Here is a 144,179-nt window from a genome sequence, read left to right on the forward strand (position 1 = left end):
GACTTACCAACTGCCTAAAACACTTACCATAAATGTTTCATGCATTAATTAACCCTTTTTGGTCTTTAACCTACATTTCAAAGTAAGGCGGGGGGAAAAGTTTCGTTCGCGAAACGCCGTTACTTGAAACGGTCGTTTCTCCTAAACCGTGCATCGGAATCGAACGAACTACATATCAAAACGAAGCTCGTAACATGAGCTATCTAAACATGGCAGTGGTCATAATCTAGCAGGGGGTTCTCGGGTCCTAATGCTATGCACAAAAACAGTCCAAAGAAAATCGGACGTTACGACGGCTATGTTTACGCGATTTCCAAATTTTAACCCATTCACAAACAACCCAAATCAACCTCAAATCCAACATACAACCAACCTCCATCCTTATCACATCATAACCACCCCAACCAATTCAATTTAATCTTTCATACTTATGCTTAAACTTAACTTTAATCATTCTTAAGTTCTTTTAAATCCAAACCACAATAATTACCATTCCATTCACTACCATACCAAATCTCAAACTCTAAATCATAACAACAAGATACAATATCAACCCACTACTCAAAGTCATCCTATAATATATAGGAATCTAGGGTTAGGAGATGGTATACCTTCCTTGAAGTGGTGGGTGGAGCTAGGAAGCCTTAAGAAGCTTGGAGAAGTTTTAAGAAAGCTTGGATCTTCAAGAAAACAAGACAAACTTCAAGTTAAAAATCTTGAAAACACTATTCATTGTCTTCTTCATTGATTAAATGAAGAAGTTAGAGAAAGAATTAATGGCTTAAACTCATGATATAGCCATAACTAAGCATGAAGATGATTAGGGAATTTACTCACCAATTTAGGAAGCTTGGATCTTGAATTTTTGAAAATTCTTGCCTAATGAATAGTAAAAAGCCGAGAGCTTCAAGAACAAAGCCTTGGTTGCTTTTTGATTTTGATGAAAATGATTTTTTCTTGGCTTGGTTGCTTGGTTTTTGTGCTTGCTTTAGTCAATTACCTTCTTGCCCTTGAATTTGTGTGGTTACAAAGCCACCACACCTCCTTCCTTCCCATGTCATGCTTATGTCACCTTGCACATGTCATAATGCTCCCACTTGTCCACACCTTGTGGTTTGATGATGTCACAGTCCCTGGCTTCTTGTACAAGCTTGTCTCTTGGTCACTTATTTGTTTTACGGTTCGCTTATCTTTCGTTCTCGTTTATCGTTTGAGGGATCATACCCGGGATCTTATTACTTAGGTTCCCTTAACCTTTCTCAATATATTGTATTCCTTCTATGATCCTCTCCTATAATCCTTTAATTTAAATCCTTTTTATCCTGTTACCTTATACTCAATTCTCTCCGTATCTTGTGGATTTCCGGGAAAAATCAAAGTGTTCGGAATTGGATTCTGACGATCTTTACATACACTTATATACCACATAGAGTACTAATAATATCCCATAAGATCAATAACAGAACCCCTACATAGCGTGGCATGAAAAGTTTTCTCGTTCAGCAAAAACACTATTCATAAGGGTTTCAAAATTTCTCAAAAATTGGGGTTATTACAGTCTCCCCTCCTTAAAAGGATTCCGTCCCGGAATCAGATAGAAAACAAATGGGGATACTTTCTTAGCATTACACTTTCTAACTCTCGAGTCAATTTTCCCACATTGTGGTTCTACCACCAAACTCTGCCTAGTTTGATAATCCTTCTCCTAAGCACTTGTTCCTTTTCACTCTATAACCCTTCCTGGTTGCTCCATATAGGTTACGTCGGGTTGCATATCTATGCGCTCCTATGCCTCTATTTATCTGGCATCTGAATTACACTTCCTTAACATTGATACGTGAAACACATTACGACCTGCTACATGTTCGGGGTTAGGGCTAGCTCATATGCTAACTTCCCAAACGTCTCAATATATCCAAGGGTCCAACAAATTGTAGACTTAGCTTTCCTTTCTTTCCGAATCTCATCAATCCTTTCCAAGGGATACCTATAACATTACTAGGTCCCCTATTTCATACTCATTATCCTTTCGTGTCAAATCAACATACTTATCATGTCCATCTTGGGCTACTACCAGCCGTCCTCTGATTCGATCTATCATATCCTTGGTCCTTTGGACTACTGCGGGTCCGAGCAACTTGCGCTCTACAACTTCATCCTAACATAAGGGAGATCGACATTGTCTTCCCTCAAGGATTTCATAAGGCGATATCTCAATACTGACATATGATCTATTGTCGTAAGATAACTCAATCTGAATTAAGTGATCATTCCAAATTCTTTCAAGTCTATTGCACAGACTCTCATTATTGCGTTTAGCATTAGAGCTTCTGCTTCTCAATACCCATTCTTTTCCAGTTCGTAATCGCTACTACCTTCCGTTCCTAATATTATACTGGTTATACTTTTGCTCGTTAGCATTCTATAACCTTGTAATAACCACGTCAACCTTAGTATCACGAATGTATTTCCATTCCGAATACTACCACAACTTTATTACTCCTTTTTCAGCTGTTTCTATTTCCCAAAGTTTGATCAATCATATAGAAGTAAAGGAATTTGTTAAGAGATCACTATGATCATGAACACTTGTTATATCGCATAGTTAGTACAGAAGGTGGCCAGCCTTTAGTACTTGACAAGCAATTAAACAATAGCTGGTATCCTACTCGGCTTCTATCACACAGATAGATAGTCATTCGGCAATACCTCCCCTTCTGGAAGGGTTGTTCTTCTCAGCTTACATGAAATGAAAAGAAGAGAAAAGAATGAATTGAAGAGAATTGTATATTCATAAAAAAAATTTATTGCCATAAAATATCTGGCTTGGAATCTACCTCTGAACTATAGAGGTTTGTCATAGAAGAACAAAACATATATGTATTTATATCAACATCAAGTATTATAGCATCGCATTTCACGTGCCTAAATATTTTCGTTATCCCGTCCATCATTCTATGGACCCATGCTCTTCCTCGAGCTTATACACAATCACCTTTGAAACTCCCTCGACATCGAAAATCGAATCTGGGATCTCATTCTATACATCATTGTTACTAGAATTCTATGCTCGCACCGCAACCTTCCTCGTATAATAATACGACTCTCTTATTGATAAGAAAGAATAATAATTCACTAGGTAGATACTCTACTTAATTAGTCTATCAATGATAACTTATACACTACCACGACCCGATTAGTGGTACTCAATCTCAACACTCATTCCAATACAACTCTCATGGTTGTAATCAGCTCACTACTCGCAGAATCATTGCTGCCTTACTATGGTCCACCACTGACCTACTGTCGTCATTCACGTTCCATGAAATCTTAATATCTAACCATACTGAGTCCATTCATGTCGTATCAAATCCTTCTAAGGAGGTAACATAATCACCATTTCTGATTCATGAAGAACACTCCTGATCCTGACATACGTACATGACATGAAGCAGATAAAATTGCAGAAGAGTCTCAATCAAAGCAACGATAGCAGGTTAATACCATTCTTAATCATATGCCTTAAATAGAAGACTTAACTCAAAGGTTCGTCTAGTCCTTTTGGAAATATGGTCCTGGCTTATCCCAAGATAGGACCTCCTAAGATAGATAGCCCGTTCATGGCGATTACACGAATTAAACTTTTACCAACTACTATTACGGTTGGGTATTGCACAGTCATCAGAAGGAATGTCAATTTTCCAAACCATAATACAACCTTCACAGTTTTAACCATCATCACTGTATTCCTCTCGCACGAGCGCCTATAATTATCCTTTTACCTTTAAAGTGTCGGCCACCTCTTTGGCCTTTCCTGATAGTAAAATTTCCTTACAGTCAATGTCACATTAACCACCTCCAAATAAATTTTCTACCTTATTTCCGATCACTGCTTGAGTGAAGATGTTTTCCTTAAAATCAGATGGAAAAAAAAATATCACCATTTTTCCATAAGTTATTGCCTCAGTCTTTAGAGGCTAATCACTGTCAAGACTGACTCTCAATCATACTTAGAACATTTTTTTTTCTTAAGTCCTAATTGCCCTGAACAATTTCGACCATTACTGGTTCGATCCATACTTTCTCGTGGTTTAACACGTGCCCCACTTGACATCATTATAATTATGTCATATTTCCTTTATCAACATTTTTATTCTTGAGAATTTTGAATATTTCCTTTCTCCTTGTAAAACCTCTAAGGTTATCCTTCAATCGTTCCTCCTGTATTCCCTATATACAGGGCATATCAAAATACCATTTACTGATACTAGAACCATTGTCTATATACTTCAAAAAAATTTCTCCACTGATCCTTAAAGGTTATTATTACCTTAATCCTTTCCAATTCATACTGTCAAAACTCATACTATCCCTATTAAGGGTGAAATGCCAACCTTTATGCATTCCCCTAGGATTCGTTTTAAGTTACCGATGTTCTATCCTTAATTCCACCTTTAAAAAGGTACAAGCATCCTTCCATGGATAAATAAAGTCATATATCCCTGATAAGGGTATCTTATTCAATCATTTCCACCTCGATAGTCTATACCGAATTTCACAATAGCATCCTTATTCAAGTTAAGGTCAATCCACATGGCCTCCAAAAGATAAAAATGGTTATCCGCTTTTCTTTCCTGATTTGGTAATGATCACATGGATGATCTGGAAGATATTGGCCGTGTTCAACGTGAACTTCTTCTTAATAAATCCTTATTTACTTTTGTTGTTTATCTCAACAGTCATCTCAATGTTGGGATATCTTTCATACCTAGCGTCTCCCTTCCTGGGTATCAAGCCACCGGTCTTACACTTCACATTCTTGAAGGTCACTTCCTTCATCCAATTTTCTTAATTTCTTACTTTCTTGTCTCCTCAGTCTATCCGCGTCTCATTATTTATCCTTCGAACTATCTCAAGGTTTCTTCGAATCCTCCCAACTTACAGGGGATACTATATATGTATCTCTTATGCCCTCAACCATCAATTTTAACTCATGGTGAATCACCCTCATCCTGACGATTACTTACTTTTCTATTTCTATTACTACGAGTCTTTAGGGTTTCCTCATACCCAACTTCCTTATCATTATTTCATGAACTAACACAACATAAGCATTGATTTCAAACATCCCGTCATTCTGGATTCGTGTCCTCAGAACGAATCTTGACAACTTTTACAACTTAGATTCATAATTTATCGTACTCGTCTGCCTTTGTTCTGACTCTAAAGCTTTTACACTATCTCCTTATCTTTGGGAATTACTTTCCCGAAAACAATTGACTGGACTTAAATCAGTTTATTATAATCTCTTGCTCCGTGCCTTCCTTGGCCTTTCACCAGCGGGTGGCCTCTCTCTTAGGAGGGTAAGTGACAAAACAGTCTTTTGTGGTTCGTCAATCATTTAGAATCTCAAATGATTCCTCTATTTCCTTTAGCCAGGCTCTTGCCTCGACTGGGTCAGCTTGTTCCTTAGAACTCAGAGAGCTTAGCGACTTAAAGGTCCTGAAAGAATTTCTCACCGCACTGTCTCCTCAGGGTGGTGGTTGGGGATAATAGTCTAAGTTCTTTTTAGACAGGTCCATGAATTGTCGTATAGGAGTACCATCTCGGGTCTCCTTTCCTTACTCGACTTTCTGTTTCCTTAGTATGAAATGTTTCATCCTACTCCCCATAATTGGGGTCATCTTTTAATTTAAAATCCTCATTTTCCACTCCATTATGTCATGGGTTCCTTCTATCTTGATGGCGACCTCCCTGACTATCACGTTCAGGGTTTGCTCTAAATCTTATTCCTCAAACTATGGCTCTCATCTAAGTTCTCATCCTTACGCTCTTGAACTTTTGGAACCCAAATTCTATAGGAATACCTCATTATTCCCTTATCATCTTTCTCGATATTAATCTTTTATCTAATTGTTGGCTCCCTGCCTTCATTCATAACTTTTTCTGGCACAATATGATCTTTTCCAATAATTCGGGCTGTATTGCAATCTCAAACAGCTTTTCGGTACCGGCTCCGGTTACCTTCACTTCTATTTCCATTTTCTCAAAATCTCTTATAAACTCTCCAAAAGACATTATCATCTTGAGTCTCTCCTTTTTACTAAGGGCATCAGCCACCATATTGGCTTTCCCCGAATGATAAAGAATCTCCCAATCATTATTCTTGATTAGCTCTAACTGCCTCCTCTGGCATATGTTGAGCTCTTTCTACGTAAATATGTACTTGAGGCTCTTATGGTCTGTGAAAATCTCGCACTTCTCTCCATACAAGTAGTGCCTCCAAATTTTTAAAGCAAATACTATTGCCGCGAGCTCAAGGTCATGGGTGGGGATATCGAATTTTATATTCCCTTAATTATCTTGACGCGTACGTGATTACCTTGCTGTGCTGAGAAGCACCCTAATTCCTTATGCGAAGCGTCACTTACAAATCACAAAATCTCCTTTTTCCATCCGGCAACGCCAGCATAGGGGCCATCACCAACCTCTGCTTCAGTTCTTGAAAGCTGTTCTCGCATTTCTCTGTCCATTCGAACTTCTCAGTCTTACAAGTAAGCCGCGTTAAAGGGGTTACTATCTTTACAAACTTGAACGAACCTCCGGTAGTGACCGGCCAATCCTACCTCTGGTAGTCGACCAAACCATGGTCATCAATTCATCAGTGGTCCTTAATCCAATCCTGTCAGGATCCTCCATGGGATCCTCCTCAACAACTATCCCTTCTAGGACAACATCCTCAACCGCTAAATCCTCAATATCAACATCATCCGGTCCCTCATTAGGGTGTTCCATTGGATCCACAATCTGATCTCCAATAACTAATAAAAAATCATCGCGTTGTTGCTCCTCAACCTCAGGGTTCGGAGTCCCGCTACCATATACGATAACGAACTACGCTCCTATCATGATATTTATAAGGGTTCCCATAAGGGTTTTAACTGTCAGTACTACGTTAGGTAGCCCGACTATGAACTTGGCAAGAGTTCTTATTATCTTAGTGAACTTATTATCTTAGCGTCCCATCATCTCTGAGGTTTATAACGCTTAGCTCTGATACCATTTCTGTAACACCCCCAGATCCGGGGTCGGGGATCCGGGTCGTCACGAGTTCCATTTCCCTTAATAACACCCAATCTTAATAATTACTCAACTACTCTGTACTGTGACCCCACAATAAACACACACACCACACGTTATAGTCTCAGAGATGAACATCCAAAAATAACCACAAGTCATTTTATTCCATAATTATCTGCCAATACACCTTAAAAGGTTTTCTGAATAAATTTACATTTCTTTGCCATTATTACAATTCATAAATATAAATAAATCTGGTCCATCAAAAGTTGAAAGCCTAGCCTATTGGTAGTTCCTACCTCAGCTACGGCGGCATCAATGCTTCTAGAAAACTGCGGAACGTCTCCTAATCGCTTGCGAATCGGGAGCTTGGTTCTGTTCATCTTTTCTATCTGTTGTTGTGTGATGAAAGAAGAAAGCAAGGGTGAGCAGCAAGCCCACCAAAATAATATGTATAATGATTAATAGTATATGAGTCTACTCATAATACTCATGAAAATCTTGGTCAAAAGAAATGAACCAAGTTTGATATCTTAATGCGATGAAGTCGCAAAATATTCAGTATATATACATATATACTTTTCAAAATAATAGAAGTCCTCTTCCATGCATAATATACACAAAGTCCCATTGTATAACTGTATAAAAAATATCGTTGCAAGGTGATCTCATATATCTAACCTTGTCTCAACGTTTTTCTGAAAATCTTTGTCATTCATAAGACAATTAGTAATTAGATATAAGTTTAAAAGATGAAGTTACCAAATACTTCGCTACACTTATATCATTCCCAAATACTACTTGAACTACCACCGTTCAAGTTATAATCAATTTCAAAAGTTCATCCCACTGATGAGACCACAAGATAAGACTTGAATAGATTCAATCTTTGAAATATTATTGAATGAAAAAGTTATGAGATACTTTATTTAGTCCCGATATATATATATCCACATATATATATCCCTTTAAACATTTCCTGGAATCTCTGTTATGCAAAGTATGAACAGAGTTTGAAACATCCAATGAATTTTGGAAAGGAAAAGAATTTTGGCATAAACCCGATATCTTGCTGATCAGGCAAAGATACCAATAAGTAACCTTTTCTACTGTAGATGGATGAATTCCTCACCGGTCATCACCCTGGCCGCATTAGGACCTCGCGCTAGACCGTACCCCGGCCCCTCACGCGTTGATGGACTGCCACCCAGCCACTTACACAATAATAGACCGTACCCCGGCCTGTCGCTTATGCCGACTCAATCAAATGGACTTACTTCCCGAACATTGGGCAAGTAATCAAATTGTTTTCTCAAAACAGCAACCTCGTTGCGAATATAAAATACACCACAGAGCCGGATTCCCCAGGTTTTGAGCGAGTATTTAAATCCCCTTAAAAGGAAGATCTTAAATATAAAAAAAAGAGTTTTGGGATCCGCTCTGACTTTAAAAATCATTTTGAAGACTCGAAAACACTTTAAAGAGTGTTTGGAGTAAAGCTGATTTAATGAAGTAAATCAGTCCCCAGAATATTAGAAAATATCTGAATATTATTAATTAAATAATATTCCCATAAAGAATAATCTTTATAAAAAAATAATTGAAGTAGAAGTTGTAAGACTTATACTTGAAATGAGTATTAAATAACCAAAGATATACTTATATGAAAGTACTATCTTTATTTGAATAATCGAAAATAAGTTTGATTATCGAAACATTATTCTTTAATAAAATAAAGAATATATCTCAGCAAATAATCGGAGTCATAGATCCTCAAATGAATATTCAAATAATATTCAATAAATAAAATAAGCTGAGTCATAATACCTCGAATGAATATTATAAATAATATTCATTAAATAAAATAAAGGAGTCATACATCCTCAAATGAATATTCAAATAATATTCATTAAATAATATAAACTGAGTCATAAGCCCTCGAATGAATATTCAAATAATATTCAAATAAGTAAATAAAAGGAGTCATACGCCTTCGAATAATATTCGAAATAATATTCAATAATAAAATAAAGTTAAAGTTATCGAATAAACCTTATTCGATTAATAGTTTTGAAAACTATGACCATATATATATAAATATATATATATATATCCATATCCATATATACAAAATCTACTCGGGATCCTCGACTCCCGGTTTTAGAAAATATTTTCACCTTTGGGTCCCTATACTAAGGGTATATGCAAGTTACCGCTATCCTCTAGCATAGGTATTATCAACTGAACCAACAGATATATATTTCAAGAATATGAAACAGACATGCATATATACCATATCACATGCTACAATATATCGCAAGAATTTGCTAAATAACCAACATGCATTTATCGCGAGATCATGCATATACAAATGTATACATCACAACAACAGTATAACGGATAGAATACTTGCCTGAGCGACTGGGGGTTACGAATGGCTCGGGACGAGCCTGGTAACCTATAAACAACAAGTAAGTTGGAATTAAACCAAAGTCACTTGTAAATCTATACTTTAACTAACTTAGACTCTAACGCTTGTTTTGCGCCCACTGATTCGCTTAAGTCACTCGGGTACCCTCGGCTCCACCATTTTTAATAATTTAACCTTTACGAGTTTTAAAGCGATTCCTTCTCGAGTGACTTACCAACTGCCTAAAACACTTACCATAAATGTTTCATGCATTAATTAACCCTTTTTGGTCTTTAACCTACATTTCAAAGTAAGGCGGGGGGAAAAGTTTCGTTCGCGAAACGCCGTTACTTGAAACGGTCGTTTCTCCTAAACCGTGCATCGGAATCGAACGAACTACATATCAAAACGAAGCTCGTAACATGAGCTATCTAAACATGGCAGTGGTCATAATCTAGCAGGGGGTTCTCGGGTCCTAATGCTATGCACAAAAACAGTCCAAAGAAAATCGGACGTTACGACGGCTATGTTTACGCGATTTCCAAATTTTAACCCATTCACAAACAACCCAAATCAACCTCAAATCCAACATACAACCAACCTCCATCCTTATCACATCATAACCACCCCAACCAATTCAATTTAATCTTTCATACTTATGCTTAAACTTAACTTTAATCATTCTTAAGTTCTTTTAAATCCAAACCACAATAATTACCATTCCATTCACTACCATACCAAATCTCAAACTCTAAATCATAACAACAAGATACAATATCAACCCACTACTCAAAGTCATCCTATAATATATAGGAATCTAGGGTTAGGAGATGGTATACCTTCCTTGAAGTGGTGGGTGGAGCTAGGAAGCCTTAAGAAGCTTGGAGAAGTTTTAAGAAAGCTTGGATCTTCAAGAAAACAAGACAAACTTCAAGTTAAAAATCTTGAAAACACTATTCATTGTCTTCTTCATTGATTAAATGAAGAAGTTAGAGAAAGAATTAATGGCTTAAACTCATGATATAGCCATAACTAAGCATGAAGATGATTAGGGAATTTACTCACCAATTTAGGAAGCTTGGATCTTGAATTTTTGAAAATTCTTGCCTAATGAATAGTAAAAAGCCGAGAGCTTCAAGAACAAAGCCTTGGTTGCTTTTTGATTTTGATGAAAATGATTTTTTCTTGGCTTGGTTGCTTGGTTTTTGTGCTTGCTTTAGTCAATTACCTTCTTGCCCTTGAATTTGTGTGGTTACAAAGCCACCACACCTCCTTCCTTCCCATGTCATGCTTATGTCACCTTGCACATGTCATAATGCTCCCACTTGTCCACACCTTGTGGTTTGATGATGTCACAGTCCCTGGCTTCTTGTACAAGCTTGTCTCTTGGTCACTTATTTGTTTTACGGTTCGCTTATCTTTCGTTCTCGTTTATCGTTTGAGGGATCATACCCGGGATCTTATTACTTAGGTTCCCTTAACCTTTCTCAATATATTGTATTCCTTCTATGATCCTCTCCTATAATCCTTTAATTTAAATCCTTTTTATCCTGTTACCTTATACTCAATTCTCTCCGTATCTTGTGGATTTCCGGGAAAAATCAAAGTGTTCGGAATTGGATTCTGACGATCTTTACATACACTTATATACCACATAGAGTACTAATAATATCCCATAAGATCAATAACAGAACCCCTCCATAGCGTGGCATGAAAAGTTTTCTCGTTCAGCAAAAACACTATTCATAAGGGTTTCAAAATTTCTCAAAAATTGGGGTTATTACAAAAACCCACAATGTCTATCCCAGACTGTAAAGACAAACATAAAAACAGAACCAACCAACACTCTCTTACCACTAAATGTAGTATGAATGAGTGTGAGGGAGATAGTGCCTTAAATGCACCACATAAGGAAGGTTCTGTAGTCAACCCAGTAGCTATGTCTCCTATATAGATGAGTAGTATTTAAACCGAGACAACTGCTAACCCCCATATATCTTCTCAAAAAGATGTAATGGTTGAAAAGGCACAAAAACAGTTACTAGATTCATTCTCTCAACAGGGTGCGTCTATTGAAATTTGCCTGTCGGCCGGGGTATCCGATGTAGTGTCACCACTTCAAACATAAACAATTCTTGATGCACAAGGAGAGGTTACACACACAAAGGATGAGTTGACGGAAACAAGAGTTTCGACCATTTTAAGGTTAGATTCGATTGTTTAAGGTTCGTTAATGGACCAATTGCCTTTACAGGTGTTAGGAGAGGATACTGATCCAAAAGCCATATGTTAGTGGTCAGTGTCTACCTCCCCAGGCTTAAATCCCCTGGATGCATCTGCGGATAGTGGATCTGACATAGGTGCAGATCGGCAACTTGTTGACAATGATTCAGATATTACCTGATGAGTCACAAGGAAATGTCTTCACAGACATTATAAGGGAACTTTGATCTTTATGCTAAATTCACTGGATCATTGTTTACCTTCCCAGAATTCAAATCTGGAACCCTAAAAGGGAAACTAGCAACTTGTAAATTATGACTCAGATTCATCTGACGAGTTTAACAAGGATGGGGATTTGCGAACTCCCATTGCACCACCTGTGACCTCCTTAAGGATGGCTAAGGTGATTTTCCTTGCAGGTACAGCTGGATTAAGGAGCTATGAGAGAAGAGTGATACACTTGTGAGAATGAGTGTAAACACGAGTGGAGAGAAGAGTGAAACACATGTGAGGTACACTAAACAGAATCACACACTCACAGTGAGGAAGAAAGAGAAACTTCTTGTTATTTCTTTTCCAACCAAGTGAAATATGAGAACTCCTTCAGATGACGGCATACATTCCTTCTTTAAGGGGGAGATAAAAGCTTAAGTAATAGTTTGGAGGATTCCTCAACTAAGGGGGAGAAGTAGCAGGGAGGAAGAAAAAGATCCTACATATGTACACTACACCACACCATGTTGTTTGTAACTACGGATCCTATTGTACGGGAGAGGTGGTAAACACAAGGTGATTTTCTAGTAAGGGAAGAAGCTGTTTTCAAAAGGGGAGTACCATTGGCTTTTATCTGCGGATCCTATTGTACGGGAGAGGTGGTAAACGAAGGTGATCTTCTTTAATCAGTTGATTCTCATAGGGGGAGAAGCAAGAGAGATATGGGCTTCTCAACAGGAAATGTGGTTGTACAAATGAAGATGGAACTACTTGAAGATATGTTCAGTCTAGAGGAACATCTACTTGGAATCTGGAAAATGTTAAATCTGGTCCAGAACTTTTCTACTATTTACTTCGCATTTCTTTTTATATCTTTTTCTTATTTGTTAGTTGAGTTATCCTCTAGGTATTTGTGTGTTATTGTCTAACAAACAAATAGGGGGAGATTGTAAGTCATATGTCATAGCCTATTTGTATATTCGAGGATTCAACTCAACTCAAATAAGAATGTAATAAGTAAATAGTGGATCTACCGTCAAAAGAGATCTCACAGAGTAATATCTGTCAAAGGATTCAGAAACAAGGTTCATCTACAGACTTGAGGAATTAATTCACTGGAAGAAGTTCAAGAAATTGATCATGCCTCAGTGACATAAATCAAGAGTGTGGATTTAATCAAGTGACAGAGATCTCGTCAGAGTATCATTAATTACAAGGATTTAATCTGAAGAAAATCAAAGTATCAAAGTCAAGACATGAAGAAACATCACGGAAATTAGTCACTCATGAACCAGACAGTACATCGACTGTCAACGTTGAAGTGGTGGAATTGATTCATATATTTCAGTGATTTTCAGAAGATATACTAGGGAATTGATGCTGCTCAAGATTAGTATTAATTCTTTATTAATTAATTAAGTCATATAATTTAATTAAGAAAATAAATTATATCTACAAAAGATTAATTTATTTGATTAATTAAATTAATTGATTAATTAATTCAGAATTAATATTAAGGTTTTTCAGAATTTTTAATTGGTTAAAATCTGTTTTAATTCCAAAAAGACAACTGATTGTATTAGTATGACAATCAGTATGACAATCAATAGTCATACCGAAAGTCATGCTAATTCAGTTGATTGTCTTACCAGAATTATTATTAGATTAAAATCACTTATTAATTCAGCAAAAACAATCTGTTTGAACTACTATGACAATCGGTATGACAATTGATTGTCATACCGAAAGTCTTGCTAGTTCATTCTGATTGTCTTGCTAGCTCTAAAGATAGTCCTACCGATTGTCTTACTGAGCCAAAGGATTGTCATGCCAGCTCTATTTTCATTCAGCTGAATTGATTAAAAGAAGCAGAAGCATTCATTCTTCATTATCCAATACACAAGTCAAAAACAAGAACACAGCAGCCGCAACAAATATTTCATTTTCATCTGCTTTATTCAAGATCAATTTCTAGATTGTAAAGTTAAATCCAATCAACTAGAAATCTTTATCTTGTTCTTGTGTAACAATCTAGCGGATCAAAATCCCTAGAACTTAATCTCAAATCACGTTTAGCATTTGATTCTAATTATTACAAAAATAGAAAAAGTTCATGTCAAATTTATTCTAAATTTGTGATAATTAATTTGAGATTAATTCCTTGTAATCGATACAGTTGTTGTAACACCTTTCAAGTTTAATAATATTTTTATTTAACTTGAATTTTGTTTCATATTTTTTATTCCGCATTTAATTCGATTATTTGGTATTGTTTGTATTCAACCCCCCCTTCTACAAAAACATTGGGACCTAACAAATTCTCCCAACTTAAAAGGTATCAAGTTGGCATAGAAATGATGCCCTCCTACCTCAATATCACACCTCGGGCACACTCGGTCGACGAAAACTTGATCCTTGTTAGCTAATTCTATTATTAATACTTGTTCTAACAACTTAACTTCGCAATGCAATTTATCGACAAAATCTTGAGAAATAAATGATCTTGCAGCTCCAGAATCAAATAAAACTTTAGCATCTACGGAGTTGACTGGAAGCGTACCTGCAACCACGTCTGAACTCTGAACAGCATCCTTCATAGTCATATTGAATGTCCTGGCCTTGGGCTAGTCCTTTTTTGGTGGTCCTTCAATCCTTGGCACATTCTGAGATGGAGCACTTGTAAGCCTTGGGGTGTTGCTCGTCGTACCTTGTGCTGGGCAATTTCTGGCGATATGTCTTGGCTTACCACACTTATAACATCCAGTTCCCACATTTTGACCTTGAGTCTGATTCTGACACATATTAGCAAAGTGTCCCTTCCTGCCGCACTTGAAACACGTCACATTAGCATTACAATTCCCAAAGTGCTTCCTACCACAAAACTGGCAATCTGGTACTGGTGGACGATTGGGTCTCTGCTGGTTTGAATTTTGAAAACGGTTGCCTTGTCCTTCATTTCCTGATTGTGGTCTTCTGAATCCCACATTCCTATTACCCTGAAATTCTGACCTTTTGTTGAAACGGCCCTGAAAATTACCTTGCTGCTGAACTCCTTCTGAGGCTTCTATCTTCCTTTTCTTCCCATCCTTTCCATTCTGAGACATGTCACTCCTACTTTCGATCACCATTGCTTTCTGAACCACTGCCACATATGAAGTTAATTCAAACATGGCCACTCTGTTCTGAATCCAAAACTTCAATCCCTGTTCGAATCTTCTTGCTTTCTTTTCATCTGTATCCACCTGGTCTGGCACGAACCTTGCTAACTCAGTAAACTTAGCCTCGTACTCAGCCACGGTAAGATCACCCTGGGTCAGATTCAAGAATTTGATCTCCATTTGGTTCTTCATATACCTCGGGAAATATTTTTCCAGAAACAGCTCTGTGAATTGCTCCCAAGTTATAAACTCACCTCCTTCCAATGCTCGTGTAGATTCCCACCAATAGTTCGCCTCGCCCTTTAGAAAGTAGCTTGCAAACTTGGTCTTCTGCTCAGCTCCTGCTCCGACTAATTCAAAAGCCTTTTCCATCTCCTTGAGCCATGCATTGGCTTCCACAGGATCAGCACTTCCCTTGAACTCAGGTGGCTTCACAGCTTGAAACTGCTTAAAAGTCACTGTAGGTGGTGCTGCTGCTTGCTACTGCTGTTGTTGTTGCTGCTGTTGTTGCTGTTGCGTAAGATGTAACATCTGCTGCTGCATCAGTCCCAACATCTGGATAATCACTGGATCTGTACGGCTCTCGGTACTATCCTCTCCTGAATTATTCCTTCTCTTTGGTGCCATTATTCTGGTAAGAAACAAGCAACATATATAATAATCTATCAAGCATTGTATCAAATATGTAGCAATTTCTTAGCATATCAAAATCCGCAAACAGTATCTCTTCCCAAAATATCATGAACTTGCTACCATATTAACACAAGCGACATGATTATCACATAATCCTGCTTATTATCTCGAGAATAATAACACAAAGAAAATTTACTCCGAATTATCCGAACTTTTAAATCCTTGCTTGAAATCTTAACTAATCTAACAAAATAGCAGGGCAATGACACAAGGCCTAAAGCTAAACGCAAAACAGGAAGCTAAACAACTTAACTATAACCTAACCCAATAACCTAAATTTAATCCTATGATAGCTAAACTATACGCGCCTATCTTATGTGATCTTCCTATGACTCATCTATGACAATCCTACGTCTGTTTCAGTGACCATAACCTGTAGCTCTGATACCAACCTGTGACGCCCTCCAAACCCGGGGTCTAGATTTGGGGGTCACTCGCCAATAAACCAAAATAAAATAATCACAGCAGAATAATATAATAAATATGACCCCTTGCATGCAACTGGATCGATCACAGGTTATAGTATGGAACAAGCACTATTACAAACCAACTGTTATTACAAACCATAAGTCTAATTAGTTTTACAGATTATTCAAATTTTATTACAAACCTTTATACTATTCAAGCGTCCCAAACTATCTACCTGGAAAACACACCAAACTATTTACAAGCGCTTGACCTCTAATCAAACCTGGAACTCAAGCCTGCTCCGGTTTAGCTGAAAGATTGGATTGATAAACAAGTATGAGCGAAAGAAATGCTCAGCAAGCAATATAAAATGTACTTGAAATGATAAACCACATTCTGATAATAACTGAACAAAAGGATAAAAGCAGTAATATTTGATCAATAATAAAACTTCACAAGCTATCAACAATAAACGATAATTTTTAGATTGGAATCTAACTCCGACGGACGTACTATCACATGCTGATCAGCCTGTGTGATAGCACAAGGTCATGATTCATAGAAACATGTCCCGAAAATACGAGTACTCAAATAAAAAGGCAATATACCTGCCTGTGGCAAAAATGGTGTCATAGTATTTTATATAACACGTAGAAATAGCCCTCCGCTGGACCGTCCGTCCCGGTCACTTACGCATTCATCCAATCCATAAAACATTTTGATCAAAAGAGCCGAATCAAAGGACATCCTTAACCATATAACTCCCCATTTCTCATGGTCCAGAGTTATCTCAACAATCGATGGCGAAATAACTAGAACAATTAGTTATTCGCTAATCTCAATTCAATATTCCACTGTATAGAGTAATTTATAGCGAAATATAAAACGTTTAACTATTCTGAACTTAAAATAGTATGGAAATTGAGAGAATAAAATTTAGAGTCAATATCAATTGAATGATAAATGAAGATATAGGTACTTGCATAATATGATTCGAAATAAACGTCACTTGAACAATACTATCTCCGTCTAACACTTGACTGCACTCCTTGCTACTTGATTCTATAAACAAAAGGACTATCTTAATTGACAGAACTAAACTCAATCGACGTAACTATACGTCTTGACATCTACCCGATCGTATATAACTAAGCATGACATTTTAAAACTATAACAGATAACATGTATATCACGTAACACATAATTATGGCATTCGTATAACATGTAATTACATAATTCATGTAATACATATGTCAAATCATTAAAAGATATGTCTCAATGCGTTCAGAATGAAAATCAGATCAATATTAGCATTTATTTATCAAATACCGACTCAAACGGATACACAAATCAAATGACATTGCAATATAATAGAAATTAGGTTTCAAAAGTATTTTTATTGGAAGTGCAACATTTTTCTGAGTCTGTACGCGTTTGTTTCATATTAAACGGACAAACGGTTGATTTATTATGAATTTTTGATCATTTTTCAGAATTAAAACGATCTCCGAATTATTTTATAATTAAATAATAGGGCTCGAACACTCGAAAATAATTTTATAAAAATTATCGAGCCTGGAAAATGATTTAAAATAATATTTTAAAGTTCGAAACTATTTTTCAAAATTTTTTAAATCAAAAATAAATAATTAAATCTAATTAAATAATCAATTAAAATTAATTAATAACTAATTAAATTAATTAATCAATTAATATTTAAATTAATTGACTAATTAAATAATTAATTATTAACTAAAATTAATTAACTAAATAATTTAGATTTATTTTTGTATTAAAAATAAATTTTCAGAATTAAATTAATGATTTTCAAAATAAAAATGAATTTTCAGAAATTAAAAATATGATTTTTGAATTAAAAATAAAACAGAAAATGCAGAATCATGTTTTTGGTTTTGAAATAGAAGGAAACAGGATCAAAGCCGGGTTGAATTAAAAACCAAAACGGGTCAGGAACGGGTCAACGGGTCGGCCAAGAATCAAGAACACCACCGGATTTTCTGCAGAATCCGGCGGCATCCCGGATTCCGGCAAGCCCGATTAAACCCCAAAACAACACCGTTCTGATTGATTCCAACCACGATTTCGATCCTCAGCAACCCAGAAACATGATACAAGTCTCAATTACGACACATAACCCTTATGTCGTCTTCTCCGGCAGCAACAACCATTAACGCTGGTCAAGATCGAAGCTTTTCCGGCCACAACTCAAAATCCTTAATCCTCAACCAAAAATTACAGTAAATACAGCAAAATGAAGCTGGGAACATGTACAATCTAATCATATCATCACAAATAATCAAAAACCTCTAAATTATAAACCCCCAAAATTCGAATATAAACCCTAAATTGCGAATTTACAAATTATCAATTGTTTGAAAGATTTGATGGCATAAACAAAAAGAACATGAAAATATGAACGTTTTGGTTACTCATACTTGTGATTTGGTGTTCAATAACACCTTCAAAATTGACTTTGATTTCCAGAATTCTTCAAGAACACCAAGAACACATATTCAAGAAATTTTCAGAAAATCAAACCTTAATTTCTATATGATATTGAACTCTATTTTTGAAGTATAATATGCCAAATTGACCGGAAAAACATGCTCTACAACATGGAAGCATCAAATCACATCAACAACATCAAGAACAAATTTTCATAATTTAATTATTAAATAATTCGAATATAAATAATTAAATAAGAAAATTACCGTGATTTCTGGGCAGAAACTGATGATTGATTTAGAAAGAAGACTTCGAGAGCTTCGTTTTGATATGCTGCACGCCCGAATCGGAGTTCGATAACGCCTTCGTTCGTGTGTTTGATTCTCGGGAATGTATCGGTTTCTCGGGTTTTTCTCTGTATTTACGGTATTTTAACTAGTTGCAAATGAATAAACGGAATAAACGAAATAAGAAATAGGCTATTTATATTTATGGAATATTGGATCGTTTTGGATCGTTAAATTAGTTGCTTAGCCGCTAAGTAACTGTAAAAACGATACAATTCAATACCAGAATTGGATAATTATCAAAACCGGGCTTTTTATAAAACACCATATACGAAAATAACGTAAAAATATCCCGTCTTTTAAGAATACGGGTTTTGTTGATTATCGAAATGATTATCGTATTGAAAATATTGCGCCGGGCCGTACATGGGTCAAACCGTAATCCGGATCGAAAAAGTCAAAACACAGAAAATATCCGGAATTACCAGATTAGGTTAGGAAGGAGTTTTCAGAAGAGTTTCGGGTTGTAAAAACGCAAAAACGGTTGAAGTTGGAAGATTCCCGGCTTTATAAAATAATTTTATAATTATTCTGAAAATAATTAATAATTCATAAATCATTATAAATTCATATAACACTCCAAAAATTACCAGAAAAATACCACAATTATCTATATTTTATTCTGGACATATAAAAATTCAAATATTTAAATAATGTCACATATAAACATCCAGACATCAATTCCACTTTAGATAATTCACCAAAATTCACATAAAATCACATAAACATTTCCGAATGATAATAATAATATTTAAATATATATGGGATATTACACATTCACTGTTGTTTGGACCATCATATCCAATCACATCCATCCTTAAAGAAACAGAAATTTATTTTTAGTAATCAATGACAAACATGTGTATCCCAAAAGTAATTTATTATGAAGTAGTAGAACTATACCAATGTCTAAAATTAAAAACCTCATCCCAGCCCTCATTAATATAAATTATTTATGCTGGAGTATTAGTGATTATCAGACTACCCGAGATTACACATAGATACATAGATTTTATGATGCACCAAATTAGTTAAAAAAAATTGCATAGACTTCTATCATTTCATGATTCAAATATAGCGAATCACCTTTGTAAATCATAACTTTCACACTTGATAGAATCACCACTGTCAGTCTTTCTAATCCTTCTTCATACAGTGATATCATAGTTTCGGTTAATTGTCCCTATATATTGACTTTGACAAAGTGACTGTTAAAAAATAATTGTTAACTACATCAAAATAGCATATTTCTTAAAAATACTACTACTGATACTCCATAAATTATTATAACCTGCCATGCCAAAAATTAAATTTGATGAGAGGCTGCACTGAAAATACCGTAGTCATGATCCTCAACGGCTGGAGCTCTTCAACAAATCTGATGACATCTGAGATTAATATCGATATTATATTGATAATTTAAAAATAGAGTTGTCGGAACTAAATTACTATGAATAATTTTAACATACCTACGACAAATGTCTGATCCAGAGCATAAGTTTCAGGATTTGTTGCCAACAATGACACCTGGACGATATCAAATTTGTGCTTTGGTAGGTTGGGCACTTCGTGATTCTCATAAATCAAATTCACAGTTGTTAAATTTGAGAACATATTTCTCAGTATAGATCAAACTGGTCGTAGGATTCCATATGCTTGCGTAGTAACAAACTTTGAATTTCATATTGTTGTCCCTCAACAATGGTATTTCCAATAGCATTCCATGGGTCCGCCCTAACAAAGGCTTGAACATGGTCATACTGTTAAATATGAGGCATATACATGTTTGTACAATAATTTCTAATCTATTTTCCATCGCATCAATCTACATGTCTAAAAACATACAACACTATTTACCTGTGCATCTAGGAGAATGAGATTAAAGCCATTAACAATTCCTTCTTTATTCAAGCAAGGCCACAACCGAGTAACGCGAACTCTAACTCTACAGTTGGTGTTGTAGATATCAAGTGAAGAAAGCAAGATGATAATTTTGCATTACTAATCGAAGTGTAATGATATAGAAATAGTATGTGCTAGAGTCTTGGTATAAAATCTTTTATAATATGATATACACTATTACCTAATTAGATGAGGTATGATTAGTTGTATCTGTAAGAATATATTTTCCAAAAATATAATTATTTAATATGTTATATTATCTAACACCTCTTCATATTTTTTAAAAAAAGGTTTAGATTAAATCTCTAAGTCATTATAAAGGATGAAAAAATTATATTATTGGCATGCAAATTAACACGAATGTAACTGTCTTCAAATAAGAGTGTATCAAAATTTCACTTATTGGAAGTTGTCAATACACGTGTAATTGTATCGATTGTGTACCTAGTCTAATTGACCGTGCCTAATGAGTAAGAGTATATTAATTAATAAATTATATAACACGTATCTTTATTTCCTTATAGTGTTAACATGAATATAATCGTCTTCAAATAAGGTGGCAAATATTTCACATATTAGAATTTGAATTTACACGTCTAACTGTATTTCTGTTTTAATTTGTGATAATTGACAATGCCTAACATCATATGGCATATTGGTTGATAAGTAATATAGCGTGTATCGTAATATAGGAAAAGTGTTTTTTTAGAACTTTCAAATTTTAAAAAAATTGATAAGAAAGTATTCAAATTTACAAAATTTGAAGAAACTGAAGAAAAAATACAAATGTAATCGATCCACGAAGTATACACCATATAAATGTAATCGATCCACGAAGTATACTTGCTTTTGAGGTTGATAGCCGAAGTATACACCATACCATCTGAGAAAATACAACTTGTGTTCTTTGAATATTCTTTATTTGAGCTTTAGTTTAATCACGAATATTTATATACATAGAGTTCATAGTTTCGGTTGTAGTTTATATTAAAACTTGTATTATTCAAGTTGTAAACATTTATTGCTGAGTAGTCGAGTTTGAATCCAGAGTATTAATAAATAATTGGGATTAATCGGATATATAAATAAAATGTATGCTAAAAATATAAATTAAATATTTAGCATCGATAAATTGAATATCAATGATTTGTTAAAAAATTTCGATCAAATGATATTGGTAGATCAAATAAGTTAAATATTTAATATTATGCGTCATGTCGGAAAGTACAGTAACACAAATGTAATCGAGTTCTTCAAATTTTGCAAGTAATCGTCAGAGCAAATTTTATTTTGCATGAGCATTTGAATCTGCCTTTAAATTTGTAGTAATTGATGGTGCTTAAAGACTAATACTATGTTGATTAATAACTAATATACCATGCAACCTTATAATTTTTAAGATAAATGAATAATAAATTATTTTCCGTGACATACTTTTAAGAAAACAACCGGAAGATAATTTTAAATGTCGTAATTATTATACTAATTTACGGTGTCTTTTATCTTATTATATTTAGTTGTAATAAGCGTAAAGTTAATACTTCTTTTTTTCCAGGTTGCATGTTTACATGTATTTCTTTCACTATTGCAACATATATTCTGTATTTTTAATCAAAAGTTTATTTTATGTGCCTTATTCTTATCACACATTTATATCTATGTAATATGTGAATTTCAGTATTTGTTCAAAGTTTTTACCATTAATGTTTAGCCAGTATAGGGTATACTTTAAGAGTCGGTCTTCTGTCAACATTAAAGGAGTATCGGTTTCTAACTAATTAAAATTATAGTATATGGTAATTAAATATAGAGAAAATGCTAAAAAGAAATGAAGGTGAGATTCTAATTAAAATAAGAACTCATAGTTAATGTAACATTATTATTTACTTTTTATTACTTTTTCACAATTCTTTAGGCAAATTGGTAATTAAATAAATATATTTAAATGAATATAAGAAAACACTCAGACATCAACAATTTAATTTCAATTTTTCTTAAATTTGCGGTGAGAGCGCCCAGTTATTATTTGTACATAGGTAAAAGCGGTTTAAAATTACTTTACTATATTTGATAAAGCTGTCACATATTATATTCAATGATTGCATCATTTATTCCAATTTTATTAATTACAAATTTGCTTTATGTAAATCATTTTTATGATTCAGCTTTATATCTTGTAATTAGTCTATTCCAGTATTAGAGTCATTAGTTAAATATAACTTCCTATTATATAATCGTCTGGTAGTATACAACTAAATTATTTAAATGAGTACATTTTGTTAACTTAAATTTAAATTTGTTTTTTTAATCAAAATTTTTAATATAAAATTCATTTCATAAGGATTTTAAAGAAGTAAATGCAGCGCTCGGTCAATATAATTTTTTATTTGCCTGACCAACAAAAAAAATCAAACTTGTCCATAAATACAATGAAATTGAAAGGAAAACATGAATGATATGATGAAAGAGACAATAAGGACAAAAATCCATGACATTCGATTGGTAGATCCAATGACTCAGTCATTCTTTAGCTGACATTAGTCATTCTTTAGTTGACATCATTATTTATGGAAAGCCACTCACTAGCAACGTAACCTTCTTCATGAAGCCTACAAACTTTTGGCATTTTGGAATTAATTAAAGCATCTCTGTTTAATAAAATTATCATTCCGAAGAGAATTTTACTTAAGTTTAATTGACTTCACAACATCATTGCCGATATTGCAATATATTCGTGATGATAGCACAATAGTTAGTTGCACCAGTCCTTGAATTAATTTAAAAAATCATGTTATGCAAGAAGATGTTCCAAATTAGAATGAACTATAATGTCAATTATTGTATTCTACTTAGTGGAGTTTAACTAATCAAATATGTTACCATACATAATCCTAGCTCTAACACTTGCGAGTAATATCACAGGAGGATCATCAAATTTCATCTCATATAATGGGTCTGACAAAACAAGTTGTTCTCCCTAAAAAGTTACTACAAATGAGTTCCTAAGTTAATTATGACAGAAAGGACAACTAATTGTTAGTTAAGATGATAAATTTTATATAGATGAAATATGAAAGAAGTTACGTATACCTTCCATCGGTAAGGTTAAAATGAACAACTGTTTCATCGCCATAACTCAAATGAAGCACCTTTGGTTGTTCCAGATCTTGAATTACTCCAACAACATCTAATACATTGATCAGATATTACAAATCATAATTATATTGATAGTCCTCACCATTATTGAATGAAAAAAATATAAAAGCACGATACCTATGGTATTAAAATTAATCTTATCTCTTGCTACTTTGTAAAAATTATCAAGATCAATAACTTCAAACTTGTGTCTCGAGATGTATAAATCATCGACAATTACATGACGCACAATGCTTGACGCCGTCTAAACAACATCCATTGGAGAGGAAACTGGCTTATACATTCCTTTTGATACTTTAGTCAGAAAATTAATTATTTCATAGACATGTCCCTCTTCAATCATGTTGTATAACATAATCCAAACATCAGGATAAATGGAGGCATGGACATGATAATTATGTTCATAGATGTACAAATAATATAAAAATCAACAATGAAAAACAAAAAGTCTAAATATTTTAACATCCATGGATATACATGTGGTATGGTATTATACGTACCTCGGAATCAAGAAGAATAAGGTTGAATTTGATGAGTATATTGTCCACACAAGATTTTGTAGGCCACATTCGAGTGACACGTACCCTTATATTCCAGTTTGTCCTTGTTAGGTCACACACACACTGTAGAGGGGGTGAATACAGTGTATAGTACACTCAAATCGAACTTTAAGAACTTAAGTAACAGAAAACAAACTTTATTGAAACAATAAACTCTGTTACAGTATGGAACTGTTACCTCTCAGTGATGAACAAATATCACGAGAGCTGCTAGGGTTACAATGAATAATCTTCTCTAATAATGATAACACTTATAGTGTAAACCCTATGTCTGTGTTTATATACTACACAGTTACAAGATAATCGCTAATTGATATGGAATATAATTCTGCTTCCTAAAATATATCAATCAGATATCTTTTCTTCCAAGTATTCCATTCTTTACAGAATTCCTTCTTCATGCATATCTCTTCTTATGTTTATCTTGATCTTCTTTCCTTTAATCAGCTACTGTCCTTATCTGATCGTCCTTCAGCACTTAAGTTCTGATATCTATCTTCTGATGATTATCTCCTGATAACATAAGTACTGATATCCTTAAGTCCTGACTTCCAGTATAAGTACTGATCAACAGTTAAGTACTGATTTATCCTGTTCAAGTAAGATCTGAAAGCTAAACATAAAACATATTAGCCATGACATTATCAAATATATCTAACAATCTCCCCCAACTTGTAAATTAACATAATATACAAGTTTAACAGATATTTGATGATGTTAAAAACATTAAGTACAAATGCATGAGAATTAGACTAGATAACTACAACTTACAATCCTTAAAGCTTTTACCAATTTCAACTTCTGATAACAACTTCAGTCTGTATAAATATCAGAATTTAAGCAGTTGTAGATCTCCGACTTGGCTTCATCATTTTCTGATCTCTCTGATGTCAGGAGTTGTTCTGAGATAGTTCTTCAACAAACATTTCTCAGCATATCTGAGTTCATCAATCATTCTCCTTGTGACATCTTTAAGCTCTGCAGTATCTTCACCAGTTTGAAAGATTGCAGCTCTGAGATCATTGATCTTTGCTTTTCTCAACTCCTGATCTAGTCTTATGACATAAGCTTTGTCAGACTCTAGATTGAATTCAAGTCTCTTAATACCAAGAAATGTTCTGATCTGTGCAGTATTAGGCTTCATATCAACAATATCACCATTGTGATCTCTGTACTTTGGAACATATATGTTGTCAGACTTAACAGAATAAAGCCTTTTCTGTCTCTGAATATGTTCTTTTAAGTAGTTTGCAGCAGTCCCTGTTATTCTGTCATCCACTTGAAGTAAGAAAAGTACATGCTCCAATTCTTCAAAATACTTCAATGGAATGGCATTTTGTCTTATATGATAAACCCTACCATCTGTCATGAAATACAACATGATGTATTCTTTCAAGTAGGTATGGTAAACCATCTGTACAGATTCCAGTTGATTCAATCTCTCAGGAGTTGCTCCAATACCTGGTTCACTCAAGGAAGTTGGATCATTGGTAGTGTTGTGTACTCTTCTTTCATCAGCACTTCCCAATCCAGTTTTATCTCTAGCTTCCTTTCCAGTAACTACTCTTGCTTCAAAACCACTTGCAGTAGTCTTCAAAGATTGAGTCTGTTTTGCTTTAGTGAATCCTGGTAGGAGTGTCTTTGATCTATTTTCTGATATCAAGTTAACTTGAGCTATGTCAGAGGTTACTTGTTTCTTCTGAATATCAGAACTTACAATTTCTTGACTCTGAACAACTTGAGCCATGTCATAGGTTGTTTTAAGAACTTTTCTTGAAGTCAGAGCAAGATCATCCTTTTCATCAGTAATTTCTTCTTCCTCAGGAGGTACATAAACCTTGATAGGTTCACCAACCTTTTGTTTACCCTTGGATCTTGGATCTATCTGTGGTTGTGATCTAGCCAATGTTGCTTCAGTATGTGTCCTTTCTTTGATCACAATGCCTTTGAGTTTTGGAAGTGATTTTTTACCAGAAGCTTCAGATTTAGATGTGACTTTCTCTGATTTAAGTCTGGCTTCTTCTTCCTTTAAACTTTCCAAGTCCATTCCTGGATTTTCTTGAAGAAATAACTGTCTTGACATTTCCTCATCAAGATCTAGAAGTTCATCAGAACTTATTCTTTTACCAGCAGCAGAACTTATTCTTTTCCCAGTATCAGAACTTGTCCTGTGACTAGCTTGTCTTGATGTAAACCTTCTACCTTGACTATGACCGCTACCCATTCCAGAGTATCCTTGATCATCATTTCCATCATCCTTTCCTTGCAGTGTCTTGTTAGTTTTGCATTTGGACTTAATTACCTTCTCCCCCTTTTTGGCATCAGCAGGTAGTAAAAGAGAGATAAGTAATTCCACTGAGGATTGGATTTCAGTAAGTTGCGATTGCTGAGAAGCTTGATTTGTCAGAATTTCATCAATCTGAGCTTGTTGTTTCTCTTGAGTTTTCTCAATATAAGCAATCCTGTCAATGGTAGGTTGAAAGAACTTTTTCTTATCAATTTTCCAAACTTGTTCCTGTTTGATAAAGTTCTCCTGAATCTTGTGTAGCTCTGCATGAGTAGTTGAATGAAGACCTTGTAGATGTTTAGTACTCAATGCAGTGACTCTAAGCTGGGTTTTAAAATCATCAGAATTTAACATTTCATCAGCTTTAGTCAAGTGCTCAGCAAGATGTTTTTCAGTTGGAACACATGAAACTGAGTTCCATTCCTTAGTCCACTCCTGACCTGCAGGAATTTCACTCCAAGGTACTGGTGCTTCCCCGGTAATAAACTTCTTTACCAGTTCAGACTTAGGAAGAGTCTGTTGAGGAGTATGTCCTGAAGGACCTGCTTCATCAGCATCTACAGTTGGAGCAGCATCACCAGTATCTCCAGCATTTGCAGCATCAGAACTTAAAGAATCAGTATCTTCTGATAAGATAACAGTGTGAGTAGCAATGGAGGCTTCAGCATCCTCTAATTGCTGATCTGATACTAAGTTCTGATCAACAGCCATATCCTGATGCTCACCTAAAGTCTGATCATCAGCATCTTGATGCAGAGAAGGTGTTGTTGATAACTCTGGAGTTTGAACAGCATCAGTAACAGGTGTTGTGGAAGGATTATTTGCTGTTGGAGCTTCTAAGAGAAATACTTCAGACACAACCAAGTGTTGAACATCAATATCAGCACTTGTGCCTGGATCAACAAGAGACACAGATGGTGAGTTAGCCTTGTCAGATACAGCTTCCTGAGATGGAGTTGATGGAGAAGAAGTGACTGGAGAAAATTCCTTGTCTTGTGAGATCAGAGATTCCTTATCCCCTTCCTTAGTTGCTTCCTCTTCATCATCTGAAACTGGCCTTTGTGCCCTCTGTTTCTTGTACTTCCTTGTTGATTTGGATTCCTTGGGAGTTTCAGGAACTGTCATTCGTCTAAGCCTCTTGAGAAGCCTAGAACCCCCAATTTTAGAATCCTTCTGAGAAATCTCTTTCTCAGCTTCAGTTACAATAGGTTCTCTAGCAGGAACCGGTTCCTCAGAATCAGATTCATCTCTCAACACAATCCTCCTTCTCTTTTGAGGTGTTTGAGGAACATTCTTTGTCCTCTTTGGCTTGGAAGATGAAGATTTCACAGTATGTGCTGAAGATGAAGGTTGAGCAGTCTGTGAAGTGGAGAGATAGGATTTGAGATATGTTCTGAGGGTAGGTTGAGTAGAATGAGAGGTAGGTACTGAGGTTGATGGATTTTGGGTGTTTGGAGTTGGTTGGACATCAGAGTAAACAGATCTATAAGTATCAAGATCAGCATTTACTAGGATCTGTTTTACAGACTGAGGAATCTGTAATGGTCTAACCACTTTTTTCTTAGTATCAGCATTTACCAGGTCATTAAAGTATCGTTTTGCAACCTTAAAAGGTGGGGTTTGGGTGCTAACTAAATGAGGTTCATCAGTACAATAAGTGTAAATAAGTTGACAGAATCTAGCAAAATAAACAACATCTCGATCCTCTGTCATCCTATCCCCAATAAAACCAATTAAAGCAGTTGCAAAATCAAAATGAGTTTGATTGATAATTGCATACCCGATGTGCTGACTCATAATTGGAATAGCATCAAAATTCGAACATTTGTTCCCAAAAGCTTTGGTGATGCAATCAAAGAAGAAACTCCATTCTCTTCTGATATTAGCCCATTTCAACTGTCCAAGTTTCGTCAGACTCTTTTCATATCCCAATTCAGCCATTAACTCCCGAAGGGCTGAGTCCTCTGGAATTGAGAAAGTACAATCTTCTGGAAGATGTAAAGCCCTGCGTACTGTACCAGGAGTGACTACAAAGGATGAATCACCCACTTGGAAGATAATACTGGGAGTTCCACGTTGACCACCATCATCAAAAAGTCCAGTCCTCCAAAACCTCAGAACTTGTTGGCTTGAAAAGAATTCAGGCTGTGTTAATGCATATTCAACCTCACTATGTGCAAGAAGATCTTGCACAAAGTGCAATTCAGATGGAGCTTCAGTGTGATCAAGAACTGCAGCATAGTTGTTGGGGACAAACTTAGCTCCATCAATGATTAAATCCTTTGGTGCCATGTGAAAAAAAATTGAGATTCAAGTATGCCTGTTAGGTGTTTGATATAATGTCTGTATGAAAAACCAAGGTGAGAAATAAAGAGAAAGAGAGTAAAAGTAAGGAGAGAGATAAAATATGAAGAAAATAAATGATTAAAGAAATCTTCTCTCTGTTGTACTTATACTCTGAACAAAAATGTTACCGTTGGACACCTGTCAGACATGCAGTAATAACGGACAGTTACCGGGCTCGAGAAAACAGGAATCATTACTTACCCATTTGCCTAGTTTCAAGAAAAAACCGTTCCATTTATCAAGAGAAACAGTTTTAATTCAAAATTTAAACCGTTATCACTGATTGAATTATTTTTCACTGCATCATTAATATTCTGAAAATACATCACATGAAAATGACCAAGATAAATTAGATAAGTAAGTGCTGAAAACAAATCAGAACTTAATATAAAACAAAATTTATATGGTCATCAGAATATCAATCAGGATTTATCAACACAAGATAAAATAACTCAGAGACAAAATCTTGAAGTAAAAACAACTTTCATTAATATATCAAGACAATACATTTATGAAATGGAAATTACATCAATACTTATACAAGATTTTCCCTAAGCTTCTAAACCGAACATCAACAGCCTTAGTCCTAGCTAAGAAGCCTAACAAAGCTGATGATGAAGAAAAACATGAAGAAGACAAGATTAAATCATTTCTTCTTCTTCCTACTCTCGACAAACAGAATGGCGAGTCTGATGATTCGCTCTTGCTGGCGGAGAGCTTCCAGCCTTTCCTCCTCCAATCGCTCCAGATGGCGATGGTAGTCCATATAGAAGAACAAGAGGTGTGTCAGTACCTCCTGTGGGACAGAGTCCCATATCTCCTCAGGAATGGCTGTGACATGCCATTCCTGCTGCCAATCGGCACAGCTTAGCTCCATATTGAAGTTTTGGTAGTTCAAAAACATGTTGTATCTGACCATTGTGTTTTTGAAAGAAGAAGTATGAAGATAAGTGTGTGAGAAGAATTTGATGGAAAGACTGATGTGAAGTGGCTGCTTATATATGCAAGAGAATGCCAGGAGACGCAAAGAAATTGAATGCTGACAGGTAGAATTAATTCTACCTCGTCTCCCTAGACTTTGAAAAAGAATAACATTCATTGGAAAGAGGAAACATGGTTTAAAGCGCACAAGAAACAAGTAACATTGGACTGTTCAGGTACAAATACCATTAACCCCAACCATAGTGACTATTAATCTTCCTCTTCAATATATTCAATTATTAACTGAGACTGTTATCAAATGTTATTCACAGATAAGTCAAGTAAAACATTAGATTGTAATATCAGAACTTAGACTTATATCAGAATTTAACAGTCATCAGAACATAATTTCTTAACTCGAAAAAGGAATGCCCATCTTAGTAAATCCTCATACAAGTTCTGAGTTATAGACTTCAGAACTTAATCATTAGAACGTGTAACTAGAACTTGTCCTCAGAATTTGTGCAAAGTGACACAGTGACTGTTTATCTAAAATAACATAGACCACCACAGTAATTTTCATCATTCATATGGAGTGATTAGTGTGTGCATTAAGCTAAATAACAGACAAAGAGTAAAGTCTGAGTCACTTCAATACATCTTAGAAATAAGGCATAACTAAAATTTTGCTAAAGAGCTGTCATTGTCCTGAAACCTACTGATGAATGAGTTCATGCTTGAGTCCACCTCAACTGTTTTGTGCTAATTTTATGCATCTTTTGAAATTCTATTTTACAGTGGCTTCTCAGTGTAAGTGAGTCACGACTGTTTATCAGAATTTATGCTATTATCAGAGTATTTCTCCAGTAATCATAGAGTGTGAAAAGTCACTAAGAAAATATTTTGCTTTTCTAATGCATATTTACTTAATACCAGCAATGCACTTGGGTCGTCCCTTCCACATTTTTACTCTAGATCTCAAAGGAGTACCTGATTTTATTCTTTGATCTTTTTGCTTTTTCTTTTGATAAGTGAGGTTTATCAGCACTTAGTACATTCAGCAGTTTTACTAGTATCAGAACTTAACAGATGAGTAGCATTATTCTAATTTGTGACTTAGTAATAAGATATACAAAGTAAACTTAACTAAGCTCAATTATCAGAATTTGCTAGTGTCATAAGATTTCCACTGAAATAATTACTTCTTACATGGAATCATTTGTTTATTGAAGACTACTAGGTCAGTATCTAGCACAGTTATCCTCATAGGATTGAATAGGTACTTGAACAGACATATCACTTATCAGAGTTTAGAAACATATATCAGACAACAGTCAGTACTTAAAGACATTTATCAATTAAGCACAGAATACACAATGAGATTAATTCTGTAAATACTGAGCATAAAGTCTGATAACACAGAACAAGACTAAGCAGATTTAGAGAAAGAACCTGAAACCATTCCAAGTTCATTTACCAATCTTGTAAAAGTAGCTTCACACAGTGGTTTTGTGAAGATATCTGCTAGTTGTTGATCTGTGGGAACAAAATGCAATTCCACTGTACCTTCATCCACATGTTCCCTGATGAAGTGGTACCTGATGCTGATGTGTTTTGTCATAGAGTGTTGAACTGGATTACCTGTCATAGCAATAGCACTTTGATTATCACAGTAAATAGGGATTTTGAAATATGTTAACCCATAATCCAGTAACTGATTCTTCATCCAAAGAATCTGTGCACAACAGCTTCCTGCAGCAATGTACTCTGCTTCTGCAGTTGATATGGAAATTGACTTTTATTTCTTGCTGTACCAAGAAACCAATCTGCCTCCAAGAAATTGACAGCTTCCACTTGTGCTTTTCCTGTCAATTTTGCAACCTGCAAAATCTGCATCTGAGTAACCTATTAGTTTAAAATCTGATTCTCTAGGATACCATAATCCCAGAGCAGCTGTTCCTTTAAGATACTTAAAGATTCTTTTTACAGCTGTTAAGTGAGGTTCTCTTGGATCTGCTTGAAATCTTGCACAAAGACAGGTAGCATACATGATATCAGGTCTACTAGCAGTTAGATAGAGTAGAGAGTCAATCATACCTCTGTAGTCAGTAATATCTATTGATTTACCGGTATCCTTATTCAGTTTTGTTGCAGTGGCCATTGGAGTGGATGCACTTGAACAATCTTGCATTCCAAATTTCTTCAGCAAGTTTCTGGTGTACTTGGTTTGACAAATAAAAGTGCCTTCCTCATTCTACTTGACTTGAAGGCCCAGAAAATTGCTAAGTTGCCCCATCATACTCATCTGATATCTTGACTACATTAGTTTGGCAAACTTCTTGCAAAGTTTGTCATTTGTAGATCCAAAAATGATATCATCAACATAAATCTGGACCAGAATTAAGTCCTTTCCATGGTTGAGGTAGAACAGTGTTTTGTCTATTGTCCCTCTGTTGAATCCACTTTCCAGAAGAAACTGAGCTAAAGTCTCATACCATGCTCCAGGAGCTTGCTTAAGTCCATAAAGTGCTTTATCAAGCCTGTAGATATAATCTGGATGTTTGGTATTTACAAAACCTGGAGGTTGTTCAACATATACCTCCTCCTCCAATTCTCCATTGAGAAAAGCACTTTTCACATCCATTTGAAAGACAGTAAACTTTTTGTGAGCAGTATAAGCCAAGAATATCCTTATGGCTTCTAACCTAGAAACTAGTGCAAATGTTTCATCATAATCAATTCCCTCATGTTGAGAATATCCTTTTGCAACCAGCCTTGCCTTATTCCTTGTAATTATGCCATCACTGTCAGTTTTGTTTCTGAATACCCACTTTGTACCAACAACAGATCTATTCTTTGGTCTTGGCACTAGGGTCCAGACTTTGTTTCTTTCAAATTCATTCAACTCTTCCTGCATTGCTTGCACCCAATCAGCATCTTGAAGAGCTTCTTACACTTTCTTTGGCTCAGTCTGAGAGAGAAAAGAATTGTAAAGACATTCATTTGAAGTACCTGTTCTAGTTCTGACACCTGCATCAGGATTTCCAATTATCAAATCAGGTGTATGTGATTTTGTCCACTTCATTGCAGATGGAAAGTTTTCTCTAGAACTGGATGCTCCCCCATGATCCATGCTATCTTCATTTTCATTTTCTGATGCTCCCCCTGAAACTATGCTCTCTGAGTTGGAGTCTTCAGTATTTAAATTTTCAGCACTATCAGAGCTTGGCTTATCAGAACTTGACGAATCAGAATTTGAAGAGCCAGATGTATGTTCTGATGTTTCTTGAGCTGTGGTAGGATCTTGAGTATGCTCCCCCTGCATCGGTGCATCTTCCCTTGGCGTAGCCACCACAGTTTCAATAACATCAGAGTTTATTCCATCAGAGTTTACAGTATCAGGACTTAGACTTTTAGGATTTTCAGTATCAGAATTTGAGTCTTCATTTTTAAATCTCAGCTCATCATGGTCAATGAAATCTTCAAGACCAGTAATCTTCTTGTCATCAAAAGAGACATTGATAGATTCCATGACTACTTTTGTTCTCAAATTATAGACTCTGAAGGCTTTTGTGGAAAGTGGATATCCAACAAAGATTCCTTCATCAGCTTTTAGATCAAACTTTGATAGCTGTTCAGTATGAGTCTTGAGAACAAAACACTTGCATCCAAATACATGAAGGTATTTCAGATTTGGCTTCTTTTTCTTCACAATCTCATATGGTGTTTTTCCATGCTTGTTAATGAGTGTTGCATTTTGAGTTAAACAAGCAGTCTGCACAGCTTCAGCCCAGAAATAGGTTGGAAGCTTTGCTTCTTCAAGCATTGTACGTGCAGCTTCAATGAGAGTTCTATTCTTCCTTTCAACAACTCCATTTTGCTGTGGAGTTCCAGGAGCAGAAAATTCCTGCTTTATTCCATGGCTTTTGCAGAACTCTTCCATTATCAAATTCTTGAACTCAGTGCCATTATCACTCCTTAAAACTTTCACAGAATCTTTGACCATTTTATCCAGATGTTTGACATGATCAATCAAGATTGATGCAGTTTCACTTTTTGTATGCAAGAAATACACCCATGTGTATCTGGTGAACTCATCCACTATGACCAACGCATACTTCTTCTTTGCAATAGACATGACATTTACTGGACCAAATAGATCAACATGTAGTAGAAGATAAGGCTCAAGAATTGATGATTCAGTCTTGCTCTTGAATGAAGATTTTCTTTGTTTGGCTTTCTGACATGAATCACAAAGACCATCCAGAGCAAATAATGTGTTTGGCAATCCTCTCACAAGATCTTTCTTGACCAGTTCATTTATATTGTTGAAATTTAAATGAGAGAGTTTCTTATGCCAATTCCAGCTTTCTTCAATTGATGCTCTACTCATCAGACAGATTGCAGAACCATCAGTACTTGTTGAAAGCTTAGCTTCATAAATGTTACCATGCCTGTATCCTTTCAGAACAACTTTGCCTTTAGATTTACTCACAATTTCACAGTGTTCTTCAAAGAAATCAACATGATAACCTCTGTCACAGATTTGACTTATACTCAGTAGGTTGTGTTTAAGTCCTGAGACCAGAGCTACTTGTTTAATTATGACATTTCCAAGATTGATATTGCCATATCCCAATGTTTTTCCAATGTTGCCATCTCCATAAGAAACACTTGGGCCAGCTTTCTCCACAAAGTCTGATAGCAGGGCCTTATTTCCAGTCATATGTCCTGAACATCCACTGTCCAGAACTAGAATATTTTTCCTGTTGCCCTGCAATCACAAAGACCACTAATTATTAGTTTTAAGGACCCAGACTTGCTTGGATCCTTTGGCCTTATTAAGTTTGTTAACATTTGCAGCGGATTTAGCATCAGAGTTTATGTTAACATTTTTCTTATCAGATCTTACACTATCAGACTTTGAATCAGAATTTACACTAGAAGGAACAATGGAAACTTTCTTCAAAGAAGGTTTTATTTGATAATAATCATAGTACAAGCTATGATATTCCTTACAAGTATAAATGGAATGCCATAAACTACCACAATGAAAACAAGGATTTTGTGGTTTGTATCTAACAGACTGACTCTTAACTCCTGACTTTGAAGATAAGGAGTTAATATTCTTATTCTTCCTGCAAAAAGAAGCCAGATGGTTAGAACTTCCACAGTTATGACATGTTTTCCTAGAATCATCATGAACAGGTTTATAATTATTGCTTTTATTCACACCTTCCTTTCCATTCCTATTTTTCCTAGGTGATTTTACCTTGTTTGCATTCTTAACATCTTTCAGCTTATGCTTAAGCTGCTTCTTTGTCATTAAGCCTATGTTCACTTCAGCTGTCTTTTCCTGTTTTAGTTTGTCAGAAGTTAATTTCTTTGTAACTTCTGATTTTTCATTTTCAGACTTTACAGTTACAAACTTAACAGGTTTTAACTTTGGCTTTTGCTTATCAACAGACTTAATTTCTTCAGTTCCTTTATCATTCTTATCTTCTCCATAACCTAAGCCCTCTTTCCAGTTTCCACTACTTAGCAAATTTTGAGTTGTTTTGCCAGAGTAGTCCAAGTCCTGATAATCTCTCTTTCCTTTTCTAACTCAGTTTTTAGAGATTCATTTATTTTTAGCACTTCATTCCTAACATAAAAAGCATCATCTCTATCCTTCTGAGTTTGATGGAACATGACTAACTCTTTTTCTAAGAAATCATTTCTTTTCTTAAATGCAAGATTTTCAGAAGTTAATCTTTCACATGTTAAAGTTTGATCTCTATAACTAACAAACATGGTTTTAAGATATCTTCCCAACTCATTAATATCATCAGTATGAAAAGCATAAGTAGTCTGAGGTACCTTTATTTCAGCAGCTTCAGAACTGCTCTCAGCACTTTCTTTATCAGCATTTGCCATCAATGCATAGTTTTCCTCACTTTCAGAGTCTGAGGTGTCTGTCCAGCTTTTCTGCTTTGTGACAAGAGCCTTGCCTTTGTCACCCTTTACCTTCTTGCAATCAGGAGATATGTGGCCTTTCTCACCACAGTTATAGCATTTAACATTGGTGTAATCTCCTTTGTCAGACTTTCCTCCTCTGCCTTCAGATCTTCTGAAATTCTTCTTATCAGAACTTATGCCTTTCCTGGAAAACTTCTTTCCCTTCCTGAACTTCCTGTATGCAATCTTTGTGATTCCTTTCACCATAAGAGCACACAGCTTCATCATCTCCTCATCAGCATCAGTCTCAGGCAAGCTTTCAGAATCTGAGTCATCATCACTCTCAGAACTTGATGACTCAGTATCAGACTTTATGAAAAGAGCTTTACCCTTGTCTTTTTTTGAGGAAGCTGCTTTGGGGAATTCTTCTTCAGCCTTAAGAGCAACTGTCCTTGACTTTCCTCCTTTCCTCTTGCTTCTTTGTTCCATCTCCAGCTCATGAGTCTTGAGCATTCCATAGATTTCGTCAAGAGTTGTTTCATCAAGATTGTAGTTGTCTCTTATTGTCGTTGCCTTCAAATCCCAGCATTCAGGAAGAGCTAACAGGAACTTAAGGTTTGAATCTTCAAGATAATACTCTTTATCAACCAATGACAAATCATTCAAAAGTTTGACAAATCTATCATATAAATCATTCAATGACTCATTAGTCTTTGAGTCAAAGTGTTCATACTCTTGAGTGAGTATTGTCTTCCTGTTCTTCTTAATTGTATTAGTTCCCTGACACCTTATTTCCAGAGCATCCCATATCTCCTTAGCAGTCTTGCAGTTGATTACCCTGTTTGACATTACATTATCAATGGCACTATGCAGTAAGTGTCGTACCTTAGCATCCTTAGCAATTGATGCTATGTCTTCAGCAGTATAATCACTCTTCTCCTTTGGTACGGTCTTTGCTGCTTCACCTGCAACTGCAACAGCGAGCTTGGTTGGTTTGTGAGGGCCTTCCTTGATTCTATCAAGGTATTCTGGATCTGTTGCTTCCAGGAACATGGTCATCCTTACCTTCCATATGGGATATTCAGATGGTCTCAGTATGGGAACTCTGATGGTCTCATACCGACTCTGAATTTGTGTCTTTGGTGGTTCCTCAGTTTTGGTAGGCTTAGTTGGAGTTTCTGTGTCTGACATGATTGTGTTTGGATCTTTAACTGTATGTATGTTAACAGATAGGCTCTGATACCAATTGTTAGGTCACACACACACTGTAGAGGGGGTGAATACAGTGTATAGTACACTCAAATCGAACTTTAAGAACTTAAGTAACAGAAAACAAACTTTATTGAAACAATAAACTCTGTTACAGTACGGAACTGTTACCTCTCAGTGATGAACAAATATCACGAGAGCTGCTAGGGTTACAATGAATAATCTTCTCTAATAATGATAACACTTATAGTGTAAACCCTATGTCTGTGTTTATATACTACACAGTTACAAGATAATTGCTAATTGATATGGAATATAATTCTGCTTCCTAAAATATATCAATCAGATATCTTTTCTTCCAAGTATTCCATTCTTTACAGAATTCCTTCTTCATGCATATCTCTTCTTATGTTTATCTTGATCTTCTTTCCTTTAATCAGCTACTGTCCTTATCTGATCGTCCTTCAGCACTTAAGTTCTGATATCTATCTTCTGATGATTATCTCCTGATAATATAAGTACTGATATCCTTAAGTCCTGACTTCCAGTATAAGTACTGATCAACAGTTAAGTACTAATTTATCCTGTTCAAGTAAGATCTGAAAGCTAAACATAAAACATATTAGCCATGACATTATCAAATATATCTAACAGTCCTACTACCATCAAGTGATATTATATAACTTATCAAACATGGTTGAACCTCTAGATAAACACTGCGACGTAATTAAAATGTCATTAGGAGACAAAATATAAGTTTTTAAACAAAATGTACCGTGTGATTATCGGAGATTGAATGTTAAGATACTAGAAGGAATAAGTTATGAATATTATGACTTACAAATCTTGATGTAAGATAAAATGATGAATAAAAAGTTGATTTGTGTGTAGTTTTTAGGGGATAGACTAATGGCTATACATATAGTTATAATAATTGTTCTTGTATCACTAATTATCCAATAGTATATAAGTCTGTTAATGCTGATTGATATAAATCTCTGTTAGACTAATCAAGTACCTTAATTAGAATTAAAAGTATAGATTATTGAAAGATATAATCTTCGGCTCTGAAAATTGGGATTCTATTCCTTTAAAACTGAGATTTTAGCAAAACATCATATAATATATTTCAAAATGTCAACCATAAATTGATGTACACATATATGATTCCTTTTTTAAGATTAATGGTAAAATATAATTTTAAAGTATAACACGTCATTTTAATTATGAATTAAAACATATTTTTTTTTTATTTTTATGCATATCCGAATTTTCTAACTCGTGGAAGGATTAAATTACTATAATTATTTATTGTGTAAAGTATTTTATTCTTTAAATTGTATTATGGAAGAATTGGTTAAATACAACTAAGCGATTGTATTCTATTTTGTTTTATATATTGTAATTATAAATGTAGTTATAGGGTATGTGCGAATTAATCTAATGTGAATATGACATTGTGTGTTGTTGACACTTATAGAGATTAATTAATATATATCTATGTAAATTACAATCTCCGGCTCTTAAAATTATGATTCTATTCCACTAAAACTGAGAGTTGAGCATAACATTATATAATACCATTTTGAAATGTCGGGTAAGAATAGATGTACACATATATGATTACTCGTTTTAAGCTTCTTGGTAAATTATAATTTTAGTAATTAAAAATTCATATATATTATGAACTAAAACATCTTTTATTTGTTTTAAGAAATTAAAAACATTTGTGACTCGTAGAATACTTAAATTGCTAAAATTATTTATTTTATGATACATTTTGTTCCATAAATTATATTACGGAACCTTTGGTTAAATTTAAGTAAGACACTGTGTTATATTTTGTTCTACATTATATTTAGATTATAAGTGTTGTTATAGAAATTAATATACTATAAATATGACAATGTATGTTTTTTACTTCCATACAAAGTAGTTAACTCATTAAAATTTTCAAATAACCAGTTTATAATTTGCTCGCAAAGTAATATCAACAAAAATAAAACATATAGTGAGTAATGTCATTCCAGATAAATAATTCTTCACTACCAAGTCTGTATGATAAAAAACACCTCGCAATCTGGTTATTTGTCACACATCAAATTATAAAATACTTCTTTATAGACAATATTGTTTGTAATGCTCCAAGTTCCTCCAGAATTCTCAATGAAAAAAGTAAGGCCTTCTGGTGAGGTAACACAGCTAACAACAACATATAATTGTCCATGATAGAATACAGATTCAGGTAGGTAAAAAATAACACGGTCAAGCGACTGTCCTTGGGCTTTATTAATTGTCATAGCGAAACAGAATTGTAATGGAAATTGAAGACGGTTAGGTTGAATGGAAAATTTGTATCAGTTGGATTAAGCTCAATTCTGGGGATTATATGTTTAGTTCCAGAAATGACTGCCTCCAATGATTTCACAAATTACTGTATGTTTGTAACATTTCCACACACTACACCATAAAATACCTACTGTAACACCAAAAAAATGTTGCATTAAGGGGTAAATATGTTGCTCTTTCCCCACTTTTAAGCTAAGGTAACATTTTGTTAAAGATAGATTTTTCCATGTTGCCTTAGGGGTCTAAGGTAACATCTTTGGTGCCTAAGGCAACATCGTATTTTAACTTGTTTATATGTTGCCTTAGCTTGCTAATGCAACAAAAATAGAGATCAGTTGTAACTTGTTTTTTATGTTACCTTAGAGTTTTAATTTTTTTTTTAAAAAGTGGGCCACACGATAGGACCCACTAGCTGACATGGAAAGTATGGGCCCCACAGTGCTGAGTTGTCTTGATGACGTGGCAAGTGGGCCCATAGAACCTAATATAACACTTTGAGAAGCTGTTGTAACATTATAACTAGCCTAATAAAATATTTTAAACATAATATGGAACAGTTTATGAGGCTATTGTAACACTTTAGCACAAACAAATTGAAATGCTTATTCTGTAAACTGAAGAATCCCAATTATACAATTTCATACAGCAAAATAATGCATCCAACCCAAAAATTAAACATCCAAATAAACAACCAAATTAAACGTCCAAACTAAGTATAATCAGTACTGGCATGTCTCTGAAAGATGACTCTTTCATTTTCTTGAGCAGATCATAGCCTGTCATTCCAGGCATACAGTAGTCTGTTATAATAAGATTCACTGCCATTTCCTAAAATCAAGAAGACCAAGTTTTAACAATCTATAAGTGCATATAACTGAGCCCTTTTAAAGTTGCAGCTTTAAACAAATGAAAAGAGTACCTGTTGATTTATTGGAGATGTAAATGCTTTGCTGGGACTAATTTGTTCATCATCTTCATGCAATTCAAGAAATTCTAAAGCCTTACTACCAGAATCAACTGCTGTAACTGCCATAAAAAACAATCAGAACCAAAAAATCTAACCTAATGATATAAATGTTATCTTTTCTATTTAACTTGGTAGTAATAACAATTCCAATGTAAAGTACCTTGGAAAGATGCATATTACAAGAATTGAATATGCATCTATAGAAGTTGCATTACAAGAGCTATCAAGCATTTGTCCTAAATGATTCCACCTCATGTGTACTGAAAGTATATCAATTCTACATGAAGTACTAAGTGACCATTCCATGAACTACAGAACACGGATGGTTGGCCTAAGCACATATGAAACTTACATGAATCAAGGGAAATAAGTCACAAAAGACCATACCTGACCATCTACAACAAATATGATGACTGATGACTCTTCTTCAGCTACAGTAGCTTTCCTTTCAATCATTGAAGGCATCCTGGAAACAGCAGCCTCCCTTGATGCAAGTGGAATCCCCTCCATGCCAATTGTTGTTAAGACTGCCAAGTCCTTCATAACATCAGTCTGTAACTTTGAAACTGTGAGAACACCTCCAGTATCTATTACCAAGAATTCATAATCTCCCCAAAAAGATCTACTGTACAAATAATCCCTAGTAACTCCAGGTTCGTCAACCACAATGGCCTAGTTCCCCTTGAAGAGCAGAAGTGCAATGTAAGTACTAAAACTTACTGAGACAACTATATTTAAAGGTACATGTATCACGTATGTGTGTGTCTAATTCTTGAAGATGATAAAATTATGTTAGAAGTGTTTGATGCATTCTATACCCACTAATTCGTTCTTTCCAATTATGTGGGTTGCTTCACCCTCTAATTTAAGTCTTGATATTCCTCCACAACTGAGGAGTCTAAAATAAAAATGGAAATGCATTTTCTCACATGTACAGGCAATATTATGACTAGTTTTCTGCCTTTTCCCTCCAATTAAAACAACTTAATTCTATCATCTAGTCAGTTCAATTGATGCAGATATTTGTCGTTTGCATAAGGTAAAAATTAAGCAAACATACCCACTAATTCTATCATCTAGTCAGTTCAATTGATGCCATACAAGAGCAGTGTTCAGTCATTTTGTCAAGTATAGAGAGACCTATGTCTAGAAGTTTCACACCCGAAACCTTTACAAAACCATCCCCATTCTCGCAGTCTAGTTGAGTATTTTGAGCACAGCTGCCAGACCAATCTGCTGTCGACCAGTCTTCTTGCTAATTAGGATGAAACCATTACATACATTCACATTTAGGTGCATTATTAATTTTACAATCCATAAATATTACAATCATTAACATATTGAGGAAGATCAGGTGTCCATTATTTACTTAAACCATCACAGTTGTACATAGCTACGGCTTAATTTTTAATAGCTCAAAACAATCTTGGGGTATTCTTCTTGTTAGCTTAAATATCAAGGTTTTAATTTTTATTTTAGAACTCATCAATTACTCTTTAATACCCAATACTACTGTAAAGAACTAAGAAAAACATCAAACTACTTACTTATCTATTCCAGAAATATATCAGCATATTAGGTATTAAATTAAACAAATAATTAACCACATAAAACATCACAAAATCAAATATTTGAACATAAATATACATATAAAATTAAAGTTTGATTTTTTACCTGAACATGTTTATCTTCCGCAACAATCCCATTAAGAGAACTACAAAAAAGAGTGTCATAATACATAAACGAGAGAGAGGGAGGGGGAGAGGGGGCGAGAGAGAGTACCCAAAATCCACAACATACAGAGAGCGCTTCTACGCTCTGTGCTCTCACGATTCCAAGCTCTGGTTCTCTCTTTGTCACCATAAATTGAAACTCTAAAAGGAAGCTCAAAATCCAAATCTTTTATTCAAGCTCAAAATCCAAATCTAAAATCAAAAGCAAAGATGCCCTGAAATTAAAGAAAGACATTAATTAGTTGAAGTTTAAGTGATGAAATTGAGTCATTTGAAATAAAACAAAAATAATCCTAATTTACCTTAACCCTAGTTTTGATTTGTAAAACTGTAATCAAAAGCCTCTTCAAACCCTTTAACCAAACGGCAACATCCTAATTCGAGGAACAAAATTTACAGGTGAGAGAGAGAAATTTACATAGAGGTGGAGAAAGATCAAAGAGACACAAAGAGAAAAAAACTAAAAAAGAGAAGAGGAGATAATGAAATGGTATAGTTTGAGAGATACTGAAATGACCCAAAAAATTTGGGCGGTTTATTTCCCGCTTATCCGAAAATAATGCACCTTGTTTGGGTTCAAAATTTTTGATGTATTATATTTATTGTTGAAATATAAAAAATATATAAGTAACTATTATTTAATAGTAAATTAAATATTTTTATGTACTTTATTATTCTAGTAAATTTGTATATTTAAATTTTAAATTTTTTATTTTCAAATATCAATGCTTACATTAGAAATTGAGGAAAAATTTGTATTATTTTTATTTTTTATGTATAATTACTGAGAAAATAAATTTATTTTGTATTTTTAAAATTTTATTATATTCAAGATTCGTATTCTTTTAAAATAAATAATATTATGTATAAAATTATCAAATCACCATATATAATATTTATTAAATTCTTATATCACCAAAAATCTTGTTAAATTATTATTTTTTCTCAAAAATGATTATATTTATCTTTATTATACTCTAAGGTAACACTTATTCATCAATGTTGCAAATTTAAACACATTCTAACTAATGTAACACTGCATTTTTAGCTAAGGTAACACTAAAAACATAATGTTATAGTAGGCCAAGACAGGTATAGCTAAGGCAACATATCAGATTAACATTACTCCTGAAGGGGTTGTCATAGGTCATCTAAGGCAACATATCAGAGTAACATTACCAAGATGAAGTAATTAGTAAATTCTAAAATTCTATAAATGTAATATTATAAACTGAATTATATCCAGAACAACTGTATTAACTAATGTACGTATTGGAAGTAATAAAATTCATATTTTCGGTGATTGTAATGAGTAAAAACTACCTACTTACCAGCAACACATTTTCTAAAATGATTTTTATTCTTGATGTCATCATACAATTGGTCTAATTTTTAACTTAAATACCCTAGCTATAATGTCTGGACAGTCCACTGGATTGCAAGCAGGTAGAACCGTAGAAGTGACATCATTTGCAATATCCCATCCCAATATGGATTACATGTCATTGTGAGAAACAGATCAGGGTATCCAACTTTACGACATATTACAAGCAAATCTTGGAAATTTTGTTGCATGTACCTTGCAGATCCAACAAATGAAGACGGTGATATAAAACCCTGACCAACATTAGCCGAATCTGTACAATCAGTACTGTAAATGACATCACATAGATTACGGTACAATTCTGAATGTAATTTCTTTTGATTACGACGTATGTACCACAATCTTGATTGTTCGACAGCAGAAAATGCATCAACAATAAATTGTTGATACATCCTGCCACCAAGTCGAAGAGTTTGCCCTGTTTAAAGGAATAAAAAATAATTGTTACAAAAAAAATATAATAACGACAAAATTTAATTGTGGAAATGTTCAAATTTCATACCTTGTTCAAGTCAAACCATAAATGTGTATGAATAATAATCCTTCATGGTAAGATTCTCTCTTTTCTTTTGACGATTACCAGGAAATTTTTGGTATTTTAATTTGTTATAAAAATCATCTTCACCATGCGGGAATAATACAGGATATTGGAGTGCCATCATCAATGGATGCAGTGTCATAATTCACTTTAAACCTTCAGTCTTGCTACTAATAATAATAATGTATGATATTCTGGACAAATTGGAAAATGTCTACTAGAAGTAAATAATGAGCTTGTGCATTCACCAACTGGAGGGTTTAATGTATTTGATGTTGGTGATGTATCTCTTACATAGTCAATGTCTACATTTCTAGGTGGATTTATATTTTCACTAATGTCTTCATTTTCAAGATCTGTACCACCATCAGAATCGTTAGAGAATAAATAGTCTGAATGACCATCATTGGATAAATCATCACCATCCGTATCAATATCGGGCTGGTCCATGGGAAAGTCATCTGTATTTCATACATGCAGCACTTTTAATACATAGATAAAAATTGAAAAAAGCCCAATATAGGATAGAGTGTATTCTAACATTGAATTCTGGTGCTGGATAATGAATTCCACATATCGTTTTAGATTCATTTCCTCCATCAGCATCATGATGAAATAGAAATGGAAAATCATCATCAATATCACTCTCATTTCCTGGTTGTGAGTAAGGTATCCCATCTAAAAATTTATGTATGTTCATAATCACATCCAATTATGAATCTGAAAAAAGTATATGAAACGTAATATGACAAATCAAATTCCCAGAAAGTCTTACACCAAAATTCTCATTATCATCTGTTGTATAGTAAATGTTATTTTCATCAACGTCGGCAAATTCTGAACCTAAGTTTCTTGATATATTCTGGATGGTGTTTGTACCTAAATTAGAGAAATACCATAGTAATGTAAATGAGGAAAAATGTAGATCATTATAAATAAAAGGTCAAATAATTTTAGTATTGATGTAATTTAAATATGATGGTTAAAATCAAATAAATTAACTTACTGGTACCATGAGAATGTTTGTCTTTTTGAGTTGCAAGATTTTCGTCATTTGAAGTCAGAGGAAGCTTACCTTTCCCTACAACGCATTCACAGATTAAAGGTATTACGGGTAATCAATGACATAATTCATTTTTAAGAATGGTAATTAGTATATATATATATTTCTAGATTTTATTAAGTATATGTACTAATTATTTTTATTTGGATGAACTAGAATGACTTTAAATTTAGAAATAAGTAGTAGTCAAATTTCTAAAATTTAAATATATTATTAAAATTACTAGAATTAATAATTATTTATTTTATTGCACTACCATTCAAGAAAAAAAATACATATTTAGAGTTATTTTCTTGATATATATATTCTGATTTTAGTATTTCAAATGATATCGCGTTGAAATCGGTGACTAAAATTATAAAAGGTCTTCAATTGATTCATCATTTTGATATTTAACACATTTCCTAATCACTATTTTTGTCCTAAATACATGTTCATTTTAACTTTTCAATGGTCAACTTTGTTGTGCAATACATGCCTGTACATAATGAGACTTAGTCACACTGACAACCCTAAGGATAAGTTGTATGATAATCTAATTTTTGTATTCTGTAAATTGTAAGAGTCTATACAATGTTAAGTAAATTAGACTGGAGGATTTTTCTGTGAACAGACTTCAACCTACGGAATAAACTCTGAAAGAAGATCAAATCATGATCATGCCTCAGAGAGAAGTGTAGCAGCTTGGATTTGAATAATGTTGTTTTAGGAAAAATATTCTAACTCATATATCGACAAGTCACAGATCAAGGGATATCGAGAAGTCTGTCGAGAAGTCCAAAATGACTTATAGAGTTGTCTTAAGAGATATCGATAGGTCAATATGCATGTAGAGATATCAGATATTGAAAAGTAAAAAAGATCATGTAAAGAACTGGATATATCGACAAGTCATTTATTCATGTAGAGATCTAGAGATATTGAAATGCCAAATATTCATATAGAGAACTAGAGATATCGATAAGGCAAAAGCCTATGTAAAGAGTTGGAGATATCGACAAGTCATTCTACATGTAGGGAACCAGAGACCTCGACAAGTCAGTTACACATGTAGAGAACTTAAGATAATCGATAAGTCATTATACTTATCGATACGTAGAACTCTACAGAACAAAAGGATATCTCGACAAACTATCTCAAAATTCAGAATGCTAGATAAATTGAAAATTCAAGATTATCAGTCAACAAACAATTATAGCACTGAATTCGAAAGACTACAAATGCAGCTTGAAGAATACAAGATTAAGGGCTAAAATTTACTGGATAAAGGATGGCCACAGAAATACAAGATTCTGCACAAATTTGCTAACACTGGAAATGGAAATGGACAAGATAACTTTAAAAACCGTGTTTGTATATTTTAGTGCAAGTTTTGTAACCCGTGTTGTTGGTCTATAAAACATGTACAGGTCCTCAGTTTAGATGTAACAAACAGATCCAGGAGAAATCTTGTATTCTCTCTCAAGAGTTGTAGCTGATTTCTTACCTTTAAGAACATAGATTTATAGCAAAACGAATTTGATTAATACAATCAAGTGAGTTTTTGATAATTTTTGTGTGTGTCTGCAGTTAAACATTTTATCACTATAAATTTATTTATGTTTTGTTCAATTATAAGCCAATCACTTTCACAAGTAATTAAAATCCAAGAAAAAATATTCACCCCCTCTGTGTTATATTTCACTGCACTTAAAATCTAACAAGTGTTATCAGAGCAAAATCTGAAAGAAAATAGATAAAGATCTTGTACGAATGAGTGCACAGAAAATTAACAGTATCAAGATCCTTTCTTTGACAAGATCAACTACACCTTATGGAAAAATAAAATGATGTTGTTCATAAGAATGGCCAATCCAATGTACATTGAAATTCTGAGGCACAGACCCTTTATTCCTGTGGAAAGGGTTCCTGAAGCAACTGATGGAGACATGGTCATACCTGCACACTTTGCACCTAAAGATCCCTCTACCTACACAGAACTAGAGAACGAGAAGGTTTCACTGTAAAGTGGCTTACAACTCATTTTAATTGAGTCTTTTGATTATGTAATGCATAATAACATAATCAATTGTGAGTCGGCTAAACAGATATGGGAGAAAATAGAGATCTTGTGTGAAGAAACAAAAGATGTGAGATCTAATCAAAGAAGAATCTTGGTTTCACAGTATGAGGGTTTTATAGATAAACCAAAGGAAGACATAACTGGATTTTTGAGAGGTTCAACAAACTGATAAATGATTTGCAGCTTTATAAAAAGTATTATGATGGTGAAGAGATTAACCTAAAATTTTTGCTCACCCTTCCTGATCACCTGGGACAAAATATATCTGCAATAAGAGAGGGAAGACATTTATGCAGAATAACTTTGGAGGTATGTTAGATATTGAGTGCAGTGAAATATAACACCGGGGGGGGGGGGTGAATGTGTTTCTTGGATTTTTATCCTCTTTTGAAAGTGTTTAGCTTAGTTTGAACAAAGCAATATGAATTTGTAGAGATAAATTATCTGACTATAAACACACATAACAATTTATCAAAAACTCACTTAACTGTATTAATTAAGTTTGTCTTGTTACAAATTTGTGTTCTTAGAAATAAGAATTCATCTATAAATCTTAAGAGAGAATACAAGATTTTTTTAGATCTGTTTGTTACGCCTAAACTAAAGACCTGTGCATGATTTATAGACCAACATCACGTGTTTACAAAACTAACACTACAATGTACTAACACGGTTTCTAAAGCAACCTTGTCTGTTTCCTATTCTGGTGTTAGAAAATTTGTGCAGAATCTTGTAGGTCTGTGACCATTCTTTGTCCAGTGAATTTTGGCCCTTGATCTTGTATTCTTCAAGCTGCTTTTATAGTCTTTCCAATTCAGTGAATGAATTGTTTATTGACTGATAATCTTGAATTTTAAACTTGCCTACATTCTGAATTTTAAGATACGTTGTCGAGATCTCCTTTTGTCTTGTAGAGAAGTGACATATCGATAGGTTAAATAGTTTATCGATATCTCGAGTTCTCAACATATATAAATGACTTGTCGAGGTCTCTATTTCTCGACGTGTAGAATAGCTTGTTGACATCTCTAGTTCTCGATATAGACTTTTGACTTGTGGACATCTTGAGTTCTCTATATGAGGATTTTGACTTGTCGGTATCTCTAGATCTCTACATGAAGAAATGACTTGTCAATATCTCCAGTTCTCTATATAGGAAATTTGACTTGTCGATATCTGAGATCTCTACATGTAGATTGACTTATCAATATCTCTTGGGACTTCTCAATAAGTCATTTTGGACTTCTCGATATCCCTTGATCTATGACTTGTCGATATCTGACTTAGAATTTTTTTTTTAGAATAGTTTTATTCAAATCCAAGCTGCTATACTTCTCTCCGAGGCATGATTAGGATTTGATCTTCTTCCAGAGTTTATTCCTTAGCTTGAAGGTTGTTCACAGAATAATCCCCCAGTTTAATCTACTAAACATTTTTACAGACTCAAAAAATACAATTACATAATATAAATATAGATTATCATGTAACTTAACCTTAGGGCTATTAATATGATTTAGTCTTGTTATATATAGGCATGTCTTGCATAAAAATCTCCCCCAATTTGTGAGAAGATTACTTGTCATGCCTGATAACAAGACTAACCCCCAAGCTAAAATTAATTACAATAAGATTAACATATAGATAAAATCATCAATTCCACCATACTTATTGCAGTTCGGTTTATATAATGTATGAAAATATGAGAAACACCAACCCATAACAATTTACCATCAAGATTTAACAATCCAAACTCCATTCTTCAAGAATCATGTCTCATATGAACGTCTTGTAACTATGCTTAAAACTTAAAGAAATACAATGGGTAGATGATGTTTATACCTTTCTTGAAACTTGTTAACACTAAATGAGGGCACAAGATCCTTGGAGAGAGCTTGTTTTAGCTTTAGGAGTCTTCAACTTTCATGGAAAATTAAGAAAACAAAAAGTAATTTTCGGAGTTACTATTTACCCTCAACTTCAAACATTTTTATAAAATTGAAAAATTCATGGATGGGCTTCAAATTTGGTACGTGGATGATCCATGATATGGAGGAGTTTTGGTTAAAATTAGGTGATTTATGAATAACTAGAACATGGGATTTAAATTTTTCTTTCCTTGGTATTCTTGATAATCAGCATTGTGTTCTTGGGAGAGAGAGAGGTTTTTGGCTTGCTAGCATGGTTGCTTTTTAAATAAGTGTTGGATTATTTGTGTATATAATGTTATATATGCTAATATTAGTACATATCTTCTAGAATGCTAATTTTCAAAGTCTAAACTATAGCCAAATACTACAACCTACATGCTTGGTTGCTATCTGCCTTAACTAGGTCACTATGCTCTTTGATTGATTACTATTTGATTGTCGATCCTTGGTTACACTCTTAATAAATAGTTAAATGACTTGCATGGGAATTTACATGGGCTTGATACATTTTATTTATTCACTTACGTATTCGCTTGGTCGCTTATTCATTTTCGTAATAAATCTTCGTAAGCGATTCACGGGGTAAATCATTTTCTTATAAGTCCTTTATGCTTTGAAACCTTGTACTTGGGTTTTAATTTATAGAATTCTAGATTCTTGATCGTAACGTGATTCTCGTATCTCTCGAGAGTTCATAAAATAAAGTCGTTTTACAAAAGTGGTTTTCTTCAAAAACTAATGGATTTTACATACACTCATTTAGTTCGTAGAAGCGCAATATCGACTAGGAAACTTAATATACACATCTTAATATAGTAGGGGTAATAAGTTTTCTCCTCGATCGTCAGGATTACTGTCACACCCCCAACTTAACAATACATAATATAAAAACTATTACAATAGTTAAAAGAAAGTAAATACAACCGAATCCAAGATCTTACAGTTTAGGGTTTGGATCAGCCCAACACTATTAACTATTACAACTGGTTTTAATATCGAGTCCTCACATAAAACTATCTCTTATTCTACCTAAGATCGAACATATGCATCGGCATCACAAGTCTTACGTGTTGTCTGCTTGAATCTAACCATAGCTGCTAGCTGTAATATCAGGGTGAAAGCAAGTAGTGAGCCAAATGCTCAATAAGTGCTAAACAATACGGTACAAAACATAAATCGAGATATATAAAAGAATAACAAAGTGAAGATAGAGCTAATAATAATAAGAGATGAACTTTTGGGTGATGGCATCATTTGTTTGTATCAAAACATTTCCAAAATCATTTCTTAATCAAAAACCATTTTATGACGCTACGGATTACAGCTGGTGATCATCCGCGAAGTAATCCCGAACCTCGCTAGGTTCTAAAACATTAATGGGATCCCTAGGCAACTTTTAAGCCTACAATTTAAGTGTGGAAAGGACTCGCGTCTCAGCCCAGATCCACTATTTAAAGAAAACATTTATCCCCATTTGGGACTGAAAATCCAAATTTTTAATCATTTCAAAAACTGATGTCGATTGACAATTAATTTCTTAAACAGTAAACATGTTTATCAAGGGGTATGAATCCACTTTGAAATACTGGAAATATGTCCACTAGGGCCATGATCCACTAGGCTTTACTCTATCAGGGTAATTTGGAAGGTTTCTATTTACAAGGACTTTGACAAGGAGATTTAGTAAGGTTATCGGATAATATGGAAGAGTAATGCCAGACTAGGCTTAAAGCAATAGTTTCAGATAAGGTATAGGTATTAAAATATCAAGAAGATAAGAATTACTGGTTCCAGGTATGATATATGTGTTAAAATACAAAGAAAGTGATCATCAACTCAAGGTATAACAGGGTATCAAGCTTTAGGGTAATGATAGGGTTATCAAGCAATCATTAACAATTTTTAAGGAATGACTGGCTTCTAGGCTTCAAGCTGAGGTTATTGAGTATAACTTACATTTGGTTCAACATCACAATTACTTTGGTATGCTAGCATAATATGACATTTGATCTACTTCAGAAAAATCTTCAAATGAGGTTAAATTACTTGCAATAGACACTTGAGGGTTCATGGCATTTCTATATAATACAAAGATTTTGAGAACCACTTGGTTCATGTATAACAAGATAAATCAGAATACTCGCATCATATATAGGAACTAGTTATCACACATTTGCAGTGTAAACTAAAAAGCAGGTTGAATCACTTGCCTTGAGAAAGGCTGGACTGGACTAGCAGGTAGGAGCAACTGGATGCTTTACTCGACCTTTATGGAAAGTTTAACCTTTTCTCGAGATCCTACACAAATAATAATGTCCTCATTATAATATATTCTCACCAACTCAACCTATTTGCAAATCGAAATTAAACACAATGGCACTTAGGCCTATATACAAGCAATTTTTAATCACCTTATAAACATAATAGTACACATAGCCACATATGCTCACATACCATATTTAAGTACCAAATAATATCACACACATCATATTGCAACACTAGGCTTGGATGATCTCGCTCCACAACTTAAGTCACTTGATTGCTAAACTAGACAAAATCTCCAAATTTTGGCTTCCTAACTCGAAGTGCCTTTACTAAACCATCTAATTCCTATTGACCCTAACTTGGGCCTTTCACTCTAATGGCTTTATGCTATCTTGCAACTATAGTGGTCAACCTAGGCCTCACTCATAAGTGCTCTAAAACTATGTGGTAAGTGAAGGTGCTAATTATGGTAAATTTCAGAATGACATCTATGGTTTCTTGGGTGCATTTGACACTCTTACACTTCAATTTTACCTCCAAAACTTCTACACTAGACTCTTCTGATCATAGGGAAACTCCCAAACTTGATGTGGCTCAAGGGCCTGGCTTGGGCCTCCCTAGGCCTAAGCTTAAAGTCCATGGTTCCCCTGTTTTTTGGGCAGAAAAGGTCCTGACTTGAACTAACTTGTGACATATTATTCTAACTCAAATCCTATGAACTATGGCTGGAAAAACTCTTCTGACACTCCCTCTAACTAAGGCCCAACAGGGCCTAATGAGGACCTACCTATGACATGGTCAAAACTTCCCATTTCTAAGTTGCAACAAAACTGCCCCTGCTGGACAGATTTTGTGATTCCACTCGTGCACCTAACCAAACGTCTTACAAACCTCCAACAAACACCTAAAACCTATTTTATACTCCTAGTTCTATATTCTGGTGGCTTGGTCCTAAAAGTGCACAACAATTACATGGTCAAATCTCACTCTAAATCTCAGGGTACCAAACTGTTTTCTGCAGAAACTAATACTCTCCTTTCACCAAGGTTCTTATTAACAAACCCAACCAACAACAACCAAAAACCCAAACCAATCCTTAACTAAGGTGATCTACTGAACTAACTCTCTTACACTCAAAATAGGCTTTGGAGATCATCCTTACCTAAGGTACAACATAGCAAAATAAAAGTAATCACATTACACAAATTACAAGTCATCAAGTTTTCAAGGATAACAACTTTTACCTTCTTTATAAATATAAACGAATTAACATCACATATTAAGGAGCACAAATCTTAATTAATATCTTAACTTAACTGAAATTAAAGTTTACTAACAAAAATATCAATCCAAATGATCAAGAACTTCCAAAATTCAAGAGTGGTTTACATGCATGCATGCCTTCGAATCTTACAAGCCAAAACAACATGATTTCCAAATAAATTTTCATCATAATTCAACATGCAAGCCTAACATGGATTATAACTAAATGACCACCTAGCATGCAAAGGTTTTTACCAAGGTTTTACTACAAATTTCATGTTACCATCACAAAAACACACAAAAATGAAACAAGGCAACAAAACACCATCCATTCGGCTCCTATCAAGTCATGGCCGAATGGATTAGGGTGAAAACAACATTTACATAAGTGTAACACTCTCATGTCTAGCCATTCTCAACCCTATGATATTATAACCTATGGTGAAAGCCTTGGATTCACAAGAATCAAGGATGTTCACTTTGAGTTTAATAAAAAACACCACCATGCAAGGTCAACACATAATTTTTTCACTCTAAAATTTTGAGATATATAAGAACAACATGTAGGGAGTAAGATTACTTGATTATAGGATGATTGTTTGAGTGAAGAAATGAAGAAAGGAAGGGAATGGGGCCTCGGCTATGGAATGACCGAGAGGGAGGGGGAAAAGCTGAGAGGGAGGGAGGAGGAGAAAGGGGAGGGTGAAGTGGTGGGGTGGAATGGAGTGATCATCACTCTTTGGTTTGTTTTTATGTCCTTGATTTGACTAAAATGTGAGTGGATTTAGGAAATGACAAGAGTAACCCTCTAGCTAAAGTTAGGCCATTTTGCATGCAAGGTCAAGGAGGTAATTTGGCTAACAAAATGTGAGTTAGTGGGGTTGGAAATGTCTTCTTTGCCCTTTAATTGAATGGAAGAGTGATTTGCATGCAAGGGTTTCCATGTAATTTTCTAATTATTAAACAACTAATTTTCAAAGATTTACTTTTATATAATAAAATAAAAGTTCAAAAATTATAAAATTTATACCATAATATAACTTGGATTTTTAGAAATTTTATGAGATCACTTTTGAAATTTGTGAGTGAAATAATTTTTAAAAGATAATTTTCCAAGGTATAGAATATTCTTTATAAATAAAAAATAAGGGCAATTAATAAAACTCTTGCTTTGAAAAAAATAATTTATATACTACATAAAGCAATTTATAATGCAGAAATTTTCATTCACACAAATGTACAATCATTATGCATATTTATAATCGACTCTAATATGATACAGAGTTCACAAATAATATTACACAAAATGCCGGTCTTAACAATTACTATTCATTCATCATTTTAAAAAGTCCTAAAAATTTGGGTTATTACAGTCTTCCCCATTTAAAGGGATTCCGTCCCGGAATCAGTTCAATAAAAGGCGGGGATACTTTTCTTGCCTGATAGACTCGATTCGTCGTGTTGACTCTTGAGAATTTAATATTTTCATAAAATCTTTCTCGTTCGACGACTAGGTGCCGCATCACAAGTTCTTTCCGATGCCTGATCTTCTACAATCTTATCCACATATATTGGGTCTAGCTGCAATCATATGTCTGACATTAGATTTTGTTTAATCTTTAATATAGTCACGTGATTCCGAATATAAACTTGTCGCTGGTTCGGGGGTAGTTCTAGTTCCTAAGCCAACTTTCTTTTTCTCTTTCAAGATCTCCAACTTTCCAATAATCGTTGTTCTTAATCTTCCCTTCCTCTCTATCACTTCCTCCCAGGGAGACACTTTCAACAATATTTGGTGTGTTACTTCGTACTCTCTGTCCTTATAGTTCTGTCCGCATATCTCTATTGTTCATCCGGGGCTGCCATTAGCTGGGTTCTAATAAGTTCTATGAATTTCTTTGGCCTGTTGACTCAACCATGGTCCAAGTATCCTCCGCTTACCAACTTCTTCCCAACCCAAGGGAGAACGGTTCTTTCTTCCGTATAAAGTTTTGTAGCCATTCCCATTCTCGCATTATAACTCGTTATTATCGGTAATTCAGTTAACATCAACCAGTCAGTTCTTCAACCTAAAAATCTATAGCTTGGAATATTATCATATGTTCCATTACTTGAATGGTTCTTTTACTTTTTTACGCGTTCTTACTCGTGTTAAAGTCTTGTCCCTCAATGTTTGCTTATTCCGCTATATTCAATTTCTTATGCAAGAAATTCTGGTTGCAGTCCTACACGCTCGTCTTTTGTCGCACACTTGGCGTCAGATTTAACATTTCTTCCTATAGTCATGTAAGACACATCGTGGTCCTGTTGCCGTCTCAAAGGAAACACCATTTCGTACGTAACTGATTGATACATTTTAGAATCTTGGAACGCTCAGCTTCCGCTATCTGTCAAACTTTTTTAAGTATTTCTCGTATAATATTTATAGTACTATGATACCTTACGGGTCATATTCGTTATTCTGGCTAGCGCCTTAGACGTGTCCGCATTTATTATAAACTGTAACAGTGGCCTTTAAAAGGCATGTACGATCTTCTTTGCCTTCTGTCAACTCTTAACAATGACATCCTTCATTTTTCCACATTGTCCTTCGTAAGGGATATCGGCGACTATTTTTTATTTGCTCGCGTGGTAAGTGTAACTACACGAAAATTCTATTGACGATAGGTGATTCTCCCAGCTGCATTAATCAAAGGCATGATGCTTGACTTATCTTTAATTGTTTCAACAGTTCTCTCGTTCTACTTGTTAATATGCAAACTCTATTTGTTGCCACAACTTGTTTTTTTTCACCAAATACTTTGGGAAATAATCCAGTTATGAAATTAAATCTTGGGTTCTTGCATGGAGCAATTGCCACGGGGTCTCTCTGTCACCAATTATCTCTTCCATGTTCATAATAATTTTATCGAGTGGAGATCTATCGTCTGTATAATAAAATAAGTGGTCTTATTTAACCTATTACTTATAATCTACAAATAGCACGATGGCTTACGTTGTTGTTAATAATTATCCTTCAAAATTTATTATAATAAACTATTACTCCCATTCGGGTCATTAACAAGCCGCAATCGCCAAAATTTTAATCCTCGTCATTCCGTTTTCATTTTCAACCATATCGAGTACTTACTTACCTACTCAATGACATCCCTATTTATATTCGGTCATGACTAACATCCTCTTAAGTTTCTAAACATCTTTAATTGCTCTCATTACATAATAAAGGTTTTGCTTCACGTTGTCTTAACTTCGAATTCATTTGTGCGATCCTTCTCGTCAGTTGTTTAGAAATTAGTCATCCCCAATCCATCTTTTCCAAGTTAAATATAGGCCACCATATTTGCCTTTCCTTGATGATAATAGATTTCTCAATCATAACCCTTGATCAATTTGACTATAGCATCTACCTCGTGTTCAGTGTAAATATACACTTTGGAAAAACATCCATATTTTACTTAGAAGTTAAGCTCTTTAACCCTTTCAGTGCGAACCTTATCATGATTATTCTAGATCATTATTAAGATGCCTTATGTCAATGTCCTTAAGCTGAGTAGATGTATCATTACACTTCACACAAAATCCTATTTTTATTGTCGAGTATTTCTAACATGGGGTTGTTACTAATCTTACCTTCACTTTTGAAAATCCTATTCCTCGAATTCATACATGCTTGATCTTTCCTAAATTCATTAGTACCTATCCCGACAATGTTTCATAAAAGCGTACCTCACTAATCACGTTGGTATCTCTATTATCGTTCTTCTATAACCATGTAAAAGATCCTTATAATAATAACTAAACATGGTATTCCATTTTTAAAATAACTTACTCATCACGATGCTCCGATTGCACCATCAAAGCACTGAGTTTTTAGTCTCATATTACAACAATCGGTTCTCAACTATACCTCTTTTTGTTTGGAAGGCAATCAGCCTTGGAAGAATGATTTTCACGATATCGACGTAGTATAGACAATCTTGACAAGATTTCAAAATCTAATATCTGAAGAAATAATGAGCTCTGAATAAAGGAGTCACAACACTGAAAAGATTTATAACTTGGAAAGAAAGAATACAACAAGGATTATCCTTCCATGTCCTTAGAATTTTATATTATGATGTTATAGATATTATACCTTGAAAGCAATGATTGTTAAATAATAACATCATACGAATGATACTATTAAGATTTCCCCATTGAAAGAATACTTTTCTTTTCGAATAATGAAAGAAATTTTGAATAACATCCTCAACCAAATGTTTACCATTGAGGTTTCAAAATGATGCTATTTTGAAAGAAGGAATTTTATTCAATGATTAACAAATAAGAAATTATATTGTTCTTCAATCTCTTTATGATTTTAATTCGATATTCGTTATATAAACGAAAGAATAGAACATTTCATGAACAAAATATTTCATAAAACTGAATATGAATTCTCATTTGAGTGGGCGACCTAGTTAGGTCTCATTTAAATCATTCTTTGAAAATTTCATCAATAATTAATCTTGCATATATGATGCATCGTGTAAAAAAAATTGATTGGAAGTGGAACTAGAAAAATAATAACTAGTCCATATCAAGCAATATTATCAACCAGCTAAGAAAATGGCCAGCTCAATTGGTTTGACACATAGCTAGGATAGGTAGCTAGACTTTCATCGTATTAATTAAAATTTCAACTAGTTAGGACATTAACTAGTCATTCATGAGAACATATGCAACTAAGCATATTTCAATTTTTTTCGTAAAAATCTCAACATCGTAACCACTGAAGAAATTTGTGGCTACCTGAATACCGATTTTGAAATAAAGAGTTTTCAAATTTTGGCCGAAAAAGACAATTATAACTATGAATCGAGTGGTCTTGGCATCGGAATAATCAACCCCATCATCAAATATTACTTGCCAACAAAATGGTACACTCAGAGGTGTCCTTGTTCACATTCTTTATCAGATTCTTAAATAGAATTGAATCTGGAATACCAATATCAAATTGATACCCTGACATTGATTTCAAAGTTCAATATACAATTTTATCCCGAATAGACACTACTAGAAAAAATACCTTAGACATCAGTTAAAAATCGATGTCTATGTTAAAAATGACTGATGTCTTCGTGACTGATGTTAAAGGTATTTTCTCACAGACATCGATTTTTACTCGATGTCTAAAACATTCTTATATAACACTTTGGGAAGATGTCTGATGTCTTATTCAAGTCAAATGTAAGATTAGACATTGGTTATTTATATGTAATCATTGTATAAAATATGTTTCAACATCGACTTTGTTAATATAATTGATGTTCTTTACAGAAATAGACATCAATTTTTAATCTAGAATCGATGTACTAAACATGTTTTAACGCGGAATATATGAATTTATACATATAATACCAAAAAACTAAGCTAACAAAATTGAATTGCAAAACTCAAACTACTATATCATTAATTAAAAATTTTAATACAAATCAACAAATAAGCTTAAGTACAAAACAAAGTATAGCTTAGTACATTTTCATGACTAATGTTGCCTATCAATAAATATAAACTGTTATCCCCAAACTTCCTGCTCTTTTTCTACATCTTTATCATCGCTTTTCGCAAACAGATTATAAGAGTTAGGGTGTTTCTGAGAGAAAGGAAATAAGCTATAAAATAAAAATTAGTCTTGCATAAAATTTTATTGGTTTCTTGGAAAGATAGACATCTATTTCTACTACTGGACATTTGTACACAAGTACAAAATTACAATGCCACTCTTTGACCAACTTATCATGAACCAAATGTTTTGTAAAAATAGAATCTCGCCAAAAATCACTGCCTCCTCAATTTCAGGAATCATATTTCATATATTTGATATAAAACCATCAATTCCATCAATGTACACTTCATCTTCATGCTCCAGTGTAGGATATGCCTCCTACAAAATAACAACCAGGAGATGGTAAACATGCTACCAAGACTGATTTACTCAACTACGAGTATATTTTTTTTAGATTTGTATTCTGGCAATTTACATAATTTTGCATAAACTCCTTGTGTACTTTAATATGCATAGGCTCTAACTACCTAACAATTTCTCGGCTAGGTAACTGGACTCTATTTGTTCAAGTGAATAAACCGGCCATCAGGTAGATTTGAGCAATAAGTAGATTATAGCATATTAAGCAATTTAATAGCAATAGCAATCAACAATCGTAAGTGGTGCGTACCAACTAATATAATGGATGGAAATTTAAAGATATTTGTACTTGTATTTTTGAAGACATACATCTTGTTTTTGTTGTTTGGCTAGAATCTGAGATTACACAATTCAAAAACAAAAGAAACTTATTCGATGACAATTGGTACACCATCTATAATATATGCTACATAACCATTTAGTAAATCATATTCGGGAGAATAAGGTATAAAAATGCCCAACCTGAATTTTATAAAGAGACACTAATTTAATCTATTGAGTGTTTAACTCTATAAATTCGAAAGCTTCAAAATTTACTTACATAGGAAGGCCTCACAATTTCAAGAATATGGTAAGTAGCAAAAACAAATTTACAGCATCACTTCATCACTAAACAAGACAACAAACAATATGGGCTTCATCTAATTAACTCAAATAATGAATCATATTAAAGGGTAATGTCATATACACACAAACATACATATAATCTTGAAGATTCAAATTGAAAAGAAACAATTTCAAGAATATATAAACATATATATAATGAATAAACAACAAAAAGAATCAAATGGGGTTATATTAATTACTCACAAGATTATAATTTACGATGCAGAATGCATACAAAATGGATACAACACCAAGAATTTCCTGGCGTATATACTTTTATGTTAATGTGGCCGTAAGTTTGTTCAAGACATATGACCGGTAACAAGTCACTCTTGAACAATATTAAAAACGTTACCGCGGGGATCTTAACATTTGGTGATAGTAGCAAAGGAAACATTGTCGGCATCGGAGATACCGGAAATGAGAAAGTTAAATTTTTCGACGTTGAATTGGTCATCAGATTAAATTACAATATTCTCTCCATTAGTCAATTATGCGACAATTATTATAAGGTAATTTTCTACACTACTCATTGTTCTATTTTAGATAAATTTAGATAGTTGGTTCTCACTTGTCTTAGAAATAAAAATGTCTATACATGTGACATGAGCAAGCAAGTGAACGTGTGCCTAATTACTATAAATGATGATCCATGGCTATGGCATCGAAGATTAGGACATGCCAACATGAAGTTGATAAATAATATATCAACTAAAGATCATGTATGAGGTATACCAAAATTAAACTACCATAAAGATCATACTTGTGAAGCTTGCGAAATTGGTAAACAAATTCGAGCCTCTCACAAAAAAAAGTTTATGGTATCTACCTCAAGACCTCTTGAGCTACTACATATGGATCTTATTGGTCCAGTTCCTATACAAAGTCTTGGAGGTTGTTCATATACGTTGGTAGTTGTGGATGATTATTCACGATTCACATGGATAAAATTTCTCAAAGCTAAATGTGATGCTTTTGAATCCTTCTCTTCTTTATGTAAAAGGATTCAAAATCAACAAAATAAAAACATAGTCTATATAAGGACTGATCATGGTAAAGAATTTGAGAATTCTAGTTTCACCAACTTTTGTGATGAACATGGCATCACACCTAATTTTTCCGCTCCATACACTCCACAATCAAACGAAGTAGTTTAACGGAAAAATAGAACACTCCAAGAAATGGCTAGCACAATGCTAAATGAATATCGTCGACCTAAATATTTTTGGGCTGAAGCTATGTCAATAGCTTGCCATATTCTTAATCGGGTTTTGCTACAACCTATAAGTAAAAGACTCCTTACGAGCTCTATTTTGGAAAAGCTCTGAAGTTAAGCTACTTTTGAGTATTCGGAAGCATGTGCTTCATATTAAATTTAAAAGATTACCTTACAAAGTTTGATCCTAAACCGGAAGAAGGTATATTTCTTGGATACTCGAATAATAGTAAAGCTTATCGAGTGTTTAATCTAAAGTCGCGTATGGTGTAAGAATTAATGAATGTTTCCTTTGATGAAAGTAAACCACTCGCGAAGTATAAAGATCTTATCGACCAAGAAAATGTCGAACAAGATGATATTGAAAAGGTCATTCGAAAATTCGAAAATATGGATCTCGGGACTCCTGTTCATAAAAATCCATTAGAATTGGACGAAAAGAAAGAAGAACTTCATAAACCAATTCCCACTATAAAAAGTCATCCATTAGATAATGTGCTTGGAAACTTAAGGAAGGGAGTTCAAACGCGGTCACAAGTTCAAAACATTATGAATCATCTTAGTTTTCTATCTCTAATAGAACCTAAGACCGTGAAAGAGGATTTATTAGACGAGGATCTGATCTCTGACATGCAAGAAGAAATACTCCAATTTACTCGTAGTAAAGTGTGGGAACTTGTCCCAAAGCCTTATGATACCTCCATAATTTGGTACAAAATAGGTATTTCGAAATAAATTGGACGAAAATGGAATGATAGTCCGAAATAAAGCAAGATTAGTTGCATAAGGATATATCTAAATAGAAGGTATAGACTTTGATGAAATATATGCACCAGTAGTAAGAATTGAATCAATTCGAATGTTATTGGCTTATGCATGTCAAAAAATTTCAAAGTCTATCAAATGAATGTGAAATATACATTCTTAAACGGGATTTTGGAAGAAGAAATATATGTAAAACAACCTCCCGGTTTTAAAGATGTAACACATCCCGGTTATGTCTATAAATTATATAAAGCTCTATATGGCTTAAAACAAGCTCCAAAAGTGTGGTATGAAATGTTGAGCAAGTTCCTTTTATAAAATAATTTAAGATGGGAACGGCCGATAAAACCTTATTTACGAGGCAAGATAATGATGATATATTGCTCGTACAAATATACGTAAATGACATCATATTTGGTTCAACAAATGATGCACTATTTAAAGAATTCTCTGAAAATATGAGTAAAGAATTCAAAATGAGTATGATTGGAGAATTAAATTTCTTTTTGGGATTGCAAATAAGGCAATCTGGTGAAGGCATCCATATCTTTCAATCCAAGTATTGTAAAGAGATGTTGAAAAAATTTGAAATGGATAATGCCAAACCCATCTCTACTCTTATGTCTACATCCGATAAATTAACGGAAGATCCGAAAGGAATTCCCGCAGACACAAAAAATACCAGGGAATGATTGGTAGTTTGCTTTATATAACTGCAAGTCATCCTGATATTCAATATAGTGTTTATAAGTGTGCCATATTTCAATTAGGACCAAAAGAATCTCATTTTTCCGCAGTAAAAAGGATATTAATATATATTAAAGAAACCACTGATGTTGGTCTTTGGTATTCAAAAGGAATACCATTTGACTTAGTATATTTTTCTGATTTGGACAATGCCGGGCATTTAGTCGACATAAAAAGTACAAGTGGTACTTGTCAGTTTCTCGGTGGATGTTCAGTTTCTTGGTTTTCAAAGAAACAAAATTCCGTATCCATCTCAACAACTAAGGCTGAATATATAGCAGCTGCAAAGTGTTGTGCTCAAATACTGTGGATGAAGCAAACACTAGCAGACTATAATCTAAAATTTGATATGATCTCAATCTTATATGATAATATGAGTGCTATTGATATTAGCAAAAATCCCTTATTATATTCAAGATCTAACATATAGATGCGAGACATCACTTTTTAGGTGATCATATCAATAAAGGTGATATAAAATGACTCATATTGATACTGGGTTTAATCTCGCTGACAAATTCACAAAGCCATTACATTCCGAAAAATTTACTAAACTCCGTTTGGATTTAGGAATGTTGGAATCTAGAAAATAAATGGTCCATATAAATATCTATAAATATATTGAGATAATATTTGAGGATCATGAGTCATCTCACGAAAATGATATTTTCTTGATCAAGTTATTAAGATTCTCTAAAACTCAGATTTATCAATAAAGAAATTTATTGATCGGGTTTAAGGAGAACTTAAATAGCCTAGATTTACCGGGAAAATAGACCTAATCGAGTGAATATTATTATTTTATGAGATTATTAAGTACTTGGGATTTATTCTCATAAATATAAATATTATAAATATATATTGATATTTCATAAAAGATTTCTATTATATATATACATATCATTTATTTGATAATGGAAAAATATTTTTACAAATATATCTAAATATATATATAATTATTTTCTGAATATTTTTTCCAGCCCAACAGAAAAAGATTGTAGGCCCAAATTTATATCTCTAAAGCCCATACTCATTTTTGTAAAAATGAAAAAATAATTATAGTCCAAGTATTTTTAAAATTCAACCCATATGTCTCTAAGCCCAACCCAAATCATTTTTCAACCCAATACCAAAAACCTATCATCTGAACTGTTGATTTAAAAAAATGGATTAATCTGAGCCATTGATTCAATAAAATATATAAACCTATTACTGTTTCTACAGTTCACTCACTCGCCTCATTTCAAAACCTATTCAATTTCTCTCTCGCCGCTCGTCTCTCCCTCTCTCTCAGAATTATGAACCCTAAATATTTTTCTGATCAAATCTCTCTCAATTCCGATAAAACTCTGGAGAGATTCTGGAAAGCTGTACTTATATTTGTATCTGTTCATTAAATATCAAATTGATTCAATGAAATCGCTGTTAGGGTTAGTTAAATCAAAACGAATTCGATGATAAAAATAATAATTCCTCTCATGAATTATTGAGAATCATCGAATTAGACATATAAACCACTCGTTGTTTGCCGACACACACACACACACAATACTCGTGTTTTTAGTTTTGTTTGATTTTATAAAACTCTAATCTATTTTATAATATTGATGACAAGAGAAGACAGAGAACTGATTAAGGATGAAGGAGTTGCGAAGAAAGATGTTGTATGCGGCTCAAACTCACGAACTCGGAGATTGACTCAGTCCGCGACTGAGTCAACCATGTAAAATCTGTACACTTGGCTAAGTTACAGGCCCTGTTAAGTTTTTTTAAACATTTTTAAATCTCGAATATATGAGTGAAATCCTTGAGATGTTGAATTGGTTATCTGATCCGTGTCTCGATTGAGTATGGAATTGTTCGAATTCATCTTGTGAGTATAATGTGAAAAGAAGTGATAGCTAATTGTTATTTGCTTTACTGATTATTGAATGAACCGAGTTTTGATGTGCTTGATATGATACCATGGCTTCTATGAATATGTTGATTTAATTAAATCCTAAATATATCATTTTCTTTGGTTGTGAGTGGGAATATAGTCTGTTTGTATAAGTGAAATTCATAAAATACTAAGTTACTTAACTGATTTGCTAATGTGATTATTCGAATGCATTTTATGAGTGTATTGTGCAAAGATTTGATAGTTAATGTATTGAAACTTGGTTATTTGATTATCAAATTAACCGAGTTTTGATATGCTTGATATGGTTCAGTGAACTCTATAAAACTGTTAAGTTGATTAATTTCTAAAAGTTATCAGTCTCTTTGTTTGAGAATTAGTTTGCTTGTTTAAGAGAAATTCATTAACTAATTAAGGTGCTTGACTGATTTGATTGCCTATGTGATTGTTCAAACATATCTAATGAGTACAATGTGAAAAGAATTGATAACTAATGACTTGTGATTTACTTGATAAAGTGTTTAATCAAATGAGTTTTACTAATTAATAAACTATAGTGCTCAACTAAGTTATGATGTGCTTGATATGTCATTATGGATCCTGTTAAACTAGTAGTCTTGATTGAATCAATAATTGAGTTCTAAAGATATATCAAACTATTTGTATATATATTGATTTGGCAATTTGATCAAATTCATATGTAAAATGGTTGTAAGCTAGAAAGCATTGTCACTATCTCTGAAAAATTGATTGACTTGACTTAAATTTGCTATAAATTAATCAAACTGTGGTTATAAAGATAAACCGTGTTAGCTTGAATTTACATATATATATATATGTGTGGTTATCTTAAATATTATTGATCTTATTAGTCCCTGTGTGCTATCTGAATGATGCTTTGCTTAACCTGTTTATGTATAATCTCATTTGCTTGCTGTGAATACTTATCAAAAATGGATGAAAAATGAATGAGATCAGCTACAAATCAATACACAGATGCACACACTGCCCTCATAGTAAGACCTAATAGGATACCTTGAGCAACCTTGTATCTGGATCACTGCTGTGATCAATAGTCACCTAGATATCTAGGATTTACTTGCAATAATCTATGCATATTTCTCATAATGATTAAATGCTACTTGATATAAATATTGAATGAATTTAGTGCATATCATTGATGATAAATGCTAAGTGTTAAATGCATCTTATATTCCTTATGTTGCATCCAACACTTCACTGCATTTAAATGCATTCACCTTGAGAATTAAATGTAACAAATTTTCCATGTTTGCATTAAAATAAAAGATTTTCTGCACATTCTCACTTCAGCACAGAACATTCTTAAATGCTCTTATACTTTCAAGTATAGATCCTAGGAAAAAGGCCAGCTGCACATCACTTTTATGTCTCACTGTTTTCAAAAATATGTATCGATGTACTATTTTGTCTCTTAAAGCAAAATCAAGTTAAGGTTAAAATAATTTTTAATGGTTTTTGTCACATGTAAACACACACCATGCTTGTACTTCACAGTAATAGATGTATCACTCAAGTCTGCACTCATTATAGGTTTTGAACTCATGCATCCCCAGCCATGCATTATGCACCTAACATTTAATGAATTCTAGTGTTCATGAACATTAAAATTTAAAGAAAACTTATTTTCTTAAATCCTTGTATATGTGCCTCATATATATATATATATATATGTATATGTGTGTGTGTTCATTGCTTGCTGCATACTTTCACTCACACACACTAAACACTTGCATCACTCCGCTTAACTATCAACATGAACCCAAATGCCAATCCTTACTACCCAAAGCCCAGACCCTTAATTGAAAACCCATACCTCCTTGAGGATATGGAGAAAAATCAATTTCACCATCACAAAGCCTCATATGTCAAAACTGTCCCTTCTTCACTTCCCAAACACTTTCACAAAAGACATTTTCCACAAAGACAAATAAGAAAGGGACAAAAAACCATACCATTCTTTTCTACAAAAGCAGAAAATTCCAATTTCTTCAATCCCCTAGCCTTAGAACTGTTAAACCTTTTCAATCCAAAGTTAATACTAGAAAAACTAACCTAAGAAAAGATCCCAACCATACCCCAAATATGAACAGGCCAAAACCTCCACCACAAAAAATTTCAAACCCTTCAAACTCTAAAAAGTTTCTTGAACTTATCAAAAATGTCCAACCTGGTACTTGTGTTGATGTGAAGGGTGAAGTGGAGTTTATAATTAGAAGGGCTAAGTGGGATGGTCTCATGTATAACCTAGGTAAGCACTATTACACTCATCTCATGGGAGAATTACATTATAACATGAAAATTATCAAAGGGGTAGATGGCATACTACATTTCACTACCACAGTCAATAGGAGAGTCATTTATGTTGATAACAAAAGCATCAATAGGGAATTGCATTTACCTCTGCATTTATGTGAGTTTCCTTTTGAGGACATCTTTTTTTGTGTGTTTAACAAATCTGAATTTGAACTTATGGTTGGCCTGTTTTGTAAATATGATGTGCCTGAAGGCTTGTGTGATGTTAATTATGGGATTCACTTTAAGCATTTCACTAGTACTTTCCAATATCTTTCTCTTATCATTAGGTCAAATGTTATGCCAAAACAAAATTAAAATAATTACTTTGATTTCTTTAATATGAAAATCACGCATCTTCTTTACAATAACAAAATCAACTGTAGCATCTCTTATATCATTCTCCTAAATATGATAAATACTCATCTTGTTGATTATATGCCATATGGTGTGCTGATTTCTTCTTTCTTTGCACTCTGCAACATTCTCATGCCTGAAATCTTTGCAAACTTGGTTGATTCTCAAATCACCAATGATCACTTTAGGCCACAAGTGCCCTTGATGCACAGTGAACCTCAAGAAGTCACTCCTACTGTTATTCCTCAGTTCATTAGAGAGGAAGATGTATTTCTCTGTAAGTTTGAGTCTGTCAAGGCCATGTTTAATGAACTAAAAATGGAACTTAAAAGGGTTAAAAATGAAAATATTGAGATTAAGGAAAAACTAGGAGAACTAGAAGGTGTCACTACTTCTTGGAAGCATAGGATTGCATATCTAGAAAACCTAGTTGCATCTACTATAGGAAAAAATTGCATGACTGACCAAGAAATTGTTAATTCCTATCAAGTCCCTATGAGTGATAATGATGCTATGATTCATGAGCTAGAAGAAGTAGGTGTGGGTGCTAGAGGTCAAATAATTGATAATCTGCCTGATTTGATTCATATCTGTAATACTGATGGAAATGTGATTGGTTGATTATGCTTGATTCTGCTGTCTGATGGAATCTGCTCTGTGATTTTGTGTTGGTGCTGGTTGTTCTACATTTTTTTTGCTCTCTGTTCTGTTTGTAACTTAAAAACTTTAAAATGTTTCAAGTTGGTTTGTAATATTTGAATTTTATTGGTAATCTGTACTTTAGTTAGTTATCTTGAATTTAAAGAAGTGAATGCACTTCTTTGCTGTTGTAATGACTTAAAACAGGTTTCAGGATTTTTTCTAAGTAATCAGTGAACCACACTGATCATAGTGAACACTTTTGGTCAAATATTATGGTCTGTTATCTTATCTCTTGATTCTAACTCCTTACTGTGAAATTATATTTCTATCAAATGCTTAATATTCATATGTAGGAACAAAGTCAGTTCAAAATTTATGATATCTGATTTAATAATAAATGTGAATTTGTGCAATCTAGTACTTATGCAGGATTCTGACTTAATATATCAATGTAATCTCTGATATATTCTGATATATCAATTGCAAGTGCTTTGCAATTTTTTGTTCAAAAATATATGAATTAGCATGATGCCTAGATGTGTAAGTTATTATGGACAAAATGATTTGTGAAATTATATTTAAGATAAATATAACTTTATGTCTTGGTTTTCTATTACTAATCTACAAGAACAAGAAATTAGTCTTGGTATTGGATCTTATGTATTCTATGGTGTTAACATATATGAAATATCCAACTAATCTAAAACTGAATGTGATATTTTATATTTAAAATTGATAGAGATTGCAGGACACCAACGACCAATATTTTTGTAATATCTAACCTAATTGCAGGCAGTAAAGTCAAACTTGACCAACGTCAAATGCAAAGTTGATCAAGTCACCTTATCCAAGCATTATGACAAAAACAGCAAGATCTACTCGGCTAAGGTATGACATGTATAATTCTCAATATTTTTTGTCAGCTTCATATATTGACTTTAGAAGCAAACCAACCCCATGACATGCCTTATTCTAGTATAATGCATTAGAAGAAGCTGAATGTATAATTCTTTTATTAAATAGTTTGTACTGGTGGTAGTTTTTGTTTAGAAATATTGATTTCTTAGAATATATTAGATTTACAAATGTATAATTCTGCGACTTTGATCCAGAATAGATTGTATTAGTGATAGGGAATGAAATAAACCCTGATTGCGTAATTAAGTCGCATTAATTGTATTAACATTGGGCTGGATGTTAAGCCCTTTAGAGGAGGCCCAAGAACCTTAATAGGGGCCCACAAATAGCCTAGGATATAATTGGTTAAGACTAGATACAGTCCAATAACGAAGCCCAATTGGAAAGGGCCCAAAACCCTAGATATTAATAAATTTCATAATAAATTAATAAAGGAAAAATCAGCTGTTAAGATGAGTCCCAATGAGGATATAAATCCCTGTAGATTAGCCCCCAAGGGACTTGATAGGATAAGGAATCAGTTTCCTACTTCCTAGGACTCCAAAGTCCATTCTAATTCTGAGACTTGCCCACCAAGTCTCCTAACCCAGGTCCAACTCAAGGACTCCCAACATCTATATAAGGGGTCTCACTCCCACAATTAGAACTACGTTTTTTGGCTTGATTCTCTAACTCACGGAGATACGTAGACATCTCGTAAAGGAAGAGTTAAGCTACGAAACACTAGAGCAGCCATTAAAGGCCTTGAGCTCCCGAACCTTAGCAATAAATCCATCAGTTGATATACATTGGTTTTTAATCCATAACATTTGGCACCATCTGTGGGAAAGCACAACAACAACCATGGCGAGAACACGGAGTGGAAACAACACCCTTGGAGGTACACCAGTTGCGACAACCCAAGCGATTTCATCAACAGTGGAGGTACCTCCGCATTCAACCTATGTCGCCACCCAAGGAGGAGCCCAGGTAGGGGCAACTGAACCTCAACCTCAAGGGACGATTCCCCGGGCTCCTCAAGGGATAAATCCCCAACTTCAACAGCTGCATACACCTGTGAATTCTCGACCCGTTGGGTATGAGTATTCAACTATTGTGACCACTAACCCCCCTTATAGGATGCCCCTTTACCCTGAGGTTGGAGGAAGTGGACATGCTGGACGGAGTAAAGCACTGGGGCAAACACCCCCTACATACAAGGTTTGGCACCTATCCCGGAGGATCATGAATTTTCTGGTCCTTATACTGAGAGGGACTCCGAATCTTCGGATGATGAAGTGGACCCAAGAAGGAAACGTGCTGCCAAAGAGCCGATGCCTGATGGTAACCAACGTCCCAGGAGCACCTGAGGGACGAATCCCCAAGAAGTGCAGGAGAGAATCAGGGCTCATGAGGCTGAGATTCAAAGGATGAAGTGCGACTTGGAAGCGCACCAGGCTCCTAGATCCCCACTACCACCTAGAGGGAGAAATCCTCCTCCAATCATAGACCTATATGGTCTGTCACAAAGAAGGACTGTAGTCCCAAGAGCCGATCCAAGCAATCTTCTTCCCCTTGGAGATCCTGATGATCCTACTCCACCATTCACTTAAGAGATAATGAGTGCCCACATCTCAAGAAAGTTCAAGATGCCCACTATCAAAGCTTATGATGGCACTAGAGATCCCGCTAATCATGTCAGGACATTCTCTAATGCACTGTTGTTGCAGCCCGTAAATGATGCTATTAAGTGTCGGGCCTTTCCTCAAACCCTGTCGGGAATGGCTCAAAGATGGTATAGTCATTTACCCTCAAACTCTATTGGTTCCTTCAGAGAATTAAGTCAGGCTTTTATTAAGCAATTCATCAGCGGGAGAGTGCATGAGAAAAGTTCAGCATCCCTCATAAGCATTGTGCATGGAGAAAAAGAGTCCTTAAGAGACTATCTGAATTGTTTCACCAATGAAGCTTTGAAGGTCCCGGATCTTGATGACAAGGTGGCTATGATAGCACTGCAACAGGGAACTAAGGATGAGTTTTTCAAGATGTCATTGGCCAAGTGCCCTCCTGAAAGTATGTTACTGCTCCAAGATAGGGCCGGGAAATACATCAAAGTAGAGGAGAGCATGAGGAAGATATTAGTGAATAACGAGCCCGCTGGTGGCAAGAAGTGAAAGACTGATCTGGAGTATATTGCTAAGGACAAGTATCCTAGAACTGAGCAAAACACTGATTCAACCCCAAAGAAGGGAGGATCTGGGCAAAAGTTCACTGAATATGCTAAATTGAATGTTCCTAGAAGCCAGATCTTGATGGAAATTGAGAAAGATAGAGATATTCGTTGGCCTAAACCCCTGAAGGCTGACCCTACAAAGCTAGACAAGAGTAAATATTACAGATTTCACAAGGATGCTAGTCATGACACCGATGAGTGTAGACATTTGAAAGATGAAATAGAGTTTCTCATTCAAAAAGGAAGATTGAGCAAGTACACTGGAGATGGAGGAGATAGGAATAACAATGGGAGAAGGAACTTTGATGATCGTAGGAGGGACCAAGACGATCAGGGGCGAAATCCCCAGCCTAGGAGACCATTGATAAATGCAATCTTTAAAGGACCGCGACCCCGAGGGCCTGTGATTAATACAATCTTTGGAGGACCAACTACTGCTGGGTTATCCAAGAACTCAATGAAAGCATATACTAGAGAAGTTATGCATATTTTTGGGGAAGCCCCGAAGAGGGCCAGGACATGAGTGATAATGGCATTTGAAGATTCTGACCTGGAGGGTGTGAAATTTCCTCATGATGACCCGCTGGTTATAACACCCATAATAGGGAACAGCCCGGTAAAGAGGGTCCTTGTAGATAATGGTGCTTCAGTGAATATCTTGCTCCATGACACCTTTTTAATGATGGGTTATAATGATTCTTAGTTGACCCAACTGATATGCCGATATATGGACTTGCAGGAGTGGAATGCCCCGTGGAAGGGATAATTAAGTTGCCAACAACCATAGGTCAGGAACCAAGGCAAGCAACACAGATGTTGGACTTTATTGTGGTGAAGGCTAGTTCAACTTACAACGCTATCATGGGAAGAACAGGGATACATGCCTTTAAGGCAGTCCCTTCTTTCTACCATTCAGTTATGAAGTTTCCCACCAGGAATGAGATTGGAGAAGAGAGAGGAGATCAAAAAATGGCTAGAAGTTATTATGTGGCCTCTCTGAGGGTAGATGGAGTCGGGGGGAGGGGGCAGGTTCTGCCTATTGAAGATCTGGATATCCGAGAGAATGAAGAGAAAAGAGGAAAGCCAACAGAAGACTTGGTTTCGGTTCCTCTAGCCCCCGAGGATCCTGAGAAAGTGACTTTCGTTGGAGCCACACTAGAGGAGCCCCTTAGAGGGAAGTTGGTGAAATTTTTGTAAAAAAATAGTGATGTGTTTGCATGGTCGGCAGCTGATATGCCATGCATAAACCCGGAACTGATTACTCACAAGCTGAATGTGGATCTGAATCAGAAGACAGTGAAGTAAAAGAAAAGAAGTTTTGCTCCAGACTGACAAGAAGCTATAAAAAAGGAAGTAGAGAAGCTCTTAGAGGCTGGTTTCATCGAGGAGATACAATTTCCAGAATGGTTAGCAAACCCTGTGATGGTAAAGAAAGCTAACGGAAATGGAGGATGTGTGTAGATTTCACTGATTTGAATGACGCATGCCCCAAGGACTGTTTCCCATTGCCAAGGATAGATACATTAATAAATGCTACTGCTGGACATGAGATGCTAAGCTTTATAGATGGATTTAGTGGATACAATCAAATCAAGATGCACAAGGATGACATCCCAAAGGTATCATTCATCACTGACTTTGGTGTTTATTGTTATCTTGTTATGACATTTGGTCTTAAGAATGCAGGAGCCACCTATCAAAGGTTGGTAAATAAGATTTTTAAGGATCTTATTGGCAAGACCATGGAAGTTTATGTCGATGACATGTTAGTCAAGAGTCTAGTAAAGACTGACCATATAACCCATTTGAGGGAAGCTTTTAAGGTCCTGAGATACCATAAGATGATGTTAAATCCTGCAAAGTGTGCTTTCGGAGTGGGATCTGGAAAGTTTTGGGATTGATGGTCTCCAAGAGTGGAATTGAGGCCAATCCCGATAAAATAAAGGCAATCCTGGACATGTAGCCACCAAAAACTATCAAAGATGTTCAAAAGGTCACTGGAAGGGTTGTTGTATTGGGGCGATACATCTCCAAGTCTGGGGACAAGTGCTTGTCGTTCTTCAAGTCCTTGAAGAAGGTTAAGGATTTTTTATGGAGTGAGGAAAGCCAGAAGGCATTCAAAGAATTAAAGAAATATATGGTCCATGCCCCGCTGTTAGCCAAGCCAGCTCTGAATGAAGTTTTATACTTGTACTTGGCCGTTTCAGAAAATACCTTGAGCACTGTATTGGTTAAGGAGGAACTTAAAATCCAGAAACCCGTATACTATGTTCACAAAATTCTGCATGGAGCTAAGTTGAATTATTCAACTATTGAGAAGTTTGCTTTAGCCTTGCTAATGGCTTCAAGAAAGTTGCATCCTTACTTTCAGGCTCATCAAATTGAGGTGCTAACAAATCAGCCCCTGAGAAATATTATTCATAGTCCCAAGGCTAGTGGGAGGCTGATCAAGTGGGCAATAGAGTTGGGAGAATTTGATATCAAGTATAAGCCGCGAACGGCAATAAAAGCCCAGGCATTGGCTGACTTCGTGGTGGAATGTACCATACCCCACCAAGAAGTCGGGGGGGGGGGCAGGAATATACTATACCTCAAGACAAGGAAGTTGATAGGGGGGACAAAGAAAAGGATGATAAGGAGAAGGAATATTGGGTTCTCTATTTTGTTGGAGCATCAAAAACAAATTCAAGTGGAGTAGGGTTAGTTTTACAAAGCCCCGATGGGTTCTTGATTGAATATGCTATAAAGTTAGAGTTTCCAACCACAAATAATGAGGCAGAATATGAAGCTCTGATAGCCGGCCTCGGCCTAGCAGGGACACTGAGAGTCAAGAACTTGAAGGTCTGTGGAGACTCGAAGTTGGTCATATCCCAGGTAAAGGGAGAGTTTGAGGCAAATGATGATGCGATGGCTAAGTATGCCCGCCTAGTAAGAGTTGTGATGACTCAATTTGATGAGTGCCATGTTGAGCACATCCCTAGGGAGGAAAATGCTAAGGCAGATGCATTGTCAAAGTTCGCTTCGTCTGAGATAGAAGAAAGTTCAGGAAGCGTATACTTCTGTATTCTAAAGACACGGAGCATTGATGTTAAGCTTGTAGCTCCTATAGGGCTGGGGACGTCATGGATAGATCCCATTAAGGCCCATATTCAAACCGGTTGGTTGCCAAATGATGTGACTGAAGCCCGAAGGTTGGCTTTCCAAGCACTGAGATAGTCCTTGATCGATGGGATTTTATATAAAAGATCTTATGTGGTTCCTAACTTAAGATGTCTCAGGCCCGATGAGGCACACTTGACTCTTGAAGAAGTGTATGAAGGTATTTGTGGGCAACACCTGGGGGGGGTAGAGCACTGGTTTGAAAATAACTCGTTTAGGCTTCTATTGGCCGGAGATGATGGCCGATGCCAAAGAGTATGTGAAGAAGTGTGATCGCTGTCGGGAAACATGCACCTGTCATTCGACAACCCCCCAAAATGCTAACCTCTATCAACTCTCCCACCCCCTTTGCCATGTGGGGAATGGATATACTTGGGCCTTTCCCCACGGCCACGACACAAATAAAGTTCTTGATTGTAGCCATTCATTATTTTACTAAATGGATTGAAGACAAGGCTTTGGCCAAGATCACGACTAAGCAAATTGCACAATTATTATGGGTGAATATCATGTGCCGGTATGGAATTCCCCGCATCCTAGTCACTGACAATGGAATACAATTCAACAATGAGAAATTCAAGAAGTATTGTGAGGAGAATGATATTGAGTTACGATTTACCTCTGTGGCTCACCCGCAAGCCAATGGGCAAACGGAAGTGGCGAATCGAATAATCCTGGATGGACTAAAGAAGAGGATCGAGAAGTCAAGAAATAATTAGGTAGATGAAATACTCCCGATTCTATGGGCCTATAGGACTACTTGTAGAGTCACCACTGGAGTAACTCCCTTCATGTTAGCATATGGGGAAGAGGAAATTGTTCCTGTGGAGATATCACATTCGTCTCCCAGAATCCAAGCTTTAAATGATGAAGAAAAAGAGGAGGGGCAGAGATTAGCCCTGGATCAAATTAATGAAATACGAGATGAGGTACATGCAAAGATAGTGGAATATCAGAAAAAGGCTTCGTTCTATTACAACCTAAGGGTTAAGGAAAGGTTCTTCAAGCAAGGAGACTTGGTTTTGAGGAAGGTCGAAGCTTCCGGTGTTGGACCATATAAAGTCAAAAGTGTTCAAGGAAGAGGAACCTACAAGCTGGAGACTATGGATGGTTTTGAAGTCCCAAGAACCTGGCATGCGTAGAACTTGAAGGTTTACTATGTGTAAAAAGGTTGAGCATGATTCTCACTTGTCAAGATGACAAGTAGGTTTAAAAGCACCTTGAAGCTTTGCTTGCTTAGGATTTTTATAAATTTGATAGAAGATATGTTTTAGTTTTATCAGGATTGAACCCATCTCGTGTAAAGGTGTCAAAAGCACCAAGTTATAATGAAAAGCGTTCAATTTGATCTAGCTTACTAAATTAATATATTGTGAAGGATAAAACCAAGTTATAAACTTGAGTTTGGAAACTCGGAAAGCTGGGCTATGATTGAATAACTAAGCAAAATGAGTAAAAATAACCAAAGTCAATTACAAAGCTTGAGAATGTCTGAAGAAAAGAAAAATATATAATACAAAGAAGTTAGGCCTTAGAAGGCTCAGATTCTTCAAAGCCACTATCTGAAGTCTCCTCAGACGTCTCCTGAGTCAGTCCCTTGGAAGTTTCTTCAGAAGTCTCCGCAGAGGTCTCCTCGGAACTACCCTCAGACGCCTTGGATGCCTTAGGGGATGCTGGTCTTAGAGGTTCTTTCACCCTATACTTCTTTATAATAGGATCAGCCTCTTCCTCAGAAGAAGATTCCTCCTCTTCAGAGCTGGATTCAGGATCCTTCCTCTTCTGGCCTTGGCCCTGGCTTCCCCGATGGCGCTCTGACCGGAGACGCTGAAGTGCCATCCTTAATTAGATCATCAAGCTTGTCAGCAATGCCCCCAAGTGTTGGGAACTTTACAGGGCAAGGGAAGGGAGCTTGCTCAAGAATCTCAGGAATTTCGTCCTGAATAGCCTCTACGGCAACGTCCCATCCTTCCTTATAGCTGACTGGGTGAAGGAGGGCATCATGCTTTACCTTTAAGTCTTTGAACTCTTGTGTATCCATTCAGCCATCAAAGGTTTTGTCCTTCTGAGCCTTAAGGACCACAATCTCAGCCCGGGTCGTTTCCAGATCAGAAGTGGAGGAGGCAAGTTGGGCTCTGAGAGTCTCTATTTGCTGGTTAGCCTCCTCCAGCTTCTTGTTTATATCCTCCAGGCCAACCTTCCAAGCCTTAGCTTGGTGAATCGCCCCTTAGAAATGGACGTTCGCCTACAAGAGATAAAGAGAAAGTAAGAAATAAGAAAAATCATGACAGAAAGCTATGGATAATAAAAGAAAAAAGACATACCGCCGCCAGGGCCTGATCACCAAAAGCTTGTTAGCCTCCAAGTCCTGTTGAAGGACAAGATCATGATAGTCTATTGGGGAAATGGAATGCATGGACCATTCCTTGGCAAGTTTTGTATTGCCGACAATCGAGTCCTTTCCCCGAATTCCCCAGGCAGGTTGGAAGAAAGCCCACGGTTATTGTTTTGTACGCAAGGGTTGGATGGGGCCTTCCTCATCTCCTTCCTTTTCCTGAAGAAGGAACTCAGGGAAGTGATCCCCAAGGCGCGGGTCCTTGAAGACCTTTTCGGCGCGCTTCATCCTGGTCGTTTCCAGGTCTCTAGGCTTGGTAGCCTCTTGGATCCTCTCAACTACTGCAACGAATAAGTAAAATGGATTGAGAGAATAATAAAGTAAAAAAGTGGGAAAACCGAAGACACCTAGAAAAGGAAGAAAACGTACCTTCTCTAGGAACGGGAGAAAGGCCACGTTCCACAAGAACGGTCTCTCTGATGAGATCCCAAGAGTGTGATGTCCCATTATCTTGGGTAAGGAGGTTGAAGGCCCTGGTCTCCTCCTTAGTTAAAACAATGTCATTCGGGCTCTCGTCCACGGCTTTCCCAAAGGACGAGCGAAAGAGAGTCCCCCAGTCGCCGCCTTCCCAAAGAACATAAAGAAACTCTTTTTTCCACCCCAGGTTGTTGTCAAGGATGGATTTCCCATTCACTATGTGAGGGATAGTGGGGCGCTAGTTCAAAGAAACCCACCCCGGGTTCTTGTCAGGGCTATTCTTGAACTAGATTTTTTTATGAACATAGCGACCGAAGTAGGGACGTTGTGCTTGGAACATTGCGAGAAGTAGCAAAGAATCAACTTCCAAGAGTTTGGAGGGAGTTGGCAAGGGATGATGCCAACATCAGCTAGTAAAACTGGGATAAAAGGATGGAAATGGAGTCTGATACCTGCCCTTAAGGTGTCCCTAAAGACGCATAAAGCATCTTTCTTCCATTGGCAAGCCCTGTCGGCCGGACCCGCAAGAACCAACTTGAAGGGCTCCTTGATCTTGAAGAAAGATGCCATCTTATCCAAATCCTTTGCATGCCGGAAAATGCTAATATGATGATGCGCATCCAGGTGCGCGTCAGACGGGTACTCATCCCCTCGGGTATTAATCATATCTATTAGAGAGGTGTACCTTGACCGAATGGGGAACTCGTTGGATTTCTTGACCACATTCATTTTGGCCAAACGGGTCATTCTCTTGTCTGCCATCTGAAAAGGGCGGAAAAGAAAACAGTTTTAAGAACAAACTTTATGCAAAGATGTACTTGAAAATAAAAATACAAAAAAGGGTATTTACCTGAAATAATGCCGAAGACTGGTTGGAAAAGGCTGAGACTTCAAAGCTCGAAAACTCCGACGTACGGTTATAGTTTAACCTCTAAGATTTTTGAGAGAAGAAGAGAGAAAAACTTGAAAATGAGAAGTGAGAAGTGAGTAACTCCACCCACTCCTTTATATAGGTAGAAAAAGGGAAGATGTAAGGGCAAAAAAGCCCATTAAGCTGAAGGCCCAAAGAAAAAGCCCAAATTCTGGAATTTTCCGGAATATCTTTGAAAAATTATTAAGTTCTGGAACTTTCCGGAATATCCTCATTAATACTTAAGGCCCATGTCAAAGCCCAAGTTTAGGCCCAAACCCAAATAGGCCCACATTTAGGCCCAAATCCAAATAGGATTTGGAAAAATAGATACCAAAACAAGGCCCAAATCCAAATAGGATTTGGAAAAAAGACGCCCAATTCATGGCCCAAATCCAAGTTGGATTAGGAAAAACATAATAAAACCAATAGACCAGGATTAAGGTCGAGTTTGAGGTCGTGAATCCTGTTCGAATAGGAGCTAGCAAAACACCCATTAAAAAGACCAGAATTGAAGTCAACTTTGAGGTCGTGGATCCTGTTCGAATTCTTTCGAACTGGAACAAGCAAAACACCCATCAAAAAGACCAGGATTGAGGTCGACTTTGAGGTCGTGGATCCTGTTTGAATTCTTTCGAACAGGAGCCAGCAAAATACCCATCAAAAAGACCAGAATTGAGGTCGACTTTGAGGTCGTGGATCCTGTTTGAATTCTTTCGAACAGGAGCCAGAAAAACACCCATAAAAAAGACCATGATTCGGGTTGAGTTTTAGGTCGTGGATCTTGTTCAAATTCTTTCGAACAGGAGCCAGAAAAACATCCATCAAAAAACCAGGATTCAGATCGAAATCCTGGTCCTGGATCAAGATCGAAACCTTTCGAAAATGAACAAAAGATGGGCATAAAATTTGGCCAGGACCCAAGTCGTCAACTCGACTAGGATCCAGGTCAAAATCCTACTCGTGAATTCTAGTCGAAGTTACACGAGCAGGAGTCAAATGGTGGCAAAAAATTCGACCAGGACCCAAGTCGACAACTCGACCAGGATCCAGGTCGAAATCCTGGTCGTGGATCCTAGTCGAAGTTCCACGAGCAGGAATTGAAAAACAACCAAAATATTGACTAGGATCCAGGTCGTGAGTTCGACTAGGATCCAGGTCGAAATCCTGGTCGTGAATCCTAGTCGAAATTCTTCGACTAGGACCCAGGAGCTGACCCAAAGTACGACCAGGATCCAGGTCGAATTTTCGACTAGGATCCTAGTCGAAAAAGAGCTGAAAAATCCCAGAAAAATTAAGGAAAATTTGAACATAATTTCATAAATTATTTTTGATAGAATATTTTTGAAAAATTAGGAAAAAGTCCCAGAAATTAAGGGAAAATTCCTGAGAAATACCAGAAAATTCCTAAAAAGAGGGAAAAAGGTAAGAAAATAATATGGAAGTTTTAAAACAACCTTGAAGCTATGTACAAGGCAAATCATTGTAAATGTGTAGGTCGCTCCATATTTTACGCCAAAACGATACCCTGTAAGGAAACGAATGAACTTAACGTCTGCGAAAGCTTTTACGGTTTCCCAGAAGTTGGGGGGAAAATAATAGGGAATGAAATAAGCCCTGCTTGTGTAATTAAATCGCATTAATTGTATTAATATTGGGCTGGCGGTTAAGCCCATTAGAGGAGGCCCAAGACCCTTGATAAGGGCCCAAAAATAGCCTAGGAATATAATTGGTTAAGACCAGATACGGTCCAATATCGAAGCCCAATTGGAACGGGCCCAAAACCCTGAATATTAATTAATTTCTTAATTAATTAATAATGGAAAAATCAGCTTTTAAGATGAGTCCCAATGAGGATATAAATCCTTGTAGATTAGCCCCCAAGGGACCTGATAGGATAAGGAATCAGTTTCCTACTTCCTAGGACTCCAAAGTCCATTCTAATTCTGAGACTTGCCCTCCAAGTCTCCTAACCCAAGTCCAATTCAAGGACTCCCAACATCTATATAAGGGGTCTCACCCCCACCAATCAGAACTACATTTTTTGGCTTGATTCTCTAACTCACGGAGATACGTAGGCATCTCGTAAAGGCAGCGTTAAGCTATGAAACACGAGAGCAGCCATTAATGGCCTTGAGCTCCCGAACCTTAGCAATAAATACAGCAGTTAATATACATTAGTTTTTAATCCATAACAATTAGTGTTAGATTTTGTAACATGGCAATAGCCAGAACAGTCAAAATGACAAACTAGTATGTATTAGGATCATATTTCATGTAAAATCTCACCTAAATAATTGGTATGTACAAACATTAGTTTTTGTAGTATATAGAGTTTTATGTGAACATAATACAAATGCTTGAGTATAAGTTCTCGTTAATTTATACAAATGTCTAAAATTCATCTATTCTGGTTTTTCAAAAGTTACAAAGACAATCTGTTAAAGGTGGTCATACATATGCAAGTAAAAATTGGTATAATAAAAGTTTGTAGATTATGTTACACTGAGTGTGTTCAATAATAAAAAAAGAGTGAAATAGTACTTGGCATCTGTAACATAATACATGAGAAAGGGTGTTAAATTTTGTAAAAATTAACTAAGTTATTCAAATTTAAACCTTGATTTACAAACACTAAATTTCCTTGCCTTAACCAAATTCAATCTTATGGTCATGATTCTGAGTTTGTCAAAACTAACTAAGTCAGTCAACTACACTCTTACTTTACAAACAACTAGTTTTTGACTTAACCAAATATAATCTTATGGTCATATTTTTGACATACATACTACCCAATTATGAACAAATTATGCATGTTCTTGACTTTCGATTCCTGTGCATTTTTAAAATGTCTATATAACTGGTTCTTAAAATGCAAAAATCTGATAAGATATTAAGACACACACTTGTATTTTAAAGAAATATTGCCATGATAACTAGATATAATTCTTTTTGGCATATCCCAAACAAAAGGGGAAGATAAATTATATCATTTAAATATGTAAATTTTTCTAGATTTGGATCTTTGTGCTTCTATATTTCATGATAAATCTATCAAAGCTACTTTGCAGGATTTTAAGGAAGATCTTAAACTCTTTAAGTGATTAAATGCTTTATATGTGCAAAATACTTTTTCAAAATTCATGCATACACCAAGGGGAAGCACACACTTGAAAATTTTAAATTTTATGTTTGTTTGGAAAATACCAAAAAGGGGAAGATTGAAAGGATATCTTCGATATGTTATTTATTTTGATATTTGTATGATTAAACATAAAATTTAAATACACGTAGATCCTCTCCATTAGGACATGAATTTAATTGACCCATATCAAAGTTGAATGATCAAACTAGCAAAAATATTTTCAAATATATTTACATTATAGATATAAATATAAAAGAGATATTCTAGTATTCTGAACCATCAAATTTATCTCTTACGGAATATATCTCTAAAGGAAATATAATCAATAAATATATATCAAGATATAATATTTCTTAGAACTCTGTTGCAATATCAATAAAGTGACAAGCTCAAAAGGGAATATTACGGAAATATTCTTTAGAGGTCTCGTGCTATATCAAAAATATTTCATTCTTCGCTTCAAATTATATTCTCACATCAATAAAGAAAGTTTTATTCAAATTTTATTAATATTCATGGTTGAAATATTAATATCCAGTTTTATAATCCATTCCATACATACTTATAGTAAGTTTCTCCCATTTCGTAAAATCAACATTTCTCGGAGAAATTTATTCAAAAATACTCAAAAATATTTCATACCATCCAAATATATTTTTTGTAACACCCCCAAATCCGGGGTCGGGGATCCGGGTTGTCACGAGTTCCATTTCCCTTAATAACACCCAATCTTAATACACAATCAACTACTCTGTACTGTGACCCCACAATAAACACACACACCACAAGTTATAGTCTCAGAGATGAATATCCAAAAATAATCACAAGTCGTTTTATTCCACAATTATATGTCAATACACCTTAAAAAGGTTTCTGAATAAATTTACATTTCTTTGCCATTATTAAAATTCATAATTATACATAAGTCTGGTACATCATAAGTTGAAAGCCTAGCCTATTGGTAGTTCCTACCTCAGCTACAGCGACATCAACGCCTATAGGAAACTGCGGAACGTTTCCTAATCGCTTGCAAATCGGGAGCTTGGTCCTGTTCATCTTTTCTATCTGTTGTTTTGTGATGAAAGAAGAAAGCAAGGGTGAGCAGCAAGCCCACCAAAATAATATGTATAATGATTAACAATATATGAGCCTTCTCATAGTACTCATGAAAGTCTTGGTCAAAAGAAATGAACCAAGTTTGATATCTTAATGCGATGAAGTCACAAAATATTCAGTATATATACATATATACTTTTCAAAATCTTGGAAGTTCTCTTCCATACATAATATACACAGAGTTCCAGTTTATAACTGTATAAAACTATCGTTGCAAGGTGATCTCATATATCTAACCTTGACTCAACGTTTTTTTGAAAATCTTTGACATGCATAAGATAATCATTTACTAGATATAAGTTTTTAAAAGATGAAGTTACAAGATACTCCAATATACTTATATCTATTCCAAATACTACTTGTACTACCACCGTTCAAGTTATAATTAGTTCAACAGTTCATCACATAGATGAGACTACAAGATAATACTTGAATAGATTCAATCTTTAAAATATCATCAAAATAAAATGAAGTTATGAGATACTTCATTTGATGCAAACATCATTTTGAAAACTTGACCCTGCCAACACTCAACAATCGCCCAACCGTAGCCTTTCTATCGAAGTGCTCTGGGTAGTGTTGCAGAAATATCCAATTGGATGATGAACTCATTACGGGAGTTTGCCGCGCCAGGAAGACCACTTACGATGATCAGTCGTAGTAGTGCAACCCCACCATTTTCTACATATAGAGGAGAACCTGTCGGATTTACTTGTCAACCGAACACTGAACTCCTAAGGAATGGACCGCCTTAGCGGAACTTCCAGGACATTTGGGCCAATATAATAAGGCTGGGCCGGCGCCACTCGACCACTTACGCCACTCCTAGTTCAGATGAAATCCATGACTCTGAAACGTAAAGTTCGTCCCCCCTTTCCCCAAGTATAAACTTGTTGATACGGCTCCACCAAGAAGTCGTATCTAGTTGGAAAGGAAAACTCACCGATATTTCCCAGGCGGTGCCTGTTAATGGATTAACTTGTTCCAAGAATTTTACTTCCCGAGTGTTGGGTAAGTAATCAAAAACTCTTTTATCAAAACAGCAACCTTGTTGCGAATATAAAATACACCACATAGTCGGATCCCTCAGATTTTAAGCGAGTATTTAAATCTCCTTCGAAAGGAAGATCTTAAATATAAAAAAATGAGTTTTGGGATCCGCCCTAACCTTTAAAAATTATTTTGAAGACTCGAAAATATTTTTAAGAATGTTTGGAGTAATGCTGATTTAATAAAGTAAATCAGTCTCAATATAAAGAAATATCTGAATATTATTATTTAAATAATATTCCCATAAAGAATAATTTAGGTAGAAGTTGGAAAACTTATACTTGAAATGAATAGTAATAATCAAAGATATACTTATACGAAAGTAATATCTTTATTTGAATATCAAAAGTAAGTTTGATTATCGAACATTATTCTTTAATAAAATAAAGAATATTAATAAATAATAAGCGGAGTCATAATACCTCGAATGAATATTATAAATAATATTCATTAAATAGAATAAAGGAGTCATACATCCTCAAATGAATATCCAAGTAATATTCAATATAAAATTTAAAGGAGTCATAAGTCCTCGAATGAATATTCAAGATAATATTCATTAATAAAATAAAGTTATCGAATAAACCTTATTCGATTAATAGTTTTGAAAACTATAACCATATATATATATAAATATATATATATATAAAATCTACTCGGGATCCTCGACTCCCGGTTTTAGAAAATGTTTTCACCTTTGGGTCCCTATACTAAGGGTATATGCAAATTACCGCTATTCTCTAGCATATGTATTATCAACTGAACCAACAGATATATATGGCAAGAATACGAAACAGGCATGCATATGTACCATATCACATGCTACAATATATCGCAAGAATTTGCTAATATAACCATCATGCATCTATTACAAGATAATGCATATACAACTGTATACATCACAACAACAGTATAACGGATAGAAAACTTGCCTGAGCGACTGGGGGGTGATAAAAGGCTCGGGACGAGTCTGGTAACCTATAAACAACAAGTAAGTTGGAATTAAACCAAAGTCACTTGTAAATCTATACTTTAACTAACTTAGACTCTAACGCTTGTTTTGCGCTTACTGATTCTCTTAAGTTACTCGAGTACCCTCGGCTCCACCATTTTTAATAATTTAACCATTACGAGTTTTAAGGCGATTCCTTCGCGATTGTCTTACCAACTGCCTAACATACTTAACATAATTGTTTCATACATTAGTTAACCCTTTAAGGTCTTTAACCTATGTTTCAAAATAAGGTTAGGGGAAATGTTTTATTCGCGAAACACCGTTACTTAAAACGGTCGTTTCTCCTAAACCGTACATCGGAACCAAACGAACTACATATCAAAACGAAGCTCGTAACATGAACTATCTAAACATGGCAATGGTCAAAATCTAGCAGGGGGTTCTCGGGTCCTAATGTTATGAACAAAAGCAGTCTAAAGTAAATCGGACATTACGACGGCTATGTTCACGCGATTTCCCAATTTTATACCCTTCCAATTCAACCCATAATCAATCCACAATCACATCCCAATCCAAACTCCATCCATACCACATCCTAACAGCCCCAATCAATTCAATATTAACATTTATACTTATGCTTAAGCTTGAATTTAACTATACTTAAGTTCTTTTAACCAAAACAACAAGATTCACCATCCATTTCACTACCACTCCAACCCAAATTCTAAACCAACAAGCATTAAGCTACTATATCACCATAAAAACTAGAATCATCCTATTTAACAAAGTAAAGCTAGGGTTTGGAGATGATATACCTTCCTTGAAGTGGTGTGAGTAGCTAGGAAGCGTTAAGAAGTCTTGAGATGACTTGGGGATTCTTGGATCTTAAAGGAAAAACAAGAAAATCAAGTTAAAATTCTTGAAGTCACTATTCATTGTCTTCTTCATTGATTTCTTGAAGAAGATTGTGAATGATTTGGAGGCTTAAACTCATAGAATAGCCATAACTATGCATAAGGAATACTAGGGAATTATCTTACCAATTTAGGAAGCCTTGAACTTGAATTTTGAAAATTGTTTTCTTTGAAAATGGCAAAAGCCGAGAGCAAAGGGAGGATGAAGGAGAATTTTGTGTTTTTGTTTTGATGAAAATGAATATTTGCTTGGTTGGTTGAATTAGTTTTGTTTTGTTTTAGGTCAATTACCCATTTACCCTTGATTTTGTGTGGTTAATATTCCACCACATTTCCTTCCCTCTTATGTCATGCTTGCATCACTTTGTGATGTCATCACCCCTCCTTTGTCCTCTTTCTATTGGTTGGATGACACCATCCTCTCTTATCCCTTTGATTAACTTCCTAATTGTTTGCCTAATGACCGCTGATCTGTTATACGGTTCGCTTAACTTTCGTTTTCGTTTATCGTTTGAGGGATCATACCCGGAATCTTATTACTTAGGTTCCCTTAACCTTTCTCAATATATTATATTACTTTTATGATCCTCTCTTATAATCCTTTAATTTAAATCCTTTTTATCCTGTTACCTTTTACTCAATTCTTTCCGTATATAGTGGATTTCCGGGAAAAACCAAAGTGTTCGAAATTGGATTCTGACGATCTTTACATACACTTATATACCATATAGAGTACTAATAAAATCTCAGAATATCCATAACAGAACCCCTACATAGTGTGGCATGAAAAGTTTTCTCATTCAGCTAAAACACTATTCATAAGGGTTACAAAAAGTTCAAAATTTTGGGGTTATTACAGTCTCCCCTCCTTAAAAGGATTCTGTCCCGGAATCAGATAGAAAATTAATAGGGATACTCTCTTAGCATTGCACTTTCTAACTCTCGAGTAAATTTTCCCACATTGTGGTCCTACCACCAAACTCTGCCTAGTTTAATAACCCTTCTCCTAAGCACTTGTTCCTTTTCACTCTATAACCCTTCCTGGTTGCTCCATATAGGTTACGTCGGGTTGCATGTCTATGCGCTCATATGCCCCTATTTATCTGGCATCCGAATTACACTTTCTTAACATTGATACGTGAAACACGTTATGAACTTGCTACAGGTTCGGGGGTAGGGCTAGCTCGTATGCTATCCTCCCAATATGTTTTAGTATATCCAAGGGTCCGACACATTATGGACTTAGCTTTCCTTTCTTTCCGAATCTCATCAATCCTTTTCGAGGGAATACCTATAACAGCACTAGGTCCCCTACTTCCTATTCCTTGTCCTTTCATGTCAAATCAACATATGTATCATGTCCATCTTGGGCTACTACCAGCCGTCCTCTGATTAGATCTATCATATCCTTGGTTCTTTGGACCACTGCTGGTTCGAGCATTTTGCGCTCTACAACTTCATCCTACCATAAGGGAGATCGACATTGTCTTCCCTCAAGGATCCCATAAGGCGATATCTCAATACTGACATATGATCTATCATCGTAAGAAAACTCAATCCGTGATAACTGATCATTCCAAATTATTTCAAGTCTATTGCACAGACTCTCATTATAGTGTTTAGCATTAGAGCTTTTGCTTCTCAATACCCATTCTTTTCCAGTTCGTAATCGCTACAACCTTCCGTTCCTAATATTATACTAGTTATACTTTTGCTCGTTAGCGTTCTATAACCTTTTAATAACCACGTCAACCTTAGTATCACGAATGTGTTTCCATTCCGATACTACCACAACTTTATTACTCCTTTTTCACCTGTTTCTATTTCCCAAAGTTTGATCAATCATGTAGAAGTAAAGGAATTTGTTGAGAGATCACTATGATCATAAACACTTGTTATATCGAATAGTTAGTACAGAAGGTGGCCAGCCTTTAGTAGTTGACAAGCAATTAAACAATAGATGGTATCCTACTAGGCTTCTATCACACAGATAGATAGTCATTCGGCAATACCTCCCCTTCTGGAAGGGTTGTTCTTCTCAGCTTACATGAAATGAAAAGAAGAGAAAATAACGAACTGAAGAGAATTGTATATTCGTAAAAAAAAATTTTATTGCCATAAAATATCTGGCTCGGAATCTACCTCTGAACTATAGAGGTTTGTCATAGGAGAACAAAACATATATGTATTTATATCAACATCAAGTATTATAGCATCGTATTTCACATGCCTAAATATTTTTGCTATTCCGTCCATCATTCTATGGACCCATGCTCTTCCTCGAGCTTATACACAATCACCTTTGAAACTCCTTCGATATCGAAAATCGAACCTGGGATCTCATTCTAGACATCATCGTTATTTGAATTCTATGCTTGCACCGTAACCTTCCTCGTATAATAATACGACTCTCTATTGATAAGAAAGAATAAATATTCAATAGGTAGATACTCTACTTAATTAGTCTATCAATGATAACTTATACACTACCACGACCCGTTTAGTGGTACTCAATCTCAACATCCATTCCAATACAACTCTCACGGTTGTAATCAGCTCGTTACTCGCAGAATCATTGCTGCCTTACTATGGTCCACCACTGACCTACTGTCGTCATTCACATTCCATGAGATCTTAATATCTAACCATACGGAGTCCATACATGTCGTATCAAATCCTTCTAAGGAGGTAACATAATCACCATTCCTGATTCATGAAGAACACTCCTGATCCTGACATACATACATGACATGAAGCAGATAAAATTGCAGAAGAGTTTCAATCAAAGCAATGATAGCAGGTTAATACCATTCTTAATCATATGCCTTAAATAGAGGACTTACTCAAAGGTTCGTCTAGTCCTTTTTGAAACATGGTCCTGACTTATCTCAAGATAGTATCTTCTGAGATAGATAGCCTGCTCATGGCGATTACACGAATTAAACCTTTACCAACTACTATTATGGTTGGGTATTGCACAGTCATTAGAAGGAATGTCAATCTTTCAAACTATAATACAACCTTTACGGCTTCAACCATTATTACTGTATTCCTCTGGCACGAGTGCCTGTAATTGTCCTCTTACATTTAAAGTGTCGGCCACCTCTTTGGCCTTTCCTGATAGTAATATTTCCTTACAATCAATGTCATCTTAACCACTTTCACTAATTTTCTACCCCATTTCAATCACAGCTTATGTGAAGATGTTTTCCTTAAAATCTGATGAGTAAAAAAAAATCACCATTTTTCCATAAGTTATTGCCTCAGTCTTTAGAGGTTAATCACTGTCGCGACTGACTCTCGATCGTACTTAGAACATCTTTTATCTTAGGTCCTAATTGCCCTGACTAATTTCGACCTTTACTGGTTCGATCCATACTTTCTCGTGGTTTAACACGTGCCCCGCTTGGCATTATTATAATTACGCCATATTTCCTTCATCAAAATTTTTGTTCTTGAGAACTTTGAATATTACCTTTCTCCTTGTAAAACTTCTAAGGTTATCCTTAAATCCTTCATCAGGTACACCCTAGGCATAGGGCGTATCAAGATACCATTTATTAATACCAGAATCATAGTCTATATACTTCTGAAAAATTTCTCCACTGATCCTTAAAGGTTATTGTTACCTTAATCCTTCATTCTATACTATCAAAACTCATACTGTCCCTATTAAGGGTGAAATGCCAACCTTTATGCATTCCCCCAGGATTCATTTTAAGTTACCGATGTTTTATCCTTAATTCCACCTTTAAAAGGTACCTGCATCCTTCCATGGATAAATCAAGTCATATAACCCTGATAAAGGTGTCTTATTCAATCATTTCCACCTCGATAGTATATGCCTAATTTCACAATAACATCTGTATTCAAAATGAGGTCAATCAATATGGCCTCCAAAAGATAACAACGGTTATCCACTTTTCTTGCCTAATCTGGTAACGATAACAAGGATGTTCTGGAAGATATTGGTCGTGTTCAACGCGAACTTCTTCTTAATAATTCCTTATTTACTTTTGTTGTTTATCTCAACAGTCATCTCAATGTTGGGATATCTTTCATACATGGCGTCTCCCTTTCTGGGTATCAAGCCACCGGTCTTACACTTCACATTCTTGAGGGTCACCTCCTTCATCCAATTTTCCTAATTTCTTACTTTCTTGTCTCCTCAGTCTATCCGTGTCTCAATATTTATCCTTCGAACTATCTCAAGGTTTCCTCAAATCCTCCCAACTTACAGGGGATAAAATATATGTATCTCTTATTCCTTCAACCATCAATTTAACTCATGGTGAATCACCCGCATCCTGACGATTACATACTTTTCTATTTTTATTGCTACAAGTCTTTAGGGTTTCCTCATACCCAACTCCTTTCTCTTATCATTATTTCATGAACCAACACAACCTAAGCATTGATTTCAAACATCCCGTCATTCTGGATTCGTGTCCTTAGAACGAATCTTGACGACTTTTACAACTTAGATTCACAATTCATCATACTCGTCTGCCTTTGTTCTGGCTCTAAAGCTTTTACACTATCCCCATAACCTTGGGAAGTACTTTCCTGAAAATAATTGACTGAACTTAAATAAGTTTATTATAATCTCTTGCTCCGTGCCTTCCTTGGTCTTTCACCAGCGGGTGGTCTCCCTCTTAGGAGGGTAAGTGATAAAAACAGTCTTTTGTGGTTCGTCAATCATTTAGAATTTCAAATGATTCCTATATTTCCTTTAGTCAGGCTCTTGCCTCGACTGGGTCAGCTTGTTCCTTGGAACTCTAAGGGCTTAGCGACTTAAAGGTCCTGAAAGAATTTCTCACCGCATTGTTTCCTCAGGGTGGTGGTTGGGGATAATAGTCTAAGTCCTTTTTAGACAGGTCCATGAATTGCCGTATAGGAGTACCGTCTCGGGTCTCCTTTCCTTACTCGACTTTCTGTTTCCTTAGTATGAAATATTTCATCCTTCTCCCATACTTGGGGTTATCTTATACGTTAAAATCCTCATTTTCCACTTCATTATGTTATGGGTTCCTTAACATAATCTTGCGATATATTGGAGCATGTTCATATGATATATATGCATGCCTGTTTCGTAATCTTGATATCTAATTGTTGATTCAATTGCTTATAAGTTGCATAATACCTATGCTAGAGATAAGCAGTAATTGCGTATACCCTTAGTATAGGGGACCCGAAGGTGAACATTTTTCTAAACCGGGAGTCGGTGTTCCCGAGTATAATATATGTATATTTATATATATATAAATAGTTTTCAAAACTATTAATCGAATAAGGTTTATTCGATAACTTTATTTATTTAATGAATATTATTTTGAATATTCATTCGAGGACTTATGACTCCGTTTAGTTTATTTAATGAATATTATTTTGAATATTCATTCGAGGACTTAAGACTCCGTTTATTTTATTTAATGAATATTATTTTGAATATTCATTCGAGGAGTTATGACTCCGCTTATTTATTAAATAATATTCTTTATTTCATTAAAGAATAATATTTCGATAATCAAACTTATTTTCGATTATTCAAATAAAGATCGTACTTTCGTATAAGTATATCTTTGGTTATTTATTATTCATTTCAAGTATGAGTTTTAAAACTTCTACTTCGATTATTTTTATAAGGATTATCCTTATGGGAATATTATTTAAATAATAATATTCAGATATTTTCTAATATATCGGGACTGATTTATTTTATTAAATAAGCATTACTCCAAACATTCTTAAAAATGTTTTCGAGTCTTCAAAATGATTTTAAAAGTTAGAGCGGATCCCACAACTCGTTTTCAAATTTAAGATCTTCCTTTCGAAGGGGATTTAAATACTCGCTCAAAAATCTGAGGGATCCGGCTTCGTGATGTATTCTTATATTCGCAACAAGGTTGCTGTTTTGATAAAAGAATTTTTGATTACTTACCCAACACTCGGGAAGTAAAATTCTTGGAACAAGTTAATCCATTAACAGTCATCGCCTGGGAAATATCGGTGAGTTTTCCTTTCCAACTAGATACGACTTCTTGGTGGAGCCGTCCCCCAGATCCGGGGTCAGGGATCCGGGTCGTCACGGTCTTTCTTTCCACAATATCACTTCACTTAATTAATAATAAATAACCTCAAGTTGTGACCCCACACTAACATACACCACCACCCGTTATAGTCTCAGAGATGAAATTGAAATAAGTACAAGTCCTTGAATCCACAATTAAAAGTTATTACAACCCAAAATGATTACTTGATAAATTTACAGTTAATTGCCATTATTTGCCACAAGTTATAATTATACATAATTGATTCTCAAAAGTAGAATGCCTGATCTACCAATAGATCTACCTCTGCAGCTATAACAGCTACAACATCAACGGGAAGACGCGGGACACTTCCCACGCGCTTGCGCTGGGTCTGCTGGAGTCTGGCCATCTTTCCTAACTATTGTTGTGTGATGAAGAAATAAAGCAAGAGTGAGCCTTACAGCTCGCAAGATAATATATAGTGATAACAATAATACAATTATCTAAATGGATACTTACTAGAATCCTTTATCATGTGTAAGGTAATTACTTACTGGATATAAGTTTTAAAAGAAGATGAAGTTACCAATTACTTCACTATACTTATACCATTTTTAGAAATCTACTTGAACTACTACTGTTCAAAGTATAATAAGATTCACGAGGTCATCCCATAGATGAGACCACAATTAAAACTTGAATATATTTGATCTTTGAAATGTTTTGAAAAGAAATGAAGTTACGAGATACTTCATTCAATGAATACACCAATAAAACTGTTTTGACCCTGTCAATGCTTCGACAACCATCCATTTGTAGCCTTTCGATCGAAATGCTACGGGTAGTGTTGCAAAATTATCCAACTGGATGATGAACTCATTACGGGAGTTTGACGCGCCAGGAAGACCACTTACGATGATCAGTCGTAGTAGTACAACCCCACCATTTTCTACATGTAGAGGAGAACCTGTCGGATTTACTTGTCAACCGAACACTGAACTCCTAAGGAATGGACCGCCTTAGTGGAACTTCCAGGCCATTTGGGCCAATATAATAATAAGGCTGGGCCGGCGCTACTCGGCCACTTACGCCACTCCTAGTTCAGATGAAATCCATGACTCTGAAACGTAAAGCTCGTCCCCACTTTCCCCAAGTAGAAACTTGTTGATACGGCTCCACCAAGAAGTCGTATCTAGTTGGAAAGGAAAACTCACCGATATTTCCCAGGCGATGCCTGTTAATGGATTAACTTGTTCCAAGAATTTTACTTCCCGAGCGTTGGGTAAGTAATCAAAAAATCTTTTATCAAGACAACAACCTTGTTGCAAATATAAAATACACCACAGAGCCGGATCCCTCCGGTTTTGAGCGAGTATTTAAATCCCCTTTTTAAAAGGAAGATCTTAAATATAAAAATGAGTTTTGGGATCCGCTCTAACTTTTGGAAATCATTTTAAAGACTTGAAAACACTTTAAAGAGTATTTGGAATAATGCTGATTTAATAAGGTAAATCAGTCTCAATATAAAGGAATATCTGAATATTATTATTTAAATAATATTCCCATAAAGAATAATCTATATAAAAATAATTGAAGTAGAAGTTGGAAAACTCATACTTGAAATGAATAGTAAATAATCAAAGATATACTTATACGAGAGTAATATCTTTATTTGAATATCAAAAGTAAGTTTGATTATCGAACATTATTCTTTAATAAAATAAAGAATATTAATAAATAATAAGCGGAGTCATAATACCTCGAATGAATATTATAAATAACATTCATTAAATAAAATAAAAGAGTCATACATCCTTAAATGAATATCCAAGTAATATTCAATAAATAATATAAAGGAGTCATAAGTCCTCGAATGAATATTCAAGATAATATTCATTAATAAAATAAAGTTATCGAATAAACCTTATTTGATTAATAGTTTTGAAAACTATAACCACATATATATATAAATATATATAAAATCTACTCGGGATCCTCGACTCCCGATTTTAGAAAATGTTTTCACCTTTGGGTCCCTATACTAAGGGTATATGCAAATTACAGCTATTCTCTAGCATAGATATTATCAACTGAACCAACAGATATATATGGCAAGAATACGAAACATGCATGCATATGTACCATATCACATGCTAAATATATCGCAAGAATTTGCTAATATAACCATCATGCATCTATTACAAGATAATGCATATACAAGTGTATACATCACAACAACAGTATAACGGATAGAAAACTTGCCTGAGCGACTGGGGGTGATAAAAGGCTCGGGACGAGTCTGGTAACCTATAAACAACAAGTAAGTTGGAATTAAACCAAAGTCACTTGTAAATCTATACTTTAACTAACTTAGACTCTAACGCTCGTTTTGCGCTTACTGATTCTCTTAAGTCACTCGAGTACCCTCGGCTCCACCATTTTTAATAATTTAACCATTACGAGTTTTAAGGCGATTCCTTCGCGAGTGTCTTACCAACTGCCTAACACTCTTACCATAATTGTTTCATACATTAATTAACCCTTTTTGGTCTTTAACCTATGTTTCAAAGTAAGGCGAGGGGAAAAGTTTCGTTCTTGAAACGCCGTTAATTAAAACGGTCGTTTCTCCTGAACCGTACATCGGAATCAAACGAACTACATATCAAAACGAAGCTCGTAACATGATCTATCTAAAAATGGCAATGGTCAGCATATAGCAGGGGGTTCTCGGGTCCTAATGTTATGAACAAAAGCAGTCTAAAGTAAATCGGACATTACGATGGCTATGTTTACGCGATTTCCCAAATTTAAACCATTCCAAAACCATCACAATTCAACCCCAATTCACAACCCAATCAAAACTCCATCTAAACTACATTACAACAGCCCCAAATCAACTCATTATAATCAATCTACTTAATCCAAAAACTTGAACTTAAACTATACTACATTCTTTAACCAAATCATAAGATTTCAACAAATCAATCACCACCATTCCAACCCAAACTCTTAAACAAACAAGTTTCAAGCTAATCTTTACCCTCACAACCATAATCAACCTAATATACAAATTAAAGCTAGGGTTTGGAGATGATATACCTTCCTTGAAGTGGTGTGAGTAGCTAGGAAGCCTTAAGAAGCCTTGAGAAGTCTTAGGGATGCTTGGATCTTAAAGGAAAACAAGAAAAAATCAAGTTAAAAACTTTGAAATTACTATTTATTATCTTCTTCATTGATTTATTGAAGAAGATTGAGAAAGAATTGAAGGCTTAATCTCATAAGATAGCCCTAACTATGCATAAGGATGACTAGGGAATTATCTTACCAATTTAGGAAGCCTTGATCTTGAGTTTTGAAAATTCTTCCCTTTAAAGTTGAAAAAAGCCGAGAGCAAGCCTTGGTGATGAAGAATAAAATTTTGTTTTGATGAGAAATGATTTTTTTGGCTTGGTGGATGAAATTATATTTGTTTTATTTTAGGTTAATTACCAATTTAACCTTGGTTTTGTGTGGTTAACAATCCACCACATTTCCTTCCTTCTTATGTCATGCTTGCATCATTTTGTGATATCATCATCCCTCCTTTGTCCTCTTTCTATTGGTTGGATGACATAATCCCCACTAATCTCTTTGATTAGCTTCTAATTGTTTGCCTAATGACCGCTGATCTGTTATACGGTTCGCTTAACTTTCGTTTTCATTTATCGTTTGAGGGATCATACCCGGGATATTATTACTTAGGTTCCCTTAACCTTTCTCAACATATTATATTCCTTTTTATGATCCTCTCTTATAATCCTTTAATTTAAATCCTTTTTATCCTGTTACCTTATACTCAATTCTTTCCGTATCTAGTGGATTTCCGGGAAAAATCAAAGTGTTCGGAATTGGATTCTGACGATCTTTACATACACTTATATACCATATAGAGTACTAATAAAATCTCAGAATATCCATAACAGAACCCCTACATAGTGTGGCATGAAAAGTTTTCTCATTCAGCTAAAACACTATTCATAAGGGTTACAAAAAGTTCAAAATTTTGGGGGTTATTACAGTCTCCCCTCCTTAAAAGGATTCCGTCCCGGAATCAAATAGAAAACAAATGGGGGTACTTTTCTAGCATTGCGCTCTCTAGTTCCCAAGTTGATTCTTCTACATTATGATTCTGCCATAGTACTCTGACTAGCTTGATCACTTTATTCCGAAGCACCTGCTCCTTCTTATCTATAATCCTTACTGGCTTCTCCACGTAAGTCAGATCTGGTTGCATATCCACCTACTCGTACTCCACTATGTGTCTGGCATCCCGATGATACTTTCTTAGCATTGACACATGGAACACATTATGAACTTGTTGCAAGTTAGGGGGTAAGGCTAGCTCGTAAGCTAACTTTCCAATCCGTCTTAATATCTCAAAAGGTCCAATGTATCTTGGGCTTAGTTTTCCTTTCTTTCCGAACCTCATTAATCCCTTCCAAGGGGATACCTATAGCAGTACTAAGTCCCCGACTTCATATTCCTTGTCCTTTCGGGCTAAGTCTGCATATTTCTTCTGTCTATCTTGGGCTGCTACAAGCCGTCCTCTGATAAGATCCACTATGTCTTTGGTTCTTTGGACCACTTCGGGTTCGAGCATCTTCCGCTCTCCTACTTCATCCCAGTATAAGGGAGATCGACACCTTCTTCCGTACAGGGCCTCATAAGGCGGCATTCCGATGCTAGCATGAAAGCTATTGTTATAAGAAAACTCGATCAACGGCAAGTGGTCATCCCAACTTCCTTTAAGGTCTATTGCACAGACTCTCAACATATCCTCTAGTGTCTGGATGGTCCTTTCACTCTGCCCATCCGTCTGGGGATGGTACGCGGTACTCATATTTAACTTGGTCCCCGCACATTCTTGAAAGCTCCTCCAAAATCTGGAGTTGAACCTGGGGTCTCGGTCTGAGACAATGGACGCTGAGACTCCATGTCGCGTCACTATTTCCTTAAGGTAAATGTCCACCAGTCTATCGACTGTGTATCTCTCATTGATAGGAATAAAATGGGCTGACTTTGTCAGTTGGTCTATAATTACCCATATGGCGTCATGATTGGCTTTCGTCCTTGGCAAGCCTACAACAAAATCCATCGCTATCTGTTCCCAATTCCATTCGGGAATCTCCAGGGGTCGTAAAAGTCCACTGGGTCTCTAGTGCTCTGCTTTTACTCTTTGGCAAGTCAAACATTTGTTTACCCATTCTGCTACGTCCCGCTTCATGTTGGGCCACCAGTAATATTCCTTCAAATCCCTATACATCTTGGTACTTCCCGGGTGAATGGAATACCTTGAACTATGGCTTTCATCCAAAATCTCATCTTTAAGTTCTTGAACGTTTGGAACCCAAATCCGGTAAGAGTACCTCATTATCCCTTTATCATCTTTCTCCGTATGGGCCTCCTCTCCAGTCATTGACTCTCTGCCCTCGTTCATTATTCTTTCTTGGCATAATCTAATCTTTTCTAATAACTCTGGCTGCATTGATATCTCAAACAGCTTTTCAGTTCCGGTTCCGGTTACCTTTACTTCTATTTCCATTCTTTCAAAATCCCTTATTAACTCCTCCGAAGTCGTTATCATTCTGAGTCTTTCCTTTCTACTAAGGGCATCAGCCACCATATTGGCTTTCCCCGGATGATAGAGAATCTCACAATCATAGTCCTTGATTAGTTCTAACCATCTCCTCTGGCGCATGTTGAGCTCTTTCTGCGTAAATATGTACTTGAGGCTCTTATGGTCTGTGAAAATCTCGCACTTCTCTCCATACAAGTAGTGCCTCTAAATTTTTTTAAGGCAAATACTATTTCCGCGAGCTCAAGGTCATGGGTAGGATATCTAATCTCGTATTCCTTCAGTTGTCTCGATGCATACACAATCACTTTACCGTGCTGCATAAGCACACACCCTAATCCTTTGTGCGACGCGTCACTATATATCACAAAATCTCCTTTTCCGTCCGGCAATGCCAACACCGGGGCCGTTACCAACCTTTTCTTTAATTCTTGAAAACTGTTCTCGCATTTCTCCGTCCATTCAAACTTCTCTGTCTTACGAGTAAGTCGTGTCAAAAGGGCTGCGATCTTCGCAAAGTCCTGTACAAATCTACGATAGTAGCCGACCAATCCTATGAAACTCCTTACCTCTGTGGGTGTGGTTGGCCTTTCCCAATTTGAGACCGCCTCTATCTTGGAGGGGTCGACCAATACTCCTTCTTTATTGATCACATGTCCTAAAAACTGTACTTCATTCCGCCAGAATTCACACTTCGAGAATTTGGCATACAACTGCTCCTCTCTGAGTATTCCTAGATCTATCCTCAAATGCTCTGCATGTTCTGCCTCAGTCCCGGAGTAGATTAAAATATCATCGATAAAAACTATTACACACTTGTCCAAGTACTTCTTAAATACTCTATTCATTAAATCCATGAAAGCCGCGGGGGCGTTGGTTAATCCAAAGGACATTACCAAGAACTCATAATGCCCATACCTGGTACGGAACGCTGTCTTGGAAATATCTTCGGGTTTAATCTTTAGTTGGTGATATCCAGTTCTCAGGTCAATCTTGGAAAAATAAACAGCATCCTTTAGCTGGTCGAACAGATCGTCTATTCTAGGTAATGGGTACCTGTTCTTTATGGTTAGCTTGTTCAACTCTCGATAGTCGATGCACAGCCTCATGTTCCCATCTTTCTTCTTAACAAATAAAACTGGTGCTCCCCACGGAGACACACTGGGTCTTATCATACCCTTATCCAAGAGTTCCTGCAATTGGATAGCTAATTCCTCCATTTCTAACGGGGCTAACCGGTAAGGTGTTTTTGAAACTGGCGCCGTCCCTGGGGCCAATTCAATAGCAAATTCAATCACTCTATCGGGTGGTAATCCCGGAAGGTCTTGTGGGAATACATCTTCAAATTCGTTGACTACTGGAATATCTTGTAAGTTGGGCACCTCCTTCTGCGTGTCTACCACATAGGCTAGGTAGGCCTCATTTCCTTTTCGTAGCATCCTTCTGGCCTGGGCCATAGTCAAAAATTTCCGCGTCTGCCTCTTTCCTCTAAATATAACTTCTTTCTTCCCTGGGATATTTAACTTAACTTTCTTCCCTTTACAGTCTATCTGAGCATCATTGCTAGATAGCCAGTCCATTCCCAAAATTACATCAAACTCCCCTAATTTAAAAGGGAAAAGATCAACACTAAAAGATTGTTCCCCTATGCCTATCTCACAGGCTGGGTGAATCTGGTTAACAGGAATAATTTCATGATTGGCTATTTCTACTTGTAAGGGTTCTATCAAGGGTTCAGCCTTAAGTCTTAACTTACGCGCAAGGTCCTTTGATATAAAAGATTTAGTTGCTCCCGAATCAAATAAAACGTTTGCACTGACTGAATTTAGAGAAAGGGTACCTGCTATCACATCTGAATCTTTCATAGCATCCTGGACTGTCATGTTGAAAGTCCTTGCAGTAGGTGGCTTATTGAAGGCAGCCCTGCTGGCTCCTGAAGCTGCTGGTTTGTTCATTGGGCATTCCCTCTTCCAATGACCCGGGCGTCCACACTGATGAAAAGTGGTGGTTGGAATGACGGCAGGGGCTGAAGAAGGGCATTTGTGAGAATAGTGGCCCACTTGCCCACACTTAAAGCAGGTTACTGGCTTTCCCTTACATTCCCCAGAATACATTCTTCCACAAGTGTTACAGGCTGGCAATGGGGGTCGAGACTGGTTGGAATAGGACATTCTTGACTTCTGGCCGCTCTGGCTCACATTCACGCTCATTGGCCGCTTAAACCCAGTGTTCTTTCCCGGTAGGGACACTGCTCCTCGATTAAATCTAGTTGGGAAGCTCCTTCCTGTGGAACCTCCACCCATGCTCATACTTTTCCTCTTTATTCCCTTCTTCTCTCTTTCCTTCTGCATCTGTTCACTTCCGGCTTCTACAATCATTGCCTTTTGCACCAGAGTGGCATAATCCGTAAGCTCAAGGATTGCCACCCTATTCTGAATCCACGGTTTCAGTCCCTGCTGAAACCTTCTAGCTTTCTTTTCCTCGGTGCTCACAAACTCCGGCACAAACCTTGATAACTCAGTAAATTTCGCTTCATACTCTGCTACTGATAAGTTATTCTGCTTTAGCTCCAAGAACTTGAGCTCTATCTGGTTTTCCATAAACCTCGGGAAATACTTTCCCAGAAATAACTGACTGAACCTCTCCCAGGTTATGATAGCATCTATCTCCATATTTTTCTTGGCCTCCCACCAGTAGTTGGCTTCTCCTTTCAGAAGGTAGGTAGCAAATACAGTCTTCTGTGCCTCATCGATACTCAGAATCTCAAAGGATTTCTCCATTTCCTTTAACCATGCCCTTGCCTCAACTGGGTCGGCTGATCCGTGGAACTCAGGGGGCTTAAGGGACTTAAAAGCCCTGAAAGAGTTTGCCACAGCATTGTTATTTCCTTGAGGGGGTGGGTTGGGTTGACGTTCCAAGTTCTGCCTTAGTAGTTGCATGAACTGGCCCATGGAATCCATGCCTGGGTTTGGTACTGGTTGCTCAACCTCAGTTTCTCCTTCTTCAGCCTCTATCTCAAATCCCTCAACATCATATGTTTCCTCTTCCTCTTCATACAGGGAGTCATTCTGTTCCACATAATCCTCGTCTTCCTCTTCACTGTGTTCCTGGTTCCTATCATCCTAGTTATGGCTTCCCTGGTCCTCAGATCCAGGGTTCGCCCTAGTTCCAATCTTTCTTGGCGGCATAATACTGATAAAAAAAAAATTATTGGGAAATTCAACGTTAGGTCACAATCATATCCAACATTGTGCCTTGCACAGCTCCTATAATGGAGAGAACGTATCTCGCAATTCTATAAGAAGTGCAGTAATAATAATGATAAAAACAGTAATCTCGCCACTAAGGAGCTGAACTGAAAGGAAATAAATATATACATAGTGCAAGAAATACATAGTTTGATCTGGTCAAAAGTACAACAGTGCTACAGCCATCTGTCCCAAAAGTGATACACAAGAGTCTATCTGTCTAGTCAGAAAAAGGGATGCTATATACAAGTCAACTATCCCGGAAAATTGGCTCTTACTAAGGCCTCGGCTAACTAGACAACTAGACTATTCCATCATCAATCCTGAATCAAACACCGGAGCGGGTCAGCTCCCATACCCTTTCCATCGCACGACGGAAGATATAGTCGGCCTGCCGCCTAGAGATCCTACCATGCCTGTCCCCTGGAGCGATCTGAGCCTCGCTCGGGACGTGATCTCTATCCCCGTAAGCTCCCTCCTCAAGGATCGGGGTATAGAAGCCCTAGTCTCATAAGCTCGGGTACGCCTGCCCGCCCTCTCCGCATCCAACTCCCTCCTGGCCTCATCCAGTCGGGCCTCGGCAACAGCACTCGGGTCCTCAGTACATCGTGAACATAGCCGTGGGCTAACGAAGACTGCCTGTGGGCAGGGTCAAGAGGTGGTGAATCCGGAGCCGCTGGGGGTGCCTCCTCAGTCTGCCTAGGCTCGGAAGTATGGGTCTCTGAGCTGTCATCATAAGGGATCCAAGATAGTGGTGGAAGTGTAGGAGCTCTGACCACCGGAAGTGTGGGTAAAGGGGTACCAGCATACACTACCATAGGTCCGACACGCTCCTCAGCTACTGGGACCTCATCCGGGTCCTCCTCATCTGGAATAGCAATGACCTCTGTCTTTGACTCCTCTGAGGGGTCCTCCTCATCTGAAATAGCAATGACCTCCGTCTCTGACTCCTCTGAGGGGTCCTCCTCATCCTCCTCCATCTCAGGCTCCTCCTGATCCTCAACATCTAGCAGTGCCTCATCATGCTCACGCTCGAACATCTCAGGGTCCTCTATCTCAGGCGCCTACACATTAAACGAGCTAAGTTACTATCATGATACTTATAAGGGTTCCCGTAAGGGTTTTAACTGTCAGCACTACTTTAAGTAGTCTGACCATGAACTTGGAAAAAGTTCTTATTATCTTTGTGAGTTTGTTATTATATCGTCGCATCATCTCTGAGATTTATAACGCTTAGCTCTGATACCATTTCTGTAACACCCCCAGATCCGGGGTCAGGGATCCGGGTCGTCACGGTCTTTTTTTCCACAATATCACTTCACTTAATTAATAATAAATAACCTCAAGCTGTGACCCCACACTAACACACACCACCACCCGTTATAGTCTTAGAGATGAAATTGAAATAAGTACAAGTCCTTGAATCCACAATTAAAAGTTATTACAACCCAAAATGATTACTTGATAAATTTACAGTTAATTGCCATTATTTGCCACAAGTTATAATTATACATAATTAATTCTCAAAAGTAGAATGCCTGATCTACCAATAGATCTACCTCTGCAGCTATAGCAGCTACAACATCAACGGGAAGACGCGGGACGCTTCCCACACGCTTGCGCTGGGTCTGCTGGAGTCTGGCCATCTTTCCTAACTGTTATTGTGTGATGAAGAAATAAAGCAAGAGTGAGCCTTACAGCTCGCAAGATAATATATAGTGATAACAATAATACAAGTATCTAAATGGATATTTACTAGAATCCTTTATCATGTGTAAGGTAATTACTTACTGGATATAAGTTTTAAAAGAAGATGAAGTTACCAGTTACTTCACAATACTTATACCATTTTTAGAAATCTACTTGAACTACTACTGTTCAAAGTATAATAAGATTCACGACGTCATCCCATAGATGAGACCACAATTAAAACTTGAATATATTTGATCTTTGAAATGTTTTGAAAAGAAATGAAGTTACGAGATACTTCATTCAATGGATACACCAATAAAACTGTTTTGACCCTGTCAATGCTTCGGCAACCACCCATTCGTAGCCTTTCGATCGAAATGCTACGGGTAGTGTTGCAGAATTATCCAACTGGATGATGAACTCATTACGGGAGTTTGCCGCGCCAGGAAGACCACTTACGATGATCAGTCGTAGTAGTACAACCCCACCATTTTCTACATGTAGAAGAGAACCTGTCGGATTTACTTGTCAACCGAACACTGAACTCCTAAGGAATGGACCGCCTTAGCGGAATTTCCAGGCCATTTGGGCCAATATAATAATAAGGCTGGGCCGGTGCTACTCGGCCACTTACGCCACTCCTAGTTCAGATGAAATCCATGACTCTGAAATGTAAAGCTCGTCCCCACTTTCCCCAAGTAGAAACTTGTTGATACGGCTCCACCAAGAAGTCGTATCTAGTTGGAAAGGAGAACTCACCGATATTTCCCAGGCGATGCCTGTTAATGGATTAACTTGTTCCAAGAATTTTACTTCCCGAGCGTTGGGTAAGTAATCAAAAACTCTTTTATCAAGACAACAACCTTGTTGCAAATATAAAATACACCACAGAGCCGGATCCCTCCGGTTTTGAACGAGTATTTAAATCCCCTTTTTAAAAGGAAGATCTTAAATATAAAAATGAGTTTTGGGATCCGCTCTAACTTTTGAAAATCATTTTAAAGACTTGAAAACACTTTAAAGAGTATTTGGAATAATGCTAATTTAATAAGGTAAATCAGTCTCAATATAAAGGAATATCTGAATATTATTATTTAAATAATATTCCCATAAAGAATAATCTATATAAAAATAATTGAAGTAGAAGTTGGAAAACTCATACTTGAAATGAATAGGAAATAATCAAAGATATACTTATAGGAGAGTAATATCTTTATTTGAATATCAAAAGTAAGTTTGATTATCGAACATTATTCTTTAATAAAATAAAGAATATTAATAAATAATAAGCGGAGTCATAATACCTCGAATGAATATTATAAATAACATTCATTAAATAAAATAAATGAGTCATACATCCTTAAATGAATATCCAAGTAATATTCAATAAATAATATAAAGGAGTCATAAGTCCTCGAATGAATATTCAAGATAATATTCATTAATAAAATAAAGTTATCGAATAAACCTTATTCGATTAATAGTTTTAAAAACTATAACCATATATATATATAAATATATATATATATATAATCTACTCGGGATCCTCGACTCCCGGTTTTAGAAAATGTTTTCACCTTTGGGTCCCTATACTAAGGGTATATGCAAATTACCGCTATTCTCTAGCATAGGTATTATCAACTGAACCAACAGATATATATGGCAAGAATACGAAACAGGCATGCATATGTACCATATCACATGCTACAATATATCGCAAGAATTTGCTAATATAACCATCATGCATCTATTACAAGATAATGCATATACAAGTGTATACATCACAACAACAGTATAACGGATAGAAAACTTGCCTGAGCGACTGGGGGTGATAAAAGGCTCGGGACGAGTCTGGTAACCTATAATATTCCCATAAAGAATAATTTAGGTAGAAGTTGGAAAACTTATACTTGAAATGAATAGTAATAATCAAAGATATACTTATACGAAAGTAATATCTTTATTTGAATATCAAAAGTAAGTTTGATTATCGAACATTATTCTTTAATAAAATAAAGAATATTAATAAATAATAAGCGGAGTCATAATACCTCGAATGAATATTATAAATAATATTCATTAAATTGAATAAAGGAGTCATACATCCTCAAATGAATATCCAAGTAATATTCAATAAATAATATAAAGGAGTCGTAAGTCCTCGAATGAATATTCAAGATAATATTCATTAATAAAATAAAGTTATCGAATAAACCTTATTCGATTAATAGTTTTGAAAACTATAACCATATATATATATAAATATATATATATAAAATCTACTGGGGATCCTCGACTCCCGGTTTTAGAAAATGTTTTCACCTTTGGGTCCCTATACTAAGGGTATATGCAAATTACCGCTATTCTCTAGCATAGGTATTATCAACTGAACCAACAGATATATATGGCAAGAATACGAAACACGCATGCATATGTACCATATCACATGCTACAATATATCGCAAGAATTTGCTAATATAACCATCATGCATCTATTACAAGATAATGCATATACAAGTGTATACATCACAACAACAATATAACTGATAGAAAACTTGCCTGAGCGACTGGGGGGTGATAAAAGGCTCGGGACGAGTCTCGTAACCTATAAACAACAAGTAAGTTGGAATTAAACCAAAGTCACTTGTAAATCTATACTTTAACTAACTTAGACTCTAACGCTTATTTTGCGCTTACTGATTCTCTTAAGTTACTCGAGTACCCTCGGCTCCACCATTTTTAATAATTTAACCATTACGAGTTTTAAGGCAATTCCTTCGCGAGTGTCTTACCAACTGCCTAACATACTTAAAATAATTGTTTCATACATTAATTAACCCTTTAAGGTCTTTAAATTATGTTTCAAAGTAAGGCGAGGGGAAATGTTTTGTTCGCGAAATGCCGTTAATTAAAACGGTCGTTTCTCCTAAACCGTACATCGGAACCAAACGAACTACATATCAAAATGAAGCTCGTAATATGAACTATCTAAACATGGCAATGGTCAAAATCTAGCAGGGACTAATGTTATGAACAAAAGCAGTCTAAAGTAAATCGGACATTATGACGACTATGTTTACGCGATTTCCCAATTTTATACCCTTCCAATTCAACCCATAATCAAGCCACAATCACATCCCAATCCAAACTCCATCCATACCACATCCTAACAGCCCCAATCAATTCAATATTAACATTTATACTTATGCTTAAGCTTGAATTTAACTATACTTAAGTTCTTTTAACCAAAACAACAAGATTCACCATCCATTTCACTACCACTCCAACCCAAATTCTAAACCAACAAGCATTAAGCTACTATATCACCATAACAACTAGAATCATCCTATTTAACAAAGTAAAGCTAGGGTTTGGAGACGATATACCTTCCTTGAAGTGGTGTGAGTAGCTAGGAAGCCTTAAGAAGTCTTGAGATGACTTGGGGATGCTTGGATCTTAAAGGAAAAACAAGAAAATCAAGTTAAAATTCTTGAAGTCACTATTCATTGTCTTCTTCATTGATTTCTTAAAGAAGATTGTGAATGATTTGGAGGCTTAAACTCATAGAATAGCCATAACTATGCATAAGGAATACTAGGGAATTATCTTACCAATTTAGGAAGCCTTGAACTTGAATTTTGAAAATTGTTTTCTTTGAAAATGGTAAAAGCCGAGAGCAAAGGGAGGATGAAGGAGAATTTTGTGTTTTTGTTTTGATGAAAATGAATATTTTCTTGGTTGGTTGAATTAGTTTTGTTTTGTTTTAGGTCAATTACCCATTTACCCTTGATTTTGTGTGGTTAATATTCCACCACATTTCCTTCCCTCTTATGTCATGCTTGCATCACTTTGTGATGTCATCACCCCTCCTTTGTCCTCTTTCTATTGGTTGGATGACACCATCCTCTCTTATCCCTTTGATTAACTTCCTAATTGTTTGCCTAATGACCGCTGATCTGTTATACGGTTCGCTTAACTTTCGTTTTCGTTTATCGTTTGAGGGATCATACCCGAGATCTTATTACTTAGGTTCCCTTAACCTTTCTCAATATATTATATTCCTTTTATGATCCTCTCTTATAATCCTTTAATATAAATCCTTTTTATCCTGTTACCTTTTACTCAATTCTTTCCGTATCTAGTGGATTTCCGGGAAAAACCAAAGTGTTCAGAATTGGATTCTGACGATCTTTACATACACTTATATACCATATAGAGTACTAATAAAATCTCAGAATATCCATAACAGAACCCCTACATAGCGTGGCATGAAAAGTTTTCTCATTCAGCTAAAACACTATTCATAAGGGTTACAAAAAGTTCAAAATTTTGGGGTTATTACATTTTTTATATTAGGAAATATATTTTAAGTATTAATTCAAGTGAAAACTTTGGTCAAAAGATCCATATATTTAATTTCAAGACCAATTGTATTTTTACATGGAAGAAAAGGCTGACATAACCATTTTAATTTTAGATAAAATACTTTCATATGCTAAAATAACTTTAAATTTGGTATGGATCATTTAAATGGTATTTTCTATGTACGGTAAAAATTTCATACCATTTCGAGATTTTTTGTCTGGGCACAAAAATCGAGGTAGTTGATCCCAAAGTTGACCACGTTTGACTTAGTTACCATTGACCAAGATTGACCAAAACTTAAAGGACCTCATTTTATAATATTTAGATATTTATCATAATTTTCTAGTATTTATTTAGGAGTTTTTAAGGTGGTTATAATTATTTCTGCTTAATGCTTAATTAAGTGATTAATAATGATTAAAAGAAAAAAGAAAATAAATATTACTATATTTATAAATCAGCTGAGATTTGAAGCTCCATTAACTTGTTTGTCTCATATTTCAAGTGGCAAAGAAACACAACTAGCACATTTTCCTTTCCATGTCATCAATCCATGCCACTTACATCATCCACCACCCATTTTCCTCAAATCTCCACCATTTAATCCACCCAACATTCCTATAAATAAACCCCCACCCCAACCCATTTTCTTGAAGCTAAAGAGCCACAAAACTTCTGGGATTTTTTTAAGAAGTATCCTCTCTTCATCTCTTTCAAATTCTAAACACATACTTCTTCTCAAAAACCTTCTTTCTCTTAGATATATATATATATATATATAAGGTTTTTGAAACCCAAGCTTAGTTTCACCCAACCAATCTTTATCCCACCAAGTGAGCTATAACATCCCCAAATCCGGGGTCGGGATTGGGTGTCACCAAATAACTTTAAACAATATAAACCTGTATATTAAAACAAATATACAGATTACCCCTCAATTCCGGATCATTTATTGGTTATAGTACGCAATAAGAATCTAACCTTCTAAAATTTATAACTAAAAAATAATTTTATTACCTCTTACTAACTCTCTTATCTTATTCATTCTAACATCTTCATCCTCTTGCAGCCGGGATCTCTCCAATTTTGTTGTCTATTGAGAGCTATTCATTTTTATCTACATTTGATACTGAAAGAAATAAGAATTCACACAATAGGAGTGAGCCAAAAATGCCCATCAAGTAATATAACTGGTTTCCCGGTATCAATATCAAAAGAAATTTTCCAGACACAATCTTTAAATAATTTTGTAATCATCTATATTTATTTGAAGTAGTTGAGCGAATAAAACATTGGCCTTACTCATTCATAAATCAAAAGCGACGAGCAATTCACTGATTCATCTCTTGAATCAGGCCTTTGTCCGGTTTTGTAATCATAAAACCTTTCAGAAAGGAATGCCGTTAATAGCGATTAACAATAAATTAGACTGTACACTAGAATCAACACAATATTATAACCTGATGATCAGTCAGGTATAGTACGGACCTATGCCCATATGCATAGATCTACGCCATATCAAGGTACCCAGGCTCATTTATCGCCTCCGTAAATAAAGGGTCCGGCCATCTCTGCCCCTTAGGGTCCAGCCCACCTCTGGCCCTCATCGTAACCATCCAGTCCGTAGAGTATTTTGATTTTAAATCATTTTGATTTCAAAACATCATGATTCAGGGTTCGTAAATAACCTAAAAGAATAGGTATTTGCTCAAGAGATCACAAATAATAGTGAGGAACAAGAACAAAAAGGTACTTGCATAATTAAGAGTAATTGCAGCAAAATGTGAAACATTTAACTATTTTGAATTTAGAATAAGGAAGAAATAATTGCAATATATCAAAAGAAGGTTTGAGAATACTTGCCTCAGTTTATAACCCTCTGATCTTTAACTATCTGCCATAACACTCAGTTCCGGTATATCTGTATTTCCATCGACATGCTACTTGACTTTTCTTGTTAATCACCATCCTATGTTTATCTTTTCTATGTATCTACTCGTCTCATGTATTTCGTATAGACAAGCTTTACTTTTAAATCTCTCTGCCTGGATTTGAACGCCTCAAACTATGTGTATCTATCATCAAAGATACTATTTCAATTAACCGACGGTACATTATTGTTTATTACAGGTTTATCCTTATTATCTACCCACCCGGTAATAATGGATAAGGATCACATACAGTTCAAAATATATGTGGACTTACAATCCATATAACACGTAAACACATAAGGCACGTATCACATACTTCATGTAACATATGTCTCAGTTCGTTAAAACATTCGACTCGATATGTTTAAAATTGAAATCAGGTCAAATACGACCTTTTGATAATTGCGCGACTCAAAAACATTTACAAAATTGAGCGACATTTTGAAACGAAAGATTTTATGTCTCTAAAGTATTTTTAATACATTCAGAATATTTTTCTCAGTCTAAACGAGTTCGTTTCGTATTAAACAGACGAACGGTCTATTTATTATAAATAAAATAAGAACAATTTAATTAATAATAATATTAATTAAATTTTAAATACATATATATAATTTGAAAAGCTCAAAATGATTTTTAAATCATTATTTAAATTAATTATAAATAATTATATTTTATTTAACCATTTATGGATAAAATTAATTAATTAAATGAATTAACTAATTAATTAAATCCATAAATAATTAATTATAATAAATTATAAATAATTAAATCAGATTTATATTTTTGAAAAATAATAAAGAAAATAATTTTTTGGAATTAAAATAATATAGTTAATTATTTGAATTAATTAACTAAATAAATTTTGAATTTTAAAATCAATTTTTAAAATTAATAATAGATTTTTCATTTATTCTTAAAATTAAAATCCAGAAACACATTTTAGAATCTGATTTGGGCAGAACAGGATTAAACCCGGGTCAGACTTGAATCTGGAAACGGGTCTTCAAGAACCTTAACCGGGTCGGAACAACCCGGCCGGATTCTGGAAAGCAGGCCCCAGTTTCCGGCGGCCATACCAGAGTCCGGCGAACTCCGTTCAGTCCCAAAATCAACTCGGTTTCAACTTTTTTTTAATACTAATCAAATGAACATCTCCCCAGAAACATGATTTCAATAACAATAAACACAAACAATCCATCCTCGTGGATTTCCGACGACTACGAGCAAACGCCGGCGAAGAAACCGGCGAAAATTCGATTTACACAGAAACTGAACTAAGCTTAGCAATATATACACGAAATCGAAGCTTATTCACCATACAATCTATTCATATATTTATTTTTATCTAACAATCAACATAAAACTCAGAAAATTAAAATCAAAATCAACCAAAACTACTAAACTCGAATTTTATTATCCGGTAATCGTTTGGTCCAAATAAATATTGGATTCGATTGCAAATGATAAGATAAATCTATATCAACCATCAATTTCTGTCAATAACCCCCAGAAACAAAATCCCCGATTCAAGTCAAGAACCCTAAAATTGGGTTTAGAAATTTACCAATCGTTTGAACGATTTGATGGCATAAATATGTAGTACTATCCAACACCTTCAATTTGGTTACTCATACATGAGATTTGGAACTCAGAATCATCTTCAAATCTGTGTTTAATCTCAAGAATACCAAAAAAAAACCCTAACCCTAATTTGAGAGAAAATACTGAATTTTTGTTTATTTTTCTGATTTTTGTATAATTAAATAATAATTAAATAGTAAGTAAATTGTATTTATAATTACAAAAATAATACCCCCAAAATTATTTAGGGCCTAATTATATCATTTTAAAAAAATAATTAGCCCAAAATTATTAATTAACGAGGAAAATTTAAACCAAATAGATACAAAATTATGCCAAAATTTCCAAAAAATTAAGAATAATTCAAATATGCAAAAATATTGAATATTAGAAAGTCCCATAGTCTTATAAAAATAAAAATACGATTTTTGTGGGCTTTGACATCCTGATAAGGGCCCATAAAAGTCATTTTTCATGAAATGAAATATTTTCTAAATTAACTAGATGTTCGGAAAATAAATATGGTATATACCATATTATGCAAAATAAGACCAATTGCTTTACACGAAATATCAGCTATTAAAACGAAACCTGAATAATATAACTTTTAATTTAAATCCAATTTGATACAAGTTTTGGATAATTATCAAAATCGGGCTTTTTATAAAATATTCTACGAGAAAATAATATAAAAATATCACGTCTCTGAAGAATACGGGTTTTACTGATCTACCGAAATGACTATCGTATCGAAAATTTTGTGCCGGGACTCGTATAGGTCAAACCGTACTCCAGATCGAAAAAATTATAACACGGAAAATGTTCAGAACAATCAAATTAGGTTAGGAATGAGTTTTCCGAAGAGTTTCGGATTGTAAAAATGCAAAAACGGTTGAATTTGGACGATTCCCAGTTTTATAAAATAGTTTTATAATTACTCTAAAAATAATTATTAATTCATAAATCTTTATAAAATCATATAACAACCTAAAATATACCAGAAAATATCAAAATTATCTATACTTTATTATGGACAAATAATAATTAAATTACTCCATTTTTATCACATATAAACATCCAAACATCAATTCCAATTATCAGATAATTCACCAAAATTCACAAAAAATCACATAACCATTATTTATTGATAAAAATAATTACGCGATATTTTCTGGATATTACATGAGCTCATCCACTACCACTTCCCGCACTCCCGAAAGGCTGTCCAAGTTCGACCAAAGTGCCAAAATCCGGCCGAACCTCCGACAAATTTTTTCGGCGAACTTTTCCAACCGTTTCTCAAAAGTGGTAACTTTTAGATTCTTATTTGATTTTTTTTGAGGTTTGTACTTAACTTCTCTACTTCATCTTAAGCTCTAATACGAGATCTCTTATAAAGAAAGTTCTCAAGCGAAAAGAGAACTAAGATTCGAACTCGGAATTCGAATAAGTATTTGATCTTCAAATAATCACTTCAAAAAGAAGATCTATAAAGTAAAGTACTTAATATCCAAGGGTGAGATTTTATTTGATATAAGTTCACGAGTTAGCCAATTACTTGCAGTTTAGTTATTTTGGATCTTGGCTAACAAATATCGTGCACATAAAATATTACGAAGTATCGTATAATCCTCTCTAACATCTTTAGTGTTCCGATGATTATAAAAATGATATATAAACACTTCGTAATTTGTCAAATACCTAACGGATTAAGTTCACGAGTTAGCCAATTACTCGCACTTTATTTATTTGGATCTTGGCTAACAAATATCGTGCCCATAAAATATTACGAAGTATCGCATAATCCCTTTTAACATCTTTAGTGTTATGGGGGATTATAACTCGATGTATAAACACTTCGTAATTATTTGTTAAATTTAAAGACAAATCAAATCCACGAGTTAGGCAATTAATTGCACTTTATTTAATTGGATCTTGTCTAACACTTATGGTGTATATAAATAATTACGAGATATATCGTATAAACCCCTTTTAACATCTTTAGTGTTCCGTGGGGTCATAATCCGATATATATAAACTACTCGTAATTATTCGTCTAAACTTCAAAAGCACAAATCTTAAGCCAATTACTTGCACATCATTTATTTGGATCTTGGCTAAGACTAATAAAACTTATAAACTGTGCTTGAAGTTAAAATTATACTTTCGTCAATATACAAGTGTACATTAAATCTTAAGCCAACAAGCTTAAAGGTTAATTACAACTCCGAAGTTGTAATTAAAGTATTCTTTGATTCAAAAATATATATCGAAAAAAGAAGAATACAAAACAAGTCATAAGCTATAAGTATTTTATATAAAAAGACTTCTCATATTACTCCACAAATTAACTTAATCTATAAAGGAGTAATTATAAATATACTTGGACTATCATGTATTATCTTCAGTCAAGTATAAGTATTTAGTTTTAATATTCTATTTGAATATTATACTATCTTGTGGGCTAGTACCGTAATATACTAGTTCAAACCATCTTTTCTCTACTTGGTTTGTTTCGTCGATTGTCTTATTAGTTTTGTAGTAAGGTGAAGTAACGTGACGTGAGGTAATTCTCGTTCTAAGACCCAAGTCCTAGATGTACTAATGGGGAGTTAATAGTATTTGCACCATGAAGAAGAGGAAAGTACCAAGGCCGGATCACTAAGATCCAAGACCGACAAAAGCTAAGGAAGCCAAGTCTATAGAAGTGGTAACTGTTCCTGTGACAGGTGTCACAGTTTGACTCATAGTGGGAATTGTGGTTGTGATAGTGTGTTGTTTATTAGAAGAGTGAACCTCCATTTGAATTAGAGAAGATTTGACCAGGTTACTATTATGTACCATGGCCTCAAAACCTTGTTCCTCTTGTAAGAAACTGGCACCTAAATGTGCTAAACTTGCCTCCTCAATGACTGGATCATTGGAAATTGTACTCATAGCTTCAATTGACAAAGAAATTTCAGCCAGGAATGTGAGGGTAGTTGTTTTTGCTTGAGAAGCCTCCAATTGAATTGGAGAGGATTTGAGTAGCTCCTTCTCAGGAGTACTACCCTCAAAACTAGCAGTTAGTCAAGACTGTGTGCACATAAAGATGCAATAGGAACCTGTACAGGGTCTTCAGTAAAAACTGATGAAACCCCTGTGTTTTTTATGGTGTCATCAAGGTCTACCTCAACATGTAGCCTCTCACCATATAATGATTGTTTCTGAGTGGTGACCATAATTTCTTGAACTGTGTCACATGACGTTGGTAAGGCTTCAGAAGCGGATTCAAGCCTTTCATTATATGAAGAAGAAATTTGTGAGATGAGATGAGTGAGTTCAAAATTGATGTTTGACAACTCCCCCTGAATGAATAAGGGAGTTTTAATTGATGTACTCTCACTGAGTTCCATCCAAATGACTTATTTTAACCTCTTGAGAGTGCTCAAGAGGAGGTGCACACTCTTTATATGATGCGTTGGGAAGAATGCTTTACTCAATAGTGACACCTTGTTGAGAAGGTGCCCCTAGACTCTGTTGATGCTTCTTTCTTACAACTGCATCTTTTTGAGAAGAGGCAAAGGTGGCTATTTGAGTGGTCAACTCAACCTTCCTTTGCTTTTTTGGATTTCTGACCAGGTTTGACTCTGTTTGTGTTTGGTCATCACCACTCTCAGTAACAAAAACCGTGTTTGCTTTCTCTTCTTTTTACTAATTTTATTATTTTGAGAAGATGAAGTAGTTGGCTTCATGGCATCCAATGGTTTAGAAGAAAAGGTCTCAGCTGTGGAAGGGCCTTGTTTTCTATCCTATGTTTATACTTCTATAGGTGCAGAGGCCATAGCTATACTAGTAATTGCCCTATACCTTATGTAAGGCATTGGGTAAGGGTAGGTTCTAAATCTCTCCAACATGAAGTCAGTGATATTTAGAGCTACCTTTACCTGATTCTTTGTAGTTAATGAATGTTAGCACAAAAACACGCCAGCATACGCGGTCACAAGTAGTATAAGATTAAGTTCTGTTCATTCCCCCAGAGACTGGTTTAATTCAGAATGTGCATTTATGCAACAATGTATGATTATTATTCACTGCTAAGACAAGTATCAATTTGTGTTTGATTTAAATATTTAAAAGTAATTATGCTATAATTGATAAACTAAGAGATTGAAATCGAGTTGCTTATATGAAATAAAACAGGGGATTCTAACTTCATTAATTACTTTATTCAGAGTTTATGCCTTTATTCATAATATGTGATGGTTATGATAACTAATCAGACAACGCGAAATTAGTACACACTATCTTTCAATATACGTGTACCCTACTACTCAGCATCCACAAATTAGATAAAAGCTAGCAGACACCAATTATGTTTATACCCTATATGTCTATAAGATTTGAAAACATAATGGTTTAAGAGTAAGTTATCCATTGAGATCACATAGGGCAGCGTAAGATGGTTAAAAATACACTACAAATTATGCATGACAAAACATCCATAAACCTATGCTAGCATGGCAAGTTCTAAACCTCTATATCCAATTTCGCATTCAATAGAGATTAACAATACAACTTATATGGTAGCTACGCATCCAAGAAGATTAAGCACAACCATACTAGGAAATCATTAATTCATCACACACTGATAACTTTAGGCAATCAACTACTGAACTCCATAAATAAATCCGCTAGAATCCCACGATAACGATTAGTTCATAATCGAACGTCTCGCCATCATGGTTTCAATGAAAATATGATAGTAAAAAGGTTCAGAATACTACAACAGAACATTAAAGTATTAAGGTTTAGAAAATGAATCTGAAACAAGCATCCAAATTATCGCCTAATTAGAAGAATACAAAAGAACGATGTAGAACTAAATCTTCTTCTTCTTATCCGTCACATGTGCTTTTTAGTTTTCTAGAGTTCTCCTTTTTTCCTTGAAGTTTAATTTTTCTCCTTTTCTTTATTTATATGCTCCAGGTTGACCTGACCACTCAGAATATCCAAAACGTACTAAAATCGGGATTTTGTCTGCCCGACCTAGCTCGGGCGCACCTAGATCAAGTGCGGGCGCGCTCTGCTACTGGAAAAGGGGCGCGGGCATGCCTAGGTCAAGCGCGGGTGCGTTTGACTTCTGGAAAAAATAATGTGGTTTTCTTGTTTCTCGTTATGATCTCCTCGCAAGCGCTCTCACTTCATTTCCTGATCTCTTATCACCATAAAAGCATATAGAAGTCCATTCCTGCCTCCAACTAAAGCCCTGCACATACTCAACACAAAATACATTAAAAATACCACATATTTGAGGTCAAATCATCAACTTAAGCCGATAAGAAGCATTCTAAATAAATATAAAATTCACTTATCAATGAACCAAATAAAACTTTTAACACCTGTTTACAAATACCTATTTGATTTCTTTCTATTCCATCAATCAAATGAATGTCTGCTACTTTACTGTTTAAAGTGGACATTATAAATCTAGGAAAGAAAATTTCTTTACCTCTACTTACCAAAGGTATTTTCATCCTTGTGCTAAGTTCTTCCAGGATTAGGCTTCCAACATTGAGTTGTCTGTTATAGGCCATAGAGTACACCGGTTTCTGCACTATACTGGAGATTTTGTCATAGCCAGTCTTTCTGCATGTGAATGCTCTTATGATAGAGTCAAACACAAAAGACCATTCTCTCCTTAGGTTCTTCTTGTTCAGCCTGACCATGTCAATCTTCTCACTAAAGTTGATGAAGTCCATAAGCTTATTTAATTCCTGTGGTGTTGGAACTTCCACAGTGTAATTTGTAGGAATCCCCAAAACTTTATAAATATCATTTGCATTGAATTTCACAACTACACCCTGAATTGTGCAGTTGACCAACAAAGATGCAACTTGATTTTAATGGACAATTGTGTTAAACAAAGCAGATTTCCAGAATTTATTCAACACGTCCAAGTATAGCACAAGATTAGCTGTCAAGGCCCCTAAGAGATATGAATCTGCAATGAATCTTACAAAGCACTTGAAGTTGTCAGGAGCTTCGTTTGCATCAACAAATGCCAAATAGTTGGTGCCCTCTTTTGGGATAAAAGCTCTAATGTTGTTGGTAGCCATTAGAAAGAGTTGAGTTTGAGTGGGTAAGAAATTTGAGAAAGAAAGATTTTGAACTAAGTGAGAGCGGTGAAAATTTGCAGAAATTAGGTCAATTGAGACCTCAAAAGCGTAAAGAGGGGATATATCGAGATATCTGGGTATTTATAGCCTAGAGATGTGACTTGTCGAGAAGTAGAAATCAACGGTTGATATTTGCTTATCGAGAAGTCGCGTGAATTAGAAAACTTACGTCGAGATGTCACTATCCCGACTCTTATCAAGAACTAGATAATGAGTTATCGAGATGCAAAATAACTACCAAGTTTTTCCTAATTGGACTGAATTATTCCAATTTATATTGAATAAGTTAAACATAAAATTAGAATTGATTTTTTATCAAAAATATTTTACTGAGATAATTTATTAAATTAAAGTTGTTGATAAGTCTAAAATTTATACTTGTAGAGAACTCCATATTGATAACAATTTTGAGATCTCTACAATATTTATCGAGAAGTCATAAAGAGGCTTGTCGAGAAATCCATCGAGAAGTCATAAAAAAGATTTATCGAGAACTCTGTCCAGAAGTCTCAAAAATGACTTGTCGAGAAGTCATTTAGACTTATCGAGAACTCAGTTCTCTACATACTTTTATTCTTTTTCAGTTCTATCTTATATTAATTTCATATATTAGAAATGTGAATTAACAATTAGACAGTTTTTCTTAGAATTCGAAAAAATCCAAGTTTTGTTTGAAGTTTTGAGAAATAAATATACAGATAATTCTGAAATATTTATAAATCATATTCCAGTTAATTTCTAATTAAATCAAATTGATTTTGATTTATCAGGAATAAAACTGCTACAAAACATTAGCTGAGTTCTTACCTTTAATATGAAGAATTTAACATACCAATTTTACCTACAAGTCTAGTGAAAGTTGCTTCATCCAAACGTTTAGTGAAAATGTCAGCTAATTGTTTTTCTGGTGGAACAAAAATAAGCTCAGTAGTACCATTTGAAGCTTGTTCTCTAATAAAATGGTACCTTACATCAATGTGCTTAGTTCTTGAATGATTAACTGGATTAACAACAATAGATATGGCACTATTATTGTCCCACAAAATTGGAATTTTATGTAACACTAGGCCATAGTCCATTAATCGATTTCTAATCCAAAACACTTGAGCACAACAACTTCCAAAAACTATGTATTCAGCCTCGGCTGTGGAAGTTGACATATATTATTGTTTCTTACTGTACCAAGACACAAATCTTTAACCAAGGAATTGACAGCTTCCATTTGTACTCTTTCTATCTACCCTGCATCCAGCAAAATCAGCATCAATGTATCCAACAACTTCAAAACCAGTTCCCTTAGGATACCACAATCCCAAGTTTATTGTCCCCTTCAAATATATGAAAATCCTCTTGACAGCCATCAAATTTGATTCTTTTGGATTTACTTAAAATCTAGCACACACACATGTTGCAAACATGATTTCTGATCTACTAGCAGTTAAGTATAGAAAAGATCCAATCATTCCTCTATAACCTGAAATATCTACACTTTTTCCTTTCTTATCTTCATCGAACTTGGTAGCTGTAGACATAGGTGTTGATGCAGGTGCGCAGTCAACCATTCCAAATTTCTTCAACAAATCTTTGACATACTTGGTTTGACTAATAAAGATTCCATCACTTCTTCAGCAAACTTGAAGACCAAAGAAGTACCTTAATTCTCCCATCATGCTCATTTCATATTCAGTCTGCATGAGTCTTGAAAATCTTTGACACAACTTTTCATTTGTAGAACCAAAAATGATATCATCCACTATGATTTGAAGCAGGATAATATCATTATCATACTGCTTGTAGAATATAGTTTTATCAATTTTCCCCCTTGTGAATCCATATTTTGGTATAAATTCTAACAATGTGTCATACCATATTCTAGGTGCTTGCTTCAATCCATAAAGAGCCTTTAACAGTTTAAACACAAAGTTTGGAAATTCTGGATCTTTAAAGCCAGATGGTTGTTGCACATAGATTTCTTCTTCCAATTTACCATTAAGGAATGAATTTTTCACATCTATTTGATATACCTTGAAATTTGAATGTGCAGCAAATGTAAGAAAAATTCTTATTGCTTTAAGTCTTGCAACTAGAGAAAAAGTTTCATCATAATCAATTCCTTCTTCTTGTGAGTAGCCTTTGGCAACCAATCTTGCTTTATTTCTTGTCATAATTCCATTTTCATCCATTTTATTCATGTACACCCATTTTGTTCCCATGATAATTCTGTTCTTTGGTGCAGGAACCAATTCCCAAACTTTATTTCTTTTAAATTAATTTAGACCTTCTTACATGGAAGTTATCCAATCAGGATTAAGTAGAGTTTCCTCAGTTTTCTTAGGCTCAATCTACATGCATGCAAGCATTCATTTGTAGTTGCACTCCTAGTCCTCACTCCAACATTTGGATCACCAATTATAGAATCTCTTGTGTGACTCCTATCCAATTTTTGGTGTGATCTTGCTGACTAGAGTTGTCTACATTTTCTTCATTATTGGCATGACTCGCAGAACTATCACCTCTTTCTCCCCCTGCATTTGTTCCATCAAATTCAGGTGTGTTTCTACTTTGAGATGAATTATCATCTTCATAATTAACTGGTTCATTTGATTCTTTCTCCATTCTGTTGTTTGTGTTGATCTCAACTTCATCTTCAGAATCACTATCAATATTTAGACTTTCAAATTTTAGGGCTTCAGCTTCATTTTCATCAAGGCATTTCAATCTTGGACATTTGTCATCATCAAAAGTCATATATGTGCTTTCCATAATTTTCTTTTTCTCAAGCACATAAACTCTTGTTAGTCCCAAAGTATCATAGAAGGGGGGTTGAATATGATACCTACAATCTTTTTCGATTCGTTTTAAGTTCTTCGTTAAAAGTACAAAATCAAAAACAACAGAAAATAATTCGAGAAATATATTGTTTTATTAATATAAACCTTGAGGTTACTACAATCTAATCAATGTATTGATTAGCTACAATAAATTCAGCAGCATAACAGTATGTTTACAAAGATAATAAATGTGAAGCTTTAATGGAGCTCTCGTAAACTTTCTGTGTTTGCTGAAGAAGATAACTAACTGAATGAAAATACATTCAATTTGATTTTGTAGTCTTTTCAAATTCAATTTAAAAATACAGCTCTGTGGTGACAGCATCCTCTGTGCCTTCCCTATGGCGACAGCATCCCCTGTGCCTTCTCTCTGACGACAGCTCTATGGCGACAGAGTTATCTTGTGCATATCTCTGTGGTGACAGCTCTGTGACGATAACTCTATGGCAACAGAGTTGTCTTATGCATAACTCTGTGATGACAGCTCTGTGGTGACAAGTACTCATATGGCAACTAGATAGAGAGAGCTGTCATGACTTAGAGTATTTTAGCTCTTTGTCAAACCATTCTTCAATGTATCAATCATTTTTCTTCTGTAATTGAATCAAAATACTTTCTTGAATACTGATGTTTGGTGCACTGGTTTGGTTCACAAACAACTAGAATTGAGAGGATCCTCATTCAATTTGTCTTGTGTTTCTGAGTTGATTGATAAGTGGCATTTTATACCACTTAGAACGTTTTATAATGGCTTGAATTGATGTCTTGAAATTAGGTATTTTGCGTATTTGATGCGTTTTTCTAGTGTTTTTGCATTTCAGGGTATAACTTGCGTATGTAGGAAGAATTCATCAGAAATAAGCCTAGGGAAGTGTGTGGCATTGGTTGTGGAAAGTTGGGAGCAGAACACAGCAAAATCAGGAGCAGAATTCAGAATTTTCCAGAGGTGATTGGGCGCCCGCTCAGCATGCTGGGGCGGCCGCCTGGGAGCTTGGGCGCCCGCTCAAGAATCTGGGGCGGCCGCTCAGGGATGAAAATTTTAATACTGATTTTTATAATCCTTATTCTGATGGACTTCGGAGATGGCTGGTTCTTGTCGGCTTCTATATAAGTAGTTTTCAGAGACATTTCAATGTGTGGTATCAAACAAGGAGGAAGGAGAGAAGGAAGAAGACCGTTTTAGCACATCGCAACGAAGAAGAGGAAGCATACGTTTTTTTGTGATTCTTTTATTCGTTGTATCAGTGGATGCTAGTTTTCTTTACTTTGAACCTTATTACTCTTGTTACGTACTTTGGTTTTAATAAGTATTTTTATTAGTTTATATTGTGTGTATTATCATGTTTTCATATGAACCCATGGTGACGATGAGTTCTATCATGGGCTAATCGTGATCATGGGGTCATAACAGATTTACTATGGATTTCTTTAGTTAGTTGTTTAATACCTTAGTGTGTGATGATTGTATGATATCTAGCATTGGTTGTGCTTATTCGTCTTATATGCGTCGCGAACATATAAGATAGTCTGTTAATCTCCTGTGAAGCGATGGTGGATCTTGAGGTTTAGAACTTGCCATGGTAGCATAGGTTCATGTATGTGTATGCATGATTAGTGGGTAACTCTAACCGTTTTACTTTCCCTGTGTAATCATAAAGAATAACTTGTGCTTAAATCGTTATGTTGTCAAATTCTATAGACATATAGGGTCTCAACATAATTGATGTCTATTCAACTTCTATCTTAATTGTGGATGTTTGGTAGAATGGTATTAGTACAACGAAAGTTGGCTTTTATCAGTTTTGTGTTGTTCGATAAATATCATCACCGTCACATGCTAAGGGTGTTGGATTTTAATCGCAATGGAGGCATGGTAAAACACTTTTACACATATAAAATCCAAATAAAAGCATATAAATCGTGTTAAAAACATAGGGATCGTTTACTAACCTTTAATATGCGATCCAAAATCAACGATCGGAGATCCTTAGCAGCTGCTCCTCAAACGTGAAGCACTCCACCGGTATCCACCAAGAAAATGACGTTGAGGAGGAGGAGGAGGTGGAGAGAATTAGGTTTTATAAAATTTTGGGGTTCTTGGGTTAGAATTAAAATAGGGTTTATAATAGTATATTTATAGGAAAAATTTTCAGCTGAAATTTTCCCATAAAATATTATTAATATTAACCCATTTATTATTCTCATTAATAATTAAATACCTTTTAATTATTAATTCTTTTTCTAAAGACTTTAGAAATAATTCTCTCTCTTGATTTAATTTCCAAAAATTAAATCCTTTAATTAATAATATTAAGAACTTTTCTTAATTAATTTATAATCAATTAAATCTCATTTAATCAATTATTAAATTTGCCAATTAATTATTTATTTCAAAAATAAATAATTATCAGCCATTATTAATTAATTCCTCCACCAATAAATCATTCTCTTTTTATGGTGTGACCCTGTAGGTTCAATATTAAGCAGGTAGTAGAAATAAATAATAATAAAACTATTTTATCATTATTTATATAATTTCTCTAATTTATTAAATATGATTAATTAATTAATCACATTTATTCTACATCGTGAGGGATACTTCTCAGCATATCACGACTATCCGGATAATACGAATTCACTGCTTAGAATACCAAGAACCTATTCAGTGAATAGTTACCGTACAATAAACTCCTTCTACCCTACAATTTCCCGATTAAATACAACGCATGGATCTCGTGTACAAATTCCTATACCCAGTAGAGCTCTAATAATTGTCCCTGGAGACTAAGAACTAAACCAAAGCATAGTTCAGTGTACACAAGATGACTATGATGACCTCAAGTCTAAGGATACTTGTACAACTATCAATATGTGAACAACTGCTAACACGTGAGTGAACTCCATCATTTGTTCAGCTGTGCGAGTCATGTTCAGTGAACTTATTCTATAATAAGCACCTACATAGTAGCTATAGTGTCACCACACAAATGTCTATGAGAACAGACATCCTTCATAATGAAGCAAGCATAGTATGTACCGATCTTTACGGATTATTAATTACCAGTTAGTACTCCTATGATCAGGAACTATTTAAGTTCAGAGTTATCATCTTTTAGGTCTCACTATTATGATCTCATCATAATCCATAAAAAGCTTTACTCTAAACTATGGTATATCTTATTTAAACACATAAATAGATAGAGCCCGTAATAAAAACAAAACAAGTCTTTTATTAATATCAATGAAATCAAAACAGATTACATAAAAAGTTATTCCTAAATCCTAATACATGATTGGACTTAGGACATATTCCTTTCAATCTCCCACTTGTACTAAAGCCAATCACTCTGGTATCTAATACCCATCTTATCTTTATGACGATCAAAGTGACTTTCATAAAGTAGCTTTGTCATTGGGTCTGCTATGTTGTTATGTGTGTCAACTCTAATTCAATACAACACAAGAAATGTTATCGCGCTCCCACTAACCCTTTTTGTAGACGCATGGTTCATCTACGTTTTTGATAAAATCAAACTCTTTGATTGTCTCATCAAAACGAATGTTCCATCTTTCGAGAAGCTTGCTTTAAACCACATATGGTTCGCAATAGCTTACACACTAGGTTTTCTTTTCCCTTGGAAAGAAAACCATCTGGCTAATTGCCAGATCTCATAGTTGTAGTAAGCAGCAATCGCAAGCAAAATCCGAACTGATTTTAATAGGGCTACAGGTAAAAGGTTTCATCAAAGTCAATCCATTGCCTTTGTTTAAATCCTTTTCCCAAAAGCCTGGCCTTAAAGGTCTCCACCTGGCCATCTGCTCTAATCACTCTTTTGTATCCCGTATACATAGATTTCATTCTGGATTTCATGGCACTATGCCATTTCTCTGAGTCAACACTACTCATAGCCTCATTATAGGTCAAAGGGTCATCATCATCAATGATCGACAACTCATTGTCATTCTTAATGACAAGGCCATATTACCTCTCAGGTTGGCGAGACACTCTCCCTGACCTACGAATGGGCTGTTCCACAAAAGTTGTTCAGTCAGAACAGGTGTTTCCACTTTATTCGTAGTAGTTTGTGCTTCTTGAACTTCATCAAGTTTAATTTTGCTCCCACTGTTTCCTTTAAGGATAAACTCCTTTTCCAAGAAGTTAGCATGTCTGGAGACAAACACCCGATGATTGGTGTAAAAGTAATATCCTAAAGTCTCTTTAGGATATCCCACAAACCTACATTTTATGGATCGATATTCCAGCTTATCTGGGTCAACTTACTTGACATAAGCTGGACATCCCCAAATTTTAACGTGTTTAAGGCTCGGTTTCCTTTCTTTCCATATCTCATACGGAGTTTGAGGAACAGATTTGGAAGGCACCTTATTCGGTAAATATGCTGAGGTTTCCAATGCATAACCCCATAGGAATACTGGAAGATTTGCATAGCTCATCACGGACCGAACTATGTCTAACAAAGTTCGATTTCTCCTTTCAAATACCAATATGGAGGAGTCCACTGGGAGACTATACCATTTACTTTGAGATAATCTAGAAACACTCCATTAAAGTATTCACCACCTCGATCTGATTGAAGAGTTATAATACTATGTTTGGTTGTTTCTCCACTTCATACTTATACTCTTTGAACTTTTCAAAGGCTTCAGACTTGTGTTTCATCAAACACATATCCGAATCTAGATCTATCATCTATGAAAGTAATGAAGTATGAAAACCCACCCATGACTTGCGTAGACATTGGTCCACATACATCTGTGTGTACCATTCCTAGCAAATTTGCAGTCCTTTTTCCATGTCTACTAAATGGAGACTGCAGTGCCACAATAAAGTGAGATTTTCATCATCCCTTTTCTTTTATTAGTTTGTTCAATCTAAAATAAATTATGTCACATACATACAGACCATTATTTAAAGTACCACGTCCATAAAGAATATTATTTCTAAGAATAGAACATTCATTATTCTCAATAATAAATGAAAATCCAGCCAAGTCTAACATGAGAATAATATTCCTCACAATCGAGGGAACAAAATAACAATTATTTAAAACAATAGTCTTACCCGTAGGCATATGTAAATGAAATGATTCTACATCTTCAGCAGCAACTCTTGCTCCAGTTCCCATCAGTAGAATCACCTCCTCTTCCTCAAGAGTCCTACTTCTCCTTAGTCCCCGCAACAAATTGTAGATTTGAGAACCACAGGCGGTATCTAATACCTAAGTAGAAATTGGATTTAATGACATATTCACTTCTACCATGAACATACCTGAATCAGAAGCGGTAGTCTCACTACCCTTCTTCTTCTTCAATTCTGCAAGGTAAACCTTGCAGTTCCTCTTCCAGTGCCCCACCTTGTTACAGTGAAAGCAAACAACTTTGCTCTTGGGGTCTTCAGCTTTTGGTGGAACTTGCATTTTCTCACCTACTTTCTTCTTCTTGGAAGGGTTCCTCTTCCTTTTTTTAGGATTGGAACCTTCACCAATTAGAAGAACAGAACTCTTCTTAGGGGAAAAATTCGATTCCGCAGTCTTCAACATGTTGTGGAGTTCAGGCAGGCTGACATCCAACTTATTCATGTGAAAGTTCACAACAAACCGCGAGAACGAACTCGGAACCGATTGCAAGACCAAGTCTTGGCTCAGCTCCCCATCCATGGCAAACCCAAGTTGTCCAAGACGTTCAATCAAATTGATCATCTTAAGTACATGGTCATTCACAGATGATCCCTCAGATATTCTACAACCGAACAACTCCTTCGATATCTCATATCGAGCTGTCCTCCCTGCCACATCATACAACTCTTGTAGATGCATGAGGATAGTGTGAGCATCCATATGCTCATGTTGCTTCTGTAGCTCAATGTTCATGGAAGCTAGCATGATGTATTGAGCAACATTTGCATCATCTACCCACTTACGATACACAACATGTTCATCATTATGTGCATCACTAGCAGGTTCAGTAGGCTTAGGTGAGTCAATCACGTATTCCAGCTTCTCAATCTTGAGAACAATTCTCAAGTTTCGAAGCCAGTCAGCATAATTAGGACCAATCAATTTGTGAGCATCTAGTATGCTCCTGAGTGATAGTGCAGAAGACATAACATACAAAGTGAATCTGTAAATGATAAACACATAACAACACTTAGCAAATCTTCGATTTCATTTTTAAAACACTATATAAATCGGGTCTTTATTCATAAGTGGCTCCCACTAGTTTACCTAATTTATTCAACCCCCTACGTGAAAAATTAAGCATTCATAATGCTAGTGGGAATAGGGATCCTACATTCCATTACACAACCCCGGCTGTGGCACGAAACACCATGTAATGTTCAATAGGTAGACAACTCTTGTCAATTACATCTAATGTTATTCCCTAATCAAACTTTAGCCTCTTGAATAATTGAGTCTCGGCTGTGGCACGACAAACTCAATATTCTAAGTCAAGTCTACCCAACATTCCGTACAATTGAATCAGTCCCCAAAGGCCCACGGCTGTGGCACGTACCGACCTTTAGATTCTAATTCAATGTACACATCTCTATGTAATAGACAAGTATTTCTTATTTCGAAATCAAAGCCCTCGGCTGTAGCACGAACCGACAATGATTCAAAAATAAGAACTACTTTTATATCATGTTGGAAGGCTATGACCGACACAATCCCGTTGTGTCATTGGCCAATTACTACTTGATATTATTTAATTTTAGAGGGATTATATTACGTTACAATCATAATAATATTAAAAAGAGATTCTTCCTTTTAAATTAAATATTTCAAATCAATAATCAATAATCAGATGATTCCCAGATCGGGTGGAGCATTGTCAAGATGCGTCACTTAATAACCCTTTCTTACAGAGAGAAATCTGTTGTTGACAGAATCATCCTTTCTCTCATATCAAAAATTCATATTCAATTACGTGTTTCATAAACACAAGAATCTCATGATTGTATTCATAATATTGTTATTAAGGTTATGAAACACTTTCACTATACTAGGTTGTCTAACAAACGCCTTATGTTCATTTAAGTTCACCTGAATCTATCATCGCATGATAAACTAAGCATATATCACATATATAAAGATGAATAAACATTAAGGTAGGCATGTTACATCATCTAGTATATTAGTCTAAGCAATATACATCTCTATGTATCACAAGAAGCATTTAAAAGCAATTAAAACAGTCAAAAATAGCTTAAAAACACTTCTGTTAGCTATAAACAATTCGAAACAATTTCATAAAATATCATATAATATACCATTAGAAGCGTCTCGAAAGGACGAATCCAACGGCACGAAAAACGCCCTATTCTAAGCTACCACGCGCCCGCACGCGCCGAAAGAAATCTCTCACGCGCCCCCACGCGCATACGCGCGTCACGCGCCCGAACCCCTGTGCTGACGTCAGCATGATGTCATCTGATGACGTCAGCTTGACGTCATCAACGCGTGTCTTCCACGCGCCGCGCGTGGCACGCCAGCACGTGAGCCCCACGCGCGGTCCTCCGTTCTGTTTTTCAACAGTCGCCGCCGCATTTGCACAGAAAACGAGCCTCTCTCTTTTCTTTTACTGACAGCCGTGCCTAACTGTCTTCTTCCTTTTCCGTGGAGCATTCATCACAACAGTACAGATATAACAGCAGATGCATAATATATATATACTTACAATTTATATATATATATATGATTATTTAATTACGAATTTAATTGTAAGAACTTCAAAAATTCATAATAAAAAATCTATACATCATAAAATTATGAAAAAAGTACCCAGACGATCTACAACACTTGTAGAACCCAGATCAACATTCAAAATTATTCTGAGAAATGATTTCTCATCAGACAAAATTAATCCATGATATAACTTGTAAAAATCATAATTAATTCATACAAGTACATAAAATTCTGAAATTTTTACCACAGATCTATATGCATACAACCTAAGCTCTGATACCATTGTTGGATTTTAATCGCAGCGGAGGCATGGTAAAACACTTTTACACATATAAAATCCAAATAAAAGCATATAAATCGTGGTAAAAACATAGGGATCGTTTACTAACCTTTAATATGCGATCCAAAAGCAACGATCGGAGATCCTTAGCAGCTGCTCCTCAAACATGAAGCACTCCACCGGTATCCACCAAGAAAACGACGTTGAGGAGGAGGAGGAGGTGGAGAGAATTAGGTTTTATAAAATTTTGGGGTTCTTGGGTTAGAATTAAAATAGGGTTTATAATAGTATATTTATAGGCAAAATTTTCAGCTGAAATTTTCCCATAAAATATTATTAATATTAACCCATTTATTATTCTCATTAATAATTAAAACACCTTTTAATTATTAATCCTTTTTCTAAACACTTTAGAAATAATTCTCTCTCTTGATTTAATTTCCAAAAATGAAATCCTTTAATTAATAATATTAAGAACTTTTCTTAATTAATTTATAATCAATTAAATCTCATTTAATCAATTATTAAATTTGCCAATTAATTATTTATTTCACAAATAAATAATTATCAGCCATTATTAATTAATTCCTCCACCAATAAATCATTCTCTTTTTATGGTGTGACCCTGTAGGTTCAATATTAAGCCGGTAGTAGAAATAAATAATAATAAAACTATTTTATCATTATTTATATAAATTCTTTAATTTATTAAATATGATTAATTAATTAATCACATTTATTCTACATCGTGAGGGATACTTCTCAGCATATCGCGACTATCCGGATAATACGAATTCACTGCTTAGAATACCAAGAACCTATTCAGTTAATAGTTACCGTACAATAAACTCCTTCTACCCTACAATGTCCCGATTAAATACAAGGCATGGATCTCGTGTCAAGCCTATCTAATTTAATCACTTGCTTACCATTTACTATGCTTAGTTCTATGCAAATTAGAAACTCCTTTCTAATTTCATTCACTCTGGTCAGAGATTCCTGTACTAGCATAAGTGGATCAGCCTTGAACATTCGCTTCCTTCACTGGAAGGGGTAGATCCTTTATTGATCATACACTATTTTCGTGTACAAATTCCTATACCCAGTAGAGCCCTAATAATTGTCCCTGGAGACTAAGAACTAAACTAAAGCATAGTTCAGTGTACACAAGATGACTATGATGACCTCAAGTCTAAGGATACTTGTACAACTATCACTATGTGAACAACTGCTGACACGTGAGTGAACTCCATCAGTTGTTCAGCTGTGCGAGTCATGTTCAGTGAACTTATTCTATAATAAGCACCTACATACTAGCTATAGTGTCACCACACAAATGTCTATGAGAATAGACATCCTTCATAATGAAGCAAGCATAGTATGTACCGATCTTTACGGATATTAATTACCAGTTAGTAATCCTATGATCAGGAACTATTTAAGTTCAGAGTTATCATCTTTTAGGTCTCACTATTATGATCTCATCATAATCCATAAAAAGCTTTACTCTAAACTATGGTATATCTTATTTAAACACTTAAATAGATAGAGCCCGTAATAAAAACAAAACAAGTCTTTTATTAATATCAATGAAATCAAAACAGATTACATAAAAAGTTATTCCTAAATCCTAATACATGATTGGACTTAGGACATATTCCTTTCAAAGGGTAATAACGATAACTATTGAATGAAGTAGTAATGAAGTTATGATCTCATGTGTGTTTAATATTGTTAATTCAAGTGTCAATTAAGTGTTTAATTCTCGTAGTTAATTATAGTTAATAATTAGTTAATCAAATTTAAGTGTTATTGTCTTGACATTGAGAAGTAACCATACATTGGTGAGTAAGTGTTAATTGAACATAATTAGTTTGAGTCTCTATGGGAATGAACTAGAATTTATTCTATATTACTTGCGAACGCGTATACTTGCGTGAATTTTTAGCGTGTGTTTTTGCCCTAACAAGTTTTTGGCGCCGCTGCTGGGGACTCGGCGTATTTGTTTAGTTTATGTACTTGCTATCAGTGGTCATTAGGACTCATTGATTAAGACGTGTTACTTATTATTTCCGGTTGTGTTTCAGGTACTCTAGCGAGTGTTTATGCAAACACGTTCTCGCACTCGCAAGAAAACTTTAGATACGGCTGAGGAGACAGACTTAGTTCTTGATATTCCGGAGAAGATAGATTTTGAAGATTCAGATAAAGAGAGTGAGCAGAAAGAACTAATAATCATGGGTGATCGTATAGTTCCAGCAGCAGATCCAGCTTTTATGGACTTTTCTCGGCCTAAAATTGATGACATTCAGTCAAGCATCCTTCATCCGGATATCCAGGCTAATACTTTTGAAATCAAGCCGGGCACTATTCAGATGATGCAGAATTATATTTCTTTCGGAGGTGCTGCGACTGAAGACCCCAACATCCATATCATGAATTTTGTCAAGATCTGTAGTACTTTCAAATATAATGGTGTGACTGATGAGGCTATCAAGCTGAGGTTTTTCCCATTCTGTCTGAGGGATAAAGCTAAGGACTGGTTATATTCTGAACCAGCTGGGTCCATCACTACTTGGCAAGATCTTGCGCAAAGGTTTCTGGTGAAGTTCTATCCAATGACGAAGACTGCAGCTATGGGGAGTGCTCTTACTCAGTTTGCACAGCAACCAACAGAATCTATGTGCGAAGCTTGGGAGCGCTACAAGGAGATGTTGAGAAAGTGTCCACATTATGGTATGCCTGACTGGATGGTGATCACTGGTTTTTATAATGGTTTGGGGGCCCAATCTCGGCCCATGCTCGATGCAGCAGCTGGAGGCGCCTTGTGGGCCAAAAGCTATACTGAGGCTTATAATCTTATTGAAACTATGGCTGCAAATGAGCATCAAAACCCAACTCAAAGGATGATGCCTGAGAAGGTAGCAGGTATTCTGGAAGTCGATGCAGCTACAACTATTACAGCGCATCTCCAAGCGCTGTCTTTGAAGGTCGATTCTTTAGCCAACTATGGAGTCAATCAGATAGCTATGGTCTGTGAGCTTTGTTTAGGCTCTCATGCTACGAATTAGTGTTCTCTTGTGAATGAATCTGTTCAGTATATGAACAATTATTAGCGACCAAAGCAGCCTGTGCCAGCTACTTTCATCCTAACAACAGAAATCATCCCAATTTCAGCTGGAGCAATAATCAGAATGCTGTTCATCAACCATATCAGCCGCCTATAAGTAAGTAGTTTAATCCACCTGGATTCCAGCAACCACAACATTATGCTAAAAAGAAATCATATCCTCAGCAAGGAGGTGTTGCTCCACCTTCTAGTGCTGATTTCAAGGAGCTCAAGCTGTTGTGCAAAAGTCAGGCTGTTTCTATCAAGACCTTGGAAAATCAAATCGGTCAATTAGCCAATGCTATGCTCAATCGTCAACCTGGCACACTTCCCAGCAATACTGAAGTGCCAGGCAAGAAGGAAGCTAAGGAGCAAGTAAAGGCTATCACCTTAAGGTCTGGAAAAGTTGCTGATGCTGAAAAAGTGAAAGATGGAGAAGCTGAAGTTGTTGATGAAGAAGAGAAGCAAAAGGAGAAAGCGGCGGAACCAAGGAAGACTACTGTTGAACACACTCTGCCTGAGGGTAATACAGGGGAGAAACATCTCTATCCTCCACCACCTTTCCCTAAGAGATTGCAACAATAAAAATTGGATAAACAGTTCGGTAAGTTTCTGGAGGTGTTCAAGAAACTTCACATCAACATACCTTTCGCTGAGGCTCTAGAGCAAATGCCTAGTTATGCAAAATTCATGAAGAGTATTCTTTCAAGGAAGGTGAAACTGGATGACCTTGATACCGTTGCTCTAACGGAAGAGTGCAGTGTTATGCTGCAATAAAAATTACCTCCAAAGCTTAAAGATCCAGGTAGCTTCACCATTCCTTGCACTATCGGCAAGTTGTCTTTCGACAAATGCCTGTACGATTTGGGAGCAAACATCAATCTGATGCCATTGTCTATCTTCAAAAAGTTGAATTTTCCTGATCCAAAGCCAACCTACATGTCTCTACAATTGGCTGATCGTTCTATTACATACCCACGAGGCATCGTGGAGGACATGTTAGTAAAGGTGGATAAGCTCTTCTTCCCTGCAGACTTTGTCATTTTGGATTTCGAGGAAGATAAGAAGATTCCCATAATCTTGGGAAGACCTTTTTTGGCTACAGGCCGTACCTTAATAGATGTGCAGAGTGGTGAACTTACTATGAGGGTGCAGGATCAGGATGTGACATTCAATGTATTCAAGGCGATGAAATTCCCTATAGAAGACGAGGAGTGCTTAAAGGTGGATTTGATTAATTCTACGGTAACTTCAGAACTTGATCACATGCTAATGTCTGATGCCTTAGAGAAAGCCTTAGTAGGGGAATTTGACAGTGAAGATGAGGATGACAATGAGCAACTACAATATCTAAATGCTTCTCCTTGGAAGCGGAAGCTAGATATGCCATTTGAATCTCTTAGTAATACTGATCTCAAGAATGCTGAGGGAAAGCTCAAACCATCTATTGAGGAAGCACCTACTTTGGAGCTTAAACCATTGCCTGAACACTTGAGGTATGCTTTTTTAGGTGATGCATCTAATTTGCCTGTTATTATTGCATCTGACCTTTCAGGTAGTGAGGAGGAAAAGCTCTTGAGGATCTTGAGAGAATTCAAATCGGCCATCAGATGGACTATAACAGATATAAATGGGATCAGCCCTTCGTACTGCATGCATAAATTTATGCTAGAGGAAGGTAGTATGCCGATGGTTGAGCAACAATGAAGAATTAATCCTATCATAAAAGAAGTGGTGAAGAAAGAAATTCTGAAGTGGCTAGATGCAGGAATCATATATCCTATTTCTGACAGTTCTTGGGTGAGCCCCGTGCAATGTGTACCTAAGAAAGGAGGTATAACTGTGGTAGCAAATGAGAAGAACGAGCTCATCCCCACTCGAACAATCACATGATGGAGGGTATGCATGGATTACAGAAAGTTGAACAAAGCCACGAGAAAGGATCACTTCCCTCTCCCATTTATTGATCAGATGCTTGACAGGTTGGCTGGTCATAAGTATTATTGTCTTTTAGAGATGCATGATGGCTATATTCTCTGATATGATTGGAAACAATGTCGAAGTGTTCATGGACGACTTCTCCGTCTTTGGACATTCGTTTGATGAATGTTTGAAGAATCTTCGTTCAGTGCTCAAAAGGTGTGTGGAAACTAATTTGGTGCTCAATTGGGAAAAATGTCACTTTTGTTACGACCGGCATTTTATGTAATATTATTTGTGGATTGGATATAATATTAAAGTCAAATGAAAATATATTCAATGAGTGTACGCTAGTGTGAGTGAAAGTTTCTGCATTATAAATTTGCTTTGTGTAGTATATGATTTTTCAAAGCAAGAGTTTATTTAATTTCTCTATTTTTGATTTATAAGGAATATTCTAAGCTTTGGAAAAATTTTCTTTTAAAAGGTATTTTGTTCACAAATTTTGAAAATGATTTTATAAAGTCTCTAAAAATCCAAGTTATTTTATGATATAAATTTTATAATTTTTGAACTTGTATTTTATTTTATAAAAATAAATTATTATAAATTTTAGTTGTCATATTTATCAAATTACATAAGAGACCATGCATGCAAATCACCCTTCTATTCTCTCAAAGGGCAAACAAGACTTTTCCAACCCCACTAACTCATTTGATTATTACCAAATTACTACCTTAGCCTTGCATGCAAAATGGCCTAACTTTAACCAAGGGACATTTTTTTAAGTTCTCACTTCCACTCATCATTTGTAAACCAAATAGCATAAAACAAAGAAATCAAAGTGGAAGAAGTCATTCTCATTCCACACTCCAACACACCACAAATTTCTCTCATTTTCCCCCTCCCACCTTGCTCTCGGCCGAAGGCCAATTCCCCACCCCCCTTCCATTTTTCAATTCATTCTTCATCTTCCCAAGTGTAAATCTTTTACCTACATTCATCTTATATACTTTCCAAGTGTTTTGTGACTTGGAAGTTGAAGTTCCATGGATGCATGTGTAGTTCTTATGTGATCTCCGAAGAGAAACTCTTGATTCTTATGAATTCAAGAGCTCTCTATGAGATATATTATGTATATGTGCTAACTAAGTGTTTTATGGAGATATCATGCTTTAAAATCCTTTGCATGCTACTGAAATTTTATTATATATTTATGTTTAGCCATGCATGTTAGTTTTAAGACATTAAAATGATGATCAACCATGTTTTGCATGCTACTTTTTTCGAAATCATGTAGTTATGTTTAAAAATCTATAAAATTCGAAATATGTGTGCTTAAAATAGATTGTTTCCATGATAAATTTCTTATTAATACTTAAAAGAAGTTATATTTCATGATTATTAAGGATGAGTATTAGGTGCAAGTCGATTTTGCAAGCATTTAAAACTTTATGTCTAGCCGAAATCTTGTTATGTGCTTTCCATGAGTTGCATGTTATATATTTGGTTGCATGTTGTTGTTTTTGGGCATGGATGATCTCACCCAAGTTTATTTTGAGAATAAGGGAGTTATTTCAGTAGATCACCATGTATAAGTCTTGGTTTAAGTATTGAGTTGTTGTTAGTTGAGTTTGTCAAGTCAAAACCTTGGAAAATGAGAGTTATAGTTTCTGCAGAAAAATCAGTATAGCACCCTGATGTTTAGAATGAGTTTTGACCATGTCATTGGTGTGCACTTTGAGGCCCAAGCTACCAGAAGTTAGTATTGGGAGTATATAAAAGGTTTTAGGAGTTTTTTGGAGGTTTGCATGTCATTTGATTAGGTGCACAAGTAGAATCACAAAATCTGTCCAGCAGGGGACAATTTTGTTGTAACTTAGAAATAGGGAGATTTGACCATGTCATGGGTAGGCCCTCATTAGGCCCAATTGGGCCTTAGTTAGAGGGTATGTCAGAGAAGTTTTTCCAACCATAGTTCATAGGATATGAGATAGAACCATGTGTCACAAGTTAATTCAAGTCAGGGCATTTTCTGCCCAGAAAAACAGGGGAACCTTGGACTTTTAGCTTAGGCCCAAGAAGGCCCAAGCCAGGCCCTTGAGCCACATCAAGTTTGTGAGATGCCCTTAGGTCAGGAGAGTGTTGTGTAAAAGTTTTGAAGGAAAACCTGTAGTTTAAGAGTGTCTAATGTACTCAAGAAACCATAGTTGTCATTCTGAAATTTGCACCAGTGAGCACTATCACTTATCACATAGTTTTAGAACACTTAGAAGTGAGTACTAGGTCGACCACCATAGTTGTAAGATAGTTTAAGGTCAGTAGAGCAAAAGGCACAAGTGAGGGTCAATAGGTTTTGGATAATTTAGGAAAGACACATCGAGTTAGGAAGCAAAAATTAGAAGACCTTGTCTAGTTTAGCGACCAAGTGACTTAAGTTGTGAGTCGAGATCATCCAAGCCTAGTGTTGCATTATGGTATATATGGTGTTATTTGGTGTTAATATATGATATGTGAATATGTGGCTATGTGTGTGCAATTATAATTTAAAGGTGAATATAAATTAAGTGCATATAGGCCTAAGTGCCATCCGTATTTAATTTCGGATTGTAAATAGGTTGAGATGGTAAGAATATATTATAATGAGGATTATTATTTATGTAGGATCTCGAGACGAGGGAAAACTTGCCATAAATGTCGAGTGAAGCTCCAGTTGCTCCTACCAGTCAGACCAGACCAGCCTATCTCAAGGCAAGTGATTCAACTTGACCTCCGTATTTACTATAAACAGTTCATATATATATCGATGCAATTATCCTGAGTCATTTTGATATGTTTAAATCAAGCGTATCTCTCGCTTATCTTCGAATTATATAGAAATGCCATGAACCCTCAAGTATGTATTGCAAGTATTTCAAAAGTCTTTTCATGATAGTTAAATGCCATGATAAAATAAAGAGTTGTTATATTACTTGATTGATCCTCTTGATTAGCATGCTGTTGATTCCTAAGTATTGATATCTCATCCAGATACTTGAAACCCTATAGAACCTTACCTTGAACTCTGATAGTCAGAAACTTACCAACATGATTCCTCATTGATTGATACCCTCTTTCTTATCCTAAAGCTTGTCAATTCTGATATATCCTGAGCTAAAAATCATTTCTTCATACCTTAACACCCTTAGTATTCATGAAGCTTACATTCTTGATGATCCAGCACTTGAACCTTGACGAGAAACCATTGCTTTAAGCCCAGTTTGGCATTACCCCTTCATATTATCCATAAGACTCACCATATTTTCCTGTCCAAGTTCTGACATATGAAAACCTTTTGGTTACCCTAATAGAGTAAAGTTTTGTGAATCATGGCCCTGAGATTTAGTACCATATTTCCCATGTTTCGAGTTGATCTATAATCCTTTGATAAAAAATATTTACTACAAAAAGAGATTTTGTCATAATTCGGCATCAGTTTTTGAAATAAATAAAATGAGGGTTTTTCAGTCCCAAAGGGGGATAAATGTTTTCTTTGAATGGTGGATCTGGACTGAGACGCGAGTCCTTTCCACACTTATATTAGGCTTAAAAGTTGCCTAGGGATTCCCATTAATCCATTAATGTTTTAGAACCCAGCGAGGTTCGGGATTACTTCGCGGCTGATCACCGGCTGTAATCCGTAGCATCATAAAATGATTTTGATTAAGACAAGATTTTAAAATTGTTTTGATGCAAGCAAAATGATGCCATCTCACATAGTTTTTATCTCTCATTACCTTTGGTTATGTCTTTCCATTGTCATTCTTAAAATTATATCTCAATTTATGTTTTGTGTCGTACTGTTAGCACTTGTTGAGCATTTGGCTCACTTCTTGCTTTACCCTGATATTACAGCTAGCAGCTATGGTTAGATTCAAGCAGACTGCCCGTAAGACCTGTGATGCTGATGCTTATGTTCGAGCTCCGGTAGAATAAGTAATAATAGTTGTGTGAGGACTCGGTATTTTAAATCAGATGTAATAGTTGGTAGTGTTGGGCTGTTCCAAACCCTAAACTGTAAGATCTTGGATTTTGGTTGTGTATTCTTCATTAAAATGATGTAATAGCTATATTTATTTTGCTGTTTAAGTTAGGGGTGTGACAGGTTTTGGTATCAGAGCTACGGTTTAGAGTCCCTGGACAGCCCAAATAGGTTATAGGATATGTGTGTAGGTTATAGATAATATGCGAGAGAGTAGGTTAAGTAAATTAATATTAATACTCCCCTTATTGGTTGTCAGCAAAGGGCGCATTCCTCGTCATCCTCTGGGTCGGACGACACTATTGCTTTCTCCGTGTATGCTGAGTTGAGGCGCGAGTTCAACATGCTTCAGGGCAAGTACGACCGACTGATAGACCGACTGAAGAACGTGTATCCGGACAGCCGAAACTACGAAGGGAAGCCCAAGGAACAGATGACTGCGAGACTTGAGACCTTGGTTCAGTACATCAACACTAAGCTTGAGGAGATGCCAGCGCACCGGGACCGTACCAGCCAGTATGTCATTCAGATGGTGGCGGATAAGCTCCAGAGCATTGTGAAGATGCTTCGAGAGGAAAAGACTACCAAGCCCCGTTCAGATGAAGTGGAGCCTTAGTTCTTTCCATTTACCTTTCATGTTGTTGTACTATCAGACTCTATGGAATCCCCAGTTGTTTCCGTTTTTCCTTTAAATAAGCCTGTTATTCCTAGAATCAGACTATGTCCCAATCCTATGTACTGTGACCTTTAAAATTTCAATAATTATGTGCTATTGTTCCATTTGCTCTCAACTGTTATTTTATGTTTTTATCATCATATCTGCTTAATTTGGAAACTTGACCACATATGAAAATGAGAATGCCATGCGATACCCTCGAATCATTTTATCATTCATATTTGTTTTGACACACCTCTTATTTCAGGATCATGCCTCCCAAAAACAAGAACCCAACAACCACCTTCACCACAGATCCAAATATTCTTCGACTACTGGAAACCTTGCAACAAAAAACCAATGCTATAGCTCAACAACAACTAACTCTTCAACAACGAATTGAAAACCAAGATAACCGTGAGCCACACCAACCACCTGAACCACCAGTACCACCTAGACAAATTGTCACTTTCAAGGCTTTTCAGAATGTGAATCCACCTGTATTTCATGATACCACTGATCCAGTGATAGCTAACACATGGATCAAGGAGATGGAAAGGGCTTTTGAATTAGTACAGTTAGGAGACGATCAGAAGACGTCGTATGCTACTTACTTCTTGAAGGGAGAAGTCATCTATTGGCGGGAATCAGTAAAGGCTATGGAAGTCACTCAGCAGGTTTCTTGGGAGAGATTTAAAAAGTTATTTCTGGACAAGTATTACCCTAAGTACATGCAGAATCAGATGGAGCTAAAATTTCTTGAGTTGAAGCAAGGCAACATGACTGTATTGGAGTATGAGAAGAAGTTCACTGAGTTGTCAAGGTTTGTGACAAAGTATACCAGCACTGAGGAGGAAAAAGCAAAGAAATTTCAGCAAGGATTGGAGCCTTGGATCAGAGATAGGGTGGCTATGTTTGAGCTTGAAACTTATGTGGGAGTAGTACAGAAAGCTGCTCTGATTGAGAATAATGGGATGCAGTCAAGGAAAGAGAGGGATAATAAGAAGAGGAAGGTTCCATTTTATGGAGAAAAGTCTGAAGCTGGAAGTTCACAAGATCGAAATGTAAAGAGGATTGGTTTCCAGAAGGGCGGAAATTTTCAAAAGAAGGGAAATTTGGGCAAAAGGCAAGAATCAAAAGGGAACAACCAGGCAAGTCAAGGGCAAGTTGGAGAAAACAGGTTCCAGAGACCGGAATGCAAGCACTGTGGAAGAAGGCACCCCGGAGTATGCAATAAGCTGAGCATGACCTGTTATAGGTGCAATCAGAAGGGACATTTGGCAAATGAGTGCAAGATGCCGAAGCCAGGAGTTACGTGCTACAAGTGTGGGAAGACTGGACACATGGCTAGGGAGTGTAAGGCAACAGGACCAGTCAAAGCTCTGATGAACGTGGCAAGTACAAGTGCAAGCGTGCCAACTGAGGTATTGGCATTACCTCCACCACCCGCACCAACCCCGCAAGCAATAGCAAGGACATTTGATCTAAAGATGAAAGATGCTGTTCAGAATTTTGAGGTGATAGCAGGTACACTTTTACTCAATAATGTCAAAGCTAAAGTATTGATTGATTCGGGAGCAACAAGATCTTTCATATCAGAATCTTTTGTTAATAAGCTTCAATGTGAGAAAATGGTTATGAGTGAGGTAGTAAATGTGGTAATTGCGAACCAAGAGAAGATTCCTGTGAATCAATTTTTTCCAAAGTGTGAGATCGATATTTCGGGATATAAGTTTTCAGCCGACTTGATACTCTTCAAGTTGGGAGAGTTTGACATAATTTTAGGAATGGATTGGTTAGGAGAGAATAGCGCTCAGATTAATTGTAAGACCAAGAGAATGTATTTAAAGACGAAGAGTGGAGAGAAGGTAGTATTTAAGGGGCAGAGGCAAGAGCAACTATTTCTTACAATCGTTCAGGCTAAGAAGTTGCTTAGAAAAGGTTGTGAGTTGTTCCTAGCATATGTAGTGGATTCAGAGAGAGGCAGCCTCAGCATGGAAGATATTCCTGTAGTTAGTGAGTTCCCCGATGTATTTCCCGATGAACTACCAGGCTTACCACCAGATCGACAAATTGAGTTTGAGATCAACCTTGCTCCAGGCACGAAACCAGTTTCAAAGGCCCCATATAGGATGGCACCAGCAGAAATGAAAGAGTTGGCGAGCCAGCTACAAGAATTATTGGATAAAGGAGTGATACGACCAAGTACGTCGCCATGGGGAGCACCTGTTCTGTTTGTAAAGAAGAAAGATGGGAGTATGCGTCTATGCATAGATTATCGGGAGTTGAATAAGGTGACGATCAAGAACCGCTACCCGATACCAAGGATAGATGACCTTTTTGATCAGTTGAAGGGAGCAAAATGCTTTTCGAAGATTGATCTGAGATCGGGATACCATCAATTAAAGATCAAAGAAGAAGATATTCCTAAGACCGCATTCAGGACCAGATATGGGCATTATGAATTCCTAGTAATGCCGTTTGGATTGACCAACACTCTGGCCGCCTTTATGGATCTGATGAATCGGGTATTTAAGAAGTATTTGGATAAATTTGTCGTGGTATTTATTGATGACATCCTTATTTATTCTAAGTCGGAAGAAGAACATAAGCAGCACCTCTGGATAGCATTGGAGATACTCCGACAAGAGAAGTTGTATGCCAAGTTCACCAAATGTGAGTTTTGGTTAAAGGAAGTTCAATTTTTGGGGCATGTTATTGGAAATGAGGGAGTTAAAGTGGATCCGGCAAAGATTGAGGCAGTTATGAGTTGGGAGAGGCCAAAGACTCCTACGGAAGTGCGAAGTTTTCTAGGATTGGCCGGATACTATAGAAGATTCGTCAAGGATTTCTCGAAGATCGCCACACCATTGACCAAGTTAACCAGAAAGAATCAAAAGTTTGAATGGAGTGTAGAATGTGAAGATAGCTTTCAAGAGTTAAAGCAGAAGTTGGTAACAGCTCCGGTGTTGGTACTTCCAGATGATCAAGGGATTTTTGTAATATTCAGCAACGCTTCACATAAGGGTTTGGGTTGTGTGTTGATGCAACACAGTAAAGTGATCGCATATGCGTCAAGACAGTTGAAGCCGCATGAGTTAAAGTACCCGACGCATGACTTGGAACTAGCCGCCATAGTGTTCGCACTTAAGATTTGGAGACATTACCTCTATGGAGAGAAGTGTGAAATCTACACGGATCACAAGAGTTTAAAGTACATTTTTACTCAGAAAGAGCTCAATATGAGGCAGAGGAGATGGCTGGAATTGATCAAGGACTATGACTGCTCGATAAATTACCATCCTGGAAAGGCGAACGTAGTGGCCGATGCTTTGAGTAGGAAGGAGAGATTGAATATGATGATAACATCAAAAGAGTTAACTGAAGAAATCAAAAAATTGGAATTGGAACTTTGTGCTTATGGAAAAGTCGTGGAAGTTTGTCGTGCAATGACCTTTCAGCCAACACTAGTGGAAAAGATAAAGAAGTGTCAAGAGGAAGTAATGGAAAAAGAGAAGAAACAGTTATCTGGAGAGGAGATTAATACTCAAAGGGATGAGCAAGGGATACTAAGGTTTTCATCCAGAATATGGATTCCCCATGTACCTGAATTAAAGAATGAGATCCTCCATGAAGCCCACAATTCGAAATTTTCAATCCACCCGGGAAGCACCAAGATGTATCAAGACTTAAAGAAGAACTTTTGGTGGCCAAATATGAAGCGAGACATGGCAAAATGGGTTGCGAAGTGCTATACTTGTCAGAAAGTAAAGGCAGAACATCAACGACCAAGCGGATTAATTCAGCCCCTGAAGATTCCAGAATGGAAATGGGAAAATATCGCTATGGACTTTATAGTAGAACTACCGCGAACGAAATCCGAACATGATGCAATATGGGTTATAATTGATCGTCTTACGAAGTCGGCGCATTTCCTTCCAATAAACGAGAAGTCGTCATTGGACAAGTTGGTTCATTTGTATGTGCGCGAAATCGTACTAAGGCATGGAGTACCCGTATCAATAATTTCAGACAGAGATCCCCGATTTAACTTGAGATTTTGGAAGCAATTTCAGGAATGTCTTGGCACAAAATTGAATATGAGCACGGCGTACCACCCGCAGACTGATGGCCAGAGTGAAAGGACAATTCAAATAATTGAAGATATGTTGCACAGTTGTGCAATCGATTTTGCAGGAAGTTGGGACGACCATTTGCCGTTGATTGAGTTCTCTTACAACAACAGCTATCATTCCAGTATCGGCATGCCACCATACGAAGCTTTATACGGGCGAAAATGTAGATCACCAACAAGTTGGGATAAAGTAGGAGAAGGAAGAATTCTCGGCTCGGATTTGGTACAACAGTTGCATAACTCGGTCAAGTTAATTCAGAAAAGGTTGCTTGCTGCTCAAGATAGACAGAGGAAGTATGCGGATCTAGCGCGTAAGGACGTTCAATTCCAAATTGGCGAAGCTGTGTTGCCAAAGGTATCACCTAGAAAAGGGTTGATAAGATTTGGCAAGAAAGGGAAGTTAGCACCTAGATACATATGTCCTTTTGAGATTTTGAGTCAAGTGGGAAAGATGGCCTACGAGTTGGCCTTACCACCTCAGTATCGGCATGTGCATAATGTGTTCCATGTGTCGTTGCTTAAGAAGTACAATCCTGACGCTAGCCATGTGATAGAATATGAACCTGTAGAAATTCAGGCAGACCTGTCATTTGTGGAGCAACCGGTTAAAATACTCGACTGGCAAGTAAAGAGTCTTAGAAATAAGTCAGTAAAGTTAGTAAAAGTACTTTGGAGGAACCCTAAGGTCGAAGAGTCGACTTGGGAGTTAGAGTCTGATATGCGTTCCCGGCATCCTCATCTTTTCTCTTAGATTCTGGGGATAGAATCCCTTAAGGGGGAGAGGATGTTACGACCGGCATTTTATGTAATATTATTTGTGGATTGGATATAATATTAAAGTCAAATAAAAATATATTCAATGATTGTCCGCTAGTGTGAGTGAAAGTTTCTGCATTATAAATTTGCTTTGTGTAGTATATGATTTTTCAAAGCAAGAGTTTATTTAATTTCTTTATTTTTGATTTATAAGGAATATTCTAAGCTTTGGAAAAATTTTCTTTTAAAAGGTATTTTGTTCACAAATTTTGAAAATGATTTTATAAAGTCTCTAAAAATCCAAGTTATTTTATGATATAAATTTTATAATTTTTGAACTTGTATTTTATTTTATAAAAATAAATTACTATAAATTTTAGTTGTCATATTTATCAAATTACATAAGAGACCATGCATGCAAATCACCCTTATATTCTCTCATAGGGCGAACAAGAATTTTCCAACCCCACTAACTCATTTGATTATTACCAAATTACTACCTTAGCCTTGCATGCAAAATGGCCTAACTTTAACCAAGGGACATTTTTTTAAGTTCTCACTTTCACTCATCATTTGTAAACCAAATAGCATAAAACAAAGAAATCAAAGTGGGAGAAGTCATTCTCATTCCACACTCCAACACACCACAAATTTCTCTCCTTTTCCCCATCCCACCTTGCTCTCGGCCGAAGGCCAATTCCCCACCCCCTTCCATTTTTCAATTCATTCTTCATCTTCCCAAGTGTAAATCTTTTACCTACATTCATCTTATATACTTTCCAAGTGTTTTATGACTTGGAAGTTGAAGTTCCATGGATGCATGTGTAGTTCTTATGTGATCTCCAAAGAGAAACTCTTGATTCTTGTGAATTCAAGAGCTCTCTATGAGATATATTATGTATATGTGCTAACTAAGTGTTTTATGGAGATATCATGCTTTAAAATCCTTTTCATGCTACTGAAATTTCATTATATATTTATGTTTAGCCATGCATGTTAGTTTTAAGACATTAAAATGATGATCAACCATGTTTTGCATGCTACTTTTTTCGAAATCATGTAGTTATGTTTAAAAATCTATAAATTCGAAATATGTGTGCTTAAAATAGATTTTTTCCATGATAAATTTCTTATTAATACTTAAAAGAAGTTATATTTCATTATTATTAAGGATGAGTATTAGGTGCAAGTCGATTTTGCAAGCATTTAAAACTTTATGCCTAGCCAAAATCTTGTTATGTGCTTTCCATGAGTTGCATGTTATATATTTGGTTGCATGTTATTGTTTTTGGGCATGGATGATCTCACCCAAGTTTATTTTGAGAATAAGGGAGTTATTTCAGTAGATCACCATGTATAAGTCTTGTTTTAAGTATTGAGTTGTTGTTAGTTGAGTTTGTCAAGTCAAAACCTTGGAAAATGAGAGTTATAGTTTCTGCAGAAAAATCAGTATAGCACCCTGAGGTTTAGAGTGAGTTTTGACCATGTCATTGGTGTGCACTTTGAGGCCCAAGCTACCAGAAGTTAGTATTGGGAGTATATAAAAGGTTTTAGGAGTTGTTTGGAGGTTTGCATGTCATTTGATTAGGTGCACAAGTAGAATCACAAAATCTGTCCAGCAGGGGACAGTTTTGTTGCAACTTAGAAATAGGGAGATTTGACCATATCATGGGTAGGCCCTCATTAGGCCCAATTGGGCCTTAGTTAGAGGGTATGTCAGAGAAGTTTTTCCAACCATAGTTCATAGGATATGAGCTAGAACCATGTGTCACAAGTTAATTCAAGTCAGGGCATTTTCTGCCCAGAAAAACAGGGGAACCTTGGACTTTTAGCTTAGGCCCAAGCCAGGCCCTTGAACCACATCAAGTTTGTGAGATGCCCTTAGGTCAGGAGAGTCTTGTGTAAAAGTTTTGAAGGAAAACTTGTAGTTTAAGAGTGTCTAATGTACTCAAGAAACTATAGTTGTCATTCTGAAATTTGCACCAGTGAGCACTATCACTTATCACATTGTTTTAGAACACTTAGAAGTGAGTAATAGGTCGACCACCATAGTTGTAAGATAGTATAAGGTCAGTAGAGCAAAAGGCACAAGTGATGGTCAATAGGTTTTGGATAATTTAGGAAAGGCACATCGAGTTAGGAAGCCAAAATTAGAAGACCTTGTCTAGTTTAGCGACCAAGTGACTTAAGTTGTGAGTCGAGATCATCCAAGCCTAGTGTTGCATTATGGTATATATGGTGTTATTTGGTGTTAATATATGATATGTGAATATGTGGCTATGTGTGTGCAATTATAATTTAAAGGTGAATATAAATTAAGTGCATATAGGCCTAAGTGCCATCCGTGTTTAATTTCGGGTTGTAAATAGGTTGAGATGGTAAGAATATATTATAATGAGGATTATTATTTATGTAGGATCTCGAGACGAGGGAAAACTTGCCATAAAAGTCGAGTGAAGCTCCAGTTGCTCCTACCAGTCAGACCAGACCAGCCTATCTCAAGGCAAGTGATTCAACTTGACTTTCGTATTTACTATAAACAGTTCATATATATATCAATGCAATAATCCTGAGTCATTTTGATATGTATAAATCAAGCGTATCTCTCGCTTATCTTCGAATTATATAGAAATGCCATGAACCCTCAAGTATGTATTGTAAGTAGTTCAAAAGTCTTTTCATGATAGTTAAATGCCATGATAAAATAAAGAGTTATTATATTACTTGATTGATCCTCTTGATTAGCATGCTATTGATTCCTAAGTATTGATATCTCATCCAGATACTTGAAACCCTATAGAACCTTACCTTGAACTCTGATAGTCAGAAACTTACCAACATGATTCCTCATTGATTGATACCCTCTTTCTTATCCTAAAGCTTGTCAATTCTGATATATCCTGAGCTAAAAATCATTTCTTCATACCTTAACACCCTTAGTATTCATGAAGCTTACATTCTTGATGATCCATCACTTGAACCTTGACGAGAAACGATTGCTTTAAGCCCAGTTTGGCATTACCCCTTCATATTATCCATAAGACTCACCATATTTTCCTGTCCAAGTTCTGACATATGAAAACCTTTTGGTTACCCTAATAAAGTAAAGTTTTGTGAATCATGGCCCTAAGATTTAGTACCATATTTCCCATGTTTCGAGTGGATCTATAATCCTTTGATAAAAAATGTTTACTACAAAAAGAGATTTTGTCATAATTCGGCATCAGTTTTTGAAATAAATAAAATGAGGGTTTTTCAGTCCCAAAGGGGGATAAATGTTTTCTTTGAATGGTGGATCTGGACTGAGACGCGAGTCCTTTCCACACTTATATTAGGCTTAAAAGTTGCCTAAGGATTCCCATTAATATTTTAGAACCCAGCGAGGTTCGGGATTACTTCGTGGCTGATCACCGGCTGTAATCCGTAGCGTCATAAAATGATTTTGATTAAGACAAGATTTTAAAATTGTTTTGATGCAAGCAAAATGATACCATCTCACATACTTTTTATCTCTCGTTACCTTTGGTTATGTCTTTCCATTGTCATTCTTA

This window comes from Apium graveolens, chromosome 1 (assembly GCF_009905375.1).
Source record: "Apium graveolens cultivar Ventura chromosome 1, ASM990537v1, whole genome shotgun sequence".
In the NCBI taxonomy this organism is placed as follows: domain Eukaryota; kingdom Viridiplantae; phylum Streptophyta; class Magnoliopsida; order Apiales; family Apiaceae; genus Apium; species Apium graveolens.